Below are 121,381 nucleotides of genomic sequence, written 5' to 3'. Positions count from 1 at the left end.
TTCAAATCCTCGTACGCGTGCTGTCTGACCCTGGGGAAGACCACCTCAACTTACACATCCATTGGCTTTGATGGCTCCTAAGGGCTCTTCTGTCACCAAATCTTTGATTCTGTGATCTCTCTGGCCCTACTCCTAAACCTATTTATTCTCATCATGACCTCCAGTGACTTAAATCCTATTCTAATCTGTCATTCTACCCTGTCCTTATTATTCCCACCTTGAACACTTGGCCCTATAGTTAATTGGTCATTATACCTTGCCTTTGTTGTTGAATCCTTTAGCTTACATCTTCTCCCCCCACTCCCACCTTTCCCACTCTGTTTACTTTTTTTGATCATCTTATCCTGCTTGAGGAGATCTTGCAGTCTTTCTACCACCTAGATGCACCACAAATTCATTTCTCCATTATCAGGAGAAACATCCACATGGTAGTGCTCAAAACTCCCCCCATCCCTCCCCACCTCCCAAGCCCTCTACATTGTTCCCAACTCCTTTCCTCTTAGCAGATGACCTGACAGAGAAAAGCCATTATCACGGGCTCTTTCCCACTCCACACACTGCACACCTTCACGTTTTTGCCTTTCTTTTAGACTTGTGAAGTTTAATCCTTCTTTGATCTATCCCCTCTATTTTCACCAGGAGCTTTCCTCCCCTCTCTCACCATTAACTCTCCCTTTCTTCTGGTTCCTTCCCTGCTGTTTATGAAAATGCACGTTCTTCCTTAACCTTAAAAAGCTACTTGACCCTTCTATCCCCTCAATTTGTCAGCCTTTTTCCTCTTCCTTTTACTATTGAATCCAAGAAGGTTGCCTGATGGGACAGCCTGTCAGGCAACAGCCTCAACTTCTTAACTCCTGCTGCTTACTTCACTTTCCTTACAGTTGAGCTCCTGACCTTGTGCTACCAGAACTGTTGCAAAGGAACCAGTGACCTTTAATTTCTGTGTAGATTTTGTTGCCATTGACCACTTCCTCTTGGAGCATTTTCCCTGCTTGACTTGTGGGATGCTGCCTTTTTTTTGATTCCATTTGATCACTCCATTTCATACTTTTCCTACTGATTCAGTCCCTCTCCCAAGGATGGATATACCCCAAGACTATCTTGAACACTTTTCTTTGTGCATGTATTTCCATGTGAGCTCCCATGATTCAATTTTGTCACATTGTAGATGGTTCCCAAATAACTATTCAGTCTTAATTCAGTGGCACTCCATTTTTACATCAGCTATCTGCTGAACCTCACCCACTGAATGTCCCTGGTGCATCTCAAATAAAGCAAAAATTTCCCCCCTCAATCCATGTGACTGTTAGTCACCCAGCCTTATTACCTAGAAGTCATTAATAAGCCTTCCTATCCCTTAACTCCCTCTGTCAGCTGTCTCTCTTTTCACTCCTAGTGTCACTTCCCTCTGTCCCTTGCTCATATACCTATCATTCTCAGACTCTCACCAGTGCTCATATACAGTATTATCCCTCTTCTAGACTTTCTCCTCTTCCTCCTCCAAACAGCAGCTAAAATGATCTCCCGACTCAGACCATGTCATTCTCTGGCTCAAGCCTTCACTAGTTCACTATTGCCTACTGTAGGATAAAATAATTCAACACGGCAGTTAAAATCCCTCACTGTTGGCCTCCAAAAAGCTTTAGATTTGAGGTTGAGTTCAAATCCCAGCCCTGCCAAGTACCTACTAGCTGGATGACTTTAAGCATATCTGCTCTCTGGGTCTTGTTTCCTTATCTTTAGACTAAATAAACCTTAAAGGCCCTTCCAACTCTAAAGCTGGATCCTAATTCTTGACCCTTGCCCCGTCATGTACCGTTCTAGCCATCAAGGTTGGGAATATTATTTCCACCTCTTATTTCTGCCTTTGCCACCTGCAGTGCTCCATCTCCATTCCTTAGAATTCTAATTTGTCAAGTCTTCCCATCACTGCTCTTCCCATTACTACAGGTGTCAATACTTTCATCTTCCACAAACGTGTATAGATTTATGTGTCTGCATATAGATCCTCCTTTCCCTATAACAGCAGAAGACAGTAAGCTCTTTGAGGGTAGACATTGAGAGTTGTGAGTTTTGTGTTTTGTCTTTTCCACTTTAATTGCTTAAACAATTCCTGGCACAGAGTAGGTTCTGAATGTTGATTTAAATAGAATGTTGTGTTGAAAGGTTTGCATAAATTGGCGTTGGGGGATCTTGGTTTCGAGGCCTAAACAGCATATAAAAATTCCCAGTACTACAATTGTTTCCTTTTACTGGTGAGGAAACTATGGTCTAGAAAAGTTGGTTTGGGAATTAGGGGATGGGAGCTACTCTGAAAAGTGTGCATGAAATGGCCAATCTCAAGCCGTTTGGGTCATAGAAGGGCTTCTTAGATTCAGAGCTGAAAGGAATCTTTGGGGTTCATGTTGCCTTCCTGTGATGGAGGCAGTTCATCTTTACAACAGTGATGAAGTTCTCCTGCCCTTCTTCCCTTCCAGGTGGTTGTGCCCAGTTCACTTGTAATGTTCGGGCTAGCTTTCTGGAGGTCCTTTGGACGGGCCTTGGTCTCAGCAGGATAGACACCACGAGAATGGACAGGAATAGAGTCTAGAGTCTTTATTCTGGCCCAGTCTTGAGCTTAGTGGAGGAGACAGGAGGCAGGAGAGTCACCAAGAAGATGGTCCAAGATGGAGTGTCTCATTTCCAGCCTCTCAGCCCTTAAATACCCTATTACACGTACATCATTACAGCACACTGAGCATGTGTGAGCTAGAGAACCATCATCTCATCAATCCCACTGAGTTAGCACCTTGTTGTAAGTATCCTTATTTCAAGTAGACTTCTCCAGACTTGCTGATAACATGTGCCAATGAATGAATCCATGAGTGTTCCCCATAAAACTGAGCTGCCAATCTGAAAGGGCTTTCCTCGTGATCATTTGAGTCTTGAAAACACATGAGGAGGAGGAAGGCAGAAGACCTGGGGCATATGTTCATACACAGACTCCGTTTTGGTCATTTTAATGTATTTCCCAAAGATCCTAGAGTTTGCCCAAAGTCCTTAGCAGCTATATTATGGTCACTGTTTTCAGCAGGTAGATTTGTATACTTGTCCGTTGTTTTATTAGAATTAAAAAAAGTAATTTGGTATTTTAAAGTTCTGATTTCAGGAATACAGAATTCCCCATGGGGGTAGAGCACATTCCCTTCCCTCAATTCCCCACTAGGCTGTGATGATTCTGTCAGAAACTGCTGGATGCTGGCGGTACAAAGACAAGACCAAAGGTAATTTCTGCTTCCAAGGAAGTTCAATGCAGCAGGGAGGGGGGGAAAGGGGATGTGATCATTTGAGGAGAGTGAGCAGAAAGGAAGTGGGAAAGACTTCCATAGGTGCTAAGACCTGGATACTGGCTATGGGGCTGCCCTGGTTGGCTTTGGGCCTTTGCCTTGGGCAGACACTTTGCGGTCTTAATTCAGTTTCTTCATCTGTAACTTGAAATAATAGGATGAAATGGCCCAGAAGCTGTTCTCTCGCACTGAGATTCTGTGATACCGATCCATTTGAGCTCTTGTGAAGCCTATTTACCCCCAGTCTGTTCAGATTGGAAACCCCTTCCTTCATCCCATCATTGGCTATTCCCCATCTGGTTTTATGGGTCTTCAATAGGAATCACACTGGTCTGTGAAGGACAAAAGGCCTTCTATCTATCATAGCTTTGGTTTTGATTTGTCTTTGTGATCGCCTAAAGGAGGGCAGCAGAGATTGTGCTCTGGTTCTAGTGCACTGTTTTCTCCCAAGATCCTTGGGACTGATGTTCCAGAGCTGCGGGATGTGCCGGTGATTAAATCTCATGGAATGTTTCCAGATTATTTTACTAGGACTCATTGAGAAACTGACTTTTTATCCTAGATCGACTATTTATGATTACCCATGACCTTGAATGAATTATTTATTTTGATCCAGTCTCTTTCTTATAAGTATTAGAGAAAGAATGATCAGGTCAACAGTTTTGGTCAGATGGACTAAATGCAGAGAGATCTGTTCTGCTTCTGGGACGTTCAGTGATGCAGGGGATTGTATGGTGCCCTTGGCAGCAGAAAGGCAAGTTCGGATTCTGCTCTAGCCATTTACTAGTTGACATTAAATTTGTCAATTCTCAAAACTTCTCATCTATGAACTGGGTAAAATAACAATAAAGTATTTCCCTCACAGAATTGTTTTGAGGAGCAAAGAAGATGATTTATATATATATATATATATATATATATATCTAAACCTTCAAGTTCTCTATTATATCTTTTATGGTTATGAAGAAGTCTGATAGCCACAACTAGGCAAGAACATCTAGAGCTGTGCCCCAGGTGCTGAAATTTAGGGAGCTCTTTTTACAGCATGTTAAGGTGGGCTCTCTCATACATCATTATCCTGGTCCTTCCCTTAGTAGTGGCCTCTGTGTTCAAGGCTCTCCTGCCATGAAGCACCTCAAGTCTTTGTCCTTTGACCATCGGCACTGTATGAAAGTCTCCTCTGTTACGGGGCCATGTTTCTCAAAATTCAAGCTCTACTCCCATTTGAATTTATTTTGAAAAGTTGAGGTGAAAGCAACTTTCATGGACCTTACCGCAGATAGGATTTTCTAGTTATGACTCTGTACTGCTTTAGTATTTTTACAGAACTGACTAGTTTAAAAAACCTAAAATGGGATTATTTGGGATTAGGAGTTTGGAGGATTTTACCTAGATTATAAAGCTGCTGCCTCTTAAAAGCCCAGCAGTGCAGGAGTGTTTGCCATCACTTGAGGGAAGCTTTTTAAGTAGTGGTGGAGTTGGGAGGGGCCTTAGAACAGGGGATGGCAGGGCTGGGAGGGGGCTTAAATGTCTCTGAAGTGGTGGGGTAGCTAGGTAGCACTATAGTGGACGGAGTACTGACCCTGGAGTCAGGAAAATCTAAGTTCAAATACAGTCTCAAATACTTGAGACTTCCAAGCTGGAATTAATCCCAATTGCCTCCCAAAAAAGGAAGATTAGTATAGTGAATCCCTCCGAGTCTGACCTGGCTGCTTGAGGTGTCACAAATCAGATTCTTCAGGTATGGGTTGGACTGGTCCCTGAAGTCCCTTCCAAGTCTGAAATCCTGTAACTGCGACTAATCTCAGGTTCTCTCCACTTCCTGCACTATTGCCCAAGTTAGAGCAAGGAGAGAATTTAGACACCATCCAATCCAGTCTTCACAATGGGCCACTCAGGCCCTGGATGCATCACGGGATGCACAGGTGTAGGGCTGAGGCTTGACTCTGGGCCGTCTGACCCTAAGTCCAAGGCCTTTTCTATGGCACCAGACTTCTTTCTCTCTTTGCATGTCCTTTTATTCTAAATTATTCAGTATTAGGGGCTTCTGGATGAAGAAACTACAGCATGGAGGAGGTGGAGGGGTCACCCAGCCAGGAGCAGGGCCCCAGCCTTTCTTGTCTTTAAAGCTTGCTCTCCACTTCCATTTAAAAGTGAATCTATTCCCTGTATTTAAATTTATTTGATGTAGTAATATGTAAAAGCAAGAAGCTGGAAGCAAAATTATGTGGCCGACAATTGTGGGATGTCCTAATCAATCTTTGTGGATAAATCCAACGAGGAGACCAATTTAAGTGGCTGCTCCCCTTCAAGGAAGGAACGGACCAATCTAAAAAAACAGCCACTTTGGAAGGCTGGTCTGAAGCAAGGCGGACAGAAGCAATCAGCCAGAAGAGCAACAAACTGATTACAGTGTAGAAGAAAGAGGCCACTAAACTAGTTACATTTAACAGTGTTCTCTCTACTTTGTATTTTGTAGCAACTCATATGGATACCTTTAGTTTCTCTGGATAGAATGCAAGGTCCTTGAAGACAAGAGTTCATTTCGTTTTTGTCTTTGCATCTATCCCCATTGCTAACATGGCATATGGGTTAGTCAATCCTGTTTGCCTCAGTTTCCTCATCTGTAACATAAGCTGGAGAAGGAAATATCAGATTACTCCAAGACCACTCCGGTATCTTGACCAGGAAAACCTCACCTGGGATCATGAAGAGTTGGCAACAGCTGAAAACAATTGAATAATAATAAAGCACAGTGGGGGCTTTATAAATGACTGTATTCATTTAAATGGACCCAGTCCTCCCTTTTGTTAGTTTAAACAATAACGCCACAGTTTAGGGGCAAGGGGAATTTGTTAGGAAGCAAAGATATGGTTAAGTCAAGACATATGAATCTTTTTTTTTTTTTTAAAGTTTCATCTGACACCATTTTGAAATAGTTGGGATCCATTCAGTGTCTAAAATTATTTAGTGAACAATCAAAAAAAAATTTTTTTTTCCCTCCTCTAAGGCCAGATAATACAATTGCTTTGTTAGGAGGCTACAGGTGTTATGAGCGCTAGTCCTGGCACTCCCAACCACTTCCAACTCATTTCCCTTTTTCTGAAATGTTTCCCTCATCTCTAAATTGTGACGTTGCTCATCTCCAAAGGTTATTCATGCATTCATTCATTTATTCATTTATTTATTGGCTGAAGCAATTGGGGTTAAGTGACTTGCCCAGGGTTGCACAGCTAGGAAGTGTTAAGTGTCTGAGGCCAGATTTGAACTCGGGTGCTCCTGACTTCAGGTCTGGTGCTCTAACTACTGCACCACCTAGCTGCCCCCTCCAAAGGTTTTTTAAATAAAGGTTGGAGGAGAGAAAATGGATAAAATATGGTGTATGAAAGATACTTAATAAATGCTTATTGATAATTCTGTAAAAACAAGAAAAAAATGGACAAATTTATTGGAACTCTCTCTTACTCTCCTTCCCCCCCCCCCTTTTCTTTTCCTCTTTTTTCCTCTCCACTTCCTTCCACACTTCATATATTACTCTTCTCTTCTTTTTATATGATGCAGTTCAAGATCATCTGAGCCTTCTCCAATCCTTATCTTTTTTGGATGGGGAAGACTGAGGTTCAAAGTAAGGAGATATCTTTGCCAAGATCATCGAGCTGGTCAGTAGCAGAGCTCAGCCTTGACGCAGCCCCTCGGCTTTACATCAGGGGGCTTTCCTTGATGATTATTTGGGATATTTGTTTTGGAGTATGATGGCTGTCCCCCCAAATACCATCTGTTGCTTTGAATTTGAGAATTTTTTGTTCACGCGAAAGGTGCCCGAGTTCCTTTACCTCGCCCATTGGAATTTATAAGCCACAAAGTAGAGTGCTAATGGGCTCCCCTTCACCTCAGGTGACGGCTCCCACGGACCAGGGCGCCCAGACTAGGGCCGGCGAGAATGGCCCCAAGTTTGCCCGAGTCGGGAAAAACTTACCTGCGTCTCATAACTGTTTATTTGTGCAGCGTTGGAGAGGTGGCGGAAAGAACATCAGGACGGCCCCATGGCTCATTGGTCCCTAATATATTCCGACACTGCCTGTTAGTTTGTCGATAGCAGGATCGCCCAGCCTGCCGACTGGGAGGGAGCTTCACGAAGTGGAACCGGAGAGTGACTTACTTACCGTGTTTATTAACGGAGGTGCTGAGCTAAAAGGTTTGCCCCGGGGCATCACTGCATGGCAAGCTGGCTGGCAAAGCTGAGGAATACTGATTACTCATTCTCTTAGCAGCGGGCCCGGCCGGCCTCCCGTCACCCAGTGTTGGCGTGTGAAGGCGCGTACCTCGGGGGTCAGTGCAAGCCACCCCTCAGTTAACAGAGGCAACGTGATAAAGTGAAGAGTTCAAATCCGGACTCTACCTTCTACAACCTGGATGAGCTAGGCAAATTACCAGTATAAAGTAAGGCCCAAAATCATGCAAGTTGCAAGCAGCAGACCTAGGACCTTTGATTTCCGGTGATTTTTCATTTGAGTTATGGAAAAAACCAAAACTTTGGCTTTGGAGCCATAAAGCCCAGGTTCAAATTTCACCTTGTTCTTAGTGCTTGTGTGACGTTGAGCAAGCTGCTTCCATTGGGTGGTCCTCTACTTCTTCTACAGAAGAGGAGGCTGCACAAGAAGACCCCTGAGGCCCCTGTATCGCGGGATTGAAGTCCCAGGGATGGGCAACTTTGCCCTCTGGGAAACAAGTCACACTTAGCTTCATTCTCCCTGGTGAGAGCCAGTGGGGAACAAGAATGCCGACTTTCCGAGTTGCAAGAACTGGTTTCTAACTATCCCTTGCCATCTGTGTGATCCAGGAGTCCTTCATCCCTCTGGGTCTCGGTATCCCCACCTGTAAAACGAGGGAGTTGGATATAGATTGCTAAAGTCTTTTCTGTAAATCTTTGTTACTGTGGAAGGGTGGGATGGAGTAGTAGCAAAGAGCTTGAGGGTCTAGAGATCATGTTCTCATTCTCTGGCTTACCGATCGAAAGCTAGCTGAGCCCACCCCCTGCCATTTTACAGTTCATGAAATAGATCCGAAGAGATTACTCCGAAGGGTCACGGCAGGCAAGTGGTAGAATTCCGATCGCCGTGGAGCTCGGCCCCTGATCCAGCGCTCTTCCCTCTTGCTTTGTGGTCTTGGGGGAAGTCCCATTTCATTTCTGTGTCCCAGCCTCTTTCTATGGATTGATTTCTGGGGATTTGATGGGTTTGGACTTGCCAAATACAATGTAGGAATAAAGATATTCATGCTGAAAAATAAGTGACCTTAAAGTCATAAGAAACACAAAGTACCTGATACTTTGGTGAACGTCGAGCAAGCAACTTCAGCCTTCGGGAGGATTGTAGAGAGCTCTGCAAGCTTCCTCTTCCCCCTGTGGTTCTGCTTGTTGATTGGGATGGGGGTGAGGGTGGATACACAGCTGGGACATCCTAGGGGCGATGGATGATCTGCTAAGGTCCCATCTAGGGTTTCCATCTTGCATGATTGAAGGTACGTGATTTACAGGAGCTTTTGGAGAAGAGCAAGACTGAGCTACTCACACAAGTCCCCCCAGTCCCCGTGTTTGCCCGGGTCCTTCCCTGGAGTGTTTAAAAGGAAGTCTGTCCAGGAAGAGCTCGATGATGGCTCATTTTCCAATAGCTTTGTTCTTTTAGTTACATGTTCCCAGGGAACGTGTGATGGCGGGGTGGGACAATATTCCAATGGATCTATGACCTCACTGAGATGGACGGCTCATTGTCTGAAGGCCGCTTGCCCATTATTGGCTCTGGTCCATAAACCCCACCCCCTTGGTCTTCCAAGGAGAGGTCCATCCCATGTGTTGGAGGCTTCCTCGGCTCTGCTGACTTTGCAGGGGCACCGGCCTCAGACACCCACCTACCTCACCATGGAGCCTGCCCATCCTCGCTTCCCTGGTGCCATCTTTGCATACATTTTACTTCACAGTCCACAATGGCCTCTTCCTACCTGCCCTCTTCGGTGCCTTAATTTCCATTTCTTTAAGACTGCAGACTGCAGGAAGAGCTGGGAGGAGCCAGCCAGTCTGCCATGTCACAGGTCAGGAAAGGGCGTTGTGAGAGTGGATGACTAGTCCAAAGTCACCCAAGCAGTAACCACTTGACGAGATTCAGGGACGGGTCCCAGAGACGTGGCTCTCCGTGGAAACCCACTACCTCTGGGACCACCTGGAATCCATGACAGAGACCAGTGTTGCCTTTGGGGGGTCACTGCAGGTGGTAGAAACAGCAGGGGTTCTAGAACCAAAGGCCTTGGGTTCAAGTCTTAGATAGCTGCAATCTGTGTGATCTTGGTCAAGCTAATATTAGCTAATGTTTATGTATAGTGCCCACTATGTGCCAGACACTGCTGAGCATATTACAGTTATCTCATTTGATCCAACAACCCTGAGAAGCAGGCGTTATGATCCCCATTTTACATTTGAGGAAACTGAGGCAAACAGTGAGGTGACTTGCCCAGAGTCATATAGCTAGTCAGATCTAAACTCTGGTATTTTTAATCTTCAGGCCCAGTGAGCCTCCCTGAGCCCATTTCCTCATCCATAAAATGGTGGAGCTGGGCTCCCAGGTAGCGTGCTAATAGCGGATCCAGCGCTGGGTTTGGTGGTGAGAAGACCTTAGTTTGGAACCCATTTATTTCCTAGAAATAGGGCCTTAGACAAGTCATTGAAGTTCTCATCTTTCTCCCCCTATAAAGAGGTGAGGGCTGGCCTCGATGGACCTTCGAGATCCCCTCTGCTGTGTGACCCAGGGGTCCTGTGACCGAACGGCCATCGGCGCCTGCATACGTGTCCCCTCGGCCGTGAGGCAGCTTGGCTGCGATGGCTGTCCCTCATGACTTTGGGCAGATGGGTCTGAGAGTGGGGCTTCCTTGCCTTGAACTCGATTCCGTTCTAAGGCCCACACTTGTAACCCAAGCATTCCCTACAGGCCAAAATCGGCTGGTCCTGGATCCAGGGCAATAAGTGGTTTTTGAGCAAAGGGCTGCAGGGGTGGCAGGTGAAGGGGGAGCCCTTCCAGGGGCTTATGAAATAACAGTCATGGAGTGCCAGTATGTGCCAGGCCCTGTGCTAAGTTCTTTACAAATATCTGATCACAACAATCCAAGGTGGGTGCTATTATTGCACCCACTTTATAGTTAGGGAAACTGAGGCAGATTAGAGTTACAGCTAGTAAGAGACTGCATTTGAACTTGGGGTTCCCTGATTGCAGATCCAACATTCTGTTCCCTGGGATGTCCCCAGCTGCCTCTGCCCATGTCGTGTGCCACTGCTGTGCAGAATGTGGTGGTCACTCATCTTCCCAGAGCCTTGTTTCATTGGACCTGGCACATAGTAGGTGCTTACGTGTTAGTTCGTTTTTTTTCCAAGGTTGTGTCAGATTGCTAATCTGTGTGAGAGGAACTGAGTATGATAAAAGGAGCAGAGGCTTGAGTCAGGAGTCAGGAAGCACTAAGGGCCCTCTCAGCTCTGATACTCCCTATTCTAAGCTCCCCGCAGCCTTGACATCCCCTGTTTTAAGGCCCCTCCCAGCGCTGACATCTCCTGTTCTAAGCTCCCTCCCATCCCTGACACCCCGTTCTAAGGTCCTTCCCAACTTGGACATTTTGTATTCTGGCTTTCTTTCAGCCACTGCCCTCTGCAGTTTTGACCTCGTACTTTATAAAGCCTTTTTCTCTGGCTTTGGCCCTCTGTGGCTCCAGCCAGGCTTGCTCTGGCTCTGACATCCCCTGTTCTAAGCCCCCTCCCAGCCCTGACATCCCCAGTTCTCTGATCCCAGCGGGACTCGCTCCTTTCCTGTTCTGTCTTGGAGGAAGGAGCTTTCTCTGCTCCCGTCTGAGTTTTCCCCTCTTCCCTCTTAAGTGATCTGAATGGATGAGGGGGCCGCCACCGTCGGGCCGCCTGCGGGCCGGGTCCCGATCCGCCCTTCCCACCGTCACCCGCCAACCCTCTCCGGTCGCCGCGCTGGCTCCTATTATAGTAATTGGCATCAACATGAGTCTTTGCGGGGAGAGTTTGCGCCTGCTGAGACTGCATAACCATCTGCCATAAATTGAGCCTGCTACGGCTCATTTTGGCGAATGCAAAATTGGATCCCATTCTTTACTCCGCGGCCTGCTTCAGCTTCCAGATGGCTAATCCCCACGAAATGATGGAACTGCCACCGAGTTCTGTTTAACCGAGGGTGTAGACGTAATATTGATGCCCTGGCAGGGAGAGCCGAGAACAGCATCCCGGAAGCGCCATGATGGGTAGCTTGGCAGCACGAAGGCGTCTCGCTGTTCCGCCGGGTCCCGATGCTTGGCCGGCTGGACCCCTGGCCTACGCTGCCTCTGACCGGGCCCTCGTCTTGGGGAGGGACTGGCGCCCTTCTGGGCTGTTTCCCCTCAGCCAAAGCTCCCCGTGGAGCGGGGCTGCATCTGTTTTCACTTGGGTGCCCACGATGGCTTCCACTAATGCCCGCCCCAAGAGCTGCGGATCTCGGTCAGACCGGCATCGGCCCCAGCCCCAGAGTCGCACGGGGCGCAGCTGGCGGGAGCCGGGACACGTGGCCCAGCAGCATCCACAGTAAGGGGCTTCTTCAAGCAGGCAGTGCGAGAACTCTTTCGCCATTCTTTTAGGTTTCCTTTTCACCGGCAGGTTGGGCGTCCCTGGGCTTTGCTCATCAGGGGGTTGAAAATTTCCTGCCCCAACTTGACACAAAAGCTTAAGAGTTGAATTTGTCTTAAGTCATCTATGGGGTAAGCATTGGATATGGAGGGGACCTGGCCAGAACACTGTGTGTGTGTGTGCATGTGTGTGTGTATGTGTGTGTGTGTGTGTGTGTGTGTGTGTGTGTGTGTGTGTGTACGTGTGTATGTGTGTGTGCATGTGTGTGTCTGTGTGTGTGTGTGGGTACACACATGGGTATAACTCCCCCCCACTCTCCTCAGGAGTTCTACGACAGAATGGCTTACACCAAATCTCAGAGCTGAGGGAGCCCTCAGATCCACCCTGAGCCTGCGTAATGACTCACACCATGACATCCCTGACAAGGAGTCATGTGGACTCTGCAGAAAGAGGCCCAGAGAGATCACTGAATGGCTACTTCCATGACCAGCCAGAGAGTATGTGTTGGCTGTAAGGTGCAAGAAGACAGGAAAGAAGGGCTTTGAAGTCAATAGGCAGTAAGGAGCCGCTGGAGCTCATTGGGTTAAACTTGATTTTTAGGAAGACCACTTGTTTAATGGGAGATGGATTGGAGTGGAGAGAGACAGGCGGCAGGCGGACCCAACGACAGCCGTTGTAATGGTCTAATTGAGGTGATGAGAAGGTGAGGTGGGCTTGCAAGAGAGGGAAGGGGAAGTAGACTCTGACAAGAAGGGAAGTGTTATATTGGGGAGAAGTTGCAGAAGTGGACAAGTTGGGGCACCATATTGGGTAAGACAAGTGAGAGATAGGAGTCCAGAATGACCCCAAGGAAGGGACTCTGGGGGACTGGGAGGAGGATGTTGCCCTCTGCAGTAACAGGAAGGTAGAGGTGGTGATGGACTTTGTGAGAAAAGATAGTTCTGTTTTGGACATACGGAGGTGAAGATGTCTACTTGACATCCAGTTTGAGATAGACAAAAGGCAGTTGGAGATGGGAGATTATGGTTCTGCAAAGGGATAGGAGCATGAAAGGCAGAATTGAGGCTCTTTAATATAGAGATGGGAATTATGGGAACTGATGAGATCACCCATAGAACTGAGGGAGAAGAGAAGAGGGCACCTGAGGAGCACCTATGGTATGAGGGTGGGATCTGGAAGAGGATCTAGCTAAGGAGACAGAGAAGGAGCAGAGGGAAGAGAAGAGGACATTCTGAAAAACTAGAGAGAAGATGGTACTGAAGAGAGTGGACAACAGGATCCGCAGGCAGGTCAAGGAGAGTCAGGATGGTGAGAAGGCCATTGGATTTGGCAATTAAGAGGTCATTGGTAACTTTGGAGAGCGTAGTGGTGGTGCGATGATGGGGAGAAAAGCTGGATTGTAGGAGATTAAGACGAGAGTGAAAGGAGGGAAAGTGAAAGTCCCCCTTGTAGATGTCTTTTTGAAGAGTTTAGCTCCCAAGGGCAGAAGAGAAATAGAACTGCATTTAGAAGGAATGGAAGGCTTAAGTGAAGGTTTTTTTTTTTTAGGATAAAGAGGGAACAGTTCCAAATGATGAATATCAATAATTAAGAGAAACATGGGAAGATGTATACTAATGAATATACAATAAAACCATCAAAAGAGCTGTACAATGACTACAATGAAATAAATGAGAAGTTAACTAAGAGATAGAATTAGGAGTAACTGAAAAAAAAGCCCCCTGAAAATCCTGGAAAACAGATAATGATGCATGTTTCTCCCCTTACTACAGAAAGATGGATGCTTTTGGACCAGATAATTTCTACACTATCACATTCAGTAATTGTTTTGGATGTTTTGCTTTCTGTTTTTTCTTTACCTACACCATGAGAAGTAATATCTAATAGTAAAAAGCCGGCTAGCTTTGAAGTTGTGCGGTCAATCTTGTCTGTGACACACTCCAATTGGGTAGTCCTAGGCAAGTGACCAAATCTCTTGATATCTAGGCAAGTCTATTTAGTCTACTATTATAAATTGCAGAGAAGGTGCCCTCTAAGAATTTCTTAGGATCAAGAGGGGAATTTCTTCACCTGGAAACCCTCTGGACTAGTAAAAACATAGATCAAGTGTCTGTTCCCATATTTGTGCCAAGATAGGTATGGAACCTGGGGACAGGCCCCAGTCACACCACACTCAAAACTAGTGAATGAATTTGCCAATAATTGAAACCATCATGACTATCCATTCATTGTGGACAAAACCAAATAAACATTTATTAGGTGCCTACTATATACCAGGTACTGGGAAACATGTAGTAATCTAAAGAGAACTGGATCTTGAATCAGACCTAGATTCAAATCTTGACTCTGCCATTTACTACTCTGTGACATTGGACAGTAATTAACATCTATATAGCATTCTAAGGTTCAAAATCCTTACAAATAGTTTGATCATCCAAACAACCCTGAAGGGTAGTCCCATTCAACAGATGAGGAAACTGAGATTGAGAGACATATTAACTGACTTGACCATGTTTACAAAAATAGTAGTTGTCTGAGACAAGTTTGAACTAAAATTTCCAAATCGATCACTCTGTCTTCTCAGAAACTCACTCTCTTCCTTTGTGAAATTAAGGGATCAGACTAGATTGTCCCTTAGGTTGCTTCCAGCTCTAAATCTATGATCTTTTGTTTGGAACTCAGCAGTGGAGACCTTAAGAGATGAACCAAAAAGAACTGACTACAAGTAGGTGAAAAGATAAAGGAGAAAAAGGACTGAACAGGGGCAGAGAAGGGAGAGAACGAGGAGTACTGTCCAGGTATTTTACAGCAGAAGAGTCAGGCAGAGACTACCTGTCTAACCCCTCTCCTGAAGGACTCATCTTTAAAATCAAGAAAAGTTCTCGGTCTTTCTGAACTTCTCCTCTAATGGAGTGTCCATTAACAGACAGAATACTATATTCTGCTCACTTTTTACCCAAACATTTATGGTAGCCTGAATTTTGCCTCAACCACAGACTTCAGGGGTTAGCTACAAATAAATATAAATTTAAGGCAGAGAGCCAGACCTTTGCTTAAACATTAGGAATTTTCCTAACAACTGTGAGCAGTTGTGATTGTTCACGTGGACAATTTGCGCCTGACCTGAACTCGTGTTGCTCTGGTCAGTCAGAAACCGTGATGTCATTTTGGTCCTCTTCAAACTCAAAGGACAACAAGCACCCATTGTAACAGGTTGTGGCCAATGACATTTCCAGAGTGAAAGAGGCTAGAAAGGAAAGGGCCGGTCCCCTGCCCTCTCTATAAGACACCAGCATCTGCTAAGGTTACATTTATACTACCTGCACTTTTCATAAAGTTCTAGTTGGACTAACGTTTAATCAACATGAGCTCCAGATGACGATTTCCAAGGAAGAAAATCCAACAAGCCTTTGACTTACTCATCGATCTTCGACTTGTGGTTTTTATGTGTGGGGAGGAAAGTTCAGGCTTTCTCCAGGGCAGACTAGGAATAATGAGGGGAAGTTTAAGAAAGGTGGATTTAAGCTTGATCTAAGGACGAACTTCTTCCTGAGGGGAGATGTTCCATAGTGAAATGGGCTGCCTCTGAAGCTAGTGAACTCCCCTTCTTGGGGGAGATTTTCAAGCAGTAACTCAAAGGCCACTCATTGGAGATAACACAATGGAGTGTCCAATGTGGATGTCTCATCAAACTCTCTAATTTTGTGTCTGTGAAAGCACCTTATAACCAGTAGAAATGGGAGTTTGTGATAATTTTACTTTATTTTTGTGGTCGTTGCTTTCATTATCTCCTGCCTGTCATGGTTCATGATTCTCTTTTGTCCCCGACTCCCCATGGAACCTGAAACCAGTTGGAATGCCCTGAGCTACCCCTGACTTCTTTCCTTTTTTCCTGTGACCAACAAATCAGTACCTAAAATGCAGTGTGTCAGCTGTGGAATGTATAGGGAATGTCCCGGGAGCTGAATCTATGTGAATCACATCTAATCCAGAGACATTGCATTAGAGGCTTTTGTGATTTCCGGAATTTTTGCAGCCCCCATAAATCAAAGCGGGGATGATCCGAAGTGCATTTACCGCCAGGGAGTCTGACCAGCCGGGATGCCAGAGGCCGCCAGAGATAGGAGACGGTGACTCCTTGGGGAGTAGTACTGATAGGTCAGGCAAGATCTGGCTCCTCGAGCTGCTTCTGATCTTGGTGATGGGAATAACAGAAAGAAGGACTCCATCCACAAATTGCCCTTTCCAGATTTGGCCATAAGTAGTCTTTGTTTCTCTCCCTTATAGTACATCTTCCATAATAACATTTGCCATTTTTATAATCTGTATTGTATTGCAGATGAGGAAACAGACTCAGGTTAAGTGACTTGCTCATGGTCACACAGCTATTAAGCTGTTATATAGTCAAGGCAAAATTACAGAAAAAGATTTTCCCCAAACAATTTCTCTTCTTACTTTAGCTGCATTGATTTTGTTTATACAAAATTATTTTTTTAAATTCATATGATAGAAATTATCTCTTTTTATCTTTATGATCAATTCCCTCCCTTGTCTGGTTGAGAATTTCCCTCCTCCCCTTCTGGAAGCAACCTCAGAACCTCCAGGTTCTATTCTGGGAATAGAACCTTTGGTGGTTCTATTCCAAAGTATGGTTTGAACTCAGTTTCTTGATTCACCTTTCTGTTCATCACATCATGCTACCTTATGGGACCACTGGATCCTACATCAGGAGCTGGGATATCAGAGACTATCCAATCCATCATTCCTATTTTACAAAAGAGGAAACTGAGGCTCAAAAATGTTAAGTGAAAGACTATGCAGGTAGTAAAAGTCATTGGTGATATTTGAATAGCAGAACCATAGTTCATTCTTTTTTCCTTCTTTTTTTGGAGAATAAGTCTCCCTATCTCACCTCAGTTTGAATGACATTGATTGACCAGTCACAAAACCTATCCCAATGCTGACAGGTACAAAAATTTTAACCTGCTCCATTTTTCCTTTCATATGTCCCTTCTCTGGTAATTTTTTCTTTTCCCTCGTTTTCCTTTCCCTCCTCTCCCCTTCCCTTCCCTTCCTTTTCCTCCCCTCCCTTTGTTTTGCCTTCCTTTCCCCAGAACTCTTTGTACTCGGGGGGCTCACTGTATCATCCCAGACTTACTGTGGACACCCGACTGACTTTAGCCCAGAACCCCTGAACTCAAACCGTCCATCAGCCTCTTTCTCCTCCATTAGTAAAGAGTTTACATGTATACCACATACCCAACATGCTCTTCACACGGTCCCATGCTACTTCCCAAGACTCGTGTCATCTTTATTTTGAGTCACTCCCTTTTTAGGCACCTCGGGTTCATTCTGTTGCTCCACTTTTTAGATGTGCATTCTTTTTCCTTCTGACTGGACACCCTATCCCTTAAGGGCAAAATCATCTACTAATTGGTCACCCCAACAGATGCTCAGTAATCTTTGTCTCCCAGACTTGGTCCTCTCATTTCCTTCTTTCTTTTTCCCGGTAGCCCCGCCATTCACCAAGGGCTGATCTCTCATGGTTAAAACCTTGGAATTTATGTTCAGCCCTGTCAGACCCAATCAGGTACCAGGTCCTATTAATTCCAACGATAAAGCCTCTCAGTTTTCCCATCTGCCATTCTGGGACATTCTCTCATGACCCCATTTTGGTCCATCATGGGATTATCCTTCTAGAACTGGAAGGAATAGGATTGGAGTCCAGGTCCTCAACACCAGAGCTAGAAAGAAGCTCTTTCCACTTCCTCTGCTGCATCCCAAGGAGACGATTACCATAATCATCCACTACAGGTCTTCCCGCCTGTCCTCTCTTTCTCCCTGCCACTCAGTTCATCGTTCATACTCTTGGCAGAACGATCTCCAGTTCAGTTCAGCAATCATTTCCTACGTGGAAAGCATGAAGGGCTAAGTACTGGGGACGTGTAAACAACATAGAAAGCAAACTCTTCTCTCAGTTTATATTCCAAGGGAAATATTTAAATATTAAAAAAAGAAACCAGTTTGTGAGGGAGGCATGGAGTAAATAATGTATAGAGGTAAGTAAGCACAAATAAAGTCACTTGGGGCTTTAAATGCCAAAAAGAGAGGCTTACAATGACCAGAGGGAGCTATTGATGACTCCTGAGCAAAAGAGTGACATTGTCAGACCTATGCTTCACTGCTGTGTAGACCATTTATCTGACAATAGTATGTATTTCTTTCAAGAATCAAAGTCTTGGGCAGCTAAGAGTGCTGGGCCTGGAGTTAGGGAGGACCCCAATCCAACTCTGGCTTCAGATTTCTGCTAGCTGGGCAAGTCACTTAACCCTATTGGTCTCTTTCCTGATCTGTAACATAAGGGTTTTGGACTAGGTGGTCTAACAGGTAATTTCTGGCTTTTGACTCACAAACTATTTTTTTTCTTGACCCCAATAATTTTTTCTTTTTAAATAATAGTTTTTATTTTCAAAATACATGCAAAGAGAGTTTTTGACATTTATCCCAATTTTTCTCCCTGCCGACAGCAAGTATCCATGTTAAACATGTGCAATCCTTCCATACATACCTCCACAGTTATCAAGCTGCACACGAAAAATCAGATCAAAAAGGAAAAAATGAGAAAGAAAACAAAATGCAAACAACAAAAAGAGTGAAAATATTATGTTGTGCTCATACACACTCAGTCCCCATGGTTCTCTCTTTGGGTGTGGATGGCTTTCTTCTTCACAAGATCATTGGAACTGGCCTGAATCATCTCATGGGTAAAAAGAGACACGTCCATCAGAATTGATCATCGTATAGTCTTGTTGTTGCCGTGTAAAGTGATCTCCTGATTCTGCTCATTTCACTCAGCATCAGTTTCTGTCAGTCTCTCCAGGCCTCTCTGAAATCCTCCTGCTGGTCATTTCTTACCGAACAACAATATTCCAGAACATTCATAGATCATGATTTATTCAGCCATTCTCTAACTGTTGGGCAGCCACTCAGTTTCCAGTTCCTTGCAACTATAAAAAGGGCCGCCATGAACATCCTTGCCCATGTGTCACCCATACACTCTCGGCTGTCTTTCATCGGTGACTTACCCTTCCCTGTAACCTCCCTCCCCCAGTCACATGCAAATGTCACCTTTTCCTTGAAGCCTTTCTTGCTTCTTCCCGCCTGGAAGTAAGGTTGCCCTTCATAGCACTCTCTGTGCTCTTAAATATATTCATTATATTTTGCCTTCTCATTGTTGCCTTAGATGGGATTCAATGGCAGAGTCCCCTTCTAGACTTTGAGATACACAAGAGAAGCCCTGGACCTCCTCACTTTCATAATAATTTGTACATAATTTGTTTTGTTTTAATAAGTGTCTGAATTGAGTTGTGGATGGTGGTATTTTTTTTTTCATTTTATCCAAAGTTCAGCCTTGAATGTCTAGACCCAAAAGGGCCTTGAGTTAGTGTGGATGGCAACCCCAGGAGACCCACGTTTCCATTTCTACTCTGCCCTTTCCCGGCTGTGAGGCTGGCCAGGTTACATATTTGGGGATATGGGACTTGTCTCAAGCAAGGTTAGTCTGAAGGGGCCCTGAGCGAGACCACACTATGCTATGGGTTGGTCAAAAAAGAATCTTCTCCCCAGCCCTTTTAGGGAGGGGGAAGACTTTGTCCATGCGGAGGGACCCCAGACATAAACCTGAAAAAACAAGGAATTATGGGAAGTGTGAAAGCAGCCTTCATGAGGCTATAGCTATACAAGCTAGGGTAATTATATGGATAAATTAGGCTGGGCCACCTCAAGTTTGGTGTTTTGGATTTTTGCCTTTATTTGCCTGTGTATTTCTCTTTCTCTCTCTCTCTCTCTCTCCCTTCCCCCTCCCTCTTTCTCTCTCTTTCTTTCTTTCTTCTTTCCTTCCTTCCTTTCTTCTTTCCTTCCTTCCTTCCTTCCTTCCTTCCTTCCTTCCTTCCTTCCTTCCTTCCTTCCTTCCTTCCTTCCTTCCTTCCTTCCTTCCTTTCTTTATTTCTTTCTTTCTTTCTTTGGGTTAAGTGACTTCCCCAGGGTCACACAGCTAGGAAGTGTTAAGTGTCCGAGGCCAGATTTGAACTCGGGTTGTCCTGACTTCGGGGACTGGTGCTCTTGCCTGTGTCTTTCCATGGAAAGTCTCAGTTCTCTTAACCATAAAATGCTTGGGTTAGCTGGTTCCTCCCACTCTGACATCCACTTAGACATTCTAAGGCTTCTCCCAGCTCTGACATCCCCTGTTCTAAGGCTTCTCCCAGCTCTGACATCTCCTGTTCTAAGGCTTCTTTCAGCTCTGACATTCTCCGTTCTAAGATTCCCTTCCTTCTGTACGTTCTCTAACATGCACGGGGAGCCCTGGTTCTCTCTCTCTTTCCTTCCCCTTTCTTTGTTCTGTCTTCTCATTAGAATGCAGACTCCCTGTAGATAGGGCCTGTTGCAGTAGTACCTGACGGTTTGGAGGCGGCTGGGTGGTGTAGTTAGATAGAACACTGAGCTTGGAGTCAGGAAGACCTGAATTCAGATCTGCCTCAAACTCTAACTGGGTGATCCTGGGTAAATCACTTCAACCCAGTTTGCCTCAGTTTCCTTATCTGTAAAATGAGCTGGAGAAGGAAATGGCCAACCCCTCCAGTATCTGCCAAGAAATGCCCATGGATAATATGGTCAAGAATATTATTGCCCACCTGACTCTTAGTTTACAAATTAGCCAGCATTCCCCTAACAGCACCACGGTGGCAGCAGCAATGGGCTTGGAGTCAGTAGACCTGGTTTTGAATCCTCGCTTTGTCACTTACTACCTGTGTGACCTTGCCCAAGTGCCTTGAGCCTTCCTTCCCTCAGCTGTAAAATGGTGCCATGGTTTCTGTGAGATCAGTGATGGAAGCAAATCCAGCCCAATCTCTGTGGTTCCCAGGGCTCAGCTCCCCAGAGGGAGCCGTGGGTGCTTCCCGCCCCTCTCCCCTCTCCCAGTGCTCCACAACGGCCAGGGCAGTAACTAGGATGGGACAACGAGGGCTTCGTCCCAGGGCATCCCCCTTAGCCCGCTCTCCTCATGGCTGCTTAAACGGTGTCGACGCTCGGTCCTGCTGAGACGGAGGACGATGGGGGCTCATCACGGCCGTACCGAAGCACCCTCGGGACTCCGGAACCTCGTCAGGCTTCTTGCTGCTGAGCCCTCCTGTGTCCCCCCAGACAGAATGGGAATCTCCTAAGAGCAGAGACTGTCTCATTATCGTGTTTCTCTCTCCAGGGCTCGGCACAACACTTGGCCCAGAACAAGCCCTTAACAAATACATTTTCATTCGTTCATCCCCCTTTGACACACGTCAAAGCTGAGGTCCAAGCAGCTGGTCCGTGACCAGGCCAGGCCCCCGCTCTGGACTCTGGACACCCCGGCAGATCGCTCCCGTCCCCTACCTCAGCCGAGACGCTCTCTACTCCTTCCTCCAGATGACTGGGGGAGACGGGGGACGTTCGGTGACCCGTCCTCACCGGCGTGGCTAATCGCTCACGGTCCCTCGGGGCCAGAACGAGGCTGGTAAGTAAAGTTTCACAAGCCGTGGTCTCCGCTGCTTTATGGGGCTCGGGGTCCATCAATCTGCTCCGTTCTCTTCATCCGGTAACCTTGTAATTCAGGGAAGTGAAGGCAGCGGGAAGGCGTGATTTATCCCGGGTACTTCTGGGGGCCGCTCCTGTCCGACTGTGGACAGGAGAGAGTGAGCTCCATTGTTTCCTTTCAATATTTATGGGCCTTTTTACAGAGTTTTACCAGATAATCGTTGTCAGGCTCTGTCTCTTCTGTCCGAATGACTCAATGGGCGCGACTGCCTGCGTGAGCAAACAGGACCTGGGCAGATTTAAGCGGCTTGTGTCCGCGCATCCCCGCTCGGAAGGAAGGCACTCTCCGTTTCTGGCTCTCTTGGGTCGCTTTTGCTTTCGAATTTTCTTTTTTGTTCCATATCTGTGATCTCACAAACGTACGGACCATATTTCACAGATGTATCTCGTAGAAATTCCCTTCTTCGCCCTAGATCGGGAACTCTGTCTGTGAGATCCGGGCCAAACGTTTATTATCTCCCTGGCCCAAGTTTTTGACGAGGAGGGAAACAAGCAGTGGGTTCCAGGACCTCCGAGGTTCTTTCTAGCCATTCACGGGGATTGCAGAAGGCTGCGAAATCAGAACTAGGGAGTTTTGTGCCTGGGGCCGGGCAGAGCTGTCAGCTGGGTGTGGCTAGGAGGGAGATGTCTACACCTTCCTCCAGGACACCAAAGGTGCTCTACACTGCCCCGGAACTGACCATTCCTAGGGGTGAAGGGTGTGTGAGGCGGTCATGCAGGGGAGGGAAGTACGCGCTGGATGGCTCCGTCAGTGTCCTTTAAATGGGGATGCCCGGAACGAAGCCCTCCTTGTCCCGTCCTAGTTACTGCCCTGAGTTTGAGAGAACTGCCTTGAGGGAAAAGGGTTAAATGATCTGTATGAGATTACACAGACCATGGGTGTCACATATGGGTTAAATGGTTTGGTGCTTTCCTCCCCATTCTAACTCACAGGTGTTTTCTAGAGTGGTTGGACCAAGCCATGTCATCAGGGAGGTACTCATATGTCTTTTTTTCCTATAACCCTGATTATTTCTGATCTTTCTTTTTTGTTGTTGTTTCTGTGAGGCAATTGGGGTTAAGTGACTCGCCCAGGGTCTCATAGCTAGTAAGTGTTGAGTGCCTGTGGCTGGATTTGAATTCAGGCCTTCCTGACTTTAGGATCAATGCTCTATCACTGTACCATCTAGCTGCCCCTCCCTCCCTCCCTTCTTCTCTCCTTTCCTCTCTTGCTTCTTTTGTTTGTTTGTTCATTTGTTCCTTTCTTCCTTCCTTCCTTCCTCTTTTTTTCTTTTCCTTCTTTCTTTCTATCTCTCTCTTCTCTGTCTCTGGCTCTGTCTCTCTCTGTATGTCTCTGTGTGTTTCTCTCTCTCTGTCTCTCTATGTGTCTGTCTCTCCCTCCCTTCCTTTCTGTCTCTGTCTCTGTCTGTCTGTCTCTGTATCTGTGTATCTGTCTCTCTGTGTGTTTCTCTCTGTCTATCTGTCTGTGTGTCTGTCTCTCCCTCCCTTCCTTTCTGTCTCTGTCTCTGTCTGTCTGTCTCTGTATCTGTGTATCTGTCTCTCTGTGTGTTTCTCTCTGTCTGTCTGTGTGTCTGTCTCTCCCTCCCTTCCTTTCTGTCTCTGTCTCTCTGTCTGTCTCTGTATCTGTGTGTCTGTCTCTCTCTGTGTTTCTCTCCGTCTGTCTGTCTGTCTGTCTGTGAGTCTGTCTCTCCTTCCCTCCCTATCTTTGCGTCTCCAGCCCTCAGCACAAAGCTTATCCAACACTGAGTGCCCACTCAAGGTTCGGTGATCCACTGTCACTGTGCCAAGCACTGAAGATACAAAACGAGCCACTCCAGGACCAACAAACGCGACCATCTTCCCCTGGGGCGGCTCACAGCCTGACGGAGATACCACGCGCACTCTCGGCCCGTACGTGGGAGCCACTTTGGGAGCCAGTTTCAGGAAGTGCGGCTGAGGGCTCAGTGGGGAGGGTGGGAAGGCAGGCGAGAAGCAGCCAGTGGGACATCCGGCCGCCCGGAATCAGAGTGTAGGTCAAGAGGGGGTGAAATGGGAGAAGGCTGGAAACTCTCAGCAGGGAGTGAAGGCCTTAAAAGCAAAGCCCAGGCCTTTGTATCTGGTCATGGAGGCCATTGGAGGCCCGGGAGCTTGAGTGACGCGATCAGATCTGAGCTGTAGGAAGAGGACTCTGGCCGCTGGATGGAGGATGGGCTGCGAGGGGGAGAGCCTTAGGACAGAGAGACCCTTCCCCAGCAGCTGCTACGATAGTCCAGGTGGGAGGGAGGTGGGGACCTGCCCCTGGGCAGGGGGGGCCATTATACTGAAAGGAGCCGTATCCAAGAAACGACAAAACCCGGCCCGAAGGGCTCTGATTTTCCTTCCCCATAGGAAGTTTGTATCCCCCTCATTAACAAGTTGGCGAAGGGCCTTTGCTCTCAGAGCGGCCTCCACGTCACTTGGTTATTTTCCTCGACACCCTCCGAGGTGCCTCGGCAAATAGAGCCGCTTAAGGATGTGAGACTATTCTAATTAGGATAAATATGCTGCGGGGGTCACGGTTCTCTCGGGCTGTCTTATTGTTTCTTTGGAATCAGTGCTTTTTCCTCTCCTCCGTCCCCTCCACTAGGGAAATCCAGGCCCAAAAAAAGTTAATCCATTGAGCCGAGTCAAGACAAACTCAGAGCGACGGACCACAGGTAATGAGCTCCCCGTGGCGGGAGGGTTTCCGGCAAGGACTTCAGTGGCCACTTGTGAGAGGCGTCGTTCTAGAGCCGTTGTCCTTGGAGGCCCCGCCCGCTGGGTACCACTGCCGTCATGCACAAAATTCGCGATTATAATTGTAACGGTGACCGCTCTGATCTCCCGAACCCTCTGAGGGTTTGGAGAACGGTCCTGACGCTTCCCACCTGAGTGAGCTGAGACAGCCGCCTGTGGCTCAGCCGTACCATGAAGGGGTCGGACGAGGACCCTGAAGGTCCCTTCTCTCCACCCGTCAGTGACTCCAAGGGTATCCGAGCACTTTACTTAAAACTCCGTCCCGGCCATTTGATGGAGAAGAAAACTGAGGCTCGGACCAGTGAAGGCACAGAATTAGTAAGAACTGAACGCGAGGGGCCGCGATTCCTCCCCCTGCCCTCTCACATCCAAGCCCGACTTCAGTCCCTTACAAAAGCTCCATCTTGGCTGCTATTGCTCCAATAGCCAGCAGGGGCCACTGAACGCTGCATTTGTAGGCGACCATCTGTCTTCACGAACGAGCCAGAAGAGGTTCCAGAGGCCTTCCTGGGGGCCCCGGGCTTTTCCCCAGTAAAGGCGGCTGGCTGCAAGGGAGGCCTTCCTCCTGGGCTGGGGCTGGGGCTGGGGGGGATATGCCATCGGACCAGGCCAGGGATTGGAGAAGGAGCCGGGGACCAAGCATGTGTCGGTCACCGGCCGATGCGGAGGAAGCTGGAGGCAGGAGAGCCAGCCGTGGCCATCAGGAGCTTCCCGTCTACCAGCCTCGTCCCAGGGGTGCCCCCCAAACCTTGTGGGCGGCTTTTAGGACACTTAGGACACGTTATACAACCACCCCAAGGACTGCGCACTTTGTAGGGAGGCTAAAAATGGGGGTGTCTGGAGAGGCTTGTGAAGCTTTTGTTTTGGGGACCTAAAACACTCTAAATCATATTTTAAAGTTATAGCCCTGCAAGTAAACATTCGGGATGAAATGTAGAATGTTAGAACTGGGAGGGGCCCAAGAACAGAGGTCAGAGCTGGGAGGGGGCTTAGAACAGAGGTCAGAGCTGGGAGGGGGCTTAGAACAGAGATCAGAGCTGGGAGGGAGCTTAGAACAGAGGTCAGAGCTGGGAGGGGGCTTAGAACAGAGGTCAGAGCTGGGAAGGGCTTTAGAAGGGGGAATGTCAGGGCTGGGAGGGACCACAGAACAGGGGATGGTTGAAACTGGAAAGTCTCTTTGAGATCATTTAATTCAAGCCCCTTAATTTATAAGTTTAGAAACTGAAAAGAGAATTCTCTCATGTCACATGGCTAACCAGTGGCAATTATTGGGTTCTTTCCATGGGTTCTTTCCAGCTTTAAGTGTTTAAGTGACAGACACACAGATACAGAGACAGAGAGAGACAGAGACAGAAGAGAGAGACAGAAAGGAAGGGAGGGAGAGACAGACAGACAGACAGAGATGGAGAGAAACACAGAGAGACAGACACACAGATACGGAGACATATAGAGAGAGACAGAGACAGAGACAGAAAGGAAGGGATGGAAAGACAGACAGACAGACAAACAGAGAGAAACACACAGAGACATACAGAGACAGAGACAGAGAAGAGAGAGATAGAAAGAAAGAAGGAAAAGAAAAAAAGAGGAAGACAGAGACAGAAACACCACCTGATTTTTTGGTGTGTCTTTAAATTCTTTATTTGATTTTGTGAAAAAGAACTTCCTCACCCTGTGCATCATCCCGAGTGAGTCCAGCTCCCGGCCCCTGGAGCCCAGGCCGCAGTTACGTAAGGAGCACAGGGACCAAGAGTGACGCCCTCTTGGGACAGAAATAGCCAGAACTCTCCAGGCACAGGGGACGTTCTGTCCTGCGAAAATGGTGTGTATGCGTGTGTGTGTGTGTGAGAGAGAGTGTGTGTGTGTGTGTGAGTGTGTGTGTGTGAATGTGTGTGTGTGTGTGTGTGTGTGTATGTGTGTGTGAGAGTGTGTGTGTGTGTGAGTGTGTGTGAGTGTGTGTGAGTGTGTGTGTGTGAGTGTGAGAGTGTGTGTGAGTGTGAGAGTGTGTGTGTGAGTGTGTGTGAGTGTGTGTGTGTGAGTGTGTGAGTGTGTGTGAGTGTGAGAGTGTGTGTGTGTGAGTGTGTGAGAGTGTGTGTGAGTGTGTGAGTGTGTGAGTGTGTGTGAGTGTGTGTGTGTGTGTGTGTGAGACCTCATGTAGTTAAAAAACAACTCGTTTTACTCAAGCCCCCCGCCCCCAATCTTTCCTACCCCCACCTCCCTTCCCAGCAGGGCCACAGTGTTTCAGTTTTGGGGGAGGACCAAGAATCGTAAAGTGAAACTATGAGAGAATGTTTTCCGAAGGTCCGAGCCAGGGGGAGGAGAGTGATGTGGACACGGGCACTCTGGGTAACCTTGACCCCCCCTGACGAAAGGCCTTGTTCCAGTCTGGAGTAGTTCCAGGAGTTCTTCCCTGAGGCTACAAGAGCCACCGCCCCGATACATCTATGGGCTGATGCGAATCACGTTCTTTCTCTGAGCCTCAGTTTCCTTGTTTATAAAAAGGGGGATTTAGACTAGGTGGTCTCTGCAGTCCCTTCCAGCTGTAGTCTAAGGCTCAGATCGCGTGGACCCTCTCCCAAACCTCTGTCGCCCGGTGAGTGGGCCAGACTCTGAGAAGAAGGTGGGACTGTCGGGAATGGCAATGGCCGCCTAAAACGGGGGCTTCCCTCGGGGTCCGATCGCTGCCCCTTGTCGTCGCAGGGCTGGGCCAGACGTGACAAGCGGTGGCTAATGTCGCTACGAACTGGTTCGTCTTCTCTTAGTCCCGAGAGCTCTGGAACTGTTTGATCCCCAAGAAGAGATGTGTTCAAGGCTTATAATCTGAAAGGAACTAATGAGGGTTTGCCCCGGGGTCCCTCGGAGCCCTTGTCTTTGCCATAATGTTAGCTAGTGTTCATGGGAGGCTTGAAGTTTTCCAAAGTGCTTTCGCATCTCATCTGTCCCTTATCATGGAGACACTAAATTTCACAGCTAGAAAGAACCCAATCTACCCATTCTGTAGATGAGGAAAATAAAGTCCAGGAACATTCAAGGACCAGAATGGAGCCATATACTTAGTAACCGATAGAGCTGAAATGTAAACCCAAGGCTTCTCCGGGCCAGGTCCTGTGCCCCCTCCACGAGGTCCTCGGCCGCGTGATCGGTCGTGCGGCTGAGCGCGTACAACTTCAGGCCGCACACGAGGGCCGTGGAGCTCCGTGGGAGGGGCAGAAGGGACACCTGTCCACAGCCGGTTTGTCCTTCGCCCGGTGTCATGTGACAGAGCTCTCTCTGGCTCCCGCCCATCTGGACCAGCGTTGGCCGCTGGTACTCGGCGAGGGAGCTATTTTTAGGGATCTATTCAAAGTCTAAACTTGTCTCTGTTTCAGTCGGTGCTCCAGGGAGAGAAAGCCCAACATGGCGACCAAATTCCAAGGAGATTCTGAGAGCGTTGGGAGACACAGTGGATAGAGTTAAACGGAGTTAGGAAGACCCGAGTTCAAATTCTGCTTCGAGCTTAATAGGGCAGCCCCTGGTCAAGTGACTCAACTTCTACCTCAGTTTCCTCATTTATAAAATGGGGGCAACAATAACACTCACTTTCCGGGATTTTAGTGAGGATCAAATGGAAAAAAATATTTGGAAAAGCTTTGCAAACTTAGGAGAGTGCTATTGAATTGCTAGTTATTAAAGAATAGCAATAAATAATAATAACTATTATTTTGTTCTCTGGGAGTGACGGACTCAGTTTTAACACTAGGAATTAGCCACGAATCGATGGGCAAATCTTCCTAAGTGCCTCTCAGTAGCCCCAGACCTTTCCTAAGAACCACCAGAAATAAATAAGAAAAATTGTGATTTTTTTCCTTCACGAACTTTTTAACCAACTTATTTTACAGCTTTTTGATGCCATTACTCTATCTCCCATCCATCTGTTTCTACATAGGTTGTCCTCTGTGGCTGCAGTGTCCTTTTCCTCACATCTTCCTCTTGGGATCTGTGTTTTCTTTCGAGACTCAGTTTCTATGCCGTCTTCCCTTACTCCCCTGCCTCCCCTCCCCCATGGGGCCCTACGTCTTTAAATCTCCCTGGACCTCCATCTTTATACGCATCCCTGGGAAGATCCTAGAGGACAGATAATTTAATTTTTTTCTTCTTTGTGACCCCAGAATGTTAGGTCCGTTACCTTGGACGTGGTAGATATGTAATAACTGGTTATTAAATTGAGTTAATATCGGCATTCATGAAACTTAGACACTTTTTAGGGGAGCAAAGATGGTCCATGATCCAGTTATTTTGAAATCCCCTCCCAATTATATCCCTCTGATTCATTTTGCTCCCACCCAGAGTTTCCCTTGCAAAAAACTCTCAGAATATAGCTCGTGGGGGGGGGGGAGGGCGCAGCTAGGTGATGCAGTGGATAGAACCCCAGCTCTGAAGTCAGCAGGACCTGAGTTCAAATCTGACCTCAGACACTTAACACTTCCTGGCTGTGTGATCCTGGGCAAGTCACTTAACCCCAATTGTCTCAGCAAAAAAAAAAAAAAAAAAAAAAAAAAAAAAAAAAAAAAAAAAAGAACAAGAAAAAGAAAAAAAAAAGAAAAGAAAGAACGTAGCTTGTGTATTAATCTCCACAGGGATGGCTAAAAGGTTCTCTAAATTCCATATAAGTATTCGTGGTAACAATGAATAGCAAGGACAGGAGAGCCTTTATTTCATCTTATGGAAAATACAAAAAAAATTAATAATGGATTCTTTAAAAAAAGAGAGAACTATCTGTGTGCAAAACTGTGGATCTCAATTTTGTACAGTCTGATTTTCTTCTTAAATATCCAATAGGTTAAGGGCAGCTAGGTGGTGCAGTGGATAGAACACCAGCCCTGAAGTCAGGAGGACCTGCGTTCAAATTGACCTCAGACACTTAATACTTCCTAGCTGTGTGACTCTGGGCAAGTCACTTAACCCCAATTGCCTTAGCAAATATATATATATATATATATATATATCCAATAAGTTCAATTCTTTTTTAAAAAAAAAGAATGGATTCTCGGTGGCCCCAAATGAATCAGTACAGATCTCTTCTCTCTCTGGTAAGTCCTCCTTTCTCCCTAGGACCCTAAATAAGATCTCAACCTCATAGCACCACTTTTAAGTCTTCCTTTGGAAGGAAAATTAACTGGAGATTACTAGAGCGACAACCATCTTCCAAACACATCAGCGCCTCCCAAATAACTCATGGTGTCGTGAAAGGAAAGTCCAGGTTTTTTGCCCCGACATATTGTGGCTCAGGTCCTTGCTGCTCCTCCAGCTCAGAGAACATGTGTGGGAGCTCCGCCCGACGCCTGAGTTTCACCTCTCCAGGAACTTGACACTCTATAGGACAGGAAATCCTGAATAAAACTGGAGGGGGAATTCTTCTCCCCATCCCCCACCTGGCCCCTCCATTCTTGCCAGGATTCCAGCTTTCAGGAATTCCTATTCCTATCACTTGACTCCCTGACTCTAATTTACCGTATATGATCTTGGACATCTCACGTCCCCGCTTTGCATCCGTTTCTGAAAGGATTGGACGAGATGACCTTTAAAATATCTTCTAGTTCTTAAATGATAAAAAATTATGATCAAATTCAAGCTAGATGGGAAGTTAGAATCACAGAAAGCTAGGAAAGGGCCTTAGAACAGGGGATGTCACAGTTGGAGGGGCCTTAGAATAGGGAATGTCAGAGATGGGAAAGGCCTTAGAATAGGGAATGTCAGAGCTGAAAGGGGACTTAGAATAAGGAATGTCAGAACTGAGAAGGTTTTAGGACAGGGAATATCAGGAGTGGGAGGGGGCTTAGAATAGGGAATATCAGAACTAGGAAAGACCTTAGAACAAGGGATATCAGAGCTAGGAAGGGCCTTAAGACTGGGAACATTAGAGTTGGGAAGGGTCTTAGAACATGGAATGTCAGAATTGGAGGGGCCTTAGAACAGGGGATATCACAGTTGGAGGAGCCTTAGAACAGGGGATGTCAGAGCTGGGAAAATCCTTAGAACAGGGAATGTCAGAGCTGGGAAAGGCCTTAGAATAGGGAATGTCAGAGCTGGGAAAGGCCTTAGAATAGGGAATGTCAGAGCTGGGAAAGTCCTTAGAACAGGAAATGTCAGAGCTGGGAGAGGCCTTAGAACAGGGAATGTCAGAGATGGGAAAGGCTTTAGAACAGGGAATATCAGAGCTGAAAAGGGACTTAGAATAAGGAACGTCAGAACTGAGAAGGTTTTAGGACAGGGAATATCAGGAGTGGGAGGAGACTTAGAATAGGGAATATCAGAACTAAGAAAGACCTTAGAACAGGGGATATCAGAGCTAGGAAGGTCTTAGAACTGGGAATATTAGAGTTGGGAAGGGTCTTAGAACAGGGAATGTTAGAGCTGGAAGAGGATGTAGAACAGAGAATCTCAGAACTGGGAGGAACTTTAGAACATAGAATGCTATACTTAGGAGGGATCTTAGAAAAAAAATGTCAGAGTCCAGATGGAACTGGACATAGGATATTGCCATGTGAAAGAATCTTGGGGCATAGATTCTGGGGAAACTTTCGTAGTAAATATTTTACCTTGGACGTAGTAGATACTTAATAACTGGTTATTACATTGAGTTAATACTGGCATTCATGAAACTTATGCACTTTTTAGGGGAGCCAAGATGGTCTATGATCAGTACCCCAAGTTATTGGATGCCGTGAGCAGATTCAATCTGATCCTTTTGGATGCGGTGGCCCTTTGCGGTCGGATGCCCCGCGCTCAGATCCCTTCTCTGATGCCGACTTTCCACGTGGATCCCCGGGCCTGACGGGAAGGCCTCGGAGCTCCCTCCCAGCCCCAGCTTGAGGGTTCTATGAAGGGACTTGTCGTAGGGCACATGTACACCGAGTTCTGGGACCAGAACTCATGCCCCGATTCTCATTCTTCATCTTTCCGGTGCGTCCTCCAGGCGACCATATTCCCCATGGATTTATAGTAGGGTTTCTGTAGGTTGGGCCATGGGTTGGAATTGAAGGAGGGAGTACAGAAATGGAGGGTATCCTTTGGAGGGAGGGAGGGAGGGAACAGTTCAGGGCAGGGAGGGGACAAGGGAAACGGCCACAAATCTCCCCGAGGAGACTCCAGGCCTTGAGTCAGGGCAACTCCAGTTAAACCCTAGAAGGAGCCGGCCTTATTTATATAAAGCCTGAAAGGGCAGGTTCTTTATAAATGGTCATCTCCAAGTCCGGGGGAGTTATACTTCATTTCAAGCATGCTCATTAAATAACAACTGAATCACTTAGCAGTTTGAACTCTGTTGCTCTGTTAAATATCTTTAGGGATTTTAAAAATATATTTATAACAAAGAGGTCTTTGTTCCTGGCCTCTGCTGGGACTATGCTGGGGATATTAGCTAGAAACCCGATAGCCAGACATTGCTACAAATCCAGGAGCCAGTACATTGTGAATTGTCTGCAACTGGGATTAAATCAAGTCTTTTGTACCAGGCTGATCGGGCCTGTGGTCTTGAAAAAGCAACAATTGCATCAGAAAAGAAGGCTCTTAACCCCTGAAGGGGAAGATGGAGGCCTGGACCCCGGAGCTGTAGCCCAACCAAAGGAGCGAAGTTTATCGGGGGGTTCTGTGAGAGGATGGGACAAATGGAACTCCGGAACCTCCCTGGGAGAACGTCACTCTCAGATCTCTCCGCAGGAGTCAATAATCAAGAGAGGAATCTTAGAACACTGACCAAATAAGGCCAGAGCTGAGAGAGTCCTTAGAACACAGATGGGAGAATGTCAGAGTCGGAAGGGACTTTAAACAGAGAAAGTAGGAGCTGAGAAGGGCCATAGAACATAGGATGTCTGAGCTGGGAAGCCCTTGGAACACAGGATGTCAGAGGTGGGAAGGGCCTTAGAACTGGGAATGTCAGAGATGAGAACGCCTTAGAACAGGGAATGCCACAGATGGAAAAAGCTTTAGAACAAGGAGGGAATGTCAAAACTGGGAAGGCCTTAGAACGGGGAATGTCAATGCTAGGAGAGACAGAGAGAGAGAACTGGGAATGTCAGAGATGGGAAGGGCTTTAGCATGTGGAACAAAGATTGTGAGAGCAGGAAAGGACTTTAGAACATGGAATAGTAGGGCTAAATGGGTCCTTAGGTTATGGAACACAGCACAGTTGTGATAAAATTAACCTTTATACATAGAGGTAGAACAGCAGTTCAGAGACAGGGAGTATAGAACGTCAGTGCTTGACAGGAAATTTAAAACTCATCTCTCCCAAACGTCCAACCAAGTTCCAGAGGAACTGGATCCCTTGTCGAGGGCCGTGCAGCCTAATCAGTGGCTCGGCCATGAGTAGAACCCAGCACTCCCGCGTTCTGCTCTGTTCTGGTCCCACGTTTCTGAATCATCCATAACACCGTCCGATCTCACCCTTTCCTCCCCGTGGCCCTCTCCCCTCTCCGGATTCGGCGGGCACAGAGGCGTCAAGGCCCTTGTCTTGGCGATGGAGTGTCTGGGGAGCTCCTTGTCAGATGGATCTCTTCCGTATTTTTATCTCTGACACTCTATTTAAATGGTAAGCAGTGGGGGCGGGGTGGGGGGCGAGGATGAGAAGATGGGCCAGTGGTGTCCGCCGCGCTGAACGTTCCCCAACGTGCGCGTGCCCAGGGAACGGGCGCTTTCACATCGCGTCTGAAAAAGCCACGGAGGTGTCGTCTTTGGGATGGAATCTGGAACAGAGGCCGTGACCCTTTCTACCTCTCAGAAATCCCAGGGCCCTTGGCAGGAGAGCCGGAGCGTTCGCCCAGAGTTCTGGACGTGTTCCAAGGCGAGAATTCTATGCTGCGAAACGTCAAATGCCCCCGAGTGGCTGTGGTTGGAAATGTGAAGTCTTTCATTTCTCCCCAAAAGTATTCTGTCTCAGTGCAGCTCGGTGCAGTGGGGAGAATAGCCAATGAGGCTGCTGCGTTTTGTCCTGTTCTGGTACCAACTCGGGGGCTACCTTGGACAAGGCCCCTCCGCCATGGGGCTAGAAGGAGAGCCAGGAAGGGGACAAAGAGCCGTATTCCCTTCTCCATCAGGACCGGCCGGTGGCTACGGAAAGGGTTGCCGGGGTCATCCCGAGAAAACCGGGTCTCAGCGAGTTCAAGTAGAGGAGAGGAGGGAGAAAGGAAATGGTTTAAGATGAAATCTAGTTACTTAGCTAGGGTACAGGTCCTCTGGGTACCGGAGATGTAAACACAAAGAGCGAAGGCACATTTTAATGGGAGAAATAAATTAGAAATAGATACAGAATAAACAGACAATCAACCAATCTGCCGTTACATATTTGTAGTTAAATATAAGATAGGGACTAGTCACTGAGCCCGTTATTGGTTTAATTTAGTAATTTATATTAATTATTTTATTTTATTTATTATTTGTTTATTGTCTAGAAGAGGAGAACCCTCAGTAATAATGGGGATTAAGAAAGCCTTCCCCTAAGTGTCTCATTGTATTATTAATTTTAATGAATTGGTGATTAATATATCATATTTAGAAATCAATAAAAGTTTCAGAGACCACTGATAGTGGTCCTTACCAGTTCCTTAAGTATCCCGGAATGGAGTGGTCCTGGTGACTAGAATCCATCAAAATGAATCTCTTCTTACCTTGGGTACCAGCTCCCTCCTCTTTCCAGGTCAAAGTTCATCTTCCTTGTTGGAAAAAATAGAAAGAAAAAAGAATCTACACTATTCTGCCTTTTCTCTACTGGGCAGTGGTCCTACTCCTGCTTTGATTCTCCGAATTTCTGCCACGGTCCAAAAACCCGCCCCACATCCCCAGGCCCACATCTTTTTGTTATTGTTCGATTTAGGGATTCGTTGGTCTACGATATAACCTGGCTCTTGGCGTTTTAAGTTCTAAGCTCTCTCCCATGCTTATAGTCTATGTTTTAGGACCGAAGTCTGTTCCCCTCCATATTCTATGTTCTGAGTCCTCTTCCAATTTTGGCATTAGATTTTCTAAGGATCCTCCCGTTGGGTGGTGGGGAAGATCACACAAGGTCACGACTAGACTTGTGGGCTAACCTCGGACAAGTCTCTGTGGGGGAAAGGACTTGGAGTTGAGTAGGGAGCTGAATTCAAATCTTGACATTTGCTAATTGTATAATCCGTTGCAAGTCTTAACGTGAGACTCACTTTATCTCCACCTGTGACCGGGAATAATCACGCCTTATGGGCGTCCTTGTGAGAGTCAAAGGAGATCAGATATGGAAGTCTTCTTGCCATCCCTCAGACAGAGCAATGACTCGGGGGTCCTCAGACTTTTTAAATAGGGGGCCAGCTCACCGTCCCTCAGACTGTTGGAGGGTCGGACTAGAGTAAAAACAAAACCTTTGTTTTGTGGGCCTTTAAATAAAGAAACTTCCTAGCCCTGGGGGAGGGGGATAAATGTCCTCAGCTGCCGCATCTGGCCCGCGGGCCGTAGTTTGAGGACCCCTGGTAGCTGTTCTGGAGCTTTGTTCCTGTGTACAAGCCTGGCTTTTGAGCTCCCCCCACCCCCAGCTGAAATTCTCTGCCGCTTCATCTCTGCCTCTTGGAGGAGGAGAAGCTGTTGTAGTAGCAACAAAGAAATACATTCCATTTTTATAAAAATAAATATAAATAATAAATAACATGCCGAATGATTGGGTATAATATAAACTAGAATGACTGAGATTTAATAATTAAATTTAATAATTAAATTAAAATAATAAATTAAATAAATAAATTAAATTTAATAATTAAATAAATAGATTTAAATCCCCAAATGCTTGTTTTTTCCTTCAGGGCTCAGCCCCAGCACCATCTCCTAGAGGAGGCTCTCTCTTGTCCTCTCACTTGGGAGAACACGTCTCCCCAAAGTCCCTTGGAGGTTCGCCCTCTGTCTCCCCCTCTCTCTGTCTCTCCCCATCTCTTTCTCTGCATATTTGTTGTGATGTATAGAGGGTATAGGGCTGTGCTGTGCATTTACTCTGTTTATCTATTTATACATACAGAGAGAGAGAGTCAGAGACAGAGAAAGAGAGAGACTGAGAAATAGAGAGACAGAGACAGAGACAGAGAGATAGACAGAAAGGGAGAGACACAGAGAGAAACAGAGAGACAGAGACAGAGACAGAGAGAGACAGAGAGAGACACAGAGAGACTGAGAGAGACACAGAGAGAGAGAGACAGAGAGATACAGAGAGACAGAGACAGAGACACACACACAGAGACAGAGAGAGAGAGAGACGGACAGACACAGAGAGACAGACAGAGAGACAGAGACAGAGACACACACACAGAGACAGAGAGAGAGAGAGATGGACAGACACAGAGAGACAGAGACAGAGAGACAGAGAGAGACACACACACAGAGACACAGATTGAGACACACACACACACACAGACAGAGAGAGAAGGAAGGGGAGAAAGGGAGAGACAGAGACAGACACAGTGAGACAGAGACAAAGGAGGGAAACAGGCAGACTGACACAGAGAGAGAGAGAGAGAGAGAGAGAGAGAGAGAGAGAGAGAGAGAGAGAGAAAAGAGGGAGGAAGGGAGGGAAGGAAGGAAGGAGGGGGAGCAGGAGGGGAGAGATGGGGATCATTGCCCTATCCTCCCTCGCTAATAGAATATGATCCCTGAGGGCAGGGACTCTTGCTTCTCTCCTTCACTGTCAGTGTCTAGCCCTGTGTCTGGCGCTAGGAGGCGCTGAAGAGCTTACAATAGAATGTCTAGTGCCACAGGGAAGGGACCCACTAAACCTATTGGGGTCCAGCCCGGAGGAATCAGAGGGGGCTTCCTGGAGGAGGTCACGTTGCGGTAGGGCCTTGAAGAAAGACAGTGTAAGTTCATGGAGCACAATTCTGGAAGTCCAGAAGCCTGGGTCCCGACCAGGGGAGGTGGGAGCGGTACCACTTGGCGGGAAGGGGGGGGGCTGTTACTGCCTTTTTCTGGGGTCTCGCTCCCCTTGTCTGTAAATGAAGGTATGGAACACAATGACTTTTAAGTCCCCGAGTATCTTGGACATAATGAGAGTGCTGTGGATTCCGAGGACTCCGGCCGGTGTCCCGGGCCTGAGAGCAGCCAGGGAAAAGCAGGGAGGCGGGAGATGACTGACAAATGGCCGACGAATCGGCTCGATAAGAATCGAGCAGTTTTATTCCAAATGAAAGGCAAGTGGGAGTCACCGAAGCTTCTTGAGCAGGGGTAAAACAGTGAGATGCGAACTTCAGGAAATTCAGCCTAGTGACCGTTTGGAGGTGGGGTTGGAGAAGGGAGACAGAACCGACTAACTGGGGGGCTACTAGAACAGTCGGGTCAGTGATGACAGTGATGAGATATGGCGACCAGGCTACGTGGGAGATCCGGGACGGAGCCCATCAGAGAGCCGAGGAGTCCGTGGCCGCTGACTTAGGCAGCTGAGAGGCTCAGGGCGACTTGCACTGGGAATCAGGAAAGCGAGTTCAAATCTAACCCCAGACATTTACTTAGCTGCGTTACCCTGGACTAGTCACCCGCTATCAGCCTCAGTTTCTTCAACTGAAAAATGGGAATAATAATACCGCCTGACTTACATGGCTATGGTGGGGATCAAGAGACACCCTGCTGAAGTGCCCTGTGGATGTTAGGGATGTGACCTGGAGAGCGATGAGGTCCGGTCTCTCTGGACTGTCTCCCCAGCTGGGGGCCCTGCCTCCTTGCCTCCCCCCCCCAGCCTCCTTCAGGGACCCTTCTCTCTGGCTTCCTAGGGGCCCTAGGGAGGGAGCACTGGGAGACCCAAGTTCAAATGTGACTTAAATGTGTGACCTTGGACCAGTGATCTCACGTCTGTCTGCGCACCTCAGTTTCCATATCTATAAAATGGGGCCCAGAACAGCACCTACCTCCCAGGACTGTGGTGAAGATCATGGGTACTATTTGTAGAATCAACCTGGCACAGGGGGAATAAATATGATTTTCTCTCTCTTGAAGGAAGAGTCCGGCGCTGGGTTCTGGCTTTCTGGTGGCAAAGACTTGTGAACACGCCCTTGGAGATTTGCCCGCTGCGCGGAATCGGGGCCAAATGTTTCCGGCGTCCACGAGAGCTGCCCAGTGCAGAGGCGCTCGTGAGAGCCAGAGGGGGAGGGGCAGGACTGGGGGGCTGGCACCTGGATTCCGCAGCTGACCTCTCAGTGCCTTGGGCAGCTTCTTGGTGCTCAGTGTGGGGATTCTGGGGGGCAGGGGCTCTGGGGGGCAGGGGCTCTGGGGGGCAGGAACTCTGGGGGGCAGGGGCTCTGGGGGGCAGGAGGTTCTGGGGGGCAGGAGGTTCTGGGGGGCAGGGGCTCTGGGGGGCAGGGGCTCTGGGGGGCAGGAGGTTCTGGGGGGCAGGGACTCTGGGGGGCAGGAACTCTGGGGGCAGGGGCTCTGGGAAAATGTGGTCTGAATAATGATCAGCCCTTAGGAGTCTTAGCAATGTGCCTGGGGTCAGTGCATTGTGAAATGCCTTGTCCAAGGCCACAGCAAAGGCGGGTCTAGACGAAACTCGAATGGAGGAGGTCCTCCCATCCTTCTGTGCTGCAGCCTCTTGTGAAGTTACAATGAATGAACCCGTCACTCTACTACTACTCAGTTTGCTGTATATATGAACATAATTCCTTCCTTCCTTCCTTTCTTTTTGTTTGTTTCCTTCCTCCCTCCCTCCCTCTCTCTCTTTCCCCCTCTCCCTCTCTTTTTCTTGCTTCCTTTCTCTCTCTCTCTCTCTTTTTTCTTTCACTCTCTCTTTCTTTCTCTTTCTCTCTTTCCTTCTTTTTCTCTTTCTTCTTTCTCTTTCTCTCTATCTCTCCCCCTCCCTCTCTTTTTCTTGCTTCCTTTCTCTCTTTCTCTTCTTTCTTTCTTTCTTTCTTTCTTTCTTTCTTCTCTTTCTTCTTTCTTTCTTTCTTTCTTTCTTTCTTTCTTTCTTTCTCTCTCTCTCTCTCTTCTTTCTTTCTTTCTCTCTTTCTTTCTCTCTCTTTCTTCTTTCTTTTTTCTTACTCTCTTTTTTCTTTCTCTCTTTTCTTTTTTCTTTCTCTCTTTCTTCTCTCTCTCTCTCTCTTCTCTCTCTCTCTCTCTCTCTCTCTCTCTCTCTCTCTCTCTCTCTCTCTCTCTCTCTCTCTCTCTCTCTCATTCCAGGCTACAAGAGCAGAACCTACTCATGACCTGCTATTTTTCTTTTGGGCAGACACTTAAGCTTGTTTCATTCTCCTCCCACCCCTCAGCCCATGCTAATTTCCTCTCCTTAGGCCCCCTGGTGGCCACCTCCTCTGTCCCCTTCCCCACTTCAGGGAGCTCACCGCATTGACTCGGAACTTCGTGGGGACACCGATTGATGCCAGCCACTGAAGCTCAGAATGCCCAAGCATCTAGAAAGCCCAGTATGGGGTTCAGGAATCAGGTCCCAGAATCAGGAAGACCTGAATTCAAATCCAGCCTCAGACACTTAAGCAGCTGTGTGACCCTGGGCGAGCCACTCTGTCTGTCTCAATTTCCTTTACAAATGGGGATGCCGATCACACCTTCTCAGGGTAATATTTACGAAGCTCCGCCCTCAGCAGGCCCTTGATAAATGCTGATTTCCTCCCTTCCCTCTGAGCCCATGAGATTGTTCAGCAGGTATTACTAGGACGCACCACTGCCCTGGGCCTAAAAGCATGACCCAAAAGGTCAAGACCCCCTTCCTTAGATATATCGCTCTGAGGTGGAGGTCACAGCTAGGGACCACGCCCCATGATCGTCCAGTTGGACGAGACTTCTGAGACCATCTAATTCCTTCCTCCCTTTTTACAGGATGGGGAGACTGAGGTCATTTCCCCCAAGTCACTGGGTGCTTAGCAGTGGATCCAAGTCCTTGGCTTCCAGACCCCCATTTTACAGAACAGAAAGCTGAGAGCAACTAGACCGGGGACTTGCCTGAGATCCCACAGTGAGGGCGACAAAGAACCCGAACTCAGTTCCCTGGAAGTCCTGGCCTCCATCTCCCCTATCCCTGGGACCAGGGCCCACCCCAGCCACTGCCGCCCTCGCCGAGACAGCCGCCGGAAGCCAGGTACATGGAACCGGGCCCTTCTGCCTGCTCGTGGTCGTTAGCAGCCGGCTCTGGGCTCGGTGACACGGGCTGTTAGGCCCATCGTGCAGAGAGAGGTCTTGACAAACGTCCCGGCAGGATTTCATCTTGACAGTCTAGAGAGGGTGCGGGAGCGGGGGGGAGGGAGGATGTTGCAGCGGAAGGTGTGATGAAAAGAGCTTTTGCTAATAATTGGTCCAGCAAAAGTTTACGGAGCCAGTTTTGCAGAGACTTGGTGGTAATGAGCTCGCCGAGTTGATTGCTGCAGGGAGAGAGAGAGAGAGGGATCCTTCTGAATAGGTTTGTTGAATAATTATGAACTGAGCTGAACTTTTGCATTTTCTGACTAATTGTGTGACTGGTGATGTTTAATGGATGAAGCTTATTATTATTATTATTTTTCCCTGAGTGGCAGTTTTTCTGAGGAGAAATGAAATTGGACCCCCGTCTTCCCTGCCTTCTGAGGGGGAGGATCCCAAGGGTGACAGGGATTAGGCTTATTCCCCGGGGTCCCGGAGGGGCCAAATCGGGACCAGTGATGTGCCACTGAAGGGGGAAGGAAGCTCTAGGAGAGCAGCCGGTAACTCAGAATAGTTTTCTAACATTGGTGGGTATCCAGCAACGGAATGGTCTGCCTAGGACGGTAAGGGAGTGAGCTCCCTGTCACTGGTGGAGGTCAGAGGTATGGTAGAGTATTGTTCATAGAATCATAGATTTTGACTGGGGGAGCTCAAAGGGGAGGGTCTAGCCCGATACTCTTATTTTATCCATGATGATGGGGGCACAGACACTAAGCCAACTATTAAGCCAGGATTTGAATTCATATTTTCCAACTCCAGAGCTGGAAAGAACTTAGAGGTTATAGAGTCCAACCCCTTCATTTTATACATGAGCTAACTTGGGGCCTTCACCAGGTTGAGTGACCTTAGGGCAGGAGAAGAGGTTGCTAAGTGAATGTAAAGTGATTTCTAGGAAGGAAAATAGAATCCCAGAAGAGCCTGGGGTAGGGAGAGCCATCCAGTCCAACTGAACCCTAAACAAGACTGTAATGTTTCCAACAAATATACTCCCAGCTTTTGCTAGAAGGCCTCTAGTGGGGAGAATCCTCCCTCCCCCCTGCCCCCGCCCCATCCCAGGGAAGCTCTTTCTGCTTTTGGAGAGCTGTGACGATTAGGAAATGTTTCCTGACATGGAACCAGCTCTAGTCATTGTTCCTCTAACCTCTGCTGACACTTTCAAGGCATGGGATAGGCCAACAGAAACTGAAGAAACTGAAGAAATGGAAAAGAACCTAGTGACCATTGGGTTCCTGATCCTCTCTTTGCAGATGGGAAGTGGAGACTCAGAGAAGTCACTTATTGAGTCAGAAAAGTAGATCACCCACTTGCTAACAATGTAGCCTTGGGTAAGTGATTTAGTCTCTGCCCTTCTTTTGAGGTTGTTTAGTTGTTCCCTTCTAGAGAACCTACAATTGCAAGAGAATTTCTCACGGGAATGAGAAGAAATGAGAAATTATAGGAACTTGGACTTGGTGGGGGAAGGAGGTGGGCGTCCATTGAATCCAACTTGTATTTCTATTGGTCTCTGAGCTCACAATGGGGGCCTTCCTCTCTATACCATCCAGCCCAACTTGAGGGACTCTTGTCTAAGGGGTCTTGCAAATCCTCCATGATGGATCGCTCCATTGGGTTGTGGACTTCCTCTAGAGTGATGAGTGTTTGGGGGATACCAATGGCCTGCCATGTGGGAATCTCCATTATTTGTCTCTTGAATTTTCTACACGACCTCTTTTGTGGTGTCTCTGATGACATTGTTGCCGATGTTCCTCTTGTTCTATTCTTTGTCACCAAGAATACCCCTTACCTTCAAATTACTTGGTTTACTCTTGCGTTTATTGTATGCACATGTTGTCTCTTTTGTCTTTGTAATTCCAGTGCCTAGCACTGTGCCTGGCATACAGCAAATGCTTAATAAATGCTCATCAATTGATTTTATAGACAATGCATTGTAGTAATATGCAGAACAGTCCTTAGTCTGATCATTATAAGGACTAGAATCCTCTTGGCAACATCCCTATGGGTTCACCCAGCCTTTGTCTAAAGGCCTCTGGAGAGGAAGGGAGCCCCCTACCAAGAGATTCAGCCCCCTCCCCAGGGATTCAGCCCCCTCCCCAGGGATTCAGCCCCCTCCCCAGGGATTCATCCCCCTCCCCAGGCATTCAGCCCCCTAACCAGGGATTCAGCCCCCTCCCCAGGGATTCAGCCCCCTCCCCAGGGATTCAGCCCCCTCCCCAGGGATTCATCCCCCTCCCCAGGCATTCAGCCCCCTAACCAGGGATTCAGCCCCCTACCCAGGGATTCAGCCCCCTCTCCAGGCATTCAGTCCCTTCCCCTTTGGGGTGACTCCAACTCTTCAGTCTTTCCCCGCCTAGAGTCTCTATATCTGTCTCAGCAGGATGCCGGAGTGAAGTTCATCTGGCTCTCCAGCTGGGTGCTTTCTTGCTGTCTCCGGCTCACATTGGTTGCGGGGAAGGGTCAGTGTGTTACACATAGAGACACACGGAGTCAGGAAGCTCTGAGTTCAAATCTGTCATCACTCAATAGCTGGGTATCTCTCTTAGTTTCTCCCAGCTTCACTCAGCATTTGTAAAAATCGGGCTAATAATAACACCTGCCTCACAGGCTTGTTGTGAGAATCACACGAGCTGATATTTGTAAACTGTAAAGTGCTCTAAGAAGCATAATTTTCTTGGAAGGAGGCAAACTGTCTGCTAGGAGCAAAGCCAGGCCCATAACCCAGGTTTTCGAATCCGAGTAGTGGAGAGAGACCTGCTCCCCCGGGGAGAAAGGGCCTGCCTCGAACTGGGAGACGGGGCAAATCACTTGAAGCTCTGGATACTGAGGCGGCACTTGTTTGGCTCAAAGGTACAGAGCAGGTGCCTATGGGAGAAGAACCGTTTATCTTAAAGTGGTTTACATGACTGAAATCAGGGGTCTGATGCAGATACACACACACACACACACACACACACACACACACACACACGAGCCTGCCTTCCTTCACACACGGGCAGTTTCTGCCTCCTTATTTCTGTAACCCCTGAACTCCTGGGGGCAGGGACAGGTGGTTTTGGGGGGTATTTTCTTGTAGCCTGTGTCTAGCACAGTCTGTGGTACAAATTCAAATGTTTCAGCTGTCTCCTACTCTTTGAGACCTCATTTGGAGTTTTCTCGGCAGAGATGCTGGAGTGGTTTGCCATTTTCCTCACCAGCTCATCTTGAGGCACTGAGGCAGAGTTAAGGGACTTTCCCAGGATCATACAATCAGTAAAGTATCTGAGGTCTCATTTGAACTCAGGTTTCCCCGACTTCAGGTCTGAGGCTCTAAACCCAGTGTTACCCAACAGCCCCTTGGGGTACACAGTGGGCTTTTAATAAATGCTTATTAAATGTTTTGCTCAAAGCTAGCTTTTATTTATTTATTTTTTTTGGATGGGGGGGGGGGAAGAAGTCAGTCTGGGAGGTACTGGGCCTTCAGGCTTGGATAAAAAACTGGAGCTATCAACCCATCAATCAGGTAATCCATAAGCATTTTTAGGAGCCTATTGGGAAAGCAAATACAAAGAACCAGTCCCTTGGAGGATGTTACACTGGTTTAAAGTTCTGCACTTGGAATCAGGAAAAATGGAGTTCAAAGTCGACCTCATCTGGTACACAGTAGGCACTTAATAAATGTTGATTGACTTACCAGCTGTGTGACATTGGGCAAGTCATTAATAACCTCTCCGGAGCTCATTTTCTTTAGTTAAAAACCCACGGATTGATGAGGCTCCTCCTAGAAGCCTAAAATCTATGATTCTCAGATCCCAACTGCCTGCTGTATGCATCTGCTTCCTAGCTCAGGGGCTAGCTCTGGCTGTAAGCAGGGGAACCAGCAGGGGGTCCATCCGGGCTGGGGGCCTGGAGCCAGTAGTGCTTCTCCCTCCCCTCTCATTCCTATGGCCTGGGGAGAGAGGAAGAAGGCACCGTCCGAGTCTAAGCAGCCTCCTCTTCTTCCTCTTGCCCCAAGCACCCTGTGCCCCCCCTGCCCCATCGTGCCATGGGCAAGTTAGTGGCAGGCCCCGCTCCCAGAAGCCCTAGGAAGCAGCCAGCTCCGGGTGGGTATCCCCCAGCTTAAAGTGGGGATTCGTTTGGGCACTAGGGGGCACTGTGTCCGTTCCAAAGAAATCTCAGCCAGCTCCGTGGCTGAACAAGCAAGGGCGGGCGGACACACACACACACACACACACACACACACACCTTTTAACAGCACCCAAGCCTTCTCCTCCACACACTCCTACCAACATTCTCCCTTCCTGACACACAAGATCTCTCTCACACACACAAACACGCTTAGGCCCTGCTAACAAACACACGCTCCCTAACACCCCATTTCTTACACTCCAATGAGAAGCCCACACTATCTCCCCAGATAGACACATCTCTTACCCTTTCCATTCCCTTTTCACACAATCCTTCCTAATACACACAGAGCCCCCTACCCACACAAAACTTGCCCATGCCCACTTAATGCAGCTCTTGCCCACACAGCACCTTAACCCTCCTAACCAATGCAGACAGCCCCTCCCTCGTGCCCCAAGTCCTCCCTGGTGCCCCAAGTCCTCCCTCGTGCCCCAAGTCCTCCCTCGCGCCCCAAGTTCTCCCTCGCCCCCCAAGTCCTCCCTCACACACTACGGACACCAGCTTAGCACAGCCCTTACCGACAGCCGTAAGCAACCCACACCGCGGCCACCACACGCCTAACACTCCCTAACAGGGCGCTCATCTCTTCTTAGCAGCGCCTGGACTCTGTCACACACAACACGCCTTTTCCTAGTTTCGGCCGCCCTAACCTCACTCTCCATACAATCCATCCGCCAGCAATGCAGCCAGAGCAACAGCACCCCCCCCCCCCCCCGACGCTCATCTCTGTACCTTTCCCTGCCTCCCCAGCTTTCTCCTTTTCCCCTCCCCCCTTTCCCCCCACGGAGGCTCTGCTCCCCAGTGCTCACCCGGGTCTCTGTGACAGACCAGAGTGTAAGAAGCTCCCCCTCGAGCTTAGGAAGAAGAGACCGGCGCCTTGTGACAGGCCGTATAACAATGTCTCCCCGATGGAAGCCTACCCGCGGCTTGCTGTGACAGGCTTTCACGCTCCCGCTTTCTCAGGGGTCAGGGAGGCCCTCGGGAGCCCAGGGAGGCCACACCCAAAGATCTCGAGGTGCTCTGATGGTGCGGACAGATGGCAAGACTTTGGTCCAGGGTCCTTCAGGACACACACCTCCGGATTCCCGGGCTCTAATGTTCGAACTACGTTCTGGGGAGGGGGGACCCCACTTCGGGCCAGCCCTGGGACTCTCGTGGCTACATTTGCTCAGTCCGGCCGGCAGGCGTGGGCGCTCAGCTCGGGCCTCTGTCCCCCGAGAGCCCCGAGATCCTCCCTCTCGCTCCCCCTACGCGGGGAGAGACGGCCACACACACCTGACGGAGACGCGCTCACACACGTCTTTCCCGAGCCTGGCGCATTCCGCAGACACAGACAGACTTGGGCACTGGGGCTCGGGCATGGGGCATGTGGCCACCATTTGCGCCCAGCCTGTCAGAGGCCCTTGTGCACGTACACACGCGCGCGCGCATCCACACACACACACACACACACACAGAGTGGAATCGCACTCATCCCCTCCCCTCCCCCTCTCCCGGGTTCTGTCCGACCCGCCTTCTGGGTCGCTCGGATTCTCGTTCCCGGCTCGCGTTCTGGGACACTAACGGGGCTGCCAGGCCGGGCGGGGGGAGGGGCAGAGGGGCGGGAAGGTGGGCCTTAGCGCCGCCGGCCGCGAGCCAGTCCCTTTATCTCGGTTTCCCTGGGCCCGCATAGCTCCTCCCTCCCACCCCGGCGCTCTCCTGCGCCCAGGCCGGTTCCCCTGTCAGCACGCTAACGAATAACTTCCACGTCCGATTCCTTTTCTTTCCCGGTTCTGAAATCTCTAAGCCATCAGCAAGGAGGATAGTTCACATGAAAACTAATTACATAAAATCAATATTTAATCACAGCTCAACATCCTGATCCTGCAAAAAAAAAAAAAAAATCCTTTTAAAACTCTGCCGCCCAGGACAAATTCTTCTTCTGGCCATTTATTTATGGAGCTCATTTTGGGGGTGCGGGCTGGTTTTCATTTTTAGTTTCGGGGGGTGGGGGGAGGAGGACTAAAGCCACCCTTCTGGACGCTCACGAACCCCCGGAACTTGAGCTGAGCTCCGGCCTTCGCTTATTCTCTTCCCCTCGGGTCGTAAAACCGAGCGCCCCTTCTTCCCTGCCGGGCCCCCCAAAGCCTTTCTCCTAGGAAACCCAGGGGGCTGTGAGGCCTAGCTTCTGGTGGGGAATGCCACAAAGTTAGCCTCCGGCGCTAGGCGTCCGGGCAGCTCCGACCCCGGCCCTCTCTATTTCCGGGGCAGGGGGCCTGGGGATCCCCCCGAGGCCGGGTGCGCGCCGCTCGTGTGGGACCCGACTGGGCTCCGGAGCCGCCTGGGTTTTGGAGGCTCGGGTGGCACGCACGGGGCGGACTGGAAAGAGAAAGCCTTCGGGGCTCAGCGGGTGGCGGGGACGCGGGGGGGGGTTGATACCCCAGCCTCAATTTGGATTGAAGTGGAATGGCGATCGGGGGGCATTTCAAGAGAAGTTTTCCAGGGATGTGAGCGTCGTAGGGACAGAGCCCGCTGCTGCTATCTTCGGCAAGGAGGATTTTCCCTCCCTCCCTCCTCTCTCTCTCTCTCTCTCTCTCCCCCTCCCATCCCCCCTCCCCACCCTATCACCTCCAACCACTGACTTCAGGGCAGCCTTCAGCCCCAGTGGAGATCAAGAAGAGCTAAACATTTTAACTAAGATTATTGGGATAAATATTTCATAAAGAGCAGAGAAGATATTAAATTACACCTATTGATTCTGGTATCACAACCCAATTCCACTGCTTAGCCCCTCTGGACTAATTGAGCTCTTAAGGAGGCCTCGCCTCGGCCAGCCTCCGGACCCGGAGCACAAGCCCGGTTCGCGGCACTAGAGACTGCTCGGGAGCGCTAAGGACGCCGTGGGGGCAGCAGGCCCCAACTTTGCGCCTTTGGGCCGGGGGCCGCGCGGCCGGAGGCCGGGCCGTGGCGGGGACCCGGGTGCTCCGGAGGGCTCGCCGAGCACCGCGCGGCCCTGGCCCAGCCAGTCCTCCCCCCTTTTCCTCTTCCCCCCGCAGTCCGCGTCAGGGCTGCCGAACCCGAAGGGGCCGCTCCTTCTAGTGCCGCGGGCCAGCGAGTCACCGGGAGGGATCCCGAGGCCGCGGCGATTTTGTCCGCCCCGTGAAGGGGTCGGGGGATCCCGGGCACCCAAACTTCAAGTGTTTCTCTGCAATACTCCCACGCCTTCCCCCCGATCTCCCCTCCCCCCCTCCCCGGCTGCTGCCTCGGTAGTCGTCTTGGCTCGGGAAAATGCGTCCCCGCCCCAGCCGGACTGGCTAAGTTGAGCTGGGCGCTCGCAGCTGGGTCGGCTCCGCTCTAGGTTCGGGACCTCGGGGTCGCCCGGGGCTACAGCCCCGCGCCTTATTTCCCGGGAGGAGCGCCGGCCTGCGCTGGCGGTTCGCTCCTAGCCGCCACTTGGCGACTTTCCGAGGCCAGTCCCGGGGTTTCGCCTCCCGACCCCATTGTCTAGGCGTCCCGCACCACTCGGCCCGAACCACCGCCCACCTCCCCACCTCTAGCCCTCCCGGGCCCCCTCCCCGCTCCCAGCCAGCCCGGTGAGTCCCTCTCCGGATCAGTGGCGGTGGGGAGGAGACGAGGGGCAGGGGGTGGGGGGCACTGCACGGGAAATCGAACAAAGCCCCGCTCTCCCTCCTTCTTCCTCCCGTAAGTCCCCTGCTTTCACTCTCTCCCCTTCCCCCCACCCCCCATCCTAGCTCCCTGGTCACCCCCACCCCCCACCCCGGACCCCGAGGCCCGAGGTGCCGAGGGCACTGGGGATACTGGCAGTGACTGGGGGGGGGTTGGTTAGGGGTGGGATGTATGGGGGGAAGCACCGGCTCTCTGCGGGGGCTGGCTACCCGGCCTCAGCTCCGGACCACCTTAAGAGTGAGCCCCGCCCCGGGCCCGGAGCTCGCGTCCCGCTGATTGGCGCAGACCTAATGGCTGAAATTGATTGCTGAAATGCAAAACTTGTTGCTGGTTCCCGAGCGCAGGGCGAGAGACAGAGACAGAGAGAGGGGAGCGGAGGGAGACCCTCGGAGCGCCCCACACCGAGGCCTCCCCCCCCGCCCCCAGCCGGGAGAGGGGAGCGAAGGCCCTAGATTCCTCCCTTCCCCTGAGCCCAGAGAGAGGAGCACAGAGCGCCACAGCCCCCCTCTTCGGGTCTGTGCCTCCCACCCGTCCTCAACCCTCCCTTTTCCCCCCTCCCCAGTCCGAAAGGGGGAGTGGAGGCTCGGAAGCACCTCGGGGCAGAGGCCGGGCAGCGCAGAGCCCAAGAACCAACCTCTCCCCCTCCCCTCAGCAGCCGGAGCGGGGAGCCGAGCGAGCGAGTGCAGCCAAACTCCGAGCCCCGAACCAGCGGTCGAGAAAAGGAAGGGGAGCGAGCGAAGCGATCTCAGGACGGAAGGGGAAGGAGGCGAGGCGGCCGAGCTGTCCGGCACCCGGAGCGTCTGAGCGCGGCAAGGCGCTCGCCCCGCCGGCTCGGAGCCGGGGGCGCCCGGTCCCGCGGAGGGGAAGGCGTCCGGACGTCCGCCCGTGGCCCCCAGCCCAACGCCTCGGGTCCGTCCCCGAGCCCGGCGGTCCGCAGAGCCGGCAGCCCCGAAGCTCCGGCCCCAGGTGCGGGACTCCCTCGGCACGTCCCCAGCTCTGCAGCGAACCCGGCTCGGGGGCCCCTACGTTCGCCATGCGGAGCGGAGCCTCCAACACCCGGATCCCCTAGAACGGAGGCTGCTTGGAACGCGCTGTCTGCGGGAGAGTGGGGGGTGGGGGGCGGCTCCGAGCCAGCCGGGCCAGCGAATATTTGGACAGCGGGAGCGACGGAGACTCCGGGAGGGGGCCCTTCCGTCCTCCGGCGCTAGCCTGCCCTGAATGACTTCCCTTGGCGGGGCCCTTCGGCTGGCGCTCCAGGCTTGCGGGCGGCATCTCTCCGGAGCCCGAGCCGTTTGGACTTGAGAAGGTGATCGCCTTTTCTCCCCTCCCCCTTTCCCCTTCTGCCCCACTTTACTTTTCGTCCCCGGCCCGGGCCCCGATAGCCCCCCAAGCCGAGCCGCCGCGGCCCCGGGGCCGGCTCCCCCGCCCCTTCCCCGTCCCCCTTTCCCCCCTCCCGGGACCCACGCGTCTCCGTGCGAACCGCCCGGGGCATGTGGCCGGCTGCTCTCCCCCTAGAGGCCTTACCGCTCTGCAAGATGTGAGCCCTGCACGCGGGATTGGAGCTGAGGCAGTATCTTGGGTGAGGAGCGGAGACCCCCCAGCCCCCGCCCTCCCCGCCCCACCTCCCCCCCCGCGGTGTCCCCGGCCCCCGGCCCAGGATCCGGCCCCAGGGCGAGGCGGCTGGCGCGCGCTGCGCCTTCCCCCAGTTGAGCGCGCCCCGAGCCGCCTCGGAGTGCCGGTCCCGGGGGCACAGCTCGCTGCTGGCAGGAGGCGCGCGGGGAGAAACAGGCTGTCATGCCCTACTGATTCTCCTCCGCCCCCTGACCCTCTCCCCCCTCCCCCGAAAGAATGTTTGGCCTGGATCAGTTTGAGCCTCCGATCAATAACAGAAACGCTGGCCAAGGCGACAGAAACTTTGGCGAACCCGGCCTGAACATGAACGGCCACTTCAAAGCCCCGGCTTTCCACGCGGGGGGGCCGGCGGACCCGACCATCGGCGGCCTGGGCGAGCCCCCTCTCCTGGGGATGAACATGGGCATGGCGGGGGAGCCCTACGCCTTCCACGGGCGAGGCCACTCGGAGCTGCACGCCGGGGGCTTGCAGCCGCAGCCGGTGCACGGCTTCTTCGGCGGCCAGCAGCCTCACCACGGCCACCCCGGCGGCCACCATCCTCACCAGCACCACCCCCACTTCGGCGGCAACTTCGCAGGCCCGGATCCCGGCGCCTCCTGCTTGCACGGGGGCCGCCTCTTGGGCTACGGCGGCGGCGGGGGTGGCCTGGGCAACCAGCCCGGCTTCGCTGAGGGCTACGAGCACATGGCGGACACCCAGGGGGGCGAAGGGTTCGGGCAGCAGAGGCCCGGCAACATCCCCGAGTTCCAACACCACAGCTCGGGCCCCTCGGGCCACGCGGTTCCCGCCCCGTGCCTCCCGCTGGATCAGTCCCCCAACCGGGCGGCCTCCTTCCACGGCCTCCCGGCCTCTAGCAGCTCCGATTCCCACAGCCTGGAGGCCCGCAGGATGGCCAACCAAGGGGGCGTCGAGTCCCTGGAATACAATTACCCCGGCGACGGGCCCTCCGGACACTTCGATCTGCCGGTGTTTTCGCCCTCGGAGTCCGAGGGCCAGCTGCCTCACTACGGGACCGGCAGACAGGTGCCCGGGGGCGCCTTCCCCGGAGCCTCGGCCCTGCCCAGAGCCCCGGGCCTGGTGGCTATGTCCAAGATTCATCCGCAGCAGCAGCAGCCGCAGCCGCAGCCGCAGCCGCAGCAGCAGCACGGCGGCGGAGTGTTCTTCGAGAGGTTTGGAGGGGCCCGGAAAATGGCAGTGGGCATGGAACCCGGGGTGAACGCAGCCAGGCACCCCTTAATGCAACAGGCCCCGCAGCCGCCCCAGCCGCAGCCCCCTCCTCCCCAGCCGCAGCCCCAGCCGCCGCCGCCCCCGCAGCAGCAGCAGCAGCCCGGCTTGCTGGCCAGACAAAACTCTTGCCCCCCGACCATCCCCCGGCAGCCCCAGGCGGACGCCACCCCGGCCGGCGGCAGCTTGCAGGACGGCGGGCCTATTCTTCCGAACCAGCACGCGCAGTTCGAGTACCCCATCCACAGACTGGAGAACAGGAGCATGCACCCCTATTCCGACCCGGTGTTTACCATGCAGCACCCGCCGCCTCCCCCTGCCCCTCAGCAGCCGCCGCCGCCGCCGCCGCAGGCGCCGAACCAGAGGCTGCAACACTTCGATGCCCCCTACATGAACGTGGCCAAGAGGGCGAGGTTCGACTTCCCGGGCACCCCGAGCGTGGACCGCTGCGCCTCGTGGAACGGGAGCCTGCACAGCGGAGCGCTGGACAACCACCTGTCCCCTTCGGCCTACCCGGGCCTGCCGGGGGACTTCACGCCCCCGGTGCCCGACACCTTCCCCCGGGCCCGGCCCTGCAGCATCCCGGTCCGGACCCCCAGGCCTTGCAGCAGCAGCAACAGCAGCAGCAGCAGCAGCAGCAACGCCAGAACGCGGCCCTCATGATGAAGCAGATGGCGTCCCGCACCCAGCAGCAGCAGCAACAGCAGCAGCAGCAGCGGCTGCGCCAGCCCGGCCTGCCGCCGCTCAGCCACCCCGGGGACGTGGGGCCGGCCGGCGGCCTGGTGCACGGGGGCCCGGTGGCCAGCCTGGCCCAGGCCAACTTTGAGCGGGAGGGCGGCGGGGGCGGCGGGGGCGGCGGCGGGGGCTCCGGCGGCGGCGGGGGCGGGGGCGCCGGACGCATGGGGAACTTCGACCCGCAGAACCCTCACTTGGCACAAGAGAGCGCCTGGTTCCCCGGACCCCACCCGCCGCCTCCGCCCCCCGGAGACCTCCTGCCTCGCAGGCTGGGTGGCTCCAACCTGCCTCCCGACGGGAGCCCCCACGAACTGGGCCTGGCGCAGGGGGGCTCCGGGATGCTCTTCCGGGGACCGGGGGTGGCCGGGCTAGGATTGCAAGAGTCGCTGAGGATGCCCGGCGAGGGCCACGTGCCCGCGCTCCACTCGCCGGGCTTGCACTCCCAGTTCGGGGGCAGCCTGGGCGGCCTCGGCCAGCTGCAGTCTCCCGGGGCGGGGTGGGCCTGCCCAGCACGCCTTCGGACCGCCGAGCCCCACCGCCGGACTTCGCGGCGCCCCCCCTGGGCGGCCAGCCCGGCTTCCCGTTCGGCGGGACCAGTCGGCAGGCCACCCCGCTGAGTAACCCCGGCGTGAGCGCCTCTCCGGGCGGCGGGGGCGGGGGCGGCGGCGGCGGCGGCAGCTACCCTCCGCAGCCCGATTTCCAGCCCAGCCAGCGGGCTTCGGCCAGCAAGCTGGGCGCCCTGAGCCTGGGCTCCTTCAACAAGCCCAACTCCAAGGACAACCTCTTCGGCCAGAGCTGCCTGGCCGCCCTCTCCACCGCCTGCCAAAACATGATCGCCAGCCTCGGGGCGCCCAACCTCAACGTGACCTTCAACAAGAAGAACCAGCCCGAGAGCAAGAGGAAACTGAGCCAGACCGACTCGGACGGGGCGGTGGCGAGCGGCGGCGGCGGCGGCGGCGGCGGTGGCGGTGGCGGCGCGGGGAGTTCGGGCCCGGATTACTTTCCCGGCGGAACCGGCCCGGGGGGCCCGGGGCCCGGCGGCCCGGGAGGGACCAGCGGCGGAGGCGGCAAAGCCCCGGGGCCCCCTAACCCGCCCGCCCCAGGGGACGGCACCAGCCTCTCCCCCAACTACACCATCGAGGCCACGTCGGGCAACGACGGCAAACCGGTGCCCGGGGGAGGCGGGCGGGGTCGGGGCCGCAGAAAAAGGGACAGCGGCCACGTGAGTCCCGGGACCTTCTTCGACAAGTTCTCCGCCGCCGCCGCCGCGGCGGACAGCGGGAGCTCGGGCGTGAGCCCCGGGCAGCAGGCGGCGCCGGGCCCTCCCGCCGGAAGTTCGGGCGGGGAGCCGCGAGGGGCGCCCACCCCCCACGACAAGGCCCTGACCTCCCCGTCTTGGGGCAAAGGGGCCGAGCTGCTGTTGGGCGACCAAGCCGACCTCATGTCGTCCCTGGACAGCGGCATCCAGAGCGGGGCCAAGTCGGCGGGCAGCTCCCCGCACGTCGGGGACTTCGCCGACGAGGTGAGCACGGGCTACGCCAACGAGGACGAGGTGTCGTCCAGCTCCGACAACGCTGCCCCGGCCCTGGCCAAGGCCAGCCGCAGCCCCTTGGTCACCGGCTCCCCGAAGATGCCGCGGGGCCCCGCCGGGGAGCACGGACAGAAAGCGGCCCCCGGCCTGGGCGGCCTCCTCACTACCTCTACCTCGACCCCGGACAGCTACGGCCTGAGTAGCAGCAGCGGGGCGGCCCACCCGGGCACGCCGGGCCTCGAGCAGGTCCGCACCCCGACGAGCAGCACGTCCCCGCAGGACGAGATCCACCCGCTCGAGATCCTCCAGGCGCAGATTCAGCTGCAGCGGCAGCAGTTCAGCATCTCAGAGGACCAGCCTCTGGGGCCCAAGGGCGGGGGCGGCGGGGGCGGCGGCGGCGGCGGCGGCAAGAAGGCCGAGTGCGCGGGGGGCCAGAACGGAGACAGCGAGCTGGGCGCTTGCTGCCCCGAGGCCGTCAAGAGCGCCATGAGCACCATAGACCTGGACTCCCTGATGGCCGAGCACAGCTCCACCTGGTACATGCCCGGAGAGAAGGCTTTGCTGGACGGTCCCGAGGATGACAAGACGCTGGCGCCCTGGGAGAAGTCCAAGCCCCAGAATCCAGGCGGCAAAGAAGGTAGAGGTAGCGTGCCTTCTTCTCCCTGTTCTCCCCCCTCCCCACCCCGTCTGCTCGTTCTTCCCTCGGGGGTTGGCTGGGAGGCCTAGCTTGTGGCCATTCTCCCGGGCAGCCTCCCCTCCTCCCACAGGGCAGGTGCCCCTATCCCGCAGGGGAAGGAGGGCACCCTGCTGGTGCCTTCCCAGAATTCCCAGCGGGGATCCTCGGAGGGATCCCGGCAAACCTAGGGGCCCTCTCTGGGGTGGAGTCGCTGAGATCCCCGTAGACCTTTAAGCTCCTCGGGTGGAGGCTGGCCACCCTCCTTTATTTACCCTGGGGGTGTGTGTGGGGGGAGATAAGCCTGTTCAGGCCGCTTAGCTCGGAGGGATTTCCTCTGATTTTCCTCCCTCCCCCTGACTCACCTGGGAGTGAATTGTGGTTGGAGGGAACTATGAGGAAGGGGTGCAGAGTGTGGCTGGGGGCTAGGGGATGAGGAAGCAAGGAAAGTTAGAAACAAATCGCCCCCCAGTCCTCAGGCCCCAGAGGGCCAGCGCTCAGGCTGCTGGAGCCGCGCTCTCAGGGCTGGACAGCACGAGTGTCTCCCTCCCCTTTCCCCCTCCCTCTTTCAACTCGGGAGCAACTTTTGCAACAGTTAAGGGGCTGCTGCACGTAGGTGAGGTAGCACTGTCCGCCAAGCGCCTGCTCTAAGTCGTGGCAGAGACTCTAGCCTTTTTCCATCAATGTAGCAGTGGGTCTGTGGCCGGAAGAGCTGCGGATAGCCCGTCTCTGCCCTCCTTAAACTCCCCCCTCCCCAAATGGCTGGCATTTATAATAATCTTGCTTCCTGATCTGTGGCCTGAGCTGGGGAGGGAGGGAGGGAAGGAAGGATGGAAGAAAGGAGGGAGGAAGAAAAGAAAGAAGGGAGGAAGGAAGAAGGGGAAAAGAGGAAAAAAGGGAAAGAAGGAAGAGGGAAGGAAAAAAGAAAAAAAGAGGGAAGGAAAAAGAAGAAAGGAAGGAGGGAGAGAAGGAAAGAAGGAAGGAAGAAAAGAAGGAAGGGAAAGAGGGAAGTGGAAAAGAAGAAAGGAAAGGAAGGAGGGAGAGAAGGAAAGAAGGAAGGAGGAAAAGAAGGAAGGAAAAGAGGGAAGAAAAAAGAAGGAAGGGAAAGGGGAAAGAGGGAAGTAAAGAAGGGAAGTTGAGAAGGAAAGTAGAAAAGAGGAAAACAAGAGGGAAGGAAGAAGTTGTAAGGCCTTGTGCATATCTCTGAGGCCCTCCCTAATTTGACAGTTGCTTCTATAATGAATAGTTGTTTTGTCTCTTGTTACTATCCTGGTTTATTATTGAGAATCCAGACCTGTCAGGGCTCCCACAACTGTCCCCCGATTTCCTTTGGCTTTTTTTTTGACATCTTCTGTCCTTGGTGGGGGGGCGGTTGAGAAATGGGGGTGGCTGAGACTGACAAACTTTTCCCATGCAAACCACCTAGCATATATTCTTGGGGGGCATGGGGGGATCGAGGATTTGTCACTAGGGAGCTGCACAGGGGTGACAGATGTTTAATTCCGGCATTCGATTCCATTATAGGTCTCCCAGTGTCTAGAGGCCATTATGAGTCTATAAGTTGAGGGGGGAAAAACCTTAAATGGAAAACCATTGGAGTTAAAGTGATAACCGTTCTTTTTAACCTAAAGATGACTTCGGCTCCTGTAGATTTCCGTTTTATTTTAATGAGGTCATTTTTTTCAAGGCTAATGACTTCTTAAAATTATATATCATAATTTAAAAAAAATATGCAGGATCTTCTTCCTTCACTCATCAGAGTATTGTCAGCCAGCCAAAAAGCAGCTTGGCGAAACCTGCCTTTATTATGCCTTCCTCATTAGTGTCCTATTTACTGGACTAGGACCTAGCTTGCTTCCTCCTTCTCCTCCTCCTCCTCCTCCTCCTTTTCCTTCTTCCCCTGCTATATGGTCTCCTTTTCCTACTAGCTTCCTCTTTTTTCTTTCTCTTCTTCCCTTTCCTCTGACTCTTATCCTCCTTTCTTTCTCCTACCTTTTTCTCCTTTCCCCTTTCTCATCATTCCCTTTCTTAGTTTTTTCTTTTTATTCCTCTTCTCTATCTCTTTCTATTCCCCTTCTCTTCTCTTCCTCCATTCCCTTCTTTGCTTCCTCCCTTATTTCTCTTTGCTTTTCTATCCCTATTATTTTCTCTTTATTCTTTTTGTTCTTTCCTCCTCCCTTCCTCTTCTTCCTCCATATTTCTTTTTTCTAGCTCTTTCTTTTTAGTTCTCTTTTTTCTCTTCTCTTTTCTTCTCCCTTTCCTTCTTTTTGTTCATCTTCATCATTATGTTTCTTCTTCTTCCTCTTCCTCCTCCTCCTTTTCATATCTTTCCTTCTATTCCTCCCTTTCTTCCTCCTCCTCCTCCTTATTTTTCTTTTTTTTATCTCTGCTCATCTTTTAGCCAGCTGCTTTTCCCTTTTCCTGAGCATCCCCTTCCTCCTTCTGGTGACTGGGGCTTGGAGACAAGGGTAAAAGGCACAGATAAAATGGGACTTAGGTGGCCCCGCCAAACTCCCGGGCTCTCCCAGCTCCCAGCTTCAGGGGGGCTGGCTCTCCTCCTTGGGCTTTCTGAAGCGTGAATGGCCGGTCCCTGCCGTTTGCGTCTTTGTTCCCGGTTAATGCCCAGCCCAGGACGCTCTCCCTGGGAGCCGGAGCCGGGCGTGTTTAGCATGCACAGCAGCCGCTGGTGCCCATCAGTATTCTTCAGGCTTCAGCCAGGCAAGGACATAAATTGGTTTTGTTTGGGACCTTCCTCTCTTTTTTTCCATTTTTAAATGGAGTTGCACACAAGCGTCCTTCCTGGCGCCTTCTCGTTTATTTTCTTGTCCACAACATCTCGATTGGGCTGGATCAATAGCTAGTTAGCACAAATCACAGCTCCTGTCATTTCTACCTTGGCACAAACGCCCCTCCCCCTTCCTCCTCCCCTCAAATCATTAAAAGCAGATTGGCAAAAATGTTGGGGAGGGGGTCAGGTATGGGGGAGAAAAGTTCTAAAAACCCAGACTAGCTTGGGAGGTGAGAAAAAAAAAAACAAAACAACTACATGGATAAATAGCTGGAGCCGGCTTACAGTCAGCTTTTCTGCCTTCTCCGTACATCTTGTGTGGAATAAGCAGAGGGAGAAGAGGAGCCGATTTTGGGGGAGCTCTTTGGGGTTCCAGTAGGAAAAATACACGGAAGTGACCTCTGAGAGGAGCGATGTCCTTAAAGAAATGGCCCCGGCCTGGAACCGAGGGGTTTATTTTTGGAATAAAGCAGATTCTCTGCTGGGATTTATTGGCTTCCTCCGCCCCCACCCCCACCTAAAAAGGGGAAAAGTGGGTCCTATCCTTGGCATTGTCCTCTGGGATTAGCTCCAGAGCTGCTGAGCTTAGCCAGTGAACGGCGGCGGGCAGGAAGGGACCCCCGGTCCCTCGGCTCTCTTTGTCTTGTGCTCTGTGATAGGGGAAGGGAGGAAGCCGAACCTTCCTCTCGCTCAAGCCTGGGATTTGGGGCTGGGTCGTCATTCGGTTCATCTGGACCCACCGTCCAAAGTCTACCGGGGTATCTCATTCAGATCTTACTTTTCCCTCCCTGGCAGTAAATAAGAAAGATTCAACTTTTCATTATGATGAGAGCCTGCTGCTCCCATCTGCCTACATTGTACAGCTAGATTCCCTCTTTCATTACAGACAGCCCGGTGTGTACTTCCCCCAGAAACACTCGAGGCTTGGCTACTCTTTCTGGCATTGGCTACTTTTTCCAGGTGGAAGGTCAGGGCCTGTCCTTAAAAAAAAAATTCAAAATAAGCAGTCTGGGGGTCCTCTCCACAATTAGCTGTTGCTTATGGGAGAAGATGCCGACCCGCAGCCCCCAACCTCAGCCAGGGAAGGAGAAGACCCTTCATCCTCTCAGCAAAAGCACCTACTTTATTTTGTCACCCGCTATAAAATACTTAGCTACTGGAATGATTAAATATTAACACCGTTTCGGAATTCTTCCCGCCCTGGTGACAAAATACCAGTCCTGTGTTTAGCAAAATGATCCACACCCAGGCTGGAAGGCCCAAATAACTCTTCCGGATGGCATGGAGTATAAAACTCCTGAGACGTGCCCAGACTCTCCTATGGGCTCCCACGGCTTTCCTGTAGGCAGGAGATGTGGTGGGAACTCGTACCGATTCACAGCCCTGCAAAGTCTGAAGCCAGGCATCCTAGGAGATGCAATCCTATCATGGCTTCCTTGATGGTCAGAGGGGTGGGGGTGGGGGTGAGGGGGAGAAAAATAAAACAAAAACAAAATGTCCAATGTTCCTAAGTTACCGATGTCCCAAACTGTCACAGAACTTAGGTGGGGCCGCTTTGAAAGGCACACACCCTGCTTTTTAGAAAGATGGGCTGGGAAAAATGGACTTAGGAGCTCGGCAAATAGGTTTGAGCCTCTAAGGCTCTCTGTGGTGGTGGAACAGGGTGCTAAGGAAGCAGGGAGCTGTTGATATTTTAAAATCTTTCTCTTTTTCCCTCTGCCTTCCCCTCTCCCCCTTTTGTTTAATCCCTTTCTGGGAAGATTTCTGGTTTTGGTGGATTTCAGGGCAGATGGAAAAATAGCTAATACCATTAGATCCTTGAATCACCAGATTTTCATGGGGTGGGGTAGGGGGAGGAAAAAATATACCCCCCCTTCCTTTTCTTTAGGGTCGGCCTGTTTGTTTTAAGGTAGCCTACATTCATTGTATCCTAGAGAAAGTTCACACTTACTAAGTGCTGGGGGGGGGGGTTCTTTCCGGATTAGAAATCTGAAGCAGTCCCAAGTACTGGCTTTCACCCCCACCAATGGTGGGGTTTCTGTGAATGGCTGCTCAGGAAGCATGCTCCTTTTCAAGAAGAGTCTTTCATTGATCGGAGGGGAACTTTGGGAACTTATCTGGCCCCCAGGAAGAAAACCTCTGGGGAGGGAGAGGAAAGACTTAAAAAAAAAGCACCTAAGTCTCCCTTAGGACCACCAGGTTGGTCCCACGCTTTCCATTTCTCCCTCGATGGAAGGCGCAAGCAGACCAGCCGGACGTCCACCAGGGCTGTCGGATCTAAAGTCGGCAGCCGGCTTGTGGCAGAAGGAGCCTGGATGGGGCGTTAGAAGGTCCGGGGAAGGTGAATCCCAGCTCTGCCATTTCCTACCTGGCCCATCTTGGCCAAACTCCATCCTCCTCTCAGTTTCCTTCCTTTATCAAATCAGCACCATCAGACCACATAAGCTTCGAAGCCGTTCCCTGCTCCGCGGCCTATGAATTTATTTAGGACGTCTTATTCTGAAAATTGCCTCCCCCTCCCCTCCCCCTCACCGCAATCCTTCTCCAAACCTTTTATGGATGTTTTGAAAATTCAAGGCCGACTGAAAAGCAACTTAAACGATGGGACGGGAGGTGCTTTGGCCGGCCGGGAGTTAAAAACCGTAGTTGTTTTATTATGATTTTCCCCCCATCAGAATCTCTAAGGTTCCTGCCTCCTTATAGCATAGGTAGTAGAGTTTCCTTATGATTTTTTTTTCCCCATCAGAACCTCTAAGGTTCCTGCCTCTTTATAGCATGTGTGGTAGAGAACCATGTAACCTAAAGCTTTACAGGTGTTAATCAGGGGACATGTAAACAGATCAGTCTCGGGAACCTTTATGGGGCGGGGAGGGGGGGGCAGGAATCCAGCCCAGTCCCCAGAAGTACTCCTGATATTCTGTGGCTCTTTAATATTTCACCGCAGTAATAAACCTGTCTCTCAGACAAGCCAACCAGCATAACCCCCCCCCCCAGCCCAGCACACATCTGCAATTATCCATTTCCAATAAATATTAATAAAGGACAGAGACAATTTAAAGCCAGGGAGGTAAGGCGTCGTGCAAGATATCCCTTTCATCTGCCACTGGATTTTTGCAACTGCTTTTATTTTAAATAGCTAGAGCGCTGTTGAATATTTATTGCTATTATTGTTTCTATGATAATTACGTACATATACACGCACATATATGTATGTAAACTATATACTATAGAACACACATGTGTGTGTGTATACGTGTGCATATATATATGTATTCGACATACCCACATATGTGGAGGCTGCCCCTGAGGAGTCGCCTTCCTCAATATGAATTCATTTCCATTTCTCCTAAGTTCCCTTCAGAGCCGGCAAAGCAGAGGAAACATCAGCCGAGTGAAAGGTTCTCTTATTTTATTGAGATTTTTAGGAAAGGAGGGAGGCTGAATCTGTAAACTAATTTCTCTTTCGAGCAATGACATTCGCCGATCCCTGATATGATTTTGTTTGCCTGACAGAGGTATTTAAACTTCCACCAGGCCTCTGAACAGTTACTGAAAACGCCGCCGTTCTTGCCAAGAAGTTATGTGATATACTCTGCTGTTAGGAAATATACATCTTTAATAAATAATTCAGGCTGGATGGGCGGCAGGTCCTGAGGAAGGATTTCTCCCCCGATGGCCATTATGGGGAGGACTTGAGGAGGCCTCCGGTGGGGAGGCTGTTCCCGGCCCTTCACCTCCTCCGGCTTGGGGACCGGGCTCTTCCCGCTTCTCCTGTCCCTTCTCTGCTGCCGCGACGGTCCCCCGTATTATCTCCTCCGCCCGGGTCTCCCGTGGGCCCACCGTTCTGAAGGAGACTGCTCGGGGGCGCAGACTCGCCCTGCCGGGTCAGTTTGCTTCACCTGGGAAGTGAAAATACTGCGGCTCTTTTTGGTGAAGTCTGTACTCTGGGTGGGCGCGGGTGGGCTCGGGGAGCTCCCACCCCCATCATAGCATAAACCATCGGCCACAGTGGGAATTTATTGGCCTTTCAGAGGCAACCATGTGAACCGTGGCTACCATGCTGCTGTCCCTCCCTCTCCTCCTCCTTCTGTCAGCCTTCTTCCCCAGCTCCCATTCCCCAGCACCTCTTCCTCCCCAGAAGTGCAACTAGCCCAACTTTTCTTGTTTGGAGGCAGAATTTCAGCTCGCTGGGATGTTTATTCCGGGGATTTTTTCCGATTTTGGAGCCACTTGGGGTGGACGGATTCCTTGTGGAGATTGGGGTTTACTTGGATTGGCAGTTTTGAGTGCGTGATGGGGAAGATGGCCTGTGTGTGTGTGTGTGTGTGTGGGTGCTAGGGAGGGCGCGGGCTCTGCCCGGACCTGTTGCGTGCGGGTGACGAGGGCTGGGACGGCCAAGAAAAGGGCCTGTGGAGCCGACCAGAGTGGTGCAGCCGGGGCAGACACGAGCAGTCACCCAGAGGGAAGCGGTGTCTCCGTGTGATTCGCTAGGTGGAAGATGGAGACAGCCTCACATACACTCTGATTTCTAACAAATGATCGGGCTGTCGGCAGCAATCTACTTCCTGGTTATTTTTAGAAAGGGAGGGCAGGGAAGAAATTAGTGAGATCCAGACTCCATCGACGGCTCTGACCGAAAAGGGCTGAGTGTTGTGAGGCGTGTTATGAAAGGGAGAGGCTGGACAAAAATAGAGATTGTTTTATGAGATGGCTCCGGGGGCTCTCCTGGGCCAGGGGGTCTGCAGGGGGCTGCCGTATTTCAGAGAAGTGGATTCCATTCCGCTAGCCACCCCAGGACACCCCTTTGCCATAGAACATGTGTGTGTGTGGTTCTGTGTGGTTCTGTGGATCTGTTTGTGGTTCTGAGCAGCCCGATTCTTTGAGACCTTCCCCCGGTTTGGATCTCCTAGGGAAATGCCAGTTTGCCACCTTGGCAATGCCCGTTACTCGGGTCCTTTTGGGGCTTGCCGACAGTGCCGGATCCTTCTGCTTTTCCTGAGAGTTACTTATGGCCTCTGCTGTCCTTTCAGTAAGGGACCGAGTCTCCGTAGGATGACCCAGATAATGTCCCAATCCTAACCCCCAGTCGGCCCCCCTCCATCACCACGCTGGCGCTTGAGTTTTGATTAGAAGAGTTCTTTGAATGTACATATTTCTAAGGGCAAAACTTTTTTTTTTGTTGAGGATTGAGGGAAAAAAAAAAAAAAAGACCAGCCCGGCATAAACAGGGGACTGAATAAAGGTCAGTCCGTTTACTTTGGGGAGATTTTCGAAAAACACTATCCTCTTGGGGTATAATTATTCCAGGACATGCCTGGCTGCTTTGTTTAGAGAGGCTGTATTTTAATCAGCTGTTCATGAGCTTTGGGGTGACGAGGGGCTGCCCTGGACGTGACATCTGACCAGAGATGTTACAGAGAAGAAAAAACCCGGTGTTTCAGAACCTCCAGAGCCTCCCGGTGCCATCTACCAAGTGTATCTGTCCAGATGTGGCATTTTGGGCTCGATAAAAAATGTTTGTGTGCCCGAGGACGTTCTCTCAGGGTAGTCGGCAGCCCAGGTAGAGCAGGATGGTTCCGGGGTCGAAGGGGATGGCCTGGCCCCGCAGGCCAGAGAGCCCCGGGTGACTGGAGCAAGATCACATTTGGATCCTTCTCCTCCTTGGGATGGACCAAGGAGAGAACTTTCCAGCGCTATGGCAGAGACTTGCTGAGTGAAGGTTTAGTCTGCAGAGCTCCGATCCAAATGTCGTTTAAGTGGAAACCTGGGATTCAACAGCTGGTGAGCTTGGGGTGTTCATTTCAGCGAGCTCACCGGCTTTCATATTTCATTGAGAACATCGTAGGTGGTAGGGGACCATCTCTCTCCAGCGCTGCCCCCTCCCTTGCCCCCTGCCGCAATTTAAAACAAAACAGAGAAAAGATAGCTTGTGGGGTCGGTTCTCCTGATTGAAGAAGACAGAAACTCACGGTGGTGATGAGGTGTTCATATTTCCTTCCTTGCCGATATAATCAAATGTGTGCTTTATTTCCAGCCTCCATCTTGTCTCCTCTTTTTACGCTGCCCTTAGAAAATGTGTTGTTTCTGTGACATAACTGATTTCTGGTTGTGTGTGTGTGTGTGTGTGTGTGTATGTGTGTGTGTGTGTGACTGTGATTTCTGCTGCTTTGATTTCTCTCTTACTTTGCCAAGTGCTGGGATTTCTTTTAATTGATGGACCAATATGAAAATCAGATCTGCTTCTGGAAGCTAGCTGAAGGATCTAGTCAGTAAAGGTGATCCTGTGACTGAGTGGTTAAAGTTCTGTTGTTTGGAAAAGCCAGAAAAAGAGAGAGAAAGAAAGAGAAAGAGGGAGAGAGAGACAGAGAGAGAGAGAGAGAGAGAGAGAGAGAGAGAGAGAGAGAGAGAGAGAGAGAGAGAAGAGAGAGAGAGAGAAAGATAGAGAAAAAGAGAGAGAGAGAGACCCAGAAAAGAGGGGAAAGGGAATCAGCAGAAAGAAGGCAAAAGAGAAAGAGACAGATACATGGAATGAAGAGAGAATGAAAGAACAGAGTGAGACACAGGGAAAAAAAAAAGAAAAAGACAGACATTAGACACACAGTGAAAAAGGGAATGGTCAGAGAGACAGAAAGAGAAAAAAAAGGAAATGAGAAAGACATAGGGGCACACACACAAATATAAAGGAAGGGAGAAAGAGAATTCAGACATTAACAGAGAGAGAAGAGAACAGTGAGAGAAAATAGGAGGATAGAATCAAATAAGTACTCACAGAGATGGAGAGAGAAAAGAAAGTCAGAAAAACACAGAGACAGACAGACAGACGGATGTGGTGGGGGAGGGGAGAGTAGGAGAAATAGACCAGACAGATGGAGGGAGATGAGAAAGAGACAGAGAAATACAAAGAAAGACAGATGGAGATAGAGATAGACAGACAGATAGATGCTTGGATCAGGTCTCAGTTTTACACATGGTGGGGCTGGAGAAAATCACAACATTTATTCAGAGATCACCTAACTTTTCCCTGTCTCTGTAGAAAATCTGAATTGACTCTGGTGTTCTTATGGGGCCAAGGAGCTGGGCTCAATCTTCCCTCTCTCTACATCTTGGTGCAGTGTGTCTCCTGGAATTCCATCAAAAACAAAATGGCCTGGATATATGAGACTTTGGTATTTCTCTTTTCCTACTCCTCATGGGTAATAGTTTGCAATTCCCTCTCCCCACCCCCGACCATCTGAAAGAGGGTACTCTTTGAGTGAAAAAAAAAAAAAGATCTGACGTGAAGCTAACTTTCATTTGAAGTTAAAGCTCCATAAGAAATTGAGTCTCAAAGATGTGGTTTTTTGGGGGGGCCCCTTTTAGTCAGAGCTTCGGTTAGCTCTAGGCTGGCACAGAAAAGTTGTTTTCGAGAACTTTAAGCATCCCCCCAGGATCGTGGGGGGAGCGTTTGGCCCCTAGTTAGTGACTCACTCACCACCGTCTGCTGGTCTTGTCCCAGGGACCCTACGGTCGGTGCGGGGTCCCAAGTCGGGCCTTATAGCCATTACTCTTTTCCAAGGTCTGTGTCTTTAAACGTGAATATCCCAGAAATGGTGCTCAGTCGGGCTCTTTGGCGGGAATGTCTTCGATAGTGTGGGACTGAGAAAAGAGAAACACAAAAAGTTCCCAGGAGGCCCTGGTCTTTGTCCCCCTCTCCGGCTCTTAGGCGAGGCTACGGGGCGAATGAGCGGTGGATCTTTGGCTGGGAGTTTGTCAGAACTAGAACCTGAGGGGAAACGAGCTCTTTGGCCCAGTGAGCCCACTTGGACCAGATCCGGGCCGGGGTCCTTTCTGAGTGAAGGCCTGAGGCTTCTATCGGTTGTCACAGAAATGATGCTTACAGTGGGTCTGTGGGTGGCTCTTGCCGGTACGGAGGAGGGAGTGTGGTGAGGGCCACAGGTCGTGGGGAACGATACCTGTGATCGGAAACGACAGAAAACAAGAGCTCTTTTTGTTGGATTGTCCGGAATAGTTTGTCCTCCGTAATCTGCTTTTGGGGAGGGCGCTGTGGGGGAAGAGGGAACCCTAAGATTATCTTTATTAAATAACCCCCCTGGTCCCAGCAGTAGGGAGCCCGCACCCCGCCATAAATAAAGTTCTTTGTTTGGGGTGGGGCTGGTGGCAGCGGACGGGCCCTATCTATCTTCGGAAGCGGTGGTGACTCTGCCCCAAGATCTGAGCCGACGCGACCCCTTCCCATCCTCTACTGGGGTTTCTGTTCGGTCCTCTGCTTGTGTGGCTCTCCTGGTGGGACGCGGTTGCCCGGAGGGAAGGCATCCGATGGTGCCCTCGGTGGAGGTCTGCTAGTGCTCGGAGACTGTTTCTGTTTAGAGGGGGGCCGGGGTGGGGATGGTGGTGGGCCTGACTACAGGGCCCAGGAGAGGGGGGCCTTGGCTGCGTTCTTCATGAATAACTCCTCTCTTGCCAACTTGCTCGTGAGGGAGACCTCCGTGCCAGGAGGACAGGCTTCTGGTTTCTTACTCAAACCCCTGAGACGTTTACATATCAGAGGGAGCAGGGGAGGAAAAAAGCCTCCCCCGAAGAAGGGCGAATCGTCACCTGCTAACGAGCTGCCTCTGCCGTGATTTCCCAGCGTCGCCACGTTTCGTGGGCCGTGGGTTCTGGTTACCTTGGACGATGCCTTTGGTTTGTTCAGAAGTAGGCTCGCTCCCTTGGTTTGGTATCATCTTCCCATGTTAGGATTCCCTTCTCCCCCCCATGGTAATGGGGGAAAAGGAGGCAGAATGAAGAACTGTAGGAAGAGATGATTTTCTAAACTTCCAGGGAGCCTAAAAATGGATGGAAAGGAAGGGAAAGAGGAGGGAATCGGATTAGTCTCCTGCTTTTCCACCCTGCCTGGAGGTGTCGCCTCCCTCCCCCCCCAAAAAAAAATCATTGTCAATAAACCTTCTTCTCGATCATGGCAAGGCCTAAATCGGCTAAAAATAAACTGACCTCTTAAATGGCCTGGTATGTTGTTATTAGAGACCTCATTTTTTTTCATATTGAGGAAAGGAGGAGGCGGAGGTGATGGGGAAAGGTTTTAGACCAAATTTGGTTTGAAAGCAGGAACAATTTAATGATCCTTCTACCGCGAAAATGTCCAAATTGTTTTGTTTGTCTTAGCTAGTTGTCCATGAAACACAAATATACAGTCATGCAGAGGTTGAGCATGAAATTAATTTTTTTTTTTTTTTACCAAGAGTTTCCTCTCCCTGAAACTTGAGGGCTTCTTATACTGCAACAGCAAAGGGGTTTCTCCGTCTCCCTCAGTCAGTCTCCCCTCGGTATCTTTCCGTGAAATCCGGCTGGATTTTGCTTTAGAAGAGAGGCTTCCTGGACCTCCCTGTAAATCTCCCCCCTGGGAGTTAGTTAACACGAGCGTTTCTTTATTGTCTGCCTGGAGTGATAAGGAGTGGTCTGGATCAGGGTGGGTTGAGCTCGGAAGTGTGGGTAACCGCACAAAAGTACCCCCGTCCTAAATTCCTCCCTTCTGCCCCATCCCAGTTCCCCGGGTTCCCAGGACCGGCCCCGTCTGTTGCCCGAGGGAGGGAGGAGAGTGGGCTCCCCTTTTCGGAAGTGGCTCTCCAGTTCAGAAGCCCTTTGTGCTCATGGCCAAAGAAATGAAATTTCTCTCGCTTCTTCCTTTGTTCCTGGTTCAGAGAAAGTTTCAGGGCATAAATTATTAATCTGCTCGTAGCTATCTACAAAATGGCTACATGTCCATCTGGGTATTCCTGAGCATGCTGGAGATGGAGGGAAGGCAGGCTGGCCGGAAAGGGAGGACAGAGAAATAGAAGATGTCTGCTTGGAGGAGGAGGGATGGGGGGGCTCGCTCACGGTCTGTTCCGTGACACGTGGGCTCCGGGGGCACCTCGGTCACACCCGCCGACGGGGAGACTGTGACTCGGTCTCTCTTCCCGGTGGTCTCAAACGAGGAGAGAATGTCATTCTGAAGGACTCCCCCTGCCACTCTCTGGTTCCCATAACGAGGACAACGTCGGGGTTTTATTGTGTTGTTGTTGCTTTTTGAGGAGGGGCAGAGGGAAGCGTGTTTGGTGACAATGGGCCCGGGTCAGAGGCTCTCCCCAAAGCTTCTCCCGTTGTTGTTGCTTTTTCAGCATATTTTAAACGGGTTCATCCAGAAGACCCGCTTTCTCTTCAGGAAGAAGGTGGGGGAGCCAGACTGTCGGGTCGAGTCAGACAGAAATGAACTTCCCCGTGCTGAGAAAACACCCATTTGGCGAGATGGCGCTACAATTACTTTTTTTTATGTGGGCCTATTAAGTGTAATGGAGGTTTGGTGCCCGGCCTTAAATTCGGAAGGGTCTTTATCTAAGCCCTTAAAACAGAAGTCGTTTCCTGTAATTACAAGACGGGCACAAGCCAGGCCAGTAAATCTGACTGGTGGAGCAGGGTGGGAAAGGAAAAGGGGGCACCTGTTACCTGTGGGCACCGTAAAATGAGCCTATTTCCAGGGTCCTGGTTTGAAGCTTGCCCCGCCGGGCCCAGAGAAGCCAAGGGAGCCCCGAGGGGGAGGTGGGTGAACCGAGAGGTTTGGGTGCTGGGGTCTTGAGAGGGGGCTGTTGCTGGAGGTAATGAGCCCCCCCTTGCTCTCTAAGCGCAGGCTGGACGACCACGGTGTTTGGTTTGGAATATAGGTTGAGTCAGACGGCGGCTGAGACGCTCGTGATTCTGGTGGGCTCGTGTCTCTCGGTCGGACGGACTTGGCCAGCCAGTTTGCTGGAGGAGTCCACAGAGAGAATTAGGGGTTTTTTTTTGAGCTAGAGAGCAACGTACGTGCAGATAGTGTTTTGAAACTTCTGGAATTCTGGCAGAATTGGAGGCATTCAGAAGTGATGGCTTTCCAGGCTGGTATCCCATCGAAGGGAGGGTCCGGTCTGGCAACTGCGGAAAGTGCTACTTCTCCACGGGACGTGTTTCTGCTTCTGGGCCTGGCCCCGGGAAGGCCGGGGCACCCAAGCTTGGGACCAGTTTGTTGAAAGCAGTCTTGTTTAACTCATACTAAGGTTTTTTTTTCCCTCTCTCTCTCTTCTTTTTCTTTTTGTTTTCCTTTCAGAGAGAAGGTTTACAGGGGGGTGGGGGGAAAAACGTCGCTGAATTGGGGAAATCTCCGTCCGACGTGTTTGTTTGATTGCTTAAAAAAGATTTTGTTTTCCTGGATTGCTTTTCATTCTTTCCACGTAGGATAGAAAGTGGAAGGTTCCCAAACCGTGGCAGTAGTGGAGATATGATTCGTGTGTGTGTGTGTGTGTGTGTGTGTGTGTGTGTGCACGCGCACTCATGCTCCTTGGTCAGTGGAGAACAACATCTGTCTGTGTCCACGGTTTCTTAGCTGATCAAGGGATCAGAAAAATCTGGCTAAAACTTAAACCATTTTATTCCCTTTTCACTCTGTTCTCCAACATGTTCCCAGAGGTCTCCCAGTGGTATTTGTTTTGTCCTTTAAAAAGAGAGAGAGAGAGAGAGAGAAGAAGCGTATTCTGTCTTTCCTCCCAAGTCCCTGTTGGAATAGATTTTAAGGAGTTATTTATTCAAAGTGCTTGAAGACCACTCCAGCCCTCAGCTATCGGGCAGCCCCCAGTACTAATGGCAGCGGGGCCTATTACGGAGCCGTGAAAGAATATTGTAAATGGCTTATGCAGAAAAACCATTTAGATAAAAATGCAATCTTCCCCTCCACATCGAGGGCCAGGAATTAATAGCACATCCTTTCTAAATGGGTATTTTTATATTATATTTTTACCCTAATGAAATTCTTTCCCCAAACAGGAGCGGGTTTCATTGGAAACTTTGGAGGGAAATTGATCTGTTTTTATCCCTTCGAAACCAGTGTCCCAGTTTCTGGAGCTTCCTCTGCCCCCTCCTCTCCCCTCCCCTCTTCACGGGTCTTGTTAACTTCTCCTGAGCAAAAGCTCACGAGAGACTCGTTCTCTAACTCGGGGGAAGCGGCTGACACTGGGGCCGGCTAAGGAAGTGGCTTGATTTTCACACAATTCGGTTTTCTTTTCCCCCTTCAGGATGTGGTTTTACGGGATGATTACCCATTTCAGAAAACAGGGTAAATAGAGGTGGGAGCCCGGCTGTCTCTTTGGAGAGGATGCTGGCCCTGGCCCAGAGCTACCTGGTCCAGTCCTGCTTGACCCCTGTGGGTCAGTCCCTTGACCTTTCTGAGCCCCGTTTCCCTCAGCTAGGGACTAGGTGGTCTCTGAGGTTCCTTCCGGCTCTGGATCCTGGGATATCCTGAAGTCACTTTGTTTCCTTGGAGGCTCATTTTTTCCATCTTTAAAATAAGGGAGGGTACTTGAGATAGTCTCTTTTTTTCTCTAAAGCCTGGGTTTCCCTGAGATGATATATGGAAGATATATTTAAATATTATCCATGTAAGTTTTAATGAATTTACTTTTGAGTCACCTTAGAGACTCAGTTTCTTTATCTGTAAAACAGGGGTGACCGTCCCGGGCCTAAGATTGCACGATTCACTGAGAGTCGGGGCCATTACAAGAGATTATTGATATTATTGTGAAGAGACGATGGGGCCTACTGGTTAGAGAGTCTGGCTCGACCAGGGTCACTTAACTTGTCAATGCTCCTTGGCAACTCTCTTAAGACTCTTAAGTTGCAGAGAAGGTACCAACCTTTAACGATGGAGAGCGTCTCCTTCTGAGAAGTTCCCTACCCCAAATGAAATGAGAGATCCAAACCCAATAATCACTGTTACTTTTAGCCCCCCCCCATCTCCACCAAGGTGGATGGTGCAGGTTGTGGCCCGGTTCTTTTGGGCCCCTCCTGGCGGGCTCCTCCGACGTCCCGCAGAAGCCACGTTTTCTTCCCTTTGTCGTTCCCTCCCCGTTCTGCTTTGACATCAATGCTGGGCCGGCCGCCATCCTTCTCCCAAACCCTGGGCACAGATGGGCTTCCAACCAGAGCACATATGTTGCCATTATCTGAAAGATTCCTATTCAGAACAGCCTCCTCGTCATGGGTCCCAACCTCCCGGGGACGGGCCTTGTCCGTTGCTCTCGCAAGGTGAGGTTTTTCAAGAAAAGAACAGGACCTGACAATAGCTCCCTCGCAGAGGCCATTGGCAGACGGAGAGATTTTCCAGATCTTTGCCTGGATTTCCTTCCCCCGAGGCACATTTGTCCTTTCAGGGAATTTTTGTTGTTGTCATCGGTGGGCAATAGTTTGTGCTGATACCCGCCACTAACTCATAACAGGATCTGAGGCTGGAAGGGGGCCTTCCAATCTCTTCACAGCAAAGCACAGTGAGACCCGTGGACATGAAATCACTTTTCCAGAGTCTTATGGGTAGTAAATGGAAGAGCTTGGATAGGAAAGGTCCTCCACCCTTCAGATCAGAGTGTTCCAGATGGAAGGGTCTTCAGAACAGAAAACGTCAGAGCGGGAAGGAACCTTAAAATGTAGAACGTCAGAACTAGAAAGAGCCTTGGAACAGAGAATGTCAGAATGGAAGTTTTTAAGAGACAATTTGGTCAGTGGAAAGAATATTGACTTTGGAGTCATATGTTAAAATCTCAGCTCTGCCTGGGTGACTTTGGGCAGCTCACCCAAATTCTCTGGGCCTGAAACCAACCGTAAAATGAGGAGCTCAGACCAGCTAGCCACTAGGGTGTCTTTTGGGGGATCCTTGGTCCTACCAATTATGGGCACCACCCATGGGAGCAACCTCAGAATAGAGAGTATCAGAGCTGGGAGGGCCCTTAGAATCGAAAAGATCAGTTTGGAGGGGTATCAGAATAGAGAGTATCAGAGCTGGGAGGGCCCTTAGAACATAGAATCTCAGAGTTGGAGAAGTATTAGAACAGAGCGTATCAGAGCCGAGAGGATCTTTAGAACATAGAATATCAGAGTTACAGCTGGGAGGGCCCTTAGAATATAAAATAGCAGAACTGGGAGGGGTATTACAGTAGAGAGTATCAGAGTCGGGAAGGCCTTTAGAGCATAAAGTATCAGAGCTGGGAGGGTTATTAGAACAGAGAACCTCAGGGCTGAAAGTCTTTAGAACAGGATATCAGAGCTGGGAGGGTTATAAGAACAGAGAACCTCAGGGCTGAGAGAGTCTTTAGAACAGACTATCAGAGTTGAGGAGGGTATTTGAATAGGGAAAGTCAGAGCTGAGATGAGTTTAGAACAGAGAATAGCAGGACTGGTAGAATTGTTAAACTGAGAGGGGCCTTCAAACTTAAATCATGAAATGTCAAAAGATCAGAGAATCCTTAGAAATGATTGAATCTAAGTCTCTCAATTTGCTGAGGTTCCAGAGAGAGAGAACTCACTTGTGGGAAGTCCCACGTCTTACTGACAGCAGAGCCGGGACCCAGACCCAAGACCCTTTTCCTCCAATTCCCCGTTATGTCACATTACTCTGGGGCTGCGGTGGCTGAGCATAAATGCAGGCCTGCACCAGGGCCTGGAGCCTTTATTCTCAGCCCCTTATAAAGGGCCTGAGACCCTTGGAGGAAAGGTGTGATGATTACAGAAGCAGGGCTAATAATAATTCTCAATGAATCATAACATGCTAGGCCTGGAAGGGAGCTCAGAGATTGCTGTTCCAACCTCTCATTTCAAAAAGGAGAAATCCGAGATTCCGAGAGGAAATCAGCTTTCCAAGGTCACACAAATGCCCCCGAGGCTCTTAACTCCCCTTGACACAGGCGGGGCGGATGATATAACCCCCATGTCATGGGGGAGGATACCCCAAACCCAGGGAGATAAAGGCACCTGCCCAATGTCAGCCAGCCTGTTTAGACAGAGGGGGGACTCCAGCTCAAGGTCTCCCGGCTCCCAAGGCCTTCATGATATTAGGCACAAGATAACAGGCCCCCGTGGAGGGACACATGCAGAGCCAGCCCTCCGACGCCGCTGTGTAGGGGTAAGGAGCCGGGCTCTGCCTCCTGGGCTGGGGGGAGGCAGGTTAGCGTTCTGTGGCTCTCTTTTCTTTTCAGACAGACCCCAATATGCAGCTGCCTTTGACTCTGGCTCCTTGGAGTCACGGGTCAGCGCCTGCTGTATGGGAGTGCCGGGGTCTTTTCTCTTCCCCCTGACAGCTTTCCCTCAGATTCGAAGGAACGCTTCCCTGATCCGAGTGAGTAATGGTCACTCTTCCGCATATGGCGGCGTTCAGAGATGAGCAGGCGCACTCGGGGCCTCTGAGGCTCGGCGTGGGCCGTAAACTCTCCCCATCCTCCGTCAATAAAAAAATGAAACCCCGACTCAAATACCTCCCCCCCTCCAAGAAGGCAGGCTCTGGATGGTATAAAGGCAAGCAGTTTGGAGGGAGGGGGTTGGGGAGAAAGGAAGCCCTTTCCAAGAAATCTCCCCTTCTTGAATAGGCGGGTTTTGTTCAGCCAGCCAGAAGCACACCGACGGTTAGCTAGCCAGAGAAAGCCTGTGCTCTTAGCCACCAGGCAGGAGGGAAGCGTCAGCTCTGGAATAATTAGCTGTGAAGTGAGTCAGCTGGGAGAAGTTTTGCCTTACGTGGTTCCCCTCTACCTCTAGTTGTTTATTTTTACGGTTTCTGTATTAAATAGACTGGGAAGTGATTTCCTTATTTCCCTAAGCATTGTTCTCTGGAGCGGGTAAGAGTATACAGTACTGAGAACGGAGGGCCCTGTGGGAAGGGAGCGAGTCTGTGCTGCCAGACAAAGAGGGGTTTCTCTCTGCAACTCAGTCCTCTGGGAAGATTGGCCTCTTGGGCCCCTGCAGGTGGCTTCTGGGGGCCCCTCGAGGTGGTTTCTGGGGGCCCCTTGAGGTAGTTTCTGGGGGCTCCTCGAGGTGGCTTCTGAGCCCCTCGAGGCTGCTTCTGGGGACCCCTCAAGGTGGTGACTTCTGGGGGCCCCTTGAGGTGGCTTCTGGGGACCCCTCGAGGTGGTGGCTTCTGGGGGCCCCTTGAGGTGGCTTCTGGGGGCCCCTTGAGGTGGCTTCTGGCAGCCTAACCCACTGTGATACCCATATAGAGATGTCCTTGCATGTACCGTCATGGTTAATTCTCCCATTCTTACTCCCCACATGTAGCCATCCCTCTTCCAACTCTCCGCACTGGTTCCCCTTTGGGCTGAAAAACAACTGATTCCCTCTGTGAGCTGTTGAATCCCTTCACTAAATTGGTCAAGGGGCCGCAAGAACTTGAGAATCACAAAGTGGGCAGGGGATTTGAGAAATCATAGCATGGCCCTCTGAGTGTGGGATCAGAGAGCTTCCGTCCTAACTCTGCCACTAACTGTCTTCTACTCCTGGCCTCAGTTTCCTGATCTGTAAAATGAAAATATCGAACTAAATAACCTGTAGGGTCCCATTCAAATCCAGATTTAGAATGCTGCACAATAGATAAAAAATGGGATGGTTGTTAGGGATATCAGGGAAGGATTTTGAAATTTACAAAGCAATTTAAAAAATAACAATAGTTTTTTATTTTTCCATAGTTTTCAACATTTACCCTTGCAAAATCTTGTGTTCCAAATTTTTCTCTCCCCTCCCCTCAGCAAGTAATCCAATATAGGTTAAACACGAGCAGTTCTTCCAAACATATTTTCGCATTTGTCATGCTGCGCGAGAAAAATCAGATCAAAAAGGGAAAAAACCAGGAGAAAGGAAAAAAAAAACAACCAACCAACCAACGACAACAAAAAGATGAAAACACTATACTTTGATCCACAGACAGTCTCCATATTTCTCTCTCTGGATGCAAATGGCATTTTCCAGCCAAAGACGATTGGAAAGTGTTGCATCACCGCACTGCTGAGAACAACTAAATGTATCAGAGTGGATCGTTGTTTAATCTTGTTACTATGTACACTGTTCTCTTGGTTCTGCTCATTTCCCTCAGCATCAGTTCCTGTCAGTCTCTCCAGGCTTCTCTGAAATCCTCCTGCTGGTCGTTTCTTACAGAACAATAATATTCCCAAACATTCATATACCGTAACTTATTCAGCCGTTCTCCCGCCGATGGGCAGCCAGTCACTTTCCAGTTCCTTGACACTACAAAAAGGGGCCGCCACAAACATTTTTGCGCGCGTGGGTCCTTTTCCTTTTCTGAGCGCTTTGGGAGACAGAGCCAGTCGTGACACTGCTGAATCGGAGAATAGGCACAGTTCCCAAGCTCTTTTTAGATTTCTTCTCATTCTAGCATCACAGCGGCCTAGGGCTGGCGGGCAAGAGTATTATTTCTTGTTGGTGGAGGGACTTCTTTAGGGTCACTGATTTGTAATTGTCAGAGGCAAGATTTGAACCTGAGTCTTTCTGATTGCTTCCAGCAGGAAATCTCTGTTGTGCTGCCTCTAATCTATCTATCTCAGCTTAAGTGTTTGGTTTTCTGGGGTAGGGGCGGCCAGATTTTGAGCTTTGTTGTTTCTGGGGAAAGGAGAGCCAAGCTCTCTCATTCTGTGTGCTAAGGTTCATACCTGCTCTGGCATCCCCTGTTCTAAGCTCCCTCCCAGCCCTGACATCCCTTGTTCTAAGCCCCCTCCCAGCTTTGACATCCCCTATTCTAAGCTCCTTCCCAGCCCTGACATCCCCTGTTCTAAGCTCTCTCCCAGCCTTGACATCCCCTATTCTAAGCTCCTTCCCAGCTTTGACATCCCCTGTTCTAAGCTCTCTCCCAGCCCTGACATCCCCTGTTCTAAGCTCCCTCCCAGCCCTGACATCCCCTGTTCTAAGCTCCCTCCTAGCCCTGACATCCCCTGTTCTAAGCTCTCTCCCAGCCCTGACATCCCCTGTTCTAAGCTCCCTCCCAGCCCTGACATCCCCTATTCTAAGCTCCTTCCCAGCCCTGACCTCCCCTGTTCTAAGCTCCCCCCCCAGCCCTGACATCTCCTGTTCTAAGCTCCCCCCCAGCCCTGACATCCCCTGTTCTAAAGTTCCTTCCATCCCTAAACCCTGTCACTCATCAGTGCCAGGTGGGGAAGGAGAGACCGAAGGAACATATCTATCTCTTTTTTTCCCCTTGTTAAATGGCATTGGGAAAACTTTCCACTTCCTACTGCCTGGCCTGAAAATGTCACTGCGGCTCTTGTTTCTCCAGGTGGCTCTCCCCTCCCCCCTTCTCTGTGTCTTTAGTACCATGGGAACAATTGTCAAAGTAAAGTTCCATCGGGTTCTCCTGTGCCCGCCGTCACAAGCATTGGTAACCCCAGATGACCGGCCCACGCCAGCGATTTTCTCCGGACTGTTCTGGGGGCCTGGAGAGCCTCCTGCATCTGGGCCCTCTCAGCTTCATTCTGACTGCGTTCTCCCTCCCCAAATCCCCGAGCACCTCGCCGGCAGCCAGAAAGAGAACCCCCCCTCCCCTTTAATAAACTGACTTTTGACAATGAGGCCCTTGCCTTAAACCTGCGATTTGCAGGAGATTGAGGAGCATTTCACTTTAGTACTAAGAGGTATAATGTGATTTCATTGCAGGGGGGGGCACTTGTCTGGGGGGAGATCAGAACGGTGACCTTAACCAAGCCATTTCCCCTCAAGGGACAGCAGGTTCCTGCTTCTCTGAAGCTGGGGATTGTAGGCTTTAGAGGGAGGAAGTCGTCTAATCTGACTCCCCTGTTCCGCCAAGGAGGATGCACCCAGAAAGGGGAGGGGTCATCCTAGGGCTCAGTGACAGTCAGGAACACAAGCCAGATCTGGTACTTCCAAAATCAGATAACACCCTGACTCTCAAGTTGGATTATGCATCCCAGGATGCCCCTCCCAGCCCTACCATCCTCTGTTCTAAGGCCCCTCCCACCCTGACATTTCCTATTCTAAGCCCCCTCCCAGCTCTGACATTCCCTGCTCTAAGTTCCCTCCCAGCCCTGACATCCCCCATTCTGAGCCCCCTTCCAGCTCTGACACTCCCTGTTCTAAGCCCCCTTCCAGCTCTGACACTCCCTGTTCTAAGCCCCCTCCCAGCTCTAACATTCCATGTTCTAAGCCCTCTCCCGACTCTAACATTCCTTGTTCTAAGCCCCCTCCCAGCTCTGAGATTCTCTATTCTTACTTAATGCCAAGTAATTAATGAACGCCAATAACGAATCTATACGTCTGTGAACCTGGAATGCGTTTTTGCCGCCGCGGGGCAGGGGTCGAGGGCCCGCCAGCCCTGCTGGGAGAGTGACTGGGACTTGGGATGCCGGGAGCTTCCCGGGGATGGCCACGGAGCCCCTTCCTGTCTCTGAATCTTTTTCATTAGGTCAGCCTGGAAGTACATCTGCTTAGTATGAACCGCATAGATTTAAATACAATTAAATTAGAGAATAACCTCTTAATTAGGGTTTGCCTTTGAAATCTCATTTGATAAATGCCTTATCGTCCCTGACTTTTAATGCAGCGAGTTCTTCCAACGGGGATTTGGATCCCTTGGGGCCCCTGGGGGAAACACAAGAAAACTCGCCCTATCTTTAAGTGTGTCTATAGCCAGAGCTTCCCTTAGGAAGGCCGCGTGAGCCGGGCGCCTTTTAGGGCTAATTAAACCGAAAATGGTGCAGTGGAAGGGGGGTGCAGGAACGGCTCTCCAGCCTGTTAGCTATTTTTTTTTCAGGGGATGGGGGGGTCCCCCCAGCTATTAAAAGAAATCCACAAATTTCCTCCTCTCCAGCCCTGATTGAGTGAATGTGTGAGTGTGTGTGTGAGTGAGTGTGTGAGTGTGAGTGACAGTGTGTGAGTGTGAGTGTGTGTGAGTGAGTATGTGAGTGTATGTGTGTGTGAGTGTGAGTGTGTGTGAGAGTATGTGTGTATAAGTGTGTGTGAGTGTGAGTGTGTGTGTGTGAGTGTGTGAGTTTGTGAATGTGTGTAAATATGTGTGTGTGTGTGAGTGTAAGTATGAGTATGTGTGAGTGTGAGTGAGAGTGTGTGAGTGTGAGTGTGTGTGTGTGTGAGTGAGTGTGTGAGTTTGTGAATGTGTGTAAATATGTGTGAGTGTGTGTGTGAGTGTAAGTATGTGAGTATGTGTGAGTGTGAGTGTGTGTGTGTGTGTGTGTGTGTGTGTGTGTGTGTGTGTGAGTGTTTAAATGAAAGTAGATGCAGGGGTCAAGCTGCAGGCAACCAGGACAGAGTCCCTGACACTGGGGAGGAGGTGAGGAAATTGGAGACAGGAACCCCATTGGGGCCTGCTTGGGGAGGGGGCTTTCTTTGGCCCAGGCTCCGACACCTCTCGCTGCCATCCGTGACAACGGCCACTGCCATGTTTACGGCGCTTTATGGGGCAGAGTGAGGGCCGACGTGTACAGAGTGCTAGGTTTGCAAAGTCCTCGTTTGAGCCTGACCTCTCAAGGGAAGAGTTATCCTAGAGGCTATTTTCCCATTTTGTGGATGTGGGAACTGAGGCTCAGAGGGGTGGAAGGGACTTGTCTGAAATCACAAGGAGTTAGCAGAGAAGTCCCAGAAGGAAGTGCAGGCGTGGAGGGGCTGAGATGGGGAGCTGATGTTCTCAGCTTTCTCTTTTATAAGATGATGAAGGACCCCAGACACTTCTGAGCAAAAAACCTATAACCCCATAAACTGATCCTGCCTTATTCCCTACATTGTCATGCCTGTGACCTTGGGCAAGTCACTGCCTGTTCTAAGCTCCCTCCCAGCCCTGACATCCCCCGTTTTAAAATCTTTTCCAGTTTTGGCGTTCTAAGTCCCAAGGTTCCCTGTATTTTGCACATTCTGGGTGTCTAAGTGTCCAGGGGGCTCCTTATGTCCTGATCTCATAAAAACAAAGAGAGTGCTCCCCGGAGGAGCCCCGTGTCCTTGGACAAGTCCCCGACTGGCTTGGTTAGCCCGCTTGGGTGTATAAGGTTCACGGGCTAGTGCTCCCTGGGAGGCGGGGAGTCCAGGGCTCTCGGTTCTCCTCTTCCCTCCCTGCGCCTTCTCTTGGCCCTGGATGTTGCACTTCCTCGAGGAAGAACGGCCTCCTGTTCTCCCCGAGGGGGGTCGCCGGGGGCTGAGAGTTCCAGTCCAGCCACGGCAGAGCTTTGTACCCAGAGGCTCGTCTCTGCTCCCTTCTGAGCCTCAGTTTCTGCAGTTAGAGAATGGGAATAAACAGCGCTTCTGGTACCGGCCTCCTGGGAGGGCTCCGAGTCAGAGACAAGAATGCAGGTGAGCGGCCGTAGAAATCTGACCGGAGAGCGGTTCTGGAGCTTGGGGCCGATGCAGGAGCGGGCTAGAATTTGGGGTCACAACCTTCTTTATAAAAACATGGAACGGTAGGATTCAGAGGCTGAGGGGATGTCTGAGCTTGGAAACAGATTAGAACAGGGGATGTCAGGGCTGGGAGGGAGCTCAGGGCTGGGAGGGGGCTTAGAACAGGGGATGTCAGGGCTGGGAGGGGGCTTAGAACAGGGGAGGTCAGGCCTGGGAAGGGCCTAGAGCAGGAGATGTCAGGGCCAAATGGAGCTTAGCGGTCGCCTCGATAGTCCGTTTTCGGGAGGCCACTGAGAGCGGGGAGCAGTGGCCCCCCCACCGCCCCCAGCCAGGTTGAGGCTGGCCCCCGGCTTGCTGTGCCTCCCCTCCCCGTGCCAGAACAGAGCCGAAAATGTGCTTCGCCTCCTTTCATGCGCTGGGGCTTTGCTTTTCCTTCCTTTCTCTCCCTTTGAAACCCAGAACATGGCATCTGTTTTTGAAGGAGCTGTTTAATATTCAACTGTGATAAAATTAACTCATCCAAGCCACCCTTAAGCAAGTGAATGAAATCCGGGGCGCGGGGCTCCCGTGGCCGCCTCCGTCCCTTTGGCAGAGGTGTGCCCCTCCCCCCGGGGCCTGGGGCTCTCCCAGAGTGAGACCCCGGCGAGGCCTGCTGGGAGGGCGGGGGGCTCGGGGCCGCCCGGGGCTCTTGGCCTCTGACTCGTGGCTGGTGGAGGGGGGGTGTGCCCGGAGCCTCCTTCGGTGATCTCTGCGAGCCTGGGAGAGCTGGAGGGGGAGAAGGGGGAGAGAAGGAGCCTTTTCTGGGAAGCCGAGCACAAGGAGGCCCCGCTCCAAGCGGGGGCCGGGCGGTTTGGCCTTTTGTTTGGATTGATGGATGTGTCAGGGCTGCTGCTCACTGGGGCCTGGGCGGCAGAGAAAAATATGTGTGAGTGTGAGTGATTGTGTGTGTGTGAGATTGTGTGTGTGTGTGATTGTGTTTGTGAGTGTGATTGTGTGTGTGTGAGTCTGTGTGTGTGAGTGTATGTGGCTACCTGTGTACAGGAGGAGGAGGCTGTATGATTGTGTATTTGTGTGTGGTTGTGGGTGTGATTGTGTGTGTATGATTGTGTATTTGTGTGTGATTGTGGGCGTGAGTGTGATTGTGTGCGTATGATTGTGTATTTGTGTGTGGTTGTGGGCGTGATTGTGTGTGTATGATTGTGTATTTGTGTGTGATTGTGGGTGCGAGTGTGATTGTGTGCGTATGATTCTGAGTGATTGTGTGTATGATTGTGTGTTTGTGTGTGATTGTGGGTGCGAGTGTGATTGTGTGCGTATGATTCTGAGTGATTGTGTGTATGATTGTGTGTTTGTGTGTGATTGTGGGTGCGAGTGTGATTGTGTGCGTATGATTGTGTATTTGTGTGTGATTGTGGGTGCGAGTGTGATTGTGTGCGTATGATTCTGAGTGATTGTGTGTATGATTGTGTATTTGTGTGTGGTTGTGGGTGTGATTGTGTGTGTATGATTGTGTATTTGTGTGTGATTGTGGGTGCGAGTGTGATTGTGTGCGTATGATTCTGAGTGATTGTGTGTATGATTGTGTGTTTGTGTGATTATGGGTGTGTGAGTCTGTGTGTGAGTGTGTGTGGCTACCTGTGTACAGGAGGAGGAGGCCGGCTGGGAGGAGAGCCCCGTGTGTCCACGTGATGGGCCCGGGCCCGGGGAGCAGGAGGCCTGACTTGGGCCGCTTGCCCGTCTCTCTGAAGGCCGCCATTTTGACAGACGCGGCCAGGTGAGGGACTCCAGTCCCTCTGGCTGACCGGAAGAGGAGCCGACCGAGGCTTCCATCCAAGCTGAAAAGTCTTTGCTAGAAGGGAAGCTTCCGCAGGGCAGGGGCCGTTCGTCTCCGCGTCCCCCGCGGCCTGGCCGGGTCAGCGTACAACACGGAGGCCGTTCCCCGAGTCTGAGCGCCGGGCGTCTCCCGAGGGGGCGTGATGAGGCCCCCGGACCCCCGCGTGCTTGCTGTGTGCCCGGCGCTGAGCTCGGCGCCCACCAGCAGAAGCCCATTCTGGGCCCTGCAAGAGCCTCCCTCACCATGGGGAGACAACACGTAAACGGGGCTCGGAAAGGGAGGGGGGAGGCAGAGGGGGGATCTGGAGACCCTCTGGGGGCCGGGGAGGAACGAAGACGTGTGCGCCCTCTCCTTAAAACGGAACGCGGCCTAAGGGATTCGTGGCCCCCAGACGCCGTGTGGCCTTTTCTCCCTGGCCCAAGCTGACGAGGGGGAGAGGAGAAGAGAGGAGTTTAAATGAGGGGCGAGAGGTGACGCCTTTTCCCTCCCTCACGAACGCCCCCGGGAGCCAGCGTGGACGCTGCTGCCCTCTAGAAAAGACCCATTTATCTTGGACGTTCCCACTGGAGACCATTGGGAACAGGGCAGAAACTGGCAATGGGTGAGCAGCCGGGCCCTAGTAGTGGGGGCAGTTGGGGAAGGGAGAGGTTCTGATGGATGGGGGTGATGGATCCTGGAGGGCAGCGCAGGTGGGTTCCAGGCCTGCCTCCGCCCTCAGATTTCAGTTCAAAGCTGGGAGGGGCCTTAGAGCAGGGGATGTCAGAGTTGGGAGGGGGCTTAGAAGAGGGGATGTCAGGGCTGGGAGGGGGCTTAGAACAGGGGATGTCAGGGCTGGGAGGGGGCTTAGAAGAGGGGATGTCAGGGCTGGAGGGGGCTTAGAACAGGGGATGTCAGGGCTGGGAGGGGGCTTAGAACAGGGGATGTCAGGGCTGGGAGGGGGCTTAGAACAGGGGATGTCAGGGCTGGAGGGGGCTTAGAACAGGGGATGTCAGGGCTGGGAGGGATTTAGAACAGGGGATGTCAGGGCTGGGAGGGGGCTTAGAACAGGGGATGTCAGGGCTGGGAGGGGGCTTAGAACAGGGGATGTCAGGGCTGGGAGGGGGCTTAGAACAGGGGATGTCAGGGCTGGGAGGGGGCTTAGAACAGGGGATGTCAGGGCTGGGAGGGATTTAGAACAGGGGATGTCAGGGCTGGGAGGGGGCTTAGAACAGGGGATGTCAGGGCTGGGAGGGGGCTTAGAACAGGGGATGTCAGGGCTGGGAGGAGCTTTAAGGATCTCTGGTCCAAACTCCTTTTCACAGAAGAGCTGAGACAGAGCCATCTGAAGCGATTTCACAATTTTATTTGGCCCCAATCATCTTAAAAGCCAAATCATATTGAAAAGCTTCCAGGTAAAAGCAGAATTAATTTCATGTAATTATCTCTGATAAAATTAAATATCACTTGCAATTAGTCTCGGGCAATTTCCCCACACAAAGTCAAAAGCACTTGGTCGGGTGGAGGGTGGCCCGGCGTGTACCCCGCCTTTGGGAGGCGGGCCCCGTGTTGTTTGGCTTTCCCAGACCCCGCCAGCGAACTGCCCACTGAGGGGGCTCAGGTCTTTGTTGGGGGCCTGGAGAGCGGGGGCTGGGGCTGCGGCCGAGCCCCGGTGGGGAAGCCTTCTGGAGGGGAAGGCGGCCGAGCCCGGGTTAGGAGCCCTGTGTCCCGACATCCCAGAACCTGCCGGGGGCTGCCTGCAGACCGACACCCCATGCTGTATGTACGGAGTTATTTGGATATTGTGTTTATTAGACTGTGAGTTCCCCTAAGCAGAGGGATTTTTTAAAAATCTTTCTATCCTCACCACTTGAAACTGTGTAGTACCCAGTAGGTGCTTAATAGATGCTTTTTGTCTGAGTGATCGATAACTGAAGTTTATTGAGGAGACATGACGAATGCAATGGACTGGGGTTCAGTCCTTCTGTCTACTGGCAGAGCCGAGTTGCCTCCCTGAGGGAAGGTTTCTCCCCACTGAACGTCGGGAAGCTTTGGAAATGGGGTGATTCGGGCCTTCACATTTTGAAGGACTGGATAGAACCAATGTTAGCATAATATCTTGAATTTAAATAGCGTAGGTTTTATGCTTCCTGTTTTTATCCTCCCAATAGTTCTGTGAGGGAGGAAAGGGCAGATGTTAGCTCCTTTTTACTGATGAAAAAACTGGGACTCTAGGACATGAATGAGAGCTTTGGAATAGGCCCTGACATCCCCAGTTCTAAGCCCCTCCCAGCCCTGACATCCCCTGTTCTAAGCCCCTGCCCAGCCCTGACATCCCCTGTTCTAGGCCCCTCCCAGCCCTGACATCCCCTGTTCTAGGCCCCTCCCAGCCCTGACATCCCCTGTTCTAGGCCCCTCCCAGCCCTGACATCCCCTGTTCTAGGCCCCCTCCCAGCTCTGACATCCCCTGTTCTAGGCCCCTCCCAGCCCTGACATCCCCTGTTCTAAGCCCGCTCCCAGCCCTGACATCCCCTGTTCCAAGGTCCTCCCTGAGCCCCGACGTTCTCTGTCCTAGGCCTGGGATGGGGATTGTGGTTTAAAGCTCCAAGGACTCACGGGTTATTCCGTGGCTAAGTTCTAGCTGCCCTCGAGGAACCTTGGAGGCCATGGAGTCCCACCCCTTATGTTACAGGTGGGGAAGCTGAGACCTAGAGAGCTGCAGTGCCCGGGCCCGGGTCCCACAGCCACCAAGTCTCCGAGGTAGGAATTGAGTTCAGGTCTGTGGTTTGAGTCGTTGCCCCTCTTGCTCCCGCTGTCTGTAACCTCCCACGGCTCTGGGGCTCTGGGCCTTTGCCCTCCTCAGGACAAGGAGCAGGTTGGGAGAGCGGTGCCTCTGGGTTCCCCCAGCCCGGCGCACTCTGGCCTCCCGGCCCCCGGCTCCGAGCCCCCTCTGTTATATTTGAGACCGCTCCCACCTCCTTTGCTGTTTGCCATGAGTGGGCCCATAGGGGGGCTGGGGGCTGTAGAAGCCCCTCCCGCCCCCGGGACCGTTCACGTCATGACCCACGGCTCTCGGGGTCCGGAAGGCTATGGCAGACTTTACTGAACGAGGGGCCGGGGAGGGTCCGTGTCGGTCTTTCCGGCGTCCCCGCGCCCGCCCTCCCACCCCTGGGCTCCGAAGGCGGCGTTTCCAATTCAGTCTTCGCCAGGCTCAGTTTCCCCTCGAACTCCTGAATAAAACCCGAACATCTGAAGGAATTGTTGACCAGCTTTCCATTCCCGCTGGCACCTGCGGGGTTGGAGCAATAATAATAATCCCAGTATTAAAGAAAGCGACCCTGCGCCCAGTGACGGGAACCTCCACGAGCGCTCCTGCTGGTCGCCGGCTTTGACCTGAGAACTCGGGCTCGGGGAGGGTGGGGGGGAGGGTGCAACAAGGGGGTCCATCAGGCAAGCTGACGGAAATGGCGGCGTTAGCATCATTAATAAGCTCGGGTTCTTGTGGAAACGTCAGGATGACAGCTTAGAGCCGATACGTTTCTGGAGATGAAAAATTCTTCTTCTTCTTCTTCTTGTCTCTTCCTGGGACCATCACAGGCAGTGGCCAGGAGACCGGCTTCAATTAAAGCAGCTCCTGTTGAACAATTTTCTAGTGGAATCAAAGCAATGATGATGATAATAATAATAAGGACAAGGAGGGGAAGAATTCCGACCCTGGGAAGCCAGAGGATCCATTTTATGGCTCTGAGATGTAGAATTTTCAGGATCAGCTGAGATCCATTTAGCACCTTGGAACCTTATGAGTCAGAGACTTCAGTGGCAACGACCTTGGTCTTGGATGCACATGTGACTTTCCTGGAACTAAACAGGTTCTTCAGAAGCCCTGGAGATCCTGGTCTTGTTCCCTGTTAGACGATTTCTGCAGGCAAGGAGAAGCAAGCGGTTAGACGTTCAAAGCATAGGAGAGCCTTTTAGACCCCAAATCTAGAACCATAGGGACCATAGAACAGGAGATGTCAGGGCTGGAAGGGAGCTTAGAACAGGAGATGTCAGGGTTGGGAGGGAGCTTAGAACAGGGGATGTCAGGGCTGGGAGGGAGCTTAGAACAGGGGATGTCAGGGCTGGGAGGGAGCTTAGAACAGGGGATGTTGGGGCTGGGAGAGGAATTAAATGAGACTGTTGGAGCTAGGAAGAACCTTAGAACACAGAATACTGGAGTTTGGTTGACTTTTAGGGTACAGAAGGCCAGAACTGGTCAGGGCCTTAAAGCACAGAATGTCAGGGCTGGTCAGCACTGTAGCATGTGGAATACTGGACAGGGAAGGGTGCCTAGAGGCAAAGACTCATAGAATCTCTGTTGAACAGTGAGTGATTGAGGGGTCACCTGGCCCAAAGCCCCGTTGCTTTCTAGGTAATTGAGGTCTGCTACAGGTAGAAGAGGCTCACACCGGAGGACCCCGACATACTAGGCTGTTGACTTTATGTTGGTGCAGTAAACCCAAGGGTTCTAGGTCATGTGTCGAGGATGGCCGGGGCCCTGATGTCCGTTTTTCTTCGTGGCCCTACTTTGGTCTCCTGGTTTTCCTTGTTTCTGGTGGGGGCCTGTGTGTGGGGGTAACGGGGGCCCCCCATCCTCCGGATACCGCTGCGGGGTCAGCGCCGGAAGTGGACGCTTCCAGGTGTCCTAGAAGGGGCCTTTCCCCTCCCATCAGCCTTTTCATGGCCGAGTGTCAGCGTGGAGGAGGCCTGAATTGGGGAGAAAGGTGTCGTTTAACAGTTTAAAATGTGAACAGATACTAAAGCCACTGGGCTCTAAAGGCTGGGGGGGGGGGGTGACACATCAGGTGAAGGGAAAGTCTCGGTCTTAGCTGCACGTCCCGCTCAGGGTGTGGAGGGAGCCCTGACTCCTTCGAGCGGCACACCCGGCCCTCCCCAGGTCAGCTCTGGAGGTGGGGTGAGCTGGGAGACGGGGGAAAGACGGGGCAGGATGACAGCCCTGGGAGGGACCTCCCTTAGAGATGGTCAGGGAGGGGAAGTCCTCCCCCTTTCCCCTCCCTTCCCCCCTCCCCTCGGTTACACCAGAACTGGGATGAGATCCTCAGGTGTCTGGCTTCTGGGGATGAGGTGGGGCTCTTAAGGTAGAGCCTGCCGTTCCAGGGCCTTGCACTGAAATTTCTCAGAGTCTTAGCTTCCACTTGGATTTTACACACGTGTGCTTTTTACACACATGTATTTTACATACATGCCTTTTGTAAGCATGTAATTGTACACACATGGTTTTTAAAAGTAAATTGGGAGAATTCTCATCCTTTTGCCTTTCAGGGCTCTTGTGAGGATCAAGGGCTTTGTGTGAACCTTAAGCCTAATATAGCAGTGATTTCTCAGTCATATCAGTCCTGGTTCTGTCTCTTCTTGGCTCCTGGCACCTCGCTCCGGCCCTGGAACAGCGCTGGGCCTTTCTGCAGAGTCTTGGCGGCCGCCCCGATGGAGCCAGTTTTTCTTCCTGTGAGAGGGATGTCGCTCTCAATCCTCCTTTGTTAAGTCAGCAGAGAACCAGTTTTAAAATGTCAAGCCTGGAAAGGGCCTTAGAACCCTAATGGGGAGCGCACAAAGGGGAGGATGTTTATAGCTTAGAAGGAACTTTAGAGCATAAAATATTGGAGCTGGGAGAAGGCTTTAGAACATGAATATCAGAACCAGGACAGGGATTAGAACATGGACTATCAGAGCCGGGAGGGTCTTAAGACATCGAATATCAGAGCTGGGATGTCAGAGCTGGAGGGGTCTTAGAATATGGAATGTCAGAGCTGGAGGGGTCTTAGAATATGGAATGTCAGAGCTGGAAGGAAGCTTAGAACATGGAATGTCAGAGCTGGGAGGGTTCTTAGAACATAGAATGTCAGAGCTGGAAGGAAGCTTAGAACATGGAATGTCAGAGCTGTGAGGGATCTTAGAACATAGAATGTCAGAAATGGGAAGGGTCTTAGAACATGGAATGTCAGAGCTGGGAGGGATCTTAGAACATGGAATGTCAGAGCTGGAGGGGTCTTAGAATATGGAATGTCAGAGCTGGAAGGAAGCTTAGAACATGGAATGTCAGAGCTGTGAGGGATCTTAGAACATAGAATGTCAGAGATGGGAAGGGTCTTAGAACATGGAATGTCAGAGCTGGGAGGGATCTTAGAACATGGAATGTCAGAGCTGGGAGGGTTCTTAGAACATAGAATGTCAGAGCTGGAAGGAAGCTTAGAACATGGAATGTCAGAGCTGTGAGGGATCTTAGAACATAGAATGTCAGAGATGGGAAGGGTCTTAGAACATGGAATGTCAGAGCTGGGAGGAAGCTTAGAACATGGAATGTCAGTGTTGGGAGGGATCTTAGAACATAGAATGTCAGAGATGGGAAGGGTCTTAGAACATGGAATGTCAGAGCTGGGAGAGTTCTTAGAACATAGAATGTCAGAGCTGGAAGGAAGCTTAGAACATGGAATATCAGAGCTGTGAGAGATCTTAGATCAGAGAATTGGGAGTGACCTTAGAAAAGAGAATATCAGAGCTGGAAAGGCTCCTAGACTATAGAACACAGCATGTTTACATCTAGAAGGAGATTTAGCGTCGAGCAATTACAGCACCTAGAACACAAGATCCAAGCTGGAGGGGGCCTTGGAAGTCCCCTCCTCCTGAAGGCTCTTTGAAGCCTTCTGGTTATTCTTCCTTTTAAAGCTGAGTCCCAGGGAGGGACAGAGGTCAGGAGGGAGGTGGGGTCCCTACTAATCTGGTGCTCATTAGTGTAATGAGTGTCTCAGCCCACAAAAGTACAGGCTTGGGAATCCAGGCCTGCTTTGCCAAACTGTCCACCCTGAGAGTCAGGGCAGGGAGTCCTCTCGAGGGTGGGAAGGGGCCGCCCGAAACTAGAGCCCTTTTCTTCCACCGGGCTTGCTGAGTGGGGCCTGATTCTCTAAAAGGGAACGTGAGCTGGCCACCCTCCACCCAGCCTTCACCTTCCTTCTCCACCCTCTCCGGGTGGGCCGCCCGGGCCGGCCCCTGCTATGCTCCCCACCCTCCATCTGCAGAGTAATTACAGCTCCCAGCAGAGCCCTTTCCCGGTGAGGCTGGTTGGGTGAGGATTTTCATCCCCATTTTATAGATAAGGAAGTTGAATCCCAGAGCAGTCAAATCGAATTAAACAAACATTTCTTCTTTTTTCCATTTGGTGCCGGAGCGTAGGGATCATGCTTGACTAGGGAGAAATACAAAGCCACAATTAAACAATCCTTGTTCTCATGGAGCTTCCATTCGACTGGGGGGATGGAGGCGGGAGGAGGGGTTAATTAATAATTAATAAGAAAATGAATTCAACATTTATACAAAGTGATTTCAAAAGGGGGAAAGTGCTAGCTAGCTACCATTGGGATCAGGTCAAGATTCTAGATCCTAAGGTCAAGTAAACATTCTCAATTTAGGAAATTCTTTGCAAACTTTAAAGTGCTATATAAATGCGAGTTATTTTTATTCTTGGGTGGGAGGGGAAAGTTCATGGGATGACTTCCCCTATGTGAGGCTCAGGTAGGTTTTTTAAACCACCTAGAGAATTTCTGCCACTCTTATGTTCCCTCGCCCCACCCCTCGGGGGGCCTCTCTGATTCCCAGCCCAGGAGCTGTCCTTGTAATCTAGAACCCGTTGAACTTGCTCTGGAATGTCAGATATCTCAGATGTGCAGGCCTTTCCTTCCCCCGAAGCCTTCTTCTCTCATTGTTCACTAGCCTAGGCAGGAAGCAACCAAATGGAGACCGGGTATCTAGTGGTGGACGAGGCGACAAACCAGGATTTGTAATGCAGGGCAGAGTTCAACGAGATGGCCTTTGACACGGTTCATCCCAAATCCTAGCGCTCTATTTCTGTAAGAAATTATAGTGTTCCGATGTTCTAAGAAAATTCTGTGAAGAGGCTTGGAGATTCTAAAATTTTTGTGTCCATGGTTCTGATTTGCTGAAGATTCCAAGGTTTTGTGGGTTCAGGATTTTAGAATTCTTGTTATTCACAAAGTCTGATACTCTGTTCATAATTCACTACAATTATAGCATTCTAAGGTTCTAACGTTCATAGTTCTAAGAATCCTAAGAGGGGCAGCTAGGTGGTGCAGTGGGTAGAGCACCAGCCCTGGAGTCAGGAGGACCTGAGTTCAAATCTGGCCTCAGACACATAACGCTCTCTGACTGTGTGACCCTGGGCAAGTCATTTAACCTCAACTGCGTCAGCAAAAACAAAAATAAAAACAAAACAAAATTAAAGAAAGTATAAGTTCTGAGAATCATAATTCTAAGGTTCCCCTGGGTCGAAGGCTTCAAGATTTCAAAGTTCTCTGAGATGCTTATTTCCCAAGGTCCTGTGGGTCCAGGATCCTAGAATTCTAAGTCAAAAAGCAAAAGATTTGTGGTGAAGGGCCACTGACAGGGTCTGCCCTTCCTTCCCCAAAGCTCACATGGCCCAGTTCTCTCTCCTGCTCTTCTGGCAGTAAACAGAGCCTTCGGCCTCTTGTAGGAAAACCATCAAGCCGGAGACTTGGTGCTATGCATATCATAATCCTCCCCCTCCTCCTCTCGCCCCCAGAACTGGATTCATCTCCAGTTTGTTTTCTTGAAACAAACTTGTGGAGAGAGATCCTCTCTCCTGCAAGAGGAGGGAATGTTTGTGTGAGTGGATGGACAGATGGAAAAGGCTGGACAGGAAGGAAGGTAGAACTCCGGCCCCGCCCGCGCTTGCGATGTCTCACCGCTGTTAGGTTGTTGCTCTTTGCCCTGGATTGTCCGTTCGGAGGGCACTGAAGAGTGACCGGCTCTCCAGACTCCTGCGTGAGCAATTTTTGTTTGGGGCTGATGCCTCCAAGCAGGGCTGAGTCATCGGGGAAGGCCCCAGAGCCATCTCTGAGTGTAGATCTGAAAAAGAGAGAACCTGGTCAAGTTGGAGTGTTTTACAGTTTTTAGACGTGGCTCGACAAGTGAGTCAAAGAGTAAGGAAAAAGAGAGCTGTTAAGAAAGATAGAGGCAGTTTGGGGCAGTGGGCAGAGCCCCTGCTCTGGACATCCGAGCATCTCAGCTCGAGCCTTAGCTCTTAGTGATTTGGGGTAAATTACTTTATGCAAATCTTACTTTGCCTATTAAACATTTGTTTTGTCATCTGTAAAATGAACTACAATGATCTGTACGTGTGTGTTTTTTGTGTATACATACATATATATTTACAAATACACAATATATACATATACAACACATACACTATATAGATGCATTATATACACACACATGTATACACATGCATATACAATACACATACACGCACAAATGTATTCACATATATTTATATATATACATAAATACACATATACACATACATTTGTATAGATACACAGTACATATATATGCATATATCTACACACAAATATCGACATCTATAACTTATATTTGTATATACACATACATATATGCATATACATGTACATATATTTTATACACACATATATGCATATATTTAGACACATATATATACATATATAACACATACATATATGCCCACAAAATATACAAATACACATACACACATATATTTGTATATGCGCACACAAATATATTTGCATATTTTATATATACATATAAAAATACACACAATATATGCACACACATGTACACGTGTGTTTCTATGTGTATGTATATGTATATAATATGTTCCCTGAGGTCCCTTTCAACTTATATTCCAAGTTCTAAGGTCTCTAGCAGCTCTTACATTCTGTATTACATGTTCTGAGACATTCTATATTCTAAAGTCCAGCCTGAAAATTCTGTGTTCTAAGATTGCTTCCCCATCTGATTTTCCCTGTTGAAAGGTCCATCCCATGTCTTACTTCTATGTTCTTTCGTCCCTCTCAGTTCCAATATTTTATTTTCTGAGGTCCCTCTTAAACGTTCTGAGTCAATGATGAACAGACGAGAATCTGTCTTTATTTAAAATTAACAACCATTCCCCATTAAGAGCCGCCATTTACAGGTGGCAGACTATTAATATTTGACCTTGTGAGTACTTAAAGAGCTCGTCTGGATCATTCAGGTTTAGAAATACTGTGCACTTTGAGCAGATGCTGACGGATGTGCCCGAATGGGGAGCGGCTGGTGGGGCCGGGCCACGGAACGAGCTCTGGCTTGGGAGGTCGGGGATCTGAGTTCCCAGCATCCTTTGGTCAGGGTTGAGATGGGGAGCGATGCGCTCGGCTGGGCACTGGGAGCCGGTAGCCTTGTGATAAGGGTGACTGGGAGCACGGGGCCCTGTCAGAGCCTTTGCGCCAGCACCGGGGACGAGCCTGCAGGCCGGTCACCCTCGGGTCCCCACGCTCCCCGCTTCTGGGGCGTGAAGAGCTAGGGGAGAGCGCAGAGCCGCCAGATCCGCCGCCCTTTTCTTTCCCTGGCTTTCCTTCCTTTTTAAAAATTGAGAAAGTCAAGAAGGAGGAGCAGGCTTGGGGCCGCTCCTCCAGGCCTAGAGCAACAAGGGACGCTTGGACCTTTTAGACGAGCCCCTTCCTGGATTCATAGACCTGGAGGAATGTTATCTTCCACATGTGGAAACAGGGCAAGAGAGGGGAAATGATCGGTCAGCTAGTAACAGAGGCAGCCCAGAATTTGGCCCCAGGACCTCGGGGGCCCAATCCCGAGCTCTCTGCCCGTCTTCTTGCTCTGGGAGAGCAGCCGTGCCCCTGCCGTGTATCGGCTTTTCAGGAACTGAGGCCTGTGATGCTGGATCCCGTTATTGAGTTCGAGAATCAATACTTTTAAAGGGAAAGAAGTGTGAGTGTGTGTGAGTGTGTGAGTCTGTGTGTGTGAGTGTGTGTGAGTGTGTCTGTGTATGTGTGAGTGTAATGTTCTCAGAATGCAACTTTTCAAAGAGCTGCAATAGTTTTACGGACGTGCTTGTCCCACTTTCTGCCGGAGAGCCGATACCAGCCGCATCTGTTACCGGGGAAATATAGATTTAGGGGTGAAAGGGACCTCCAGGGGTTCAGCCCAACCCACATCTGGATAGAACTGTCCCAGCCATCCGTGAATGGATGGGAAGGCTCCCCTCCTGGGGCAGCCCTTTCCAACTAGTGTCGGCGTTCTCCCGGACATCGTGCCCAAATCTCCCCCTTCCTACTTCTACTCTGGGACAGGGGCGCAAAATCCATCTTCAGAACTGGAAGAGAACTCAATGCTTCCCTAGTCTTGTCCCCTCATTTTCTAGACCCATTGTAGAGAGCTTTAAAAATATGTGGTCCTTACCACAGCCTTGGAGGAGAGGAGCTATCATTGTCTCCATTTTACAGATGAGGAAACAGAGGCAAAGGGGGATGCTTTAACTTATAGGCCGAGGTGGGATCTGCACTCAGCGTATGCTGGTTGCCCTGGGTTTGGTGCCCCCATCTCTGACATTCCCTGTTCTGAGACTCCTACCACTGCTGGCATTCTGTTTGTTAAAGGCCCCTCCCAACATTTCCCTGTGCCTTCCCTTCCCTTCCTCTCTCTGTCTCTGTCTCTGTCTCTTTGTCTCTCCTATCTGTCTGTCTCACTGTTTCCGTCTGTGTCTCTCTTCCTCCCTCCCTCTCTGTTTCTCTCTTTGCCTCCGTCTCTATGTCTGTCTCTCCCTCCTTCCTTCTCTTTTCCTCCCTCTCTTCCTCCCTCTTTCTCCTTTCTCTGTTTCTGTTTCTCTGTCTCTGTCTCTCTTTGTCTCTGCTTCTGTCTGTCCCTCTTTCTTTCTCTCTGTCTCTTCCTCCCTCCCTCTGTCCCTCTCCCTCTCCATTTCTCCCTCTTTCTGTCTGTCTCTATATCTCTCTTTGCCTCTGTCTCTATCTCTATCTCTGTGTCTGTTTGTCTGTTCCTCTTTCTCTCTCTGTCTCTTCCTCCCTCCTCTGTCCCTCTCCCTCTTCATCTCTCCCTCCTTCTCTTTGTCACTCTGTCTGTCTCTCTGTCTCTCCTTCCTTCCCTCTCTTTCCCCCTCCCCCTCTCTCCCTCCTTTTCTTTGTCAGTCTGTCTGTCTCTCCCTCCTTCCCTCTTTTTCCCCCCTTCCTCCCTCTCTCTCCCTCCTTCTCTTTGTCACTCTGTCTCTCTGTCTCTCCTTCCTTCCCTCTCTTTCCCCCTCCCCCTCTCTCCCTCCTTCTCTTTGTCAGTCTGTCCGTCTCTCTGTGTCTCTCCCTCCTTCTCTTTGTCAGTCTGTCCGTCTCTCTGTGTCTCCCTCTCCTCTCCCCCTCTCCCCGAGCTCACGCAGCTCTCGGCAGGGGCCCGGTGCTGCGGGCTGCTCGCTCCCACATGGGGTGACTGCTGCCACATCTCTGGAGCTGCCGGGTGTGCTGGGCACATAGTCTAAGAATAATAACCCTGGGGAGTCTGTAGCGGTCCATCTGTCACAGGTCATCTCCCTGATCTCTCTGGAGCCTGAGGGGGAGGGGGCGGAGAGCAGGGGGGAGGGAGAAGAAGCCGGAGCCTCTCAGAGCCCGGGGACAGAGGCGCCCGGCCCGCCACCCCTACCGGACCAAACTGGGTTAGCTCCACCCAGCTCGGGCCTGCCTTTTGTCCCCGGCCAATCCGGAGCTCCGGGCTCCCGGGCCTCCCGGGGCTGCCTTGGGATGCAGGCCGAGCCGGGCCCTCTCAAGGAGCCCCTTCCCCTCGGCCCTTCCCCAGCCCTCATGTTGACGCCCTCCGAGAGGACCCAGTTCTGCATTTATGGTTCGGGCCATTTCGCTTATTCTAATTCCTCGGCCGGTTTTCAATCTCGGTGACAGCTCTCTTGGCCAAGTCAACCTGAATTAATTCCCCAAGTCAGGTTTCTCAGGCGCTGCTCAAAACGTTTGTCTAACACCCACCGAGAGCCTTTATCTGCTGGCTGGAGGTCTGCCCGGCAGGGCCGTGCCGGGCTGTCTGGGAACGGGGAGCTTTGTTCTCCACCTGGTAGGCATTTGATTGAGCACCTGATTTGGGCATGGCCCAGTGCTAGGGCCTAGGAGGGGATGGCGGGGCGGCAGAAAGGACAAAGGACGGGGAAATAGGAGAAACGGCTTTAGTTTCCTTCCTTTGTAAACCAAGGACCCTCCACCTCTGACACCCCCTGTTCTAAGCCCCCTCCCAGCCCTGACATCCCCTGTTCTAAGCCCCCTCCCAGCCCTGACATCCCCTGTTCTAAGCCCCCTCCCAGCCCTGACAGCCCCTGTTCTAAGGCCCCTCCCAGCCCTGACATCCCTTGTTCTAAGGCCCCTCCACCCCTCTCCTTACCCACCTCCCCCAGGGATTCTTCTGGGGACCTTGCTTTTACACAAGTCACAGTGACCCTTCTTTATTCTTCCTGCTGATGACATGACCTCCTTCTGTTTCTCCTTTTCCCCTTATCTTTAACCTGCAGCCTTTAACTGACTCTGGGTATCCCAGCTTCCTTCTGTCCCTTCTGGGGGTTTCAGTTACTTCCCTGCTGCCACCTCTTCCTCCCTCCTCCCCCACTTCTTGCCCCCACAACTTTGAGAAGGAACCCGGTAGATGTTTCTCCTGAGCAGTTTTTCTTTGAAAACCAAAGCCTTACCTCAATTATCTTTTCTGTTCTCCCCCTTTCTGTGCTTATGGGTTCTATTGCTTTGTAAATTAAATGGAATCCAGACCATAGGAGAGCAGAGGTGGGAGAGGCTTTAGACCAGGGAATGGCAAAGCTGGGAGGGAGCTTAGAACGGGGGATGTCAGGGCTGGGAGGGAGCTTAGAACAGGGAGTGTCAGAGCTGGGAGGGGGCTTAGAACAGGGGATGTCAGGGCTGGGAGGGACCTTAGAACAGGGGATGTCAGGGCTGGGAGGGGTCTTAGAACAGGGGATGTCAGGGCTGGGAGAGAGTTTAGAACAGGGGGTGTCAGGGCTGGGAGGGAGCTTAGAACAGGGGATGTCAGGGCTGGGAGAAGGCTTAGAACAGGGGTGTCAGGGCTGGGAGGGAGCTTAGAACGGGGGATGTCAGGGCTGGGAGGGGCTTAGAACAGGGAATGTCAGGGCTGGGAGGGAGCTTAGACCAGGGGATGTCAGAGCCGAGAGTGACCTTGGAGATCACTTTGTCCGGGAGCATGATTATGGACAAAGAAGTGACTCAGTCAATAAACACTTATTCAGCGCTGACTGATGTGCCAGGGACTGCCCTAAGTGTTGGGGATACATGACAGGCACCCAATGCCGGCCTTGCCCTCAAGCCACATACATTCTAATGGGGAAGACACTGTTCTAAGGGGTGAGATTAACAGTTCGTCGGTGCTGGTTGGTGAGAAGGTCAGAGATTGTGCCCCAGGAGAACCCGATTAAGGAAACAATGGCAGATCAAGGGATAGCATCTTTGGGAGGCTCTTAGCCCGCTGCCCGGCACATAGCGGGTTCTTGGCACAGAGTGGGTTCCTAGAGCCTTCCTTGGTCCCTGGCACAGAAGTAGATGGCGTAAATGCGCACTATTATGCTTATTATAATTATTGTTGTTGTTTATTTAGCGTGGAGAAGGAAGGGTTGGACGGGCTTAAGGGATGACAAGTTGGTTACCTTCAAAGAGCGAGGGTGGTTGGGAAGGGTCTGGCCAAGTCTGAAATGGGGGGCTCAGTCTTTGTTTTCAGAAGAAATCCATATGTTGTGTGGCTACACGTAAATCACTTCCCCAACTTGAACCGTGGTTTTCTCATCTGTAAAGTGGGTATGGTGATGTCTCCGTACTTTCTCATGGGGTGGACTTGAAAAGGGTCACAGAGCCTGTGAACCTTTAAAACCCTGGGGGATGATGGGTCATCCCTAACATGTGCCAACGATGTCAGAAGTGAAGCCAGAAGAGTTGGTTTAAATCCTCTTCTTGGCACATACTGGCTTGCGTCATCTCTAATGCCCTTTCCTGACATTCCCTGTTCTAAGCTCCCTCCCAGCTCTGACATCCCCTGTTCTAAGCTCCCTCCCAGCCTTGACATTCCCTGTTCTAAGCCCTCTCCCAGCCCTGACATCCCCTGTTCTAAGCTCCCTCCCAGCTCTGACATCCCCTGTTCTAAGCTCCCTCCCAGCCCTGACATCCCCTGTTCTAAGCTCCCTCCCAGCTCTGGCATTCCCTGTTCTAGAGCCCCTCCCAGCCCTGACACTTGCTAGAACCTTGATTGCCCCTCTTGGTCCAGTGGCTCCCTTCCCGTCTCCAAACACTCTCCCAGGACCATCTTGAAAGGCTAACGGGACTCTCCAGTCCCCGGGTTGGAGCCCCCTCCCGAGCCTTCCACCTGCACCCGCAGCCTTTGCTTGCTCCGTCTCCCATTTCTGAGCCGCCCAGAGTTTGTGAGCAGGAGCTGCATCCAGGGGCACTTACGTAAGCCGATAGGAGTCTCGCTCCCTCCTGTCCCCGTCTATTCTCAGCCGGGAGGGCTGTTCTGCCAGCCTTCTGAGGCTTCTTTTTTTAGTGTCTGAGCCCCGGCCCCTGCTCGGCGCACCCCCTCCCCCCACCGCTCTGGGACCAGGGGCCACCAGGCCTGGGCAGCCCCGTGACTCCCCGTCCACGGCAGGAGCCGAAGCAGATTTCTGGGAGAAACATCAGTCGTCAGGCCCAGACCACGGCAGGTGCAGATCCCTAAGCAGAACAAACATCTCCTCCCACCCACATATTCCTTCAGTCTGGGAAGGCTGGGGACGGAGACGGTGTTTCTGACTGGGGACGAGCTTGTCCGGCCGAGGGGCCTCAGGACAGGGCTTAGACACCCTGTAGTCCAAATTCTGTTCTGTAACCGAAGATCAAAAGATCATTTTCCTCTGAGTATGAAGGGAACGGGGCAGCCATGATGGCTCTGGTGGGGAGAGATCCAACCTAAAGGGGGCTTCTGGAAGGACCGAAGGTGCCCCGAGAGGAGGAGCTAAAAGAACGAGGGTTGCTCTGGGTCTCTGCCTGAGGCATTCCCCCCCAACCCTCGGCAGCCAGAGGGGGGTCCCCCAGAGCGCTTCCCTGGGTCGAAGATCACGATGTATCCATCCCGGGGCTTTGGGCCATGATCACTTTCCACGCCCAGACACCCACAGGTTCCGCGGCCTATGGGCAAGTCCTATAGAAGTGACCCTTCGGTTCTGGCCGGGCTGAGGAGGCCCTGGGCGTGATCCAAGGCAGAACTGAAACTAGGCTTGTATTTTTAACTCTCCTCTTATGTAATGGGGCCGTGTGGGTTCAGAAATAAGGTGGTTTAATTACTATTTCGACAGTCCCATATTCCTGTTGGAGTATGTCGGGGTATAGTATAGGTACGGGACTGTGTATATTTGCACATATATTGTGTGTATGTTCCAGACACATGTTCGCAGGGTGTACATGTTTTAGTCGGTCATTTTTATATCGCACGAGGCCGGGACTCTCCCTTCCATGACGACTGTCAGTCACCTGTCAGCTGCTGCCACTGGCGCCCGTTGCCCCCGGCCCGGGAGGGTTCGGAGCCCAGTCGCCTCCCAAACTTCCTTCCCGTCCCACCAAAGGCTTTTCCAGCTCCCTCTCACCTTCCTCTTCTTGATTTCCTGCTCTTCAGACTCGGTGCCCGACTTGGGGGGATCACTGGGGGGGCTGACCGGCCCCAGTCTGCCGCTCCACCCTGACCCTGACATGACGACGCCATTTTGATCCTCTTCGAGAACAAAGGACGGCAGTTAACAGCCATTTGTCTATTTTACGTCTCCGGCCGCTCACGTGTAGATCTCTTTGCTTCTCGCCTCCTCTATTAGAGTGTAAGCTTCTCGAGGGCAGGCTCTGCGTTCCTTTGTTTTAGCACTGTTCTTGGCACATAGTCAGTTTCCAGCTGTGGATCGGAGCATCTGCGGGGCAGCCTTTGCTGACACAGGCGTTGCGGACTGGGAATGAGATAAATTGGAGGCAGAGGGAAGAGGAAAGAGGTCAGGGAACAGCAGCGGCCTCTCAGTCTCCTTGTCATCCTCTCACAGGAGCAGTCCATTCTGGGTGGGGTCCCCAGCAGCCACTGTCGGGGGCTCCCAGTAGCTGCTCTCATGAACTGCGGCCCCTTCTCCTCTTCTTTGAACCCTTTGGGAAAAGGACGAGCCATTTCCCTGAACAAGGACGACTTGTTCAGCTCCCTCCTCCCGCCGTCCTCCAGGAAGGAAGGGGTGATATAAGATACGAGTACGAGTTATGCAAAAAAAGTTAAAGCGGCATTATTAATTGGAGAGGGGAGGGCAACAGGGGAGTGTAGTACAGTGGTGAGAGCCTGAAGCCCCGGATTCAAATCCTGGCTTTGTCCTTATTCTCCGTGTAGCTTTGGACGAGTCCTCTGCATGAGCTTCCTTTCCCTTGTCTGTTAAAGGGGTGGGTTGCAGCGTATGATCTGAGATCCCGCCAGCTTTAACTCTATGATTTTTAGATCAAGCCCAAGCTGGCTTTTTTTTAAGCCCCGATTTCATTTTATGGTAACATCGATAGTGTAACATAACCAAGTCCAACCACAACGTCGTGAAGCCACGGGGTAAGATATTTGGCTGGCCGCCTGAAGATATAAATCAAAAGATCAATGACCGTCGGAGCTAGTGCTTAAGCCCTACTGGGGTGGACTTGCCGGGCCATCAATCTCCTTGCTGTTCCGTTTATAGCGTCCCTCCAACAGAACCGACGTCTCCCACAGAGCATCGTTTGGGGGGGGGCACGTGGCTCGCTAAAACCCAAACCGTCCGGGTATTGCCCGTGAGAGGTCCTGCTGGAACGAACAGAGAAGCATCATGTGTGATTAGCGCATCCCAGGCCGGCTGGGCCCGTTGACCTCCGCCGTAATCGATCGCCGGCCTGCCCACCCTTGTAAATAAATCTCCAGCAAATGTTCCTGACTCGAATTGTATGCAGAGGGGTCCTCGAGAAAGTGGCCGAGCAATTGCCCATAAAACCCCCAAAACGAATACATTTTGGCCCGGGCGCGGGAGTTCCTGGAACTTCCGTACTGGGAAAGGCCCCAAATGAGATTTTGTTATCATCCTCCCAAGGCCTAGAGCTTTTATCAGCGGACTTGCCGTCTGGACGAGGCTTCCTCAGACTCGGGGGGCTTCTAGAGGCCCCTTCTCGTTTCCCAACCGGACGATTCTTTCCCCCACGTTTGCTGAGGGCGCGGCTCCCAGGGGTGGCAGAGATAATGGTAGCCCACCTTCTCTTTTCACAGACGAGGAAACTGAGCTCCGAGAGGAAAGTTGCTTTGGCTCAGATGGCACGTGGGGCGAGCATGAGGTCCAGGCTGTCCCGTGATACCAAACATCTTGGTTTCATTCGACAAGAGAGTGTCAAGTTACGGGGAAAAAAGTGGATTTTAGGTGCTCCCATCTCATTGCCAGTAAGGCTGTAAGAACCTCAGCTGCTTCCCCTGGCAATGGAGATCATCGTTCAAGACTGGCCAGGGAGCTTCCGCCGACAAGTCGGGGTCTTGAGATTCTTTGTAGTTCGGGTTCTGCTCTCATGTGCAGACCCTTTCCCCAGGAGCAGAGGTCTATGGAGGAGGTTATTGGTCTGATGTAGAGATGGAGGAGACGTGGAAGGGCTCCGGAGATGCCTCCATCTTCAAAAATAGCCTTCCATGATCTCAAGAGACTCAAGATTCTAACAGGAAATTCCTGTTTGGATCCTGAAAGCCTTTATGTGTTAGGGAGCCATCCTAGAACTTTTGGTTCTAGAAGGAAACATGGAATATAGCATTATCAAGAGCTGGTACCATTAAAATTTAGAACAGGGCCTTAGAACAGAATGTCAGAGCTGGGAAGGGGCCTTAGAACAGGGGAAGTCAGAATTATCAGGGAGCTTAGAGCAGAGAATGTCAGAAATGGGAGGGAGCTTAGAACAGGGGAAGTCAGAATTATCAGGGAGCTTAGAGCAGAGAATGTCAGAAATGGGAGGGAGCTTAGAACAGGGGATGACAGAATTATCAGGGAGCTTAGAGCAGAGAATGTCAGAAATGGGAGGGGGCTTAGAACAGAGAATGTCAGGGCTGAGAGGGAGCTTAGAACAGAGAATGTCAGGGCTGAGAGGGAGCTTAGAACAGAGAATGTCAGGGCTGGGAGGGAGCTTAGAACAGAGGATGTCAGGGCTAGGAGGCAGTTTAGAAAATGAAATGTCACAGCTGAGAGGGATGTTGGAAAGAATCTTATCCATGTCCCACAATCAACAAGAAAACATGATTGGCCAGAGTCACAGAGAGAGGTGGTGGCCGACCTGGACCTCGGAGCAGGGATGATCTTAACCTTAAAGGGATGTCTGCCCTTGGGGGCGATGGCACCCAGGTGAGATGGGCCCCTAGGAGAATTAGTCACAGGCCAAGCGTGAGGAGAAGGAAGCTTCCAGTGAGGAGGGGGAGACCAGGGCGTCAGACACAAACTTCTCTGCTCTGCCCAGGATGGTCCCAGAGGTCCGGAGGGGGGGGGGTGTGTAGAGAGAAGACCCTCTGAAGCCTGGGACAGAAGGTCCTGACCCTGCCGGTTGCCTCTCTGAGATTTTCTTGCCTCTTGGCTGCCCACGAGGAAGGCCCCGGTAGATGATCAAGCCCCGGCTTTGAAAAGCGCTTGGAAGTGGGACAGCAGGGAACCCATGATTGCTGTGTTATCAGGTGCTAATGACAGGGCTCGGAGGCTGGCAGCTGCCCCAGTCAATGAGACATTATCCGCCCGGGCCAAGCCCTGCTCCTTCTCGACATCTGGCTGCCTGGCACGGGCCAGGAGGAGGGGACTGTGTCAGCTCCTCGGGAGGCGAGCCTCCCTCCGGCTCCCAGGAAAATCTCAGGCCCTGACAATGGCCCCGCCGCCCCGCCTTCACGATCCCCAGGCGGCCCGTTGACAGCTGGGCCATATTGGATTGGTTCTGGACTGACCCAAATCCACTGACCACCAGACGGTTCTACTAGTGCTGGAGGACACACAGCTGAAGGCTCCGGAGCGAGATCTGGGGCCGCTCCCCAGTTTACATTTAAGGGGATAAAATAGGATTTTTGTCAGCTTTTGGGGAGCATCCCAGTCCATTATCTGTTCCCTGGAGCGGGCCCTGCCCGAGTCCTTGTCATCAGAGTGAGAACGAAAACAGTTACTTAGGTAGCTGACACCCGATGGGGTACCTGGGGGGGGGGCTTCCAGAGTCCCCAGTGCAAAGGGATGGCGATTGGCTGAGAAGTGGGCAGAAGCGTTGCGCTTCAGTCATTGGCTGGAGAAATGACGTCTATTCATTGGTGGACAAATTAGTCAGCGTTTGTAGCTTGTTCCTTGATCAGAGAGACGCCATTCACTGATGGATTCGGGAGGATGGTTTGTCCGTTGTCCAGAGACTCTAATTGGCCCAAGTGTAAATTATTGTCTGGGAGATGGGGTTTATCATAAGGGAAAACGGACTTTACCAGGCGATAAACTCTGGCTTGCGATTGGCTGGAGATCGGATGGAGAGGTGTGGTTTTTATTGGCTAGACAGATGTGGTTTACTGATTGGCTGGAGAGGGTTTTGTTTTTTTAATGGACTCGAGATGCGGCTCACCGATTAGCTGAGGAAGTATAGAGTCTTGGCCGGGGAGGTGGAGTTTATCATTGGATGGAGAGTGATTTACTCGTTGCCCAGGGAGTTGTGGTTTTCTGATTGGCGGGAGAGTTGTGGTTTCCCGATTGGACGTAGAGGGCTGATTTATTCATTTGCTAGAGAGATAGGGCAGGCCCACGGAGGAACTGCCACGTATCAATTGGTCGTCAAGGTGAAACTTCAGATGGGTCGGAACGCTGGTTGGACTGGAAACTTGAGGCGTATTGACTAAAGAAGTTACAGAGTTGGAGAAACTCTTATTGGCCAAATTATTTTACAGATGGGGAAACTGAGGCTGTAGTAGATAATTTAAATTTTGCGAAAAGGTTAGAACACAGGGAGGGAGAAGTTGGGCTGATCAAGCAGCTGATCAAGCTGGTCAAGCAATCTCTGGGAGGAAATGCATCCTGAATTTCAAATCACTGACTTAGGTTCTATTTGCAATTTGGGGATTGCCTAGATACGGTCTATCGGAAAATCAATGAACACGTATTAATCCCCTGCTGTATACTAGGCACTGTATAAAGTGTTAGCAGTACAATATTAAAAGACAATGCCTGTTCTCAAGTTGCTTATTGTCTAATGGGGGAGACTACATGTAAAAATTCTATCACTGGTCCATACATTACATATGTAGGAGAGTGTAAGCTCCCTGAGGACAGGGCTGGCTTTCTGTTCCTGTGTCTCTAGGACCCCGCACCGTACCTCTCTGGGGGGAGGGACTTAAAAAATTCTCCTCCAACTGAATTGAATCCATATGGTATTGTAAGCTTAAGTGGTGTATATGCTTTATATATATGCCCTAGAGATGTAGTGAAGAGGGTTCTAGAGGAGGAGACAGTGGGTGTGGATTCAAATCCTGGATCAGCTGCTTACCATCTCATAACCAGGGACGTGTCATGGGCCCTCTCTGGGTCTCAGTTTCCTCGTCTGTAGAAAAACGGGATTGGTCTGTGTAGCCTCTCCTGGAAGGGTCTCTTCCACGCCTGAATCCCCAGTCACCCCAAGCAGCTGTTAAGAGGCCAACCATAACACCCTTTGATTCCTCTGTCCAAGGAAAACACTGTTAATTGTCCAAGTTTCTTCGAATCTTCGGTTTTGGAGATCGGAATTGACGACTTGATTATTCTTCAAGTTGGCCTGTAATTTCCCCCCTCCAACCCTGAGGTTCTTTGTGGGCTAGAGATGACTCAAGTAGACCGGGCTGCCCAGGAGGGAGGGAGTCGGGGGGCTGCTCAGGAGGGAGGGAGTTAGGGGGGCTGCCCAGGAGGGAGGGAGTCAGGGGGGCTGCCCAGGAGGGAGGGAGTCAGGGGGGCTGCCAGGAGGGAGGGAGTCGGGGGGCTGCTCAGGAGGGAGGGAGTCAGGGGGGCTGCCAGGAGGGAGGGAGTCAGCGGGGCTGGAGGCCACGAGGACCGTGGCTTGGAGTCCCGGGGAGGCAGGGAGGGAGGGAGCCGTCCTTCGGGCCTGTGTTCTTGGCCATTCGTGGGAAGCACTTTCGGCTGGGCAAGGATGACAAGATTTTATCCGGAGAGTCAAGGAGACCTTTCTGATCCCGACTCGGGGGCAGGCTCCGGCCACCTGCTCCTTCCCCAGGTGTTCTAGGCAGCTCAGTGAGGTTGGAAGCTACAGGTGAGGGCCCGGTCTGTCGTGGTGGGGTGAGGGGTTTCCACCCTGCAGGTTCCCTCTACTGATGGGCCAGAAAAATGGAAAGGATCCAACGAGCCTTGAGACTAGGGCATGTAAGAGGGAACCGGAGTGGTTTAGCTTGAAGGAGAGAGGACTCCTAGGGGGCCACGAGAACGGCCTTCCAGTATTTGACAGCCTGTGACATGGAAGATGGATTAGCTTTTTCTGCTTGGCTCAAGAGGGAAGAACTAGGAACATACATTTGGAGTATGAATCCTACCTTAATCTTCACTCAGTGTTTAACTGAGCAAGTTGGTTAAATCTCTCTGAGCCTCAGTTTCCTTATCTGTAAAATGGGAATAAAATTTCTCTTGTCTATAAAGCAGGAATATTAAGCTATCCTAAAGGGCTATGATGAGGAGCCAACAAGATAACGCACATTAATGCCAGTCCTGAAGGCAGTCACCCCTCATCTTCTGAATAAGTCTAAACAACAGGATCACCTTTCATTATATGAGGTCCATATTGGTCTCTCAGCAAGTGCCCTAGTTCTTCCATCCAGCTATCTAAACACCATCCATCCATTTATCCATCCATCCATCCACCCATCTCTCCATCCATCCCTCCACCCATCCACTTATCTGTCTACCCACCTATCCATCCATCCATTCATTTGGAGACCTACTATGTGCAAGGCCCTATCAGAAGAAAACCAAGCTGTGAATCATAATATGCTGGAGAAATATGAAATCGAGGAGTCAGTTCAATTCTCCCTCTGTCTGTCTATTAGAACGTAGCAACTCGAGGCAGCACTTTATAACATAGTCAAAGGAGACCTGAGTTCAGATCCAGCCTCAGACACTCACTGGCCGTGTGACCTTCGGAAAGACACTTAACCTGTTTGCCTCAGTTTTCCTAACTGTAAAATGGAGATAATAAGAGCGCCTACTTTGCAGGGCTGCTAGTGGTATAGATCCTTATTACCCTCCCTTCCCTCTTCTTTCCTTGAGGGCAGAGACTGAGTTGGCTCAAGTCCTGCCAAAGGGACTGGACCTGAGTTTCTTCATCTGGAAAAAGGAGCTGGACTGGACGGCCTCGGAGTTGCCTCCTGGCAACGGTGTCTCGGTAGCTTTTGGCTCTGTGACCCCCAGCACGGTGCTCCTAGTGAGAGCAGATGCTTTCATATGTCCCTGTTGGTCAGCCATATCTGACCCCATTTAGAGATTTCCTGGGAGTGGATGGCCGTTTCCTTCTCCAGCTCATTTTACAGATGGGGAAACCGAGGCACACAGGGTAAAGGGACTTGCCCGGGATCACACGGCCAGTAAAGGTCTGAGGCCACCTTCCGACTCAGGAAGACGTCTCCTTGACTCCAAGCCTGATCCTCTCCCCGCCACCAATGCCTGGCTCGGCCATCCCCGTTTTAAAATGAAGCTGGGGAAAGGTCACGCGGAGCCTGGCTTTAGACCTGGAGGTTTTTTTGGTCTCTTCTCTCAGCCTTCTTTCAGCACATCAGGGCGTGGTGGGGATTAAATGAGACGAGGAGTTCCAAAGGGCGGCTTCCGAGCCATCACATACCCAAGCATTACCGAGTCTCACAAATAGAGAGGCAGAGGCCTGAGGGCTGCAGGGGGCTCCCAGAGGCCTCTGGGCCTCCGCTGTCTCATTTTCCAGAAAAGGAAACCGAGAGCCACCTCGGAGGGGTTCTCATGGGAGGGTCTGGGCTGTGTGCCTCGGACCGGCCTCTCGGATCTCAGGATCTGGGGCTAGAGGGACTCTTAGGGTGATGGAGCCATTGCCAGAAGGGACCCTGGGCTCACGCAGTCCCAGTTTCCAATCCTCTCCTCCTCCCTTCCCCTACCCCAGCCATTTTACAGAAAAGGAAACTGAGGGCTCGAGAGAAGAGGCTTGCCCTCTTTAGCGCAGAGTCCGGGACGGCAAATCCTCTTCCCACATATCAGATCCGCACAACGTATGTAGGTATTCGTATACACAAATATTATTATTTCATCGCCTTGAGCTCGGTGTCCGATTTCAGCTGGAACAACAAACGGGCTCAAGTGTCCTGGCCTTTTGAATGAAGACTTTCTTTGTGAGAGGAGAGAGAGAGAGAGAGAGACAGAGACAGAGACAGAGACAGAGATACAAAAAGAAAGGGTCAGTCAGTCTGTAACTCCTACTCCTAAAGAATGGCTCAGAGACCTCGAGGGGCCGGCCTAGCATCCTACTATCCCCACAGTTCAGGTCGGGACTAGAGAGCCAGGAGACCACTGTGCCACAGTGTGCGTTACCCCTAGCCGTGGATGTATCGTAGCCTCATGGATTGGGCCTCTGTGAGGGTGGGGACCACCGGGATATTGGGAAAATCATTTGCCTCAGTTTCCTCATCTATAAAGTAAGGATAATGCCAGCATCTACCTCCCAGTATTGTTGTGAGGATAAAATCATATTTGTAAAAAACACCTTGCAAACTTTAAAGCACTATAGAAATAATTCCTTTTTTATTTGTTTTTTAAATTGTTTTATCTTTTTCTGGTTATACATGCACATTAATTTTTAAAATACGCTTTTCTTTATGAATCATGTTAGAGAAAAATCAGAACAAAAGGGAAAAACCACAAGAAGAAAAAGAAAAAAAAAGTGAACTCAGGATGTGATTTACATTCACTGTCTAGAAATTATTCTTTTTAGAACCAGAGAATCCGGAGTCAAATATTTGTTCTGTTATTTATTGCCTTATGATCTTGGACAAGTCACTCGCCCCTGATGGAGACTTCATTTTCCTCATTTCCACCTCCAAACTTTATGATCTTGATCTTGTAGTCAGTCAGTAAACATTTATTAAGCACTTACAGTATAAGTATTGTATAAAGCCAGGCGATACTTGTTTTTGCTCTGGAGGAACTCATATTGGGGGAGATGCCGTGCAAATAACTAGGAACAGATAAGAGAAATACGGGATAAATTCAAGGTCATCTTGGGGAAGGCCTTTGGATCTATACAGTAGGTGCATAATAGGCGTTTGCCGGATTTGGCCGTGGCTGTTCCTGGTATCCTTCCCAGGGGACTCCGGAGGCCTCTCTGCCTTAAGTCTTTCCCCTTTGCATGCAGGACTGAGCAGAAGTGTCCCTCCACTGAGAAATGTCATGCTCGGGAAAGGTGATACCCACCGCCCAGCCCTTCTCCGGCCGCCCTCAGTAACCTGACCCGGTCTCTGAAATGAATAGCGTTCCCTCGGCAGCGGCCGGGGCAGGGAAATGGAAAAAAGGGCCCTGGGAGGCAAGGGCTCCGCTGGCACGCGGGCGAGCTGTTCCCGGGTCAGGGACTCGGTTTCCCCAGTAGTGAAACACGGCGTCTGCCCCTGGAGCTTCTCGGGCCACGCGGACCTCTGGCTTTCTCCGCTCGGAGGCTCCTTCCAAGCTCTGACATTTGACACTCGAAGGTCCCCGGGAAGGAATGTCGGGCTGGGAGGCGCCGTAGGGAGCCGGCCCTTCCAACTGCATCGGGCTCGGTGACCTTTCCGTAAGCTCCCGTGAGCCTCCCTTTCCGTGCGGGGGGGCCATTCTCAGCCCAAGCAGTGCTCTGTGTCCAATCCCCAAATTTCATGTTTTTTGGCCTGCTTCCCCTCAGGGCTCCCGTACCTCTGCTTCTACATGGAGACAATCCTGTTTTTCCAGAGTTTCCCCAGAAGTCGAGATGGGTTTGTTCTGTCACCCCCTCCCCTGCCATTCTGTGAGAAGGCCAGCGTGGGGAGGACATGGGAGGGGCCCGGGAGGGACCACCCCGGCCTGGGCAGGAGGGACGGACACCGCTTGGCTTGGCACCGGCAGCGCGGGGCCCGGGGACGCAACGGAGCTGAAATGATCCTGGCTCTGAGCTCAAGGGCCTCCCAGGTGGAAGGGGGGCTCCCAGCAGCCTGCAGACACCCCCGGGATACCTAGGGAAGGCCTTGCCTTACTTCCTCAGCTGATTAGGCAGCGCGTAGGGGAATCTCCCCAGAGCTCTCGGGAAATTGGAACCGCCCGGGGTCGGTGACCCCCACATCCCACACCCCCTTTTTATTCTTTTCTCACCCCCTGGTGGAGACTCTGAAGCCTGGAAACTTGGAGCTGGTAGAAGTTCTGAGAACCTTTAGTTCACCACTCCCTACCTGCTTCATGAATCTCCAGTCTGGATGTCATCAGGAAACAAGGTGACATCATCTGGAAACAAGGTGACGTTATCCTGAACAAGATGACGTCATCCTGAAACAAGGTGACGTTATCTTGAAACAAAGTGATGCCATCTGGAAACAAGATGATGTCATCCTGGAATAAGGTGATGTCATCTGGAAACGAGGTGATGTCATCCTGAAACAAGGTGACATCATCCTGAAACAAGGTGACATTGCCCTGAAACAAGGTGACATCATCCTGGAACAAGGTGATGTCATCTGGAAACAAGGTGATGTCATCCTGAAACAAGGTGACATCATCCTGGAACAAGGTGATGTCATCTGGAACCAAGGTGATGTCATGCTGAAACAAGGTGACATTGCCCTGAAACAAGGTGATGCCATCTTGGAACAAGGTGATGTCATCTGGAAACAAGGTGACGTCATCCTGGAACAAGGTGATGTCATCTGGAAACAAGGTGATGTCATCCTGAAACAAGGTGACATCATCTTGGAACAAGGTGATGTCATCTGGAACCAAGGTGATGTCATGCAGAAACAAGGTGACATTGCCCTGAAACAAGGTGATGCCATCTTGGAACAAGGTGATGTCATCTGGAAACAAGGTGACGTCATCCTGAAACAAGGTGATGTCATCTATCCAGAAACAAGGTGACGTCCCCTTTTCCTTTCATCCTTTTGGGGCTGGGGAGCTCACCAGTGACTGAGTTGGTCTGTTCCACTTAGGAAGAAGTTGGATGTGGAGTGAGTGGGACAGTGGTTCTTCCATTTGCAGCCTGAGTTTTGTCTGCTATGAAATGAAGAGCTCGGGTCTTTAAGCTCCCTCCCGGCTCTGACATCCCCTGTTCTAAGGCCCTTCCACACTAGGGGTCCAGTTCTAAGGTCCCCGCCAGTACTACCACTCTGCCCTAAGCTCCTTCCCATGGATCAGAGCCCTCTAGCTGGAAGGGCCCAATGAGCCCTTGTTTCTCCCTAGCCATCTCCTTTTTTGGCGAGGAGCCCAAGAGGAGCCATGCTCCCTCCCCAACAACTGAGGATTGGGTGCAGGAGCCTCTCAGGAGGCGGGCGGAGGGCTCCGGGGGCTGACATCAGCCCCAAGCTGCCGAGCCTGTCCCCGGAGCTCCCTACGGCTGAGGAGGGCTGCCCCACCCCAAGAGGCACCCCTGAGTAACCCCCGTGGGGTGGAAAAAGGGAACTCCCGGGCTGGGGGTGGGGTCGGATGGGTGGGTGACCCCCTCTCTTCCCGGTGGGAAGAGGATGGGGAGGGGCCGTGGGTGTTTCCACAGAGCCAGGGGAAGGTATCACCTGGCATAGCACTAGTGCATTCTGGGAGTGTTTCAGGGCTTGCCCATCACTCTGAATCCATTTGAAATCAGCAAAGCATTTTAAAATCAATACAACTTGCCAGGTCTGCTGGGGCGTCAGCAAGTCCCGGGTTCAAGGCTCACCTCCCATCCATGCAGGCTGTTTAACCTGACAGCTCAGTGCCCCAGGCCACTCCCAGTTAGAAGGAAGACGGGCTTGGGGAGCGATGGGGGAGAGAGGACTAGACTGGGGCTCAGGGCCATTGGGAGCCACCGCCTTAAGTCTGCGTTCAACAAAACCGTAAATTAAGTCCCGATTTATAGCCTTTGCTAATTTATCAGGTGTAAAGGCTCACACAGGTAATTAATAATCACTGGAGCTGGGTCAGGCTGGCTCCAGCACGCCTCCGTACACAGTTCTCCCAGAGGAGGAAAGTCCCTCTTCCAATGCTGGTGGGCACCTTCTCCGTCCCTTCCAGTCTAAGAGAGTCGTTTGGGCTGTTGGGAGGTCTGAGGGTCACGGGGCTGGTACGTATCGGGGGCCGGCCTTTGGTGATGATGGTGATGATGGCTTCCGGCTTCCTGTGGCCTCCTTAACTAAAAATAGACATGAAATAAGTACAAAGTAATGGTGAGTGTGTGTGTGTGTGTGTGTGTGTGTGTGTGTGTGTGTGAGAGAGTGTGTGTATGTGTGTGTGTGTGTAAGTGTGTGTGAGTGTGAGTGAGTGTGTGTGTGTGTGTGTCTGTGAGTGTATGTGTGTGTGAGTGTGAGTGTGTATGTGTGTGTGTGAGTGTGTAAGTGTGTGTGAGTGTGAGTGAGTGTGTGTGTAAGTGTGTGTGAGAGTGTGTGTGTGTGAGTGTGTGTGTGTGTGTGTGTGTGTGTGTGTGTGTGTAAAAAGGAACGATAACTGGGAGAGTCAGGAAAGATCTCTTGAGCTGATCCTTGCAGGGGCTCCACATGGTGGATGGGAAGCACATCTGAGGTTTAGGGAGCATCCTATGGGAAAGTTCAGAGTCGGGAGAGGAAATGGGACGTGAGGTCAGCTTGGGCAGAAGGAGGTGTCCCCTCCGAACGTGTGCTTTTTGTGTTTGTGTTCCCAGTGCTTAACCCGATACCTGGCATACAGTAGGTGCTTAATACCTGCTTTTTTGAGTGATTGATGAAGAAAGAATAATGTGTCCCAAGAATCCTGGTGAGGGAGATGGCGGAAGCATTATTATCCCAGTTTCCCAGAGGAGGAAAAGAGAGAGGGAAAGCGAATTCATTCTCTTCCTCTTTCCAACCCCACACCCTCCAAATGCTCTATTATTTCTGAGGGGACTCACGCCGGAGCCATCCGGGCTCTCCTTGACTTCCCTCTCCCACTAAGCCCGCAGTCCAACCCATTGCCAAACCTTCCCATCTTTGTACCATGACTCCTTCTGTCCGGGCCCCTGGTGCAGACCCCAGGGGGATGGGGAGGGAAGGAGTCTGTCTTTCTCAGGTCTCCCCACTCCAGTGCAGACAACTGGGGAATGAGATTTATTCTACTTGACCTCAGAGTAAGGAAGGAAGAGTCTTGGGTAGAAGTTGAAAAGAGACAAGTTTTTGTTCCATTTAAGAAATGGAGCTGTCCCAGGGTGGGACGGGCCTTCTTGGGAGGTGGAGGACTCCCGGGACTTGTTCCAGCAGAAGCTGGATGACTAATTTTTGGAGATATTCTCATCTAAATGACTCCCGAGGTCCCCTCATGATTCAGTCTGGAAAAAAGTCTTGTTCAGGGTCACATAGTTGACTCTGAGAACACAATCAATGGATGGGGCTTAGGATCATAGAGTCAGGAGGTCTTAGAGCTAGAGAGAACTGTTCAATATGGCCACTGAAATATCCTGGAATGGGACTGAGAGACTATTGAGTTTCTCTCTCTCTTTCTTTCTCTCTTTCTCTCTTCCCCTCCCTCCCTCCTTTTTCCTCCTCCTCCTCCTGTGTGTGTGTGTATGTGTGTGAGTGTGTGTGTGAGTAAGTATGTATGTGTGAGTGTGTATGTGTATGTGTCTTTCTCCTCTTCCTCCTCTTCCTCCTCCTCCTCCTCCTCCTCTTCTTCTTCTTCTTTTTCTTCTTCTTCTCTCTCTTCCCCCCAATAGGGAAACATCAGCTCGGAAAAGGGAATCAATTTCCCACTCTTCACAGCCCAATATAATCACAGCCAAGATTAAAATCTTCTTCTTCAGCCTGTTCAGTATCTGGGCTTATTCATTCATTCAACGATCATTAATTGTTTGTTTAGTGAAAAACACTTAATAATGGGGGTAAGGCCGGAATGAGGAAAATCAGAATTCTTGGTGAAACTTAGTTCTGGTGCTCCCCGCACTGTGCTAAGGATTTATGGGGAACAGGAAAGTAGCCCTGTCTTCAAGGGGTTCCGGCTAAGTTGGGAGGCCCGTGAAGCTTGAGTAATAGTCTCAAAGAAATCTCTCCAGTTTCACTGAATGTTGGCCTCATGTTACAGGACGGAAAGTGGAGGCCTACAAGGGCTTCATGGGATCTGCCCGGGGTCACAGAGCTCACGAGAACCCAACTTTCTATAGTTTGTGTTTGCAAAACATTTGGTGGATAATCTAGGCAGGTTGGGGAAAATGACACAGATTAATTAACCAGTCAGAACGGATTAAGTGCTGATGAAGTGCCAGGGACTGAGGTACCAGGATGATGGTGGGCCGAGGGAAGGCCTCCTGGAGCTGAGGGAGGGCCCTAGGAAGGCCTCCTGGAGCTGAGGGAGGGCCCTGGGAAGGCCTCCTGGAGCTGAGGGAGGGCCGGAAGGTTGGGCAGGATGGGGAGAGAAAGACAGAGACAGAGACTGGTTGGGCTATGGGCCCCCTCTGAGCAAAGGGGGTTGGGAAAGGAGTATGACCTTCAAAGCCCTTGGGATGTAAGCTCCCTGAGGGGGGCAACTGCTCTGTCTCTGTATCCAGCTTTGTATCTGACAGAATGAGGGACACATAGCAGGTACTTAAACCGTGGTGGCTGACGAATTGAGTGAATATCTCAACTTCTTTTTTGTCCATTTCTTTTTTTAGATTATTTTATAGCTTTTTGTTTACAGGTTATATGCATGGGTAATTTTTCAGCATTGATAGTTGCGAATCCTTTTGTTCCAATTTTCCCCTCCTTCCCCCCCGCCCCCTCCCCCAGATGGCAGGTAGACCAATATATGTTAAATATGTTAAAGTATGTTAAATACAATATACATATCTATGTCCAAACAGTTAATTTGCTGTATAAAAAGAGTCATTTTTTGTCCATTTCTTAAGAATACATGTGTATGTGGCCCAGAGCAGTGAGCCCGGAGTCAGGGAAAGCTCATCTTTCTGAGCTCAGTTTTGGTTTTAGACACTTGCTAGGTGTGTGACCCTGGGCAAGTCACTTGAACCCATTTACCTCAGTTTCCTCATCTGTAAAATGAGCTGGAGAAGGAAACAGCAAAACCCATCCTGGTCTCTGCAAAACAACAACTAAAACCAAAACTTAAATGAGGTCACAAGGAGTCAGTTATGATAGAACAACAAAAGCACGTTCCAAAGTGTATTTCTAAACGTGTAAATGCATTTCTATATGTGTGTGTATGTAAATCTGTAGCTGTCTCTAGATAATGCCTGATACGTGGCTGTATCTCTATTGTGGAGGGGGAGAAGAGAGGGAGAAAAGGAAAGTAGAAGGAGAGAGAAAGGGAGGGAGGGAGGGAAAGGAAGAGACAGAGATACAGAGATAAGAGACAAAGAGAGACATGGAGGGAAGGAGAAATAGGGAGAGAAATAGAGAGACAGAAACAGAAGAAGGAAGAGGAGGAAAAGGGAGGAAGAGAAAAAGAGACACGGACAGAAAGATAGGAAGGGAAGGAGGGAGAGGAAGGGGAAGAGAGAGAGAGAGACAGACGGAGAAGTAGGGAAGGAGACACCGGGATGGGGGAACGCTGCAGTCTCCCCTCCACGTCCCCACCGGTCTGTGACCGCCCCCTCCCCCCCAGGCGCGCGGCCCCGGTTTCCCGAGCCCAGGTCTGGAGTAACCGGTCTCGTTAACCCTTTGCAGGCCACGACCTCCCCCCGAACAAGACGTCGGCCGCGGCGCAGACCGGCAGCCATCTGCAGTGCCTCTCCGTCCACTGCACGGACGACGTGGGCGAGGCGAAGGGCAGGACCGCGGTGCCCACGTGGAGATCCCTGCACTCGGACATCTCCAACCGATTCGGGACTTTCGTGGCGGCGCTCACCTGAAGCGCGGCGGACGGATCGGGCCCTCGGGGCCACCTCCCGCGCCCCTCCCCCGCCCCCGCGCCCCGCCCCCGCCCCCCTTTTAATTTGAGAGGGCCGCTCCTGCCGGGTGAACTCTTTCCCCCCTAGGTTGGTCCCTGCTTCGTGGCGTACGGACTGGAAAGGGTTAATTTAAAGTCAACCTCAGTTTTTTTAATCGTCTGCCACAGTATGTTACCGGTGTTAACCCTTCTGCAGTTAGCACACTTTGGCTTAAGTTTTTTCCTGCTAGAGATTTCTTTCCCATTATTCTGTAATCTTGACATACACCTTTAGATGAAGGCTCCCCCGTTTCATCTTTCTATGTGTCTGAGTGGTGTATGTCATAATAAGAAAAAAAAAAGACTTTGCTCCCTCCCTCTCTCTCTCTCTCTCTCTCTCTCTCTCTCTCTCTCTCTCTCTCTCTCTCTCTCTCTCTCTCTCTCTCTCTCTCTCTCTGTCTCTCTCTCTCTCTGTCTCTGTCTCTCTGTCTCTCTATCTCTCTGTCTCTCTCCGTCTGTCTCTCTCTCTCTGTCTCTGTCTCTATCTCTCTTCCCCTCCCCCTCTCTTTCTCTCTCCCCGTCTCTCTCTCATTTTTGTTTCCTTTCGCTTTGTTCAGTGCTTATTAAAACGGAACCCCCGGAGTACAGTGGTACTGGAATAATGCCGGTGGAAAGAGTTTTTCCCGTATTCCTCCGCAACAAGGGACTGTCTTCTGCTCCCTCCGCAGTCAGTGCTCTGGCCGTCGCGGCCAGCCTCTGATGGTTTTTTCTTTTTGTCCATTTCCTAAGAAAACAGATAAAAAAAAAAAAAAAAAAAAAAAAAACCCTAGACCGCGCTTGCTCCTCAGCTCTCCTCGGCTCTCCTCTTCCCCTCAGGGTGCAGCGGCCTGCTTCCCGATTGGCCCACCTCGCCCATCCACTTCCTTTGGAAGAGAGCAGCCTTTGTGAATGCCATTGGGGGCTGTCTCCTCTCCCCTCCTCACCTCCCCTCGCCTCCCCTCCCCCCCTCTCTCCCCTTCCTCTTGCTCTTCCTCTTCCTCTTCCTTTTGGTCTTTTATAATATTCTTAGGAAGCCAAACTTGCAGGTGAGCCCTGCTCTTTGACCATGCTTTGGGGGAAAAGAGACTGCTCTCCCCAATGCCCAACATCATAAGGAGCTAATCTACCATCTTTCTTTCCTCTTCCTCTTCCTCCTTCTCCCTCCTCCTCCTCTTCTTCTTCCTCCTCCTCCTCTTCTTCCTCCTCCTCCTTTTCCTTCTCCTCTTCCATGGACCAGAGCTGGAGGAGATGGGGTCTACCTGGGAACCACCAGCCCGGGCTCTCTGCCCCTCTTCCTTTTCCTGTTCTTTAAATGGGAAGGACTGCTTGACTTGAGCATGGGAGACCTCTGTTTCTCTGGGGAAAAGGGAGAAAAGGGAACAGCAGATGTCAGAGACACAACTAGTTCCCCCTCCTTCTCCCTTGTGTTTCTCGGGGAACTTTTTTTTCCTTCCTTTTTGAAAAGGAGTCTGTAAAGTGCCATTCCATCAAATCTGGGACATCCTGCCCTGCTCTGGCTCACAGGATGTAGGTTGCTCGACTCAGGGCCTTACCATTCTATTTCTACTGAGGAACAGCCCTTGGAGAGCCCTTGCACCCCGAGACAAGGAAGAGGAGGACAGAGGAGTTCTGCTCTGGCTCCCATGGGTCCCCTCTCCCTGCAGTCTGCGGTCACAGCTCAGAGAGGTCCAACTTGGGTCTCTGGGAGATCCCCAGTTCTCTCTAGGCCACGGAAGTGGGGAGGACACAGGAAGTGGAATTATGGGAGAGATGCAGTAGAAGAAAAGTCAGCCTTCTTGGCTTCCGCTCCGCGTCCCAGCCATTACTGCTGTGGTCCTCATAGTCTGCCCAGGCTCAGATGGACCTGTGGAGGAGGGCTCTGCCGATTTTCCCCTCCTCCATCTGTGGGGTTCTAGATTATAACCAGGGAGGCCGTGACCCCCAGAATCCTCATGATATGGGCAGAAGAGAGCAGAACTAGGTAAGGGTGTATGTGAAGATACTCCCCCCAACCCCAATTTAGGGCCTGGGTCAGCTACCTGAGGAATGGAGAGAAATGACTTACAGGATCCCTGCTTCCCAGGATAAACTGTTTGGAAACTGGGTACATTTCCCTGCTTACTACAGGACTTCACTGGAAACCCCTATTATTTTAATTCCGGAGTGATGTTTTCTCTTGCAATCATCAAGGCTCTGACTTCCGTGGGGAATCTCAAAACACAATGAAATCCTAATTCTCTGTCACCTCCTTCAATCTGGGGTCAAAAAGGCATTTCAGACTTCGGTCCCCCATCCTCCAAAACCATTATAGATTGGATTTTTGTGACCGACAGTCCTGGACACCCTGGGCGCCATCCCAATTTCTACAGCAGAGGGTTGGTTGAGTGAGTGGGGGAAGCTGCTTGTAAAGCATCATGGGATTTTGAACTTAGAGGGACCCTAGAAGTTCAATCTAGACCAGGACTCCTTGGGTAGCAGTCTGGTGAAAGGGGCCTCTTCTCAGAATCATGATTTGAAATGCATAAAATGAAACGCATAGGAGTACAAAGGAAATCTTTATATTGAAATAAAGATGTAATTTTTTCCCATCCACGTTTACTGACCCCCTAAAATCTTTCCTCGGACCTCTATTTGAGAACCCTTGATCTAATCCAACCCTCCTCACCTTGGAGAGGGGGAAACTGAGCCCCAGAGAGGAGGAATGGCTTGGCTGGGCTTCCCCAGACCGGCCACCCCGAGAGTCCCTGCCATCTTCCTCCCTCTGCTCCCATCATCAAACTAACCCACAAATAAGGAATATTTTCGCCATCAAGTTCTGAACACTTTCTACCCTGTTGGGTGTGGGGAGGTCAAGTGGGGCGGGTGTTGATTACAGTGGTCTTTTTGTTCTTTGACTATCTAGGGCTCCCTCTGCCCAAACCCCACGTCTTGTAACAGTCGATAACGTCTTAAAGAAATACTAGGTTGGGAGAATGGGTTGGGTGGCTTGGATCGTTCCTCGGTGAGGGGATTTAGACAGCCATGAGTTGAGGCAGAGAAAGAATAAGCTTGATTTTAACTCCTGGGACTCCCCCTCCCATTTTCTGTTTTATTTTTCCCTCCTCCCTTCTGAGAATGTTTGATTATGGGATGGCTCGGTGCCCTTGGCAGAGGCCCAGCACCAGGGGTGACTGATACAAGTGAGCTGATCAGTGTAGCCTGGATGAGCCCAGGATTCCCCTTGCTTCTTATCAGAGCGTTAGTGGATGGCAGTAGTCCCGATGACCAGGCTGGGCTCTGTCACCTGGGGCCTGGCAGGCAAGGGCCCAACAGATGTTAGGGAAGGCATCGATGCCTGTAATGAAGCCTTATGGTACCCCAGGCCACTGGTGGGCTAATGGGATGCCAGATACCATGCTGGGGTCAAATAAGAAGTGACAGATCATCTCGTAGCCTGAGTTCCCCCCCCCCCAAAAAAAAATTCTCATTTCTGATTTAGAAAGAGTGAGCCCAAGGGATTAAATCTCCATTTTGAGTTTTCCCAGGTGGCAAGATTTAAAGAATTTACTACAAATCTCTTCCTCTTAGAGCCTGCTTTTTTTTTGGGGGGGGTGTAAAATGGAAAGATCGTTTTTTGGGGGGAAGGACTTATTTTCACCAGCTGTATTATTCATTTCAAAGAACTGTTGAAGATAGGACGAGGGAGGAGAGTTGCCCTCTCTCATCCCCATCTTCCCTCCCCATACCCATTCATCTCCTTTTTTTGTTTCTGTCTGATTTGGGAAAGATTCTTGTCATCCCAGAGGCCCAAGATCCCGGACAGTCTCCCCTAGAGACTGGATTTTCAGGATTCCCTCCAAGAAGAGGCTTGGCAGGTTTGTAATGAGCTACACGCCTCTTCCAATATTTAAGGAAAGGAGTAAAAAGAAAAATCGGTTATCTAGAGGATGGAAATTGTTTTTTTTTTCCTTCCATGCCTCAGTCTCCCCTTTATTTCAATTCCCAATGGAGATTTGGAAAAGTAGTGGCTAGAGATGGTCTGGCTTCTTTTTCTCCCAGAATCTTTCATGGCTCAAGGAAGGAAGGCAACGACCTTGATTTTCCCCTTGAGTTTGTTGGTTCAAGCAGCCCCCTTCCTCCTGGCCCTTGGGTGTTTGGGCTTCTGCAGTTCCAAGGTTTGAGCCTTCCTGCTCTCCATAATCCTGCCCTCCCAACTCCCAGTCAGACAGCTTTATAAGTCTTAAGCGAAAGGATGTTATTTCTTTAAATTTGGTTAATGGGGAAAAGAAAACAACAAAACAAAAAACAGAAACCTCCAAACACTGGTACTCTGTACTGAATAGCAACTCTTCCGATAATCTTATTGCACATGTAAAATACAAGAGCAGAACTCTGATATGTGTTAGGCAATCCTGCTACCTTTTTTTTTTTTTTTTTTTTTGACTCTTGTTAAATTCATTTCCTAAATGCTTGGTTGGAAGACTGTAACGAGAGCTCATGAAATTGAGTGTTATTTTTCTTTCTTTTTTTTTTAAATGTAAAGTGCAGTCTTCTGTATTCATGCATATTGTATATAACTGTATATGTTTTACTGAACAACAAAATAACAATAAATATGATGTTAATGGTGGCGATTGTAGATCTCGGTGATGGCTTTTTGTGTGTGCCTTCCTTTGACGAGTTTCTTTGGCTCCTCTGGGGCAGGGAGAAGGGTGGGACCGGTCCACCGAAATCTGGCCTTCCACTGGCTTGCCAGTGAACGGCCCATCTGTTGATAATTCTACATCTGATCAATTCAGTGGCAGAGAAGTATCGGGATACAATAGGAAGGTCGATGGATTTGAGTTAGAGATGCTAGGTTCACTTCTCAGATCTGGCAATTTTTACCCGTTTCAGAGGTCCCTTTGTTGCCGAAGAGCCCAATGTCCACTTTTAGATAACTCTCATTTAAAAAAATTAAAATCATCTTAATGAACAAATCTAGGTTCTGCCCCTTTCACCTTCAATTCCCTTCTCACCAATTAAAAAATAAAAAAGATTGTTTTTTGTTTGCATTTTGAAAAAAAAACATCATTTAGCAAAAATGATTCTTACATTGGCCAATTGTTTTGCATTTTGTTTTGTTTCCCAGTTTTTCTTCTTCTTCCTTCTTGATCTGATTTTTCTTGCACAACCGGATGTGTGTCTCATTTACCCTGAGTTCTTTACTCCTGCCAGGAGGTGGATAGCAGACTGTATCACTGGTCCTTGGGAATCAGGGTTGATCATTTCATTGATTAGAATTCTTTTTTTTTTTTATTAAAGCTTTTTATTTACAGAGCATATGCATGGGTAATTTTTCCAACACTGACCCTTGCATAACCTTTGTTGCCAATTTTCCCCTTCTTCCCCCACCTCCTCCCCTAGCTGGCAGACAGTCCAATACATGTTAAATATGTTGAAATACATGTTAGATCCAATATGTGTATACATATTTATACAGTTATCTGGTTGTGCAAGAAAAATCAGATGAAGAAGGAAGAAGAAGAAAAACTGGGAAACAAAACAAAATGCAAGCAAATAACAACAGAGAAAGTGAGAATGCTATGTTGTATTCCACTCTCTGTTCCCGTGGTTCTCTCACTGGGTGTAGATGGCTCTCTTCATCACTGCACAAGTGGAACTGGCTGGAATCACCCTAATGTTTAAGAGGGCCATATCCATCAGAATTGATCATTGTATAGTCTTCTTGTTGCCATGCACAGTGATCTCCTGGTCCTTCTCATTTCCCTCAGCATCAGTTCCTGTAAATCTCTCCAGGCCTTTCTGAAATCATCCTGTTGGTCATTTCTTACAGAACAATAATATTCCATAACATTCATATACCACAACTTATTCAGCCATTCTCCAGTTGATGGGCATCCACTCAGTTTCCAGTTTCCTGCCACTACAAAAAGAACTGCTGTAAACATTTTTGCACACACGGTCCCTTTCCCTCCTTTAGGATCACAGAAACACTGCTGGATCAAAGGGTATGCACAGTTTGATAACTTTTGGGGCATAATTCCAAATTGCTCTCCCGAATGGCTGGATGTGTTCACGATTCCACCAAACAATGTTTCATTTTCTCAGTTTTCCCTCATCCCCTCCAACATTCGTCATTTTCTTTCCCTGTCATCTTAGCCAGTTTGACAGGTGTGTAGTGACATCTCACAGTTGTCTTAATTTGCATTTCTCTTATCCATAATGATTTGGAGCACCTTTTTATGTGGCCACAAATAGTTTCAATTTCTTCATCTGAAAATTGCCTGTTCATATCCTTTGACCATTTATCAATTGGAGAATGGCTTGAACTATTATAAATTTGAGTTAATTCTCTCTATATTTTAGAAATGAGACCTTTATCACATCCTTTGGATATAAAAATGTTTTCCCAGTTTATTGCTTCCCTTCTAATTTTGTCTGCATTAGTTTTGTTTGTACAAAAACTTCTTAACTTAATATAATCAAAATTATCTGTTTTATGATCAGTAATGATCTCTAGTTCTTTGGTCACAAATTCCTTCCTCCTCCACAAATCTGAGAGGTAAACTAGTTGATTAGAATTCTTAAGTCTTTCCAAAAAAATTGTGCTTACAATATATTTGTACAATGATATATTTTTTTCTCCTGGTTCTGTTCACTTTCATCTGCATCAGTTCATGCAAATTTCTCTGAAACCACCCCTTCTATCATTTCTTAAGCACCAGAATGTTCCAGCGTATTCATGGATGCCTCATGGACCATAATTTGTTCTGCCATTCTCCAGTAGATGGACACCCCCTCAGTTTCCAGTTATCGGCCACCACACAAAAGAGCCGCTGTAAATATTTTTGTATGGATGAATCCATTTCCTTTGAGTTCTTTGGAGTAGAGGCTTAGTATGAGAATTAGACAGCTCCCATTATTTGAGCTGTCTCTCCAGAGCCTCCGTCTCCTAGTTTGGTACTCTAGACTTCTGCAGAAGAGAGAAAACATAATTCCTTGAAATCTCTTCAGTCACTTAAAGACAGATATTACATCCCTTCCTGAGTCTTTGTTCCCAAGGCCCCTGGCTAACACCTTAGGTCCTGTTAATCTACACTTTTTGCCCCCTTGAACAAGCTTGATTATTTCTTCGCCATGCCCAAAGCAGATTAGAAACAGCAAATTTAGAAGGGCTCAGGAGGGGGTGGAGAAGATTTTCTCCATGATACACTTCATTTGTCTCCTCTGTAAATCTAAGAATTATCTCTAAGGTCTCTTGCAGCTAGAATCCTCTAATTCCAGACTGAGAAAAGATGGTGGCAATCGACATCTGACAGGTGAGAAAGGCTAGGAAATAGACACTTGACCAGTTTAGGGAGGGGAGTATTTTTTTTATTTGGAGGCAGAGGGTTCTCCTCCTGTATATGGAGCCCAGTAGGACAATCCATCTTCACCATGAACTTGAGGCGTTGAGAGAAGATGAATTTATACCCATGAGATCACAGATCGAGAGAGGAACAGGTTACAAGTTGTTTGTCCTTCCCTTTTGATGAGGATCAGTGGCATCATCAGCGATTTCTTGACTTGCAAATGAATTGACTCTAACTGAGACAGAGTTGTGGGAAGTAGTCAGTCTCCTTCTCTCCTCCAGAATCATCAAAGTTCAGTGGTAAGATGAACGTTGGGATGGCTGGCGAGGGCATGGGGTGCAATGGATGACCTTGGTGGATTTAATGTCTGAGCTTAAGTATCCACAGTACCTGCTGCAGCCGTCTTCGTGGCCATTGGAATAGATTGTTCTCATTGGCTCATGCTGCCAGGGGAAATTTCAGAGTAGTCACCCTCCCGACTCACCAGTGGGCAACCCTTGGTTACCCTCAACGTGGTTTGGCCCATCTGCCCAACTAGTTTTTCAGGATGTGGCCACTGGGCCTGCTGAGCGGCAGGTGGGCACCAGGGGTGGATGAGCAGCCCTGAAAAGGGCTTGGCAGCCCTATGGCAAAGGTGCCCGTCCTCCTCTACACTCCACTCCCCTCCTCCCCCCTCCTCCCCCCCGAGATACAAGAAATCAGATGATCCAACCTCCCTCATTTCACCGATGAGGGATCTGATGTCCCGTGAGTGGAAAGGCTTGCTCAGGAGCATAGAACCAGGTAAGTAATAGAACCAGCATTTGAACTTAGGTCTTCTCCTCTCCAAACTTGGTATCCTTATCACCGCATCATGATACTGTCCACTTGAGGGATGAGAGAGGGATATCATTTGGAAAGACTCCATCACAAATCATTTTTAAAAATGCTTTGATGATTTAAGGTATGAAAACTCACTTTGATATTAGATTGTATGATTGGAGAGATGGAAAGAGTTTTAGAGATCCAGTCCAATTGTATCCATTTTTACAATGGAGGAAACTGAGGTTTCCTTAGGGATGGAGTCATAGGTCTAGAATCATATATTTGCTTGATTCAAAATTCTCTCAATTCAAATCCAGGCCTTTCTCCATGCTACATTTCCTCCTAGACTTGGGGTCAAGAAGACCTGGCCTAGAATCCTGCCTTAGATACTATCTTTGTGACTGGATAAATCAGAGGCTTGAAGAGCCCCCATGTCCCCATCTGAAGAATGGGAATAATAATGGCACCTCCCTCACAGGGCTGTTGTGAGGCTTACTCGAGATGGGATAATTGAGATAGCCAGGATGGAAATGACACTGGGTTTGCAGTTAGGGAACCTGGGGTTGAGTGCCAATTCCTCTTTTTAATTTTTATCATTGTTGCTCAGTTGTCTCCAACTCTTGATGATGCCATTGGGGGTTTTCTTGACAAAGAGACCGGATCTCTCTCCTTCTCCAACTCATATTGCAGATGGGGAAACTGAAGCAAAAAGGTTACATCTTACCCAGGGTCCCACAGTGTTTGAGGCTGAATCTGTGTCCATTGAGGTCTTTCTGTGTCCATGCTTTCTATGCCAGTTAATTATCTCTGAGCGGGTAGGGATAAAGCGCTTGACAGTTCTTGGAGCATTAGATCGATGTCAGTGGCTACGGGTCAGAGTGTTTTGCAAACTTTATAGAGTACTCCACAAATAGGAAATTATTATCTATATGAAGGTAGAACTTGCCTGAGTAACTCCTTTGTCTCCATCGTTTCTCTGTCATTTAAAGTGAAAGCTCATCAGTCAACCCAATTCCTTTCTCATTGGGAGTGATATTGAACTGGAAGTCTATTCCAAATGAAAATTGGGGGGCACACTAGAATACTTCCTAAATGCTCATTTTGCCCTCTTTGCTTTTGAGGAGACCTTGGCCAAGGCTGAAGTCACAGAGCTCTCTGTGCAACCTCTATGGCTACCTCCTATTTCCTGTTGTGGTGTGATTGGGATACCCTCTCCAGCCCTAGACTCAATCAAGCTCATCTGGCTTAATAATTCGGTAGGCAAGCTCATGAGAACGGCCTGGTATCCTCAGCCAATCCAAACAAGATCCCTGGCAATGTTACTCCAGTGGATAAAGGACTTTTCAATTAGTCGGGCACCAAGGAAATTGGGTTTGAATCCAGTCTTGGATACTGGCTACGTGATCCTGGCTAAGTCACAATCTTTGGGAGCCTCAAAGCTTTTAAAACTGGCACCAGATGCAGAAGGCCCTGGCGGCATGTTGCGCTTTCCTAAGAGCCACTTCTTATCCCCTGGAATGGCCTCATGCTCCCAGAATGAATTCAGTGATGTAAAACTCTTCCCGGGATCCCCGCAGTAATCGAGGGCAACCCAGATTTCCTCCAGGGATCCTTGAAACTCCACATTTGGGGATGTGGATAAAAATCTCAAGCTGGCTTTTTCGAAACCAAACACATTAAAATCCTCTAGGAGTGTCCACATCATAAATGGTACCATTGTAGTCAGGAGTCAGACCAAGCTTTCTCCTTTGACCCCCATGCTGCACATTGACGTTTCTAGGAATGAATGAATCTCTACTCTTTCTTTCTTTCTTTCTTTCTTTCTTTCTTTCTTTCTTTCTTTCTTTCTTTCTTTCTTTCTTTCTTTCTTTCTTTTTTGCTTTCTTTCTTGCTTTCTTTCTCTCTCTCTTTCTTTAGTTCTTTCTCTCTCTCTCTTTCTCTTTTCCCTTTCTTACTTCCATTTCTTTCCTTTTCTTTCTCTCTCTTTCTTTCTTTCTCTCTTTTTTCTTTCTTTCTTTTTCTTCCTTGCTTTCTTTTTCTTCCTTTCTTTCTTCCTCCCTCTTCCTTCCTTCCTTCCTTCCTTCCTTCCTTCCTTCTTCTTTCCACATGTAGGGTCCATTACTTGGGGTTTCTAGGAGAGCAGGCAAACCTTATCCGCCACACCTATGTTCCAGAAGGAACTCTCCAGGAGACAAACCTGTTTGGGAGCAAAAGGAAAAACTAAAACCAAACTGAGACCTCCAGCTGCAGCACCATGACTACCACCAGCCCCACAAAAATGTATGGGCGTCTCCAGCCAGCATTTCAGGGATGAAAAAAATCCATTATTTTCCTCTTACCTCC

At 50.6% G+C, this 121,381-nt stretch overlaps 2 protein-coding genes and 2 long non-coding RNA genes across 4 annotated transcripts; 2 read left to right on the top strand and 2 right to left on the bottom strand.

Annotated features, from left to right (window-relative positions):
- Positions 1-29,029: 29,029 nt before the first annotated feature.
- Positions 29,030-35,619, bottom strand: LOC127545629 (uncharacterized). The gene is made up of 2 exons (XR_007949698.1): positions 30,667-35,619; positions 29,030-30,207 (listed from the first exon to the last, which is right to left on the bottom strand). It is a non-coding gene; the product is annotated as an uncharacterized LOC127545629 (long non-coding RNA).
- Positions 35,620-36,486: 867 nt separating this feature from the next.
- LOC127548671 (YLP motif-containing protein 1-like) lies at positions 36,487-37,908 on the bottom strand. The gene is made up of 3 exons (XM_051976180.1): positions 37,847-37,908; positions 37,248-37,654; positions 36,487-36,806 (listed from the first exon to the last, which is right to left on the bottom strand). The coding sequence occupies exons 1-3, from the start codon at positions 37,906-37,908 to the stop codon at positions 36,775-36,777; spliced, it is 501 nt and encodes a 166-aa protein (XP_051832140.1). The 3' UTR covers positions 36,487-36,774.
- An 11,206-nt stretch (positions 37,909-49,114) lies between these two features.
- MN1 (MN1 proto-oncogene, transcriptional regulator) lies at positions 49,115-111,164 on the top strand. The gene is given in 4 exon segments (XM_051973036.1): positions 49,115-50,764; positions 50,767-51,429; positions 51,432-53,108; positions 110,660-111,164. Coding segments are annotated over 4 exon segments (4,092 nt in total). The 5' UTR covers positions 49,115-49,197; the 3' UTR covers positions 110,845-111,164.
- LOC127545628 (uncharacterized) lies at positions 71,748-72,617 on the top strand. The gene is made up of 2 exons (XR_007949697.1): positions 71,748-71,880; positions 71,930-72,617. It is a non-coding gene; the product is annotated as an uncharacterized LOC127545628 (long non-coding RNA).
- Positions 111,165-121,381: the final 10,217 nt, after the last annotated feature.

The sequence above is a fragment of the Antechinus flavipes genome, chromosome 1 (assembly GCF_016432865.1).
Source record: "Antechinus flavipes isolate AdamAnt ecotype Samford, QLD, Australia chromosome 1, AdamAnt_v2, whole genome shotgun sequence".
NCBI classification, from domain to species: domain Eukaryota; kingdom Metazoa; phylum Chordata; class Mammalia; order Dasyuromorphia; family Dasyuridae; genus Antechinus; species Antechinus flavipes.
This window is presented reverse-complemented; position numbering and strand designations above follow the sequence as displayed.

Bases quoted from the DNA above. Each gene is read 5' to 3' on its own strand.
- LOC127548671 (XM_051976180.1), bottom strand. From the start codon at position 37,908: ATGGGAGGACCTCCTCCATTCGAGTTTCGTCTAGACCCGCCTTTGCTG. The intron at 37,655-37,846 runs GCATTTCACAAT...CCTGCCCCCCAG, and splicing joins TTGCTGTGGCCTTGGACAAG to AACCTCCTGCCCCCCAGAGC. The intron at 36,807-37,247 runs GTAGGTGCTGTT...CCTGATTCCCAG, and splicing joins CTTCACCACAGTCCTGGGAG to TGCAAGTCGCCCTGAGCCTC.